General features: G+C 39.1%; 4 protein-coding genes across 9 annotated transcripts; 1 reads left to right on the plus strand and 3 right to left on the minus strand.

Annotated features, from left to right (window-relative positions):
• The first annotated feature begins 19,174 nt into the window (after positions 1–19,174).
• On the plus strand, positions 19,175–24,172 carry ackr4a (atypical chemokine receptor 4a). The gene is made up of 2 exons (XM_069157763.1): positions 19,175–19,240; positions 21,233–24,172. The coding sequence occupies exon 2, from the start codon at positions 21,248–21,250 to the stop codon at positions 22,355–22,357; it is 1,110 nt and encodes a 369-aa protein (XP_069013864.1). The 5' UTR covers positions 19,175–19,240; positions 21,233–21,247; the 3' UTR covers positions 22,358–24,172.
• Positions 24,173–25,721: 1,549 nt separating this feature from the next.
• On the minus strand, positions 25,722–33,880 carry e2f5 (E2F transcription factor 5). The gene is made up of 8 exons (XM_069157764.1): positions 33,718–33,880; positions 32,142–32,251; positions 31,780–31,931; positions 31,083–31,201; positions 30,030–30,354; positions 27,318–27,473; positions 26,982–27,020; positions 25,722–26,256 (listed from the first exon to the last, which is right to left on the minus strand). Exons 1-8 carry the CDS (start codon positions 33,844–33,846, stop codon positions 26,180–26,182), a joined length of 1,107 nt encoding a protein of 368 aa, XP_069013865.1. The 5' UTR covers positions 33,847–33,880; the 3' UTR covers positions 25,722–26,179.
• Positions 33,881–34,088: 208 nt separating this feature from the next.
• Positions 34,089–48,585, minus strand: lrrcc1 (leucine rich repeat and coiled-coil centrosomal protein 1). Its single transcript, XM_069157765.1, has 20 exons — positions 48,510–48,585; positions 48,151–48,253; positions 47,325–47,530; positions 47,105–47,170; positions 46,836–47,003; positions 45,356–45,522; positions 44,125–44,322; positions 43,272–43,459; positions 42,361–42,535; positions 41,280–41,428; positions 39,999–40,203; positions 39,539–39,678; positions 38,643–38,844; positions 37,800–37,985; positions 37,317–37,491; positions 36,835–36,998; positions 36,420–36,628; positions 36,016–36,153; positions 35,229–35,364; positions 34,089–34,709 (listed from the first exon to the last, which is right to left on the minus strand). The coding sequence occupies exons 2-20, from the start codon at positions 48,207–48,209 to the stop codon at positions 34,599–34,601; spliced, it is 3,042 nt and encodes a 1,013-aa protein (XP_069013866.1). The 5' UTR covers positions 48,210–48,253; positions 48,510–48,585; the 3' UTR covers positions 34,089–34,598.
• A 1,965-nt stretch (positions 48,586–50,550) lies between these two features.
• On the minus strand, positions 50,551–89,180 carry LOC138203134 (RNA-binding Raly-like protein). Of its 6 annotated transcripts, none has more exons than XM_069157767.1 (9): positions 89,047–89,180; positions 73,326–73,588; positions 57,466–57,541; positions 56,545–56,592; positions 55,627–55,817; positions 54,176–54,289; positions 53,734–53,891; positions 52,752–52,789; positions 50,551–52,137 (listed from the first exon to the last, which is right to left on the minus strand). In XM_069157767.1, the coding sequence occupies exons 2-8, from the start codon at positions 73,579–73,581 to the stop codon at positions 52,757–52,759; spliced, it is 876 nt and encodes a 291-aa protein (XP_069013868.1). In that variant the 5' UTR covers positions 73,582–73,588; positions 89,047–89,180; the 3' UTR covers positions 50,551–52,137; positions 52,752–52,756. The 6 variants fall into 6 exon arrangements, with proteins under 6 accessions (XP_069013868.1, XP_069013873.1, XP_069013872.1 ...); XM_069157772.1 differs by having other exon boundaries at positions 50,551–51,837; positions 73,326–73,591; XM_069157771.1 differs by having other exon boundaries at positions 50,551–52,009; positions 73,326–73,591.
• Between the last annotated feature and the right edge of the window lie 25,616 nt (positions 89,181–114,796).

Below are 114,796 nucleotides of genomic sequence, written 5' to 3' on the forward strand. Positions count from 1 at the left end.
GGTGGAAACGACTGGATTAATCTTTAACGGTGTTTTTTATTTAATAAGACAATCAGACAGGTTCTTTTTGTTTTTTTTACTAAAGCTGGGTAAAAAAAAAAAAAGTAGTAAATTGAAATGTAAGTATCAAGTAGTTAAAGAACAGAAGTACGGCAATACAATTGTAATATTCCTCCTGTTTTGGGGTCACAGCTGAGATTAAACTGAATGAAGTAGCTCCTGTGCAAAAATAAATAATGTATTTTCATCTTGATTTTGTTGCTGGTTTAGGGAAAAACTGGGGATGACACAGTGAAGCGCAGACCAGTGATGCAACAACGGATTTCCCACTGCACCTTCGCAACAGGTGGATGTTCACCTTTCGTGGTAAGACCACATCTGCTTAATTTTTTTTTTAGTTGTTTTCATTTTCAATAAAATAAGTGAATCTACATGTTGAAAAAAACAGTTGTTTACATGGTCAAAATTGGTATTAGTTTGTGAGCTTGTTCCGCATTGGTAAAGAATTCCAGTTTATCCTGAGAAACATGAAGACATACTAAACCTCAAGCAAATTTCACAACAGTTGTTTTGTCATAAGAATTAACACAAACAAGAAAGTGGTTGTGGTGTGAAATATCAGGGCTCAGAATGTGTTCAGTATTTTTTGTGTTGATTAAAAATTATATTCTCACAGTTTGTTAAGTTATTGAGGTAATGTTTTTGGTTTTTTTTTTTTTACTTATGAATTGATAAAGTAATATTCTGAGAAATTATTTTTGGTTTTGATGGAGATTAAGCACCTGATGATCAGATGTAACAAAGAGAAAGGGGTGAGACGTAGGAAGTGAGTTTGGGAGGAGGCATCAGCACAGTCTTTGACCTGATTTTAGATGTGGAAATGTTTGTTGAGAGATACAACAGGGTTAGGGATGGCTGTGACGGGACTGTTGAACATGTGAGTCAGAGCCCGTTAAGGTGGCAGAGTTGAATGGAAGTTAAAAGGCCTCAATGGAGTGTGTGCTGCAAAAGAAAAGATGAAAGAACAATTGCGCTGACTGTGTCGCCTTCATGTTCAGCACCTGCAGACAGAAAACAGAGCGAGCCACTGACTTTCTTTGAACCGTGCTGAATTGTGCGTCTCCTTCTGACCTTCTGAATCTCTTTTTCTGTCTCTGTTCACAGGTTAAACCAACACCGAGGGTTCCAGTGAAAGTTTTGGCAAAATAATAATAAAAAAAACGTAAATGTTCTTGATACAGATTATATGCACATAAATTGTCAATTGTAGACATAAAGTAAACAGAGAAAACCCTCACCTGTGACACTGTAATCGATCCATTATTCTCAGAAATGTTTATTCTGGCTCAGTGAGTCGTCGGCCTTTTTTCTGTGTCAGTGATCAGAAGAGGAAACGAGATCAGAGAGCTGAAGACCGACAGGAAAACCTGCACCGATCACATCTTCTCTTCCACAGAGTTTCTCTGTTTATTACAAGAGCTGTTAACTGCTACTTTGTCATTTGGTATTAAAATAAATCTGATCCATCAGAGCATGAACTCTGCATCACGAATACAGTCTTCATTTGGTGCTGACACGTTTAGCTTCTGATATCTACATTTAGATTTAATAATGTTCATTATTCCTCTATTACAGGAAGAATTCTATGTGTACTTCTTTTATTCAGTTGGTTTAAAGTGTGTTTTTTTTTAATGTTGTTTCCACAGTCTATTGTTGTTTTTTTCTATATGCATAGATATTTTAATTCCCTAAAATGACTTTAATTTTAGATTTTTTTTTTACACATCAAATAAAACGTGATGATGTTGAGTGTTGCAGGAGGCTGGAGTCTATCCGAACACACAGAAAGAACGAGGTGGGGTTCAGCAGTGTGAAACTAGAACTTTAGCAGCACTTAAAATGCCACTTACTGATAGCACTTTGTAGTTTGGCTTTCTTGAAGAAATTGTATTTTCTTGATTCCTGTTGTTGTGGGTTTTGTACCCTCATGGTTGGAATGCACTTATTGCAAGTCGCTTTGGATAAAAGCGTCAGCTAAATCAAATGTAATGTAATGAATGGGGCGAATTCTCACCAGAGTTACCAGCTCACCTGACTGAAGGAAAAAAGCGAGGTCATGCAGACTCCACACACAGTGGCTTCCGGTCTCATGTTCAGTAACTGTATTATTTAAAACACAGTAAAGTCCAAGTGCTTTTAATTTCTTTACAATTGTTCACTTTGGGTATTTAAATGAATAGATAAATAAAGTGTCTGCAGAAATTCACATGAAGTAGGCTACATGATCTTTGAGGCGTCCATCCGTTAACAGTTTCCTGACAGACTAAAGACTAAAGTTTTATTTAGGTGTGTATTTCTTCTGATAAAGTTGACTAAAGATGCTGCTGCTTTCCCATCAGGAACACAGTTCATAATCGGATCTACACAATACAACTGATTCCAGCTGTGATACTGTCTTTATTATCAGTGTTCAGTGATCAGCTGGGTTAGTAAATACTGTACATCTATAGTTTAATGTGAAACCTAAAGCAGAGGACGTAATGGTCTGATTGACACAGTGAATATATTGACATTTAAACGTACATTTTAATGAACTAACCGGTCTTGTGCTAGTTTTAAAAAGATTTCAGAACATCTCATGTTTCTGAAGTGGCCTGAATACAACAACTAGACATTTGACGTTGGATAACCTTCAAAAAACACAGCAAATAAACACATTGATGGTTTACAAAATGATATGTGTAAGGAAGATTTCTGACAGAGATATCAGGAGGGATCGCAACAAACGGGAGCAGATTTCAGGCCAACACACGGTCTGTGATGAAATCTGACTAAATTCAAAATACGCATGTGTGTGTGTGGATGTGTTGACTTAACTCCCTCCTGAGAATCCACATGTTAATGATCAGTTAGCAGGGAGTATATCAAAGTCTGCGTGTTTCAGAGCTGTATCAGACTACTCACATCATCATGGACAGAACTGCGCTGCTGCTCCTGCTGTGTCTGCAGGTCGTCCTGCTCATCACAGCCTTCACCTCTGCAGATGCAGCCACTCTGGTGACAGACGATCAGCCTCTGGGTTGGGTAAGGAGAGAAGCATCGGCTTCAAATTGTGCTTTCTGTTTGCGTCTAAATGTTGTTGCAGAGAGAGATATGAGATGCTTTGAGTTTGTGGTGGAAAAAGTATTTAGATCCTTAACTCAAGTCAAGGTACTGAGATCACAATGTTAAAATACTTTTAGCAAAAGTCACCGTTTAATTTACTTAAAGTATGAAAGGTAAAAAAAAAAAATTAATATTTAAATAATAATATTTGCAATAAACTGTCCTTTATGACCAATAATAAATTACATGATCAATACTGATGCTTTAATGAGCATATCACTGTTGAAGCTGGTGAACGTGGAGCTATTTTCAACTACGATACAGTGAGGTAGTTAGTGGTTTCTTACATAAGGTTCAGACCCCCTCCTGAGACTCCCTTCATAAATCCAAGGGGTCATGAGGTGATTAATATGGAGGAGAAAAACAAAAGTCAGCTGCACCTATCTGGATTTTAAAGACTTTTTTCCAACAAAACATGAACGAGTTGCAATTGTTGGCCTTAAGATATTGATTAATACAAACCATGTGAGAAGTTCTCAGAGAACTGTCTCTTATGGAAGAGCTGGAAACATGTCCAAACATTGATTCATCAAGGGTCAAAGATCAAAAAAGGCTGGAAACGACTGGATTAATCTTTAACGGTGTTTTTTATTTGATAAGATAATCAGACAGGTTCTTTTTGTTTTGTTTTTACTAAAGCTTGGTAAAAAAAAAAAAAGTAGTAAATTGAAATGTAAGTATCAAGTAGTTAAAGAACAGAAGTACGGCAATACAATTGTAATATTCCTCCTGTTTTGGGGTCCCAGCTGAGATTAAACTGAATGAAGTAGCTCCTGTGCAAAAATAAATAATGTATTTTCATCTTGATTTTGTTGCTGGTTTAGGGAAAAACTGGGGATGACACAGTGAAGCGCAGATCAGTGATGCAACAACGGATTTCCGACTGCACCTTCACACCAAGTGCATGTTCATCTTTCGGCCGGGTAAGACCACATCTGCTTGATTTTTTAGTTGTTTTCATTTTCAATAAAATAAGTGAATCTACATGTTGAAAAAAACAGTTGTTTACATGGTCAAAATTGGTATTAGTTTGTGAGCTTGTTCCGCATTGGTAAAGAATTCCAGTTTATCCTGAGAAACATGAAGACATACTAAACCTCAAGCAAATTTCACAACAGTTGTTTTGTCATAAGAATTAACACAAACAAGAAAGTGGTTGTGGTGTGAAATATCAGGGCTCAGAATGTGTTCAGTATTTTTTGTGTTGATTAAAAATTATATTCTCACAGTTTGTTAAGTTATTGAGGTAATGTTTTTTGGTTTTTTTTTTACTTATGAATTGATAAAGTAATATTCTGAGAAATTATTTTTGGTTTTGATGGAGATTAAGCACCTGATGATCAGATGTAACAAAGAGAAAGGGGTGAGACGTAGGAAGTGAGTTTGGGAGGAGGCATCAGCACAGTCTTTGACCTGATTTTAGATGTGGAAATGTTTGTTGAGAGATACAACAGGGTTAGGGATGGCTGTGACGGGACTGTTGAACATGTGGGTCAGAGCCCGTTAAGGTGGCAGAGTTGAATGGAAGTTAAAAGGCCTCAATGGAGTGTGTGCTGCAAAAGAAAAGATGAAAGAACAATTGCGCTGACTGTTTCGCCATCATGTTCAGCACCTGCAGACAGAAAACAGAGCGAGCCACTGACTTTCTTTGAACCGTGCTGAATTGTGCGTCTCCTTCTGACCTTCTGAATCTCTTTTTCTGTCTCTGTTCACAGGTTAAACCAACACCGAGGGTTCCAGCGAAAGTTTTGGCAAAATAATAATAAAAAAAACGTAAATGTTCTTGATACAGATTATATGCACATAAATTGTCAATTGTAGACATAAAGTAAACAGAGAAAACCCTCACCTGTGACACTGTAATCGATCCATTATTCTCAGAAATGTTTATTCTGGCTCAGTGAGTCGTCGGCCTTTTTTCTGTGTCAGTGATCAGAAGAGGAAACGAGACCAGAGAGCTGAAGACCGACAGGAAAACCTGCACCGATCACATCTTCTCTTCCACAGAGTTTCTCTGTTTATTACAAGAGCTGTTAACTGCTACTTTGTCATTTGGTATTAAAATAAATCTGATCCATCAGAGCATGAACTCTGCATCACGAATACAGTCTTCATTTGGTGCTGACACGTTTAGCTTCTGATATCTACATTTAGATTTAATAATGTTCATTATTCCTCTATTACAGGAAGAATTCTATGTGTACTTCTTTTATTCAGTTGGTTTAAAGTGTGTTTTTTTTTAATGTTGTTTCCACAGTCTATTGTTGTTTTTTTCTATATGCATAGATATTTTAATTCCCTAAAATGACTTTAATTTTAGATTTTTTTTTTACACATCAAATAAAACGTGATGATGTTGAGTGTTGCAGGAGGCTGGAGTCTATCCGAACACACAGAAAGAACGAGGTGGGGTTCAGCAGTGTGAAACTAGAACTTTAGCAGCACTTAAAATGCCACTTACTGATAGCACTTTGTAGTTTGGCTTTCTTGAAGAAATTGTATTTTCTTGATTCCTGTTGTTGTGGGTTTTGTACCCTCATGGTTGGAATGCACTTATTGCAAGTCGCTTTGGATAAAAGCGTCAGCTAAATCAAATGTAATGTAATGAATGGGGCGAATTCTCACCAGAGTTACCAGCTCACCTGACTGAAGGAAAAAAGCGAGGTCATGCAGACTCCACACACAGTGGCTTCCGGTCTCATGTTCAGTAACTGTATTATTTAAAACACAGTAAAGTCCAAGTGCTTTTAATTTCTTTACAATTGTTCACTTTGGGTATTTAAATGAATAGATAAATAAAGTGTCTGCAGAAATTCACATGAAGTAGGCTACATGATCTTTGAGGCGTCCATCCGTTAACAGTTTCCTGACAGACTAAAGACTAAAGTTTTATTTAGGTGTGTATTTCTTCTGATAAAGTTGACTAAAGATGCTGCTGCTTTCCCATCAGGAACACAGTTCATAATCGGATCTACACAATACAACTGATTCCAGCTGTGATACTGTCTTTATTATCAGTGTTCAGTGATCAGCTGGGTTAGTAAATACTGTACATCTATAGTTTAATGTGAAACCTAAAGCAGAGGACGTAATGGTCTGATTGACACAGTGAATATATTGACATTTAAACGTACATTTTAATGAACTAACCGGTCTTGTGCTAGTTTTAAAAAGATTTCAGAACATCTCATGTTTCTGAAGTGGCCTGAATACAACAACTAGACATTTGACGTTGGATAACCTTCAAAAAACACGGCAAATAAACACATTGATGGTTTACAAAATGATATGTGTAAGGAAGATTTCTGACAGAGACATCAGGAGGGATCGCAACAGACGGGAGCAGATTTCAGGCCAACACACGGTCTGTGATGAAATCTGACTCTAATTTCAAATTGCGCATGTGTGTGTGTGGATGTGTTGACTTAACTCCCTCCTGAGAATCCACATGTTAATGATCAGTTAGCAGGGAGTATATCAAAGTCTGCGTGTTTCAGAGCTGTATCAGACTACTCACATCATCATGGACAGAACTGCGCTGCTGCTCCTGCTGTGTCTGCAGGTCGTCCTGCTCATCACAGCCTTCACCTCTGCAGATGCAGCCACTCTGGTGACAGACGATCAGCCTCTGGGTTGGATAAGGAGAGAGAAGCATCGGCTTCAAATTGTGCTTTCTGTTTGCGTCTAAATGTTGTTGCAGAGAGAGATATGAGATGCTTTGAGTTTGTGGTGGAAAAAGTATTTAGATCCTTAACTCAAGTCAAAGTACTGAGATCACAATGTTAAAATACTTTTAGCAAAAGTCACAGTTTAATTTACTTAAAGTATGAAAGGTAAAAAAATTAATATTTAAATAATAATATTTGCAATAAACTGTCCTTTATGACCAATAATAAATTACATGATCAATACTGATGCTTTAATGAGCATATCACTGTTGAAGCTGGTGAACGTGGAGCTATTTTCAACTACGATACAGTGAGGTAGTTAGTGGTTTCTTACATAAGGTTCAGACCCCCTCCTGAGACTCCCTTCATAAATCCAAGGGGTCATGAGGTGATTAATATGGAGGAGAAAAACAAAAGTCAGCTGCACCTATCTGGATTTTAAAGACTTTTTTCCAACAAAACATGAACGAGTTGCAATTGTTGGCCTTAAGATATTGATTAATACAAACCATGTGAGAAGTTCTCAGAGAACTGTCTCTTATGGAAGAGCTGGAAACATGTCCAAACATTGATTCATCAAGGGTCAAAGATCAAAAAAGGGTGGAAACGACTGGATTAATCTTTAACGGTGTTTTTTATTTAATAAGACAATCAGACAGGTTCTTTTTGTTTTTTTTACTAAAGCTGGGTAAAAAAAAAAAAAGTAGTAAATTGAAATGTAAGTATCAAGTAGTTAAAGAACAGAAGTACGGCAATACAATTGTAATATTCCTCCTGTTTTGGGGTCACAGCTGAGATTAAACTGAATGAAGTAGCTCCTGTGCAAAAATAAATAATGTATTTTCATCTTGATTTTGTTGCTGGTTTAGGGAAAAACTGGGGATGACACAGTGAAGCGCAGACCAGTGATGCAACAACGGATTTCCCACTGCACCTTCGCAACAGGTGGATGTTCACCTTTCGTGGTAAGAACACATCTGCTTAATTTTTTTTTTAGTTGTTTTCATTTTCAATAAAATAAGTGAATCTACATGTTGAAAAAAACAGTTGTTTACATGGTCAAAATTGGTATTAGTTTGTGAGCTTGTTCCGCATTGGTAAAGAATTCCAGTTTATCCTGAGAAACATGAAGACATACTAAACCTCAAGCAAATTTCACAACAGTTGTTTTGTCATAAGAATTAACACAAACAAGAAAGTGGTTGTGGTGTGAAATATCAGGGCTCAGAATGTGTTCAGTATTTTTTGTGTTGATTAAAAATTATATTCTCACAGTTTGTTAAGTTATTGAGGTAATGTTTTTGGGGTTTTTTTTTTTACTTATGAATTGATAAAGTAATATTCTGAGAAATTATTTTTGGTTTTGATGGAGATTAAGCACCTGATGATCAGATGTAACAAAGAGAAAGGGGTGAGACGTAGGAAGTGAGTTTGGGAGGAGGCATCAGCACAGTCTTTGACCTGATTTTAGATGTGGAAATGTTTGTTGAGAGATACAACAGGGTTAGGGATGGCTGTGACGGGACTGTTGAACATGTGAGTCAGAGCCCGTTAAGGTGGCAGAGTTGAATGGAAGTTAAAAGGCCTCAATGGAGTGTGTGCTCCAAAAGAAAAGATGAAAGAACAATTGCGCTGACTGTTTCGCCATCATGTTCAGCACCTGCAGACAGAAAACAGAGCGAGCCACTGACTTTCTTTGAACCGTGCTGAATTGTGCGTCTCCTTCTGACCTTCTGAATCTCTTTTTCTGTCTCTGTTCACAGGTTAAACCAACACCGAGGGTTCCAGTGAAAGTTTTGGCAAAATAATAATAAAAAAAACGTAAATGTTCTTGATACAGATTATATGCACATAAATTGTCAATTGTAGACATAAAGTAAACAGAGAAAACCCTCACCTGTGACACTGTAATCGATCCATTATTCTCAGAAATGTTTATTCTGGCTCAGTGAGTCGTCGGCCTTTTTTCTGTGTCAGTGATCAGAAGAGGAAACGAGACCAGAGAGCTGAAGACCGACAGGAAAACCTGCACCGATCACATCTTCTCTTCCACAGAGTTTCTCTGTTTATTACAAGAGCTGTTAACTGCTACTTTGTCATTTGGTATTAAAATAAATCTGATCCATCAGAGCATGAACTCTGCATCACGAATACAGTCTTCATTTGGTGCTGACACGTTTAGCTTCTGATATCTACATTTAGATTTAATAATGTTCATTATTCCTCTATTACAGGAAGAATTCTATGTGTACTTCTTTTATTCAGTTGGTTTAAAGTGTGGTTTTTTTTAATGTTGTTTCCACAGTCTATTGTTGTTTTTTTCTATATGTATAGATATTTTAATTCCCTAAAATGACTTTAATTTTAGATTTTTTTTTTACACATCAAATAAAACGTGATGATGTTGAGTGTTGCAGGAGGCTGGAGTCTATCCGAACACACAGAAAGAACGAGGTGGGGTTCAGCAGTGTGAAACTAGAACTTTAGTAGCACTTAAAATGCCACTTACTGATAGCACTTTGTAGTTTGGCTTTCTTGAAGAAATTGTATTTTCTTGATTCCTGTTGTTGTGGGTTTTGTACCCTCATGGTTGGAATGCACTTATTGCAAGTCGCTTTGGATAAAAGCGTCAGCTAAATCAAATGTAATGTAATGAATGGGGCGAATTCTCACCAGAGTTACCAGCTCACCTGACTGAAGGAAAAAAGCGAGGTCATGCAGACTCCACACACAGTGGCTTCTGGTCTCATGTTCAGTAACTGTATTATTTAAAACACAGTAAAGTCCAAGTGCTTTTAATTTCTTTACAATTGTTCACTTTGGGTATTTAAATGAATAGATAAATAAAGTGTCTGCAGAAATTCACATGAAGTAGGCTACATGATCTTTGAGGCGTCCATCCGTTAACAGTTTCCTGACAGACTAAAGACTAAAGTTTTATTTAGGTGTGTATTTCTTCTGATAAAGTTGACTAAAGATGCTGCTGCTTTCCCATCAGGAACACAGTTCATAATCGGATCTACACAATACAACTGATTCCAGCTGTGATACTGTCTTTATTATCAGTGTTCAGTGATCAGCTGGGTTAGTAAATACTGTACATCTATAGTTTAATGTGAAACCTAAAGCAGAGGACGTAATGGTCTGATTGACACAGTGAATATATTGACATTTAAACGTACATTTTAATGAACTAACCGGTCTTGTGCTAGTTTTAAAAAGATTTCAGAACATCTCATGTTTCTGAAGTGGCCTGAATACAACAACTAGACATTTGACGTTGGATAACCTTCAAAAAACACAGCAAATAAACACATTGATGGTTTACAAAATGATATGTGTAAGGAAGATTTCTGACAGAGATATCAGGAGGGATCGCAACAAACGGGAGCAGATTTCAGGCCAACACACGGTCTGTGATGAAATCTGACTAAATTCAAAATACGCATGTGTGTGTGTGGATGTGTTGACTTAACTCCCTCCTGAGAATCCACATGTTAATGATCAGTTAGCAGGGAGTATATCAAAGTCTGCGTGTTTCAGAGCTGTATCAGACTACTCACATCATCATGGACAGAACTGCGCTGCTGCTCCTGCTGTGTCTGCAGGTCGTCCTGCTCATCACAGCCTTCACCTCTGCAGATGCAGCCACTCTGGTGACAGACGATCAGCCTCTGGGTTGGGTAAGGAGAGAAGCATCGGCATCAAATTGTGCTTTCTGTTTGCGTCTAAATGTTGTTGCAGAGAGAGATATGAGATGCTTTGAGTTTGTGGTGGAAAAAGTATTTAGATCCTTAACTCAAGTCAAGGTACTGAGATCACAATGTTAAAATACTTTTAGCAAAAGTCACAGTTTAATTTACTTAAAGTATGAAAGGTAAAAAAAAAAATTAATATTTAAATAATAATATTTGCAATAAACTGTCCTTTATGACCAATAATAAATTACATGATCAATACTGATGCTTTAATGAGCATATCACTGTTGAAGCTGGTGAACGTGGAGCTATTTTCAACTACGATACAGTGAGGTAGTTAGTGGTTTCTTACATAAGGTTCAGACCCCCTCCTGAGACTCCCTTCATAAATCCAAGGGGTCATGAGGTGATTAATATGGAGGAGAAAAACAAAAGTCAGCTGCACCTATCTGGATTTTAAAGACTTTTTTCCAACAAAACATGAACGAGTTGCAATTGTTGGCCTTAAGATATTGATTAATACAAACCATGTGAGAAGTTCTCAGAGAACTGTCTCTTATGGAAGAGCTGGAAACATGTCCAAACATTGATTCATCAAGGGTCAAAGATCAAAAAAGGCTGGAAACGACTGGATTAATCTTTAACGGTGTTTTTTATTTGATAAGATAATCAGACAGGTTCTTTTTGTTTTGTTTTTACTAAAGCTTGGTAAAAAAAAAAAAAGTAGTAAATTGAAATGTAAGTATCAAGTAGTTAAAGAACAGAAGTACGGCAATACAATTGTAATATTCCTCCTGTTTTGGGGTCCCAGCTGAGATTAAACTGAATGAAGTAGCTCCTGTGCAAAAATAAATAATGTATTTTCATCTTGATTTTGTTGCTGGTTTAGGGAAAAACTGGGGATGACACAGTGAAGCGCAGATCAGTGATGCAACAACGGATTTCCGACTGCACCTTCACACCAAGTGCATGTTCATCTTTCGGCCGGGTAAGACCACATCTGCTTGATTTTTTAGTTGTTTTCATTTTCAATAAAATAAGTGAATCTACATGTTGAAAAAAACAGTTGTTTACATGGTCAAAATTGGTATTAGTTTGTGAGCTTGTTCCGCATTGGTAAAGAATTCCAGTTTATCCTGAGAAACATGAAGACATACTAAACCTCAAGCAAATTTCACAACAGTTGTTTTGTCATAAGAATTAACACAAACAAGAAAGTGGTTGTGGTGTGAAATATCAGGGCTCAGAATGTGTTCAGTATTTTTTGTGTTGATTAAAAATTATGTTCTCACAGTTTGTTAAAAATTGAAAAAAATTGAAAAAATTAAAAATGAAATTTCCCCTCGGGGATTAATAAAGTGTATAAAATCAAAAAATCAAATCAAGTTATTGAGGTAATGTTTTTTGGGTTTGTTTTTTTTTACTTATGAATTGATAAAGTAATATTCTGAGAAATTATTTTTGGTTTTGATGGAGATTAAGCACCTGATGATCAGATGTAACAAAGAGAAAGGGGTGAGACGTAGGAAGTGAGTTTGGGAGGAGGCATCAGCACAGTCTTTGACCTGATTTTAGATGTGGAAATGTTTGTTGAGAGATACAACAGGGTTAGGGATGGCTGTGACGGGACTGTTGAACATGTGAGTCAGAGCCCGTTAAGGTGGCAGAGTTGAATGGAAGTTAAAAGGCCTCAATGGAGTGTGTGCTGCAAAAGAAAAGATGAAAGAACAATTGCGCTGACTGTTTCGCCATCATGTTCAGCACCTGCAGACAGAAAACAGAGCGAGCCACTGACTTTCTTTGAACCGTGCTGAATTGTGCGTCTCCTTCTGACCTTCTGAATCTCTTTTTCTGTCTCTGTTCACAGGTTAAACCAACACCGAGGGTTCCAGTGAAAGTTTTGGCAAAATAATAATAAAAAAAACGTAAATGTTCTTGATACAGATTATATGCACATAAATTGTCAATTGTAGACATAAAGTAAACAGAGAAAACCCTCACCTGTGACACTGTAATCGATCCATTATTCTCAGAAATGTTTATTCTGGCTCAGTGAGTCGTCGGCCTTTTTTCTGTGTCAGTGATCAGAAGAGGAAACGAGACCAGAGAGCTGAAGACCGACAGGAAAACCTGCACCGATCACATCTTCTCTTCCACAGAGTTTCTCTGTTTATTACAAGAGCTGTTAACTGCTACTTTGTCATTTGGTATTAAAATAAATCTGATCCATCAGAGCATGAACTCTGCATCACGAATACAGTCTTCATTTGGTGCTGACACGTTTAGCTTCTGATATCTACATTTAGATTTAATAATGTTCATTATTCCTCTATTACAGGAAGAATTCTATGTGTACTTCTTTTATTCAGTTGGTTTAAAGTGTGTTTTTTTTTAATGTTGTTTCCACAGTCTATTGTTGTTTTTTTCTATATGCATAGATATTTTAATTCCCTAAAATGACTTTAATTTTAGATTTTTTTTTTACACATCAAATAAAACGTGATGATGTTGAGTGTTGCAGGAGGCTGGAGTCTATCCGAACACACAGAAAGAACGAGGTGGGGTTCAGCAGTGTGAAACTAGAACTTTAGCAGCACTTAAAATGCCACTTACTGATAGCACTTTGTAGTTTGGCTTTCTTGAAGAAATTGTATTTTCTTGATTCCTGTTGTTGTGGGTTTTGTACCCTCATGGTTGGAATGCACTTATTGCAAGTCGCTTTGGATAAAAGCGTCAGCTAAATCAAATGTAATGTAATGAATGGGGCGAATTCTCACCAGAGTTACCAGCTCACCTGACTGAAGGAAAAAAGCGAGGTCATGCAGACTCCACACACAGTGGCTTCCGGTCTCATGTTCAGTAACTGTATTATTTAAAACACAGTAAAGTCCAAGTGCTTTTAATTTCTTTACAATTGTTCACTTTGGGTATTTAAATGAATAGATAAATAAAGTGTCTGCAGAAATTCACATGAAGTAGGCTACATGATCTTTGAGGCGTCCATCCGTTAACAGTTTCCTGACAGACTAAAGACTAAAGTTTTATTTAGGTGTGTATTTCTTCTGATAAAGTTGACTAAAGATGCTGCTGCTTTCCCATCAGGAACACAGTTCATAATCGGATCTACACAATACAACTGATTCCAGCTGTGATACTGTCTTTATTATCAGTGTTCAGTGATCAGCTGGGTTAGTAAATACTGTACATCTATAGTTTAATGTGAAACCTAAAGCAGAGGACGTAATGGTCTGATTGACACAGTGAATATATTGACATTTAAACGTACATTTTAATGAACTAACCGGTCTTGTGCTAGTTTTAAAAAGATTTCAGAACATCTCATGTTTCTGAAGTGGCCTGAATACAACAACTAGACATTTGACGTTGGATAACCTTCAAAAAACACGGCAAATAAACACATTGATGGTTTACAAAATGATATGTGTAAGGAAGATTTCTGACAGAGACATCAGGAGGGATCGCAACAGACGGGAGCAGATTTCAGGCCAACACACGGTCTGTGATGAAATCTGACTCTAATTTCAAATTGCGCATGTGTGTGTGTGGATGTGTTGACTTAACTCCCTCCTGAGAATCCACATGTTAATGATCAGTTAGCAGGGAGTATATCAAAGTCTGCGTGTTTCAGAGCTGTATCAGACTACTCACATCATCATGGACAGAACTGCGCTGCTGCTCCTGCTGTGTCTGCAGGTCGTCCTGCTCATCACAGCCTTCACCTCTGCAGATGCAGCCACTCTGGTGACAGACGATCAGCCTCTGGGTTGGATAAGGAGAGAGAAGCATCGGCTTCAAATTGTGCTTTCTGTTTGCGTCTAAATGTTGTTGCAGAGAGAGATATGAGATGCTTTGAGTTTGTGGTGGAAAAAGTATTTAGATCCTTAACTCAAGTCAAAGTACTGAGATCACAATGTTAAAATACTTTTAGCAAAAGTCACAGTTTAATTTACTTAAAGTATGAAAGGTAAAAAAATTAATATTTAAATAATAATATTTGCAATAAACTGTCCTTTATGACCAATAATAAATTACATGATCAATACTGATGCTTTAATGAGCATATCACTGTTGAAGCTGGTGAACGTGGAGCTATTTTCAACTACGATACAGTGAGGTAGTTAGTGGTTTCTTACATAAGGTTCAGACCCCCTCCTGAGACTCCCTTCATAAATCCAAGGGGTCATGAGGTGATTAATATGGAGGAGAAAAACAAAAGTCAGCTGCACCTATCTGGATTTTAAAGACTTTTTTCCAACAAAACATGAACGAGTTGCAATTGTTGGCCTTAAGATATTGATTAATACAAACCATGTGAGAAGTTCTCAGAGAACTGTCTCTTATGGAAGAGCTGGAAACATGTCCAAACATTGATTCATCAAGGGTCAAAGATCAAAAAAGGGTGGAAACGACTGGATTAATCTTTAACGGTGTTTTTTATTTAATAAGACAATCAGACAGGTTCTTTTTGTTTTTTTTACTAAAGCTGGGTAAAAAAAAAAAAAGTAGTAAATTGAAATGTAAGTATCAAGTAGTTAAAGAACAGAAGTACGGCAATACAATTGTAATATTCCTCCTGTTTTGGGGTCACAGCTGAGATTAAACTGAATGAAGTAGCTCCTGTGCAAAAATAAATAATGTATTTTCATCTTGATTTTGTTGCTGGTTTAGGGAAAAACTGGGGATGACACAGTGAAGCGCAGACCAGTGATGCAACAACGGATTTCCCACTGCGCCTTCGCACCAGGTGGATGTTCACCTTTCGTGGTAAGAACACATCTGCTTAATTTTTTTTTTAGTTGTTTTCATTTTCAATAAAATAAGTGAATCTACATGTTGAAAAAAACAGTTGTTTACATGGTCAAAATTGGTATTAGTTTGTGAGCTTGTTCCGCATTGGTAAAGAATTCCAGTTTATCCTGAGAAACATGAAGACATACTAAACCTCAAGCAAATTTCACAACAGTTGTTTTGTCATAAGAATTAACACAAACAAGAAAGTGGTTGTGGTGTGAAATATCAGGGCTCAGAATGTGTTCAGTATTTTTTGTGTTGATTAAAAATTATATTCTCACAGTTTGTTAAGTTATTGAGGTAATGTTTTTGGGGTTTTTTTTTTTACTTATGAATTGATAAAGTAATATTCTGAGAAATTATTTTTGGTTTTGATGGAGATTAAGCACCTGATGATCAGATGTAACAAAGAGAAAGGGGTGAGACGTAGGAAGTGAGTTTGGGAGGAGGCATCAGCACAGTCTTTGACCTGATTTTAGATGTGGAAATGTTTGTTGAGAGATACAACAGGGTTAGGGATGGCTGTGACGGGACTGTTGAACATGTGAGTCAGAGCCCGTTAAGGTGGCAGAGTTGAATGGAAGTTAAAAGGCCTCAATGGAGTGTGTGCTGCAAAAGAAAAGATGAAAGAACAATTGCGCTGACTGTTTCGCCATCATGTTCAGCACCTGCAGACAGAAAACAGAGCGAGCCACTGGCTTTCTTTGAACCGTGCTGAATTGTGCGTCTCCTTCTGACCTTCTGAATCTCTTTTTCTGTCTCTGTTCACAGGTTAAACCAACACCGAGGGTTCCAGTGAAAGTTTTGGCAAAATAATAATAAAAAAAACGTAAATGTTCTTGATACAGATTATATGCACAGAAATTGTCAATTGTAGACATAAAGTAAACAGAGAAAACCCTCACCTGTGACACTGTAATCGATCCATTATTCTCAGAAATGTTTATTCTGGCTCAGTGAGTCGTCGGCCTTTTTTCTGTGTCAGTGATCAGAAGAGGAAACGAGATCAGAGAGCTGAAGACCGACAGGAAAACCTGCACCGATCACATCTTCTCTTCCACAGAGTTTCTCTGTTTATTACAAGAGCTGTTAACTGCTACTTTGTCATTTGGTATTAAAATAAATCTGATCCATCAGAGCATGAACTCTGCATCACGAATACAGTCTTCATTTGGTGCTGACACGTTTAGCTTCTGATATCTACATTTAGATTCAATAATGTTCATTATTCCTCTATTACAGGAAGAATTCTATGTGTATTCCTTTTATTCAGTTGGTTTAAAGTGTGGGGTTTTTTTATGTTGTTTCCACAGTCTATTGTTGTTTTTTTCTATATGCATAGATATTTTAATTCCCTAAAATGACTTTAATTTTAGATTTTTTTTTTTTACACATCAAATAAAACGTGATGATGTTGAGTGTTGCAGGAGGCTGGAGTCTATCCGAACACACAGAAAGAACGAGGTGGGGTTCAGCAGTGTGAAACTAGAACTTTAGCAGCACTTAAAATGCCACTTACTGATAGCACTTTGTAGTTTGGCTTTCTTGAAGAAATTGTATTTTCTTGATTCCTGTTGTTGTGGGTTTTGTACCCTCATGGTTGGAATGCACTTATTGCAAGTCGCTTTGGATAAAAGCGTCAGCTAAATCAAATGTAATGTAATGAATGGGGCGAATTCTCACCAGAGTTACCAGCTCACCTGACTGAAGGAAAAAAGCGAGGTCATGCAGACTCCACACACAGTGGCTTCTGGTCTCATGTTCAGTAACTGTATTATTTAAAACACAGTAAAGTCCAAGTGCTTTTAATTTCTTTACAATTGTTCACTTTGGGTATTTAAATGAATAGATAAATAAAGCGTCTGCAGAAATTCACATGAAGTAGGCTACATGATCTTTGAGGCGTCCATCCGTTAACAGTTTCCTGACAGACTAAAGACTAAAGTTTTATTTAGGTGTGTATTTCTTCTGATAAAGTTGACTAAAGATGCTGCTGCTTTCAATCAGGAACACAGTTCATAATCAGATCTTCACAATACAACCGATTCCAGCTGTGAGACTGTCTCTATTATCAGTGTTCAGTGATCAGCTGGGTTAGTAAATACTGTACATCTATAGTTTAATGTGAAACCTAAAGCAGAGGACGTAATGGTCTGATTGACACAGTGAATATATTGACATTTAAACGTACATTTTAATGAACTAACCGGTCTTGTGCTAGTTTTAAAAAGATTTCAGAACATCTCATGTTTCTGAAGTGGCCTGAATACAACAACTAGACATTTGACGTTGGATAACCTTCAAAAAACACGGCAAATAAACACATTGATGGTTTACAAAATGATATGTGTAAGGAATATTTTATTGGCCCTTGGTTGTGTGCTATTTAGCACAGTTTTCATTGACACTCGTGATTTCTTCAGTGTTATTTCAACATGCCTATATTTGTTTGTGTTGGTAAGTATTTCGCTGTCCAACTCACGAGCCAACAATTCCTCTCAACATAAGTGTGTGATTTTCCAAATTATAAATAGTTGTCCAACAGGAACCAAAACTATTTCATTCAGAAAACAAGAGAGAAGCCAGAATTTATGTTTTCTTTGTTGATCACACCGCTGGCGTCAAAGGACATGCAGAACAGAAGAGAAAAGTATTTTAGAAAGAAAGAAACACTGTTCCTCTGCCAAATCTCAACAGATTAAAAACTGAAAGGTAATCTTCAACATTCTTTAGGGTTTTAGCTGCAGGGTTATCACTGTGGGTCTTGCTTTTGTCTCAGTGGAAACTTCTTTATTCTGGCTCAAAAGCAGAAATACGCTTCTCAGTAAACACCCTCAGACAAATGGTTTAGTCTGACTTGGTTCGTGTCTCCTGTCACTTGACTTCTCTCGCTGTCTGAGTCATCCTTCTCAGAAATGTTTGGACCTACAAGGCTCAGCTGGATTTGAAACATGTAATCCCTGCTCTGTCTAATGATAAAACTTGTTTCTGACATGAACAGAGTCAATTCTTTGTCATGTACCCTTTTATGTTTTATTAGTAAATTTACCCAGTGGATTTAAATCTAAACAAGTAAGAAAATATTACTTTACCCACATCTAGTCGATATTTCTCCAGATTATATTGAATCTGTTTTATTGTGCGCGTGTAAACAAATCAAACACAGCTTTACAACAAAACTGTGTTTCATCAACACACTGTTAAACTGTGCAGTAACATTATAGTTTCAGCTTTATTGTTGCTGTACTTGTGTATGTTTTCTGCTATTTGGAAACAGCGGGTGTTTTCACTTCAGACAAAATAAATAAATACAAATTTCCTCAACAGCCTGTCGAAACGTCGCTGTGGCTGTTATTTGCTGTAGCAGGCTAAGTCACATTGACTTGGATATTGGATATGAATTCATTTTTTAAATGACTGAACTCTTCCTTTAAGTAAGAAAACTAATAAAAAAAAAATTAAACTCGGGTTGCTTAAGGTAGGCTAAATGCATGCAAGGTTTTGCATTGTCTATAAAGAACAACAGAAATTGTGTTTATTTGTTGGCTGGTGTTAAATAGTACTGTATTACTATTTGTGAGGACATTTCTGCTTTGTGAAAACATTTTGAGGTGGAGGTGGTGGACCTTTTTTTTTTTTTTTACCAATTTAAAAAAAAAAAAAAGAAAAAGAGCCAAAGCCAAAAGGGTGTTAACATAAACAGAATTTTCTCTGGGAATTTTTTTTCTCAAAAATGCAGTATGGCGCTGATAATATTCGACTCCGCCCCCTTGTGCTGAGCAGCTGGAAAAACAAACGAACCGTCCCCTGCACGACACACGCTGGTCTGAAGCCGCTTTGAGTGGAGTTCACTGTACGTGGAGCAGACGCTCAGGACTGACAGTTGACTATAACACTGTGAGTATCTTTTAGATATATGTCTTCTTGAGTTATAATTAACGGTTAATCATCTGTTTAGATTACCTGTAAACTCCACCGGAGAAGATTTTGTTGTGAATTTGCCTCTCCCGCCTCTGCTCGCCATTGATTGATTTAATTCGTCCTGTTTGCAGATTTTCTTTCTGAAACTAATAAAGTTTGAAGTCGTGCAATATTATCTCAAAATAATGATGGGAGAAGTATTTACATCTTTACTGCAGTAATGTAAAATCTACTACCAGTCAAGTCGTACATTTAAAACTTAAGCTTAAATGAATGTCCAAGATGTATGCAACATGTATTGCTAAGATTATAATTAATTATGCATACGAATATTTATGGTTTATTATAACTCATTTCTATTTCTATGTTCTAGCTGTGAGTCTTGATCTTAATTGGTTTCTATAATATTTTGTCAGTGGTTGAGGGAAACTATTTACTAAAGCACTTCAGCATTTTCATTTAATTATACCTCAACTCCACTACAGCTCGGAGGAATAGCAGTGTACTTTTTGAATCCATTTAATACAGCTATTTACTTACTTTGCAAATTCAAATTAGATTTGCTTAAATACTGTATATTGAGGGAATATTCAAGGGAGATTTGGCATTCATGAGAATAGGACATATGGACGGTTTGGACGTGAGGTAACAGCCAACTTGATTTTTGAAATCTATTCCTTATTAAGTGAAAGGGAATGTTTGAAGAAATGCCCTCAAAGCATTTCTGAAACATCGCATTCATGATAATACGCGAAGTAAAGACACTGTGACCTTGATCTTTGACAACCAAAATCTAATTAGCTAATGCTTGGGAGCAAGTGAATGTTCGTTTCAAATTCTGAGCAATTCCATCAAGGCGTTCTTGAATTATCATGTTCATAATAATGGAACATTAACTTACTGTGAAATGAACCTTCAACAACTAACCAAAATCAAATAACTTAATCCCAGGGATCAAGTGAAAATCTGCACTAAATTCCCTTTCAGGCGTTCTTGAGATATTGCACAAACCTGGGATGGACAACCTGAAAACATAAAGTGTCCAGAATAATAACCTTTGTAAAATGCTGTCCGTGTAGATAACAACTCTTAACATAAACTGACCCAGCAGGTAGTTGCAAACCAGAAGGGATGGCATGATGCTGCTGAATGTTTTGGTAGCGATGCTGGTTAAGTGTTGCCATGAACAACAGTGTCAAAAGCAAATTCTTGTGATTTGCTTCCTGGGGCGGTCCTCAAGCCGATTTCATCACTGTGTTTAAAGCCGGTTTTTGCGACTCAGCTTGAAGAAAATTTCACAGTTCTTGGTATCATGACACAATAATAAGCCCACAAATACACAACCATTTGCAGATGGAAGTTTTGTGTCCACATGTTCACTACCAGGGGGGGCAGATCTGCTTACGGTTGAGCTGCGTTGCTTTATTGTTTTTGAGAACATTAAATCCAGATAGTCGTCTATGGTTTTAGTGGAGTCACGGCACTAAATTGTTATTTCCTTTTGCCAATTTCCTGCCAGTTTTGGGCACATAATGTTTTAAAGGCAAAGTGAAATGAAACTAACATGATCCCTCTGTTTACTGTTTACCATTTATCTGTTTCTGCACCTGAAAATACATCATTTAAAATGAACGCTGTTTCAACTGTGCGCTGTAAAGTTGTTAGACTTCAGAATTTACATATAGACAGCTGAAAAATCCACTTTAGGATGGATGAAACCATGTTGTACCTGCATCCATCCATCCATTGTCTATACCCGCTTTATCCTGAACAGGGTCACGGGGGGGGGGAACAATGACTAAAATAAAAAAAATTTAAAAAAAACTGCAATTTGTCACTTACCGACACGGCGTTGCGCTCTGCCCACATTTAGCGATGGAGGCTGGTCTGACGCCATCAACTCAATGTACACGATCTTGCGACCGTTTAAAGGCTGTAAAAAGTAATTCAAGCTTTTGTCCCCGACAGCTTCGTCTGATCAGCATGGAAGTCTCAGAGGCCGACTACGACTACCATGAAAACATGACCTTCAACTTCAGCTACGATGATTATTCCGCAGTGTGCGAGAAGGGCGACATCCGTTCCTTCGCGGGCCTTTTCCTCCCCATCATGTACACCGTGTGTCTGCTGGCGGGCCTGGCGGGAAACACTTTAGTCCTGGCCGTCTACGCCTATCACAAACGCCTGAAGACCATGACAGATGCCTTCCTGAGCCACCTGGCCGTGGCCGACCTGCTCCTGCTCTTCACGCTGCCTTTCTGGGCTGCGGATGCCGCGAGGGGCTGGGAGCTTGGGGAGGTCACCTGCAAGATCGTGTCGGCCTGCTACACGGTGAATTTCACCTGCTGCATGATGCTGCTGGCCTGCATCAGCTTGGATCGTTACTTGGCGCTAGCCAGAGTGCAAAGTGTCGACCAGGGAGGGTGGCTGAAGAGGGCGTTCGTGAGGAGGCACTGCTGGAAGGTGTGTTTGGCTGTGTGGGCGACAGCTTTCTTCCTTGGCCTTCCCGATTTAATACTCTCAGAAGTGAGGTGGGCTTCCAACAGGAACGTCTGCCTGGCCGTCTACCCCCCGTCTGTGGCTCGAGGTGGCAAGGCTGCCCTGGAGGTGGTCGAGGTGCTGCTGGGATTCCTGCTTCCTCTCCTGGTCATGTTGATCTGCTACTGGAGCGTGGGTCAAGTGCTGAAGAGCCTGCCCGTTGAAAACAAAAACAGGAAGTGGAAAGCTCTGCGCGTTCTTCTCATAGTGGTGGGGGTGTTTGTGGTCACTCAGCTGCCTTATAACGTGCTGAAGGTCTACCGCGCCATGGATTCGGTCTACGTTTTAGTGACCCACTGCGGGACGAGTAAAGTGCTGGATCAGGCGGCTCAGATGACAGAAAGCCTGGCCCTCGCTCACTGCTGCTTCAACCCCATCCTCTATGCCTTCATGGGGTCGTCCTTCAAGCAGCACATGATGAAAGCGGCCAAGAAGTTTGGGGAAAAGAGAAGGACGAGGAGGAAGCGAGGGGGAGCTCCCGCGGAGGAGGAGGGCGTGGATATGTCATTTAACTCGCACAACGCTTCCCAAGAGACAAACACGTTCTCGATATGAGCTGTGACGAAAATGCCTTCGTGGAAGACACTTTTAGGAGCTTCTTTTCCGGTACAGCAGAACAGCTGTTCTTATGCGTTATTTTGTTTCGAAACACCTCGGGGTGTTGTTGAGGAAAGAGGTAGCATGTTGGGAAATCATTAAGTTGTTCAAAAATTCCTCTGGTTTTGTCACAGTTCCCTCCACGTTGAAAAACTCGAGGTGGTTATTTGTTGACAAGTTTTTATTCTATCGAAACCGAATGTATGAAAAGTATTCTCGCTCACTTTCACACATGAAAATTATATTTCATTTTGCTGTTTGTGATGAAAGAAAAGTTGTGTTTTGTCAATCTATATGGTGTTTTTTTTTGTTTTTTTTTACAATATGCACAACAAACTACAGATGAAAATAACCCTCTCTGGATAGCTCACAAGCTAATATTGGTTGTTTGTTGTTTATTCTATTCAATGAGACATTCACTTTTTTTTTTTTTTTTAAATCCACAAAAAATATTCCAATATTTCCAAATACCCTCACTGTCCAGAACACAAAAAGCCAAAACTTGATACTTTGAGCGGATACAGTGGCGTGTAAGAACAGTGGCGTGCTAACATTTGTTAATTAGCACTAAAGTACAGATGATGGGATGTCATTGTTCTTTTTCCACAGAAGATAGTTTTGCTCTTCCCAGTCGGTGAGCAGGTGCAATGGATAACATTAGCAACAACTGCACTGCACAAAGATCCTTCTATTGTGCAGTCCAGATCCCTGTCATGGTTTAGTGGGACACATGGGTTACCAGGACACATGGTTTAGTGGGACACATGGTTTACCCGGGACACATGGTTTAGTGGGACACATGGTTTACCCGGGACACATGGGTTACCGGGACACATGAGTTACCGGGACACATGGGTTACCGGGACACATAGTTTGTGGGACACATGGGTTACCGGGACACATAGTTTACCGGGACACGTGGTTTACCGGGACACATGGTTTACCGGGACACATGGTTTACGGGACACGTGGGTTACCGGGACACATGGTTTACCGGGACACGTGGGTTACCGGGACACATGGTTTAGTGGGACACATGGTTTAGTGGGACACATGGTTAACCCGGGACACATGGTTTACCGGGACACGAGTTACCAGGACACTTAATGGAACTGAGCCATCGTTAATGAAAAAGTAACTTCACCTCGGATTCTCCTTCAGTGAAAATGTCTGTTGTGAAAAATGTTTGATCATATTACCAATGTTTAAAAAAAAAATGTTAAAAAAAAGTCTTCGCTGATGATGAAGCCCAACAAAGTTTATTACAATTCATCCTGAGTGAGGCATGAAAGTCTGAACCAAATTCCATTCAACAGTTATTGAATTATTAAGGACCAAATTGGCCGGCCGCCATCTCCTGAACTACAGTTAGTGTGCCTAAAAAGGAGTTTGATTCTGTTTCTTAAGACACAACATTTTATTTCAACTGTATATTTTTTGTAGATTCTGCTGGGAAAAAAAAAAAAACACTTCTCAAACTAAAATGTATCTATTTTTTTGTATCCAGTTCTTTTAGTTTCTTGATATTTCTGTGGCATTTTCAAGAAGCATTTAACTCCAACTCTGCCCACACAGGACAAAGTACAGATCGGATTCTTTATTGAACTTTATACTCTCCATTAAACAAACAAGTGAAATAAATAACATGAACTGTCTGTAACTATGCAAAACCTGTAAATTAGCTTTTTTTGTAAAAGTTTGTAACTGCAGTTTGTTGAAATAATGCTGGTTTTAACTATAATCACCTTGAATAAATACTCCAGATGTTCCAGATCAGCACAGCTTTTAAACCAGATACACATGTGCACCTACGAATCAGCAAAAGGACTTTCCACCTCTGAAAATGTTCCGGTCGAACGATGTGCTTTCTCGCGTGTTCTATTTCTCACCTCAAGCTGACTTTGACTTCCTGAAAATGAAAAAAGATATCAAACCCTCTAATATGAGTTTTGGCATCCAGTCGGATTGAACTCCATTTGCTGTGGGAAAACCATGTTTGTTTTTCCACTGAATTCCTCAGAAACATCTGAAACCCACATTTCCAGACAGACGTGTACGCCTCGAGTTTTTCTCCACTGATTTTGAGATTACATTCTTAGTTAAACGTGTGCAGAGAGGGAGGGTTGGACACGTCACAACATTTAGAAGGACACTTAAGACTCCAGTATCAGCACTAATAACTCTGACATATATAAACAAAGCACTACGTAGTTGAACTGTTTTGGATATTTGTTGAAATCCGTTTGTTTTTCTCGTTTTTTTCCTTTTAGGAGGTGCATCTCGTGGTTTTTCATGTCACTAATCTCCCAGACAAGTGTTAACATTTTGTCAAAGGTTCCTGGTTGATTACATCTCTGCTTCTCATTGTTTACATTTTTGTTCTTCTTCTCCTATCACAGCTGTTAGAAATCAAACACTGATTTATATCTCAGGTCGTGTGCTCTCATGTGGAAACAATCTGACTGAAGTTCACCATCTGTTAACGGAGCAAAAGCACTTTAGTCAGCCAAAAGAGAGAGAAGAAAAAAGAAAAAAAGAAGTTTCTATGCAGGGTTTAAACTGTTGGGACAATCTGTGACAAACGTTCCGTGTGGTTTTAAGACGACTTGACAACTTCCACGCTGAAAGTTTAGTATGTGGTGGAACAATTTGTTTGTGTGATTCGTTATGCTTCATTTGCAAATTAAACTATGTTCGTTACTTGTCAAAAAACCCGAAGTTCAAGTCAAGATCAAATCAATTTATTAAAAAGAACTTTCAAAAATGTGCAACAAAAACATGACTTCTTGTAATAAAAAAATTTTAAAAAAAAAGAAAAAAGATAAATATACAAAAATACCACCCTGGATTCTTCATTTTTATGCATTTTAGATCAGAAACATGGCAAATTCAATTACTTAAATTATAATTAAGGCAGTCAACTAACTTCATTTTCAACAAACTACAACCAATAATGTTTTTTTTCTTAAATTAAGTAAAAAATATTAGTTATTCAAATATATAACTATAATTATAAGAAACAAAATTTAAAATGAAAACTTTGAGGCCTAAAATGGCAGTGTCACAATAATTTAGAAAAGAAAACTTTCTGGCATTTTCACAAGAACAAGGTAACAAAACGTTGCCAAAACATTCACTCATTAAATACTAAATATTTGTTGAAATATAACTATGAAATTAGTTAGGTAGGATGATGCTTTTCAAGGCAAAGAAAGTTATTTGCTCGCATACCCAATAACTAGATCATCAACCGCGTGTTGAAATTTAAAACAAGGAGCCAATACTGATTTGTTCCAACTGAAGCGGAACACAGTCCCAGTCGGCTGCACGTCTCCGGTTTTCCACTGGATGTGGAAAAAAAAAAAAATGCAGAGATACATAGACACAAAAGTGCAGCAGGAGGCTGAAGCATTTGTCTTGGCTTACGTCCACTAAGGCACCTCAGTAATCTCGAACCCGGCAGATATTTACCTACTCAACCACGGAAGTCTCTGCGGAGACATAATGACTCGCGGCTACGTAAACACCTTATGGCAAATTAATTCAGGTACTTTGTTTTGTTGGCAAGAGGGGAGTGTCGTAAACTGATTGTGTGGGAGGTCCGGTGAATGATGTAGAGCTTTTCTTTTAACATGAAAATGACATGTATGAGTATATGGCTGCGCAATTATAATAAAACGGGGAGGGGGGGGGGGGGGCATTTTTGAAGTGTCTTTAAAGAGAAGCAAAAAAAAAAAAAAAAAAAAAGTGCTTCTCAGGAAGTGTGCTGCAGATTCACCGTCAGTAATTGAGGATCTGCACGTCAAACAGGTCGCACACTCCCTCGTTGTCGTCCAAGTTAAAGCTGTAGTCTATGCCTGCATGTGGAGAGGAATCGGCGTCAATACTGGAAAAACGTACCGGCAAATACGCGGCTCCAACGAGGCCAATTATCAATTCACCACTTTGTACCAGATTCCGTGGCGACCGAGACACCGGTTGCTATGATATTTAAGTCGACATCAAACACGGCATCCAGAAGGAGAACTTTGGTGCCGACATCGGGTCGTCATCAGCACTTTTGTTTGTGACTGCAAAAAAAAAAAAAAAAAAAAATCCTATTCCCGTCATCGTCGGCTAAATTTAGCCTGACTTGCTATTTAACAAATGTCAGCGTGCTAACACGCCGGGCTAAGATTGTGACTATTGGTAAAACACTACACCTGCTCAATATCAACACGTTAGCAGTGACCTCGTGTTGCATCCTGAGCATTTGGCTCAAAGCGCAGCGCGGTGGAGCGGCTGACGTGGCTTTTACTCTTGTTGATTAACACGTTTACAAATGAATTGGAACGCCCCCGGAAATGTTGTCCGCGCTGACCTGCGGTGGTCGACCTTCTCACCTTGCCGTGGCGACCTGACGACATCACTGTCGGATGCGGTTCACCGGCGCGCGAGAGAGAGCACGTCTCGGACCGAAGCCGTCAGTGACGCATCAAGCCTTGAAACTTGCACGGCTTTTTAGCCGGGTGCGTTTTACATTTGGGAATTGACGCGGACACAATTTATGAACTTTGTCAATGCAGGATTTTATGATACTTACCATCAGTATACATGAGCTCATCAATCAGGTCGACAGCTCCTGCAAGGAAAATAAGAGCATGTTTCTCATTCACTGTGTAGTTTGCACATTTACTGTTATAGGCCGTGTAACATCGGGTCATAACCACTTAAATGTACACCTCAATATCTGTACATAATTCAGCCGCTCTATAATCACACGGGAAGCAGAACTCTGAATAAAAGCCAGGCTTAGATCTTAAATCAGAACTGAAACAAATGCGAAGCAGACATTAAAACGCCCGCGGGCTTCACTGCCGGATGCAGCAGCAGAATGAACTGCGCTCAGCCTCGCCGTGTTCGCGTCGCTGGCCCTCACCCTCTCTGTCGTCCTTCACGTGGTCTCCGGCCGCGCTGAGCTTCAGCAGGCTGCTCACGTCCAGCATAGACTGGAAATCTGGGCCCGCCAGGTCCATCTGCTGCTGCTGCTGCTGCTGCTGCTGCTCCAACGCCGCTGCCGACTGACCGTGGCACTCTGCAGAGAGCACGGGAGGTGAGGTGAGAACACGAAGCTGCACAGTCCAGAGTTCAGTTATCAGGAACAAGGAGAAGCTGCAGAAGGTCGGCTGTGGTAACAAAACGATTGGAGGTTGGGAAATGCACCCGTCGACCTCAGACGATAACGTTAGTTCGAGGACGACGCTGACACCACCCTTCATATTTGTCTGGTAAGCAGAAAGTCACAGCTGGTTAGCTTAGCTGAGCATAAAGACTTTCAGGAGGTCACGGCGTTTGGAAATAGTCCCAGACAAAAGAAAATTTAAAAAAAATAAATAAACCTTGATGCAATCTCATGCAAAGCCAATATGCCTCGTCATCGTTTCCAATTCTGTGCTACAGTAAACTCATTCAGTAAATGTTTTGTTGCTATTGTCATAATTCCTCTTTTTTTTTTTCCTTGAAGAGGCTGACCGAGTTTCACTTTGACAATATCACGCTGTGCTCCATCTACGCGTACAGTTAGTGGAACACTTGACTCATCCTTTTCGCACAAGCTACACCCAGATGTGGAAGTGGTTTGTTTTCTCACGGAAGTCTCCGACAATCTGTTTAATCTGTTGAAATGACAAAATGTTGGAACAGACGCTAACGTGGTCTAGACACATGGCGTCGTGTGTCGTATACATAGTGACGTATTTTCCACAGCGTCCACAGAAGTGTTGCTGTTTTGTTTTTTTTGCATCATTTATATTAAACTAGATACCAATTCTTGTTCTGGCGTCGGTCAAAAATTTCTATCCACAAATGCTTCCTGAACAGAAAAACTAATTCCACAAAATAAATGCTGAGATCAAAACACAGACTGTAATGCATCAATTTCTTGATATACACTTTTACAGACAAGAAACTGATGGTCTTTTTTTTTTTAAGTTAAGTTTAAAGGATTTAGGGGGATCTATTGGGGGAAAAAAATGGAACATGATATTAATGAATTATGTTTTCATTAGCGTATAATCACTGTAAACTAAGAATAATCTACATAGGGAGTATTTTCCTTTTCATGGAGAGTGACATGTTTCTCAGAAGAGACAAAAAAATTGATTTTTTTTTTTTTTTCTCCTACACACTTGGAAGAGGAGCGATATTCAGATGGTTTCCATCTGTAACCTCACTTCTAAATGTCACTAAATCCTTCACACTGCTCCTTTTATTGCTTTACCCGAGTTTGTTTTTTTTCTATTGCTCCCTCCTGAGGTGTTGTATAAGCTAAGGTGGATACAGCAAAAGGGAGCTAATGAAAGGAGAGGCTCGTTCTTTTTTTTTTTTTTTTTTATAGCGCCGGGTGTTGGGTATGACTGTAATGTTTGAACAAAATGAACAAATACAGTGAATTTCTATACAAGACCAATAGGCTTGTTCCAGTGGGATTTGATGCACAAGTTTACAGCTGCATGATTTCTCATTTAACTGACACACCCAAGTTATCAGTATCAGTTTGGCTTATTTAAATCCTAACAGCCTAACAGCCAACTTGCTGAGACAAGTGCGATTACGCCTGCCAGAGCGCTTTTATTTTTGTTTCAAGAAATATTAGAACCGCATAGTTTTATGGTGAACACTTTTAAACTTTTCCTGTTGTTGCATGTCAAGACGCTGTGGCATGTGATATTTCTGAGTCAGCTGCCGAACTGAAACCTTTCTTAAAGGAAAACTCAGCCAACTTCACATGACATATTTCATAATGCCAGTGGTTGCATATTGTTTTTACTGGGCATTTTATTTCTTTGGTTATGGTGTCTTAAATGAAATCACTTTTTGCTTGAAGGTGTTCAACCTCATCATCTACCCTTGGTGTTGGCAAAAGCTTTGTCTGTCACTTTAATGCATTACAGCTCAATAACCAGGAGATCCTTTGATATTTCGAAGCTCTACAAGAAGTTTGAACTTCAAACAAGAACAGCAGTAAATTCAGTGTGAGCCCTGGGTGTGGATAGTTCAATTATATAAACAGTTTAATCTTATAACATCATCAGTCGAATCATGATTGAGCAATCATCCTGCACACCAGAGCTTTAAATAGTTCAAAACAAACATTGCAGATGTTTGCAAGAATGCGCAGAATACGACGAATTATGGTCAGCAACACTGACTGTAAACGTAACTTTGGTTGGCACAAGAAAATCCCACGAGCCCTTGACAATAGGTGTAACAGGAACGGGAGGGAGAATTCAGTTTATGCCAACTTCAGGTCGTACTGCGGGAAACTGATTATTGTACCAGTGTTTAACTGAAATAAACACTGATTATGTCAACATCCATGTCGTAATTATGAATAGAAAAATCGAATTGATCAGAAAAGCACCACTATATCTGATTTGGCACTAAAAAGTGACGGCTAAAGCTGGCAAACAGGGATGTTTTATATCCACCAAGATCTATTGTTAAAGGCAATTAAATGCATAAACTCAATAGATGACCCCTATACCTGTATCTTTAAGTGTTAAACAAAATACAAAATAAAATAAAAGTATTTGGTGGTTTTCAAGAGGAACCTTGGAAGTATTAAAATCCCCAAAGCCCCTGTCATTACCCATCTGCACATCAGGCGGGGTAGACGAAGGCGTCAGCACTTCATCGTGTTCTGGCAGCACCACCTGCTGGTCTGAGCAGAAAGAGTCCTGGCTGCAGTAGGAGCTGGTGGTATTGGAAGTGGAGCACACGGACAGCGAAAGAGGGAATCTCTGCAGGCTGGCGGGGGTGCTGGGAGGAGTCGGCACCGGACAGATGTCGTCGGTGGGCGGGACAGGAAAGACCACGGGGACTGTGGAGTCCGAATCCCTGTTGATGAGCATGACCTGGATGGGAGCCGAGTAGCTGCGCAGGTTCACCTGGTACTTCTTCTGACCTCTCTGACCCTGAGGAACAGCAGCATGTCAAATAAACGCCGTTTATTATCAAAGCAGCTGTAATCAGGTTGATATTCACAACAGGTCACATGACTACGAGTATGTGAGAGGAGAGGAAATTAAAACACAATCGTGCGGTTTCCGTCAACTCTACCGAGCGTTTTAGCTTCTTCCTGCACAATGTTTTGGTTTTACAGGCACATTTTACATTTGCGACTCTTAGAGCGTCATTTTTCGAGGTGGAACAGGCAGCCATGTTCGTCGTTACAAAAGGCTTTACAAACCAACGGTAAACAAATAGACCAATAGCCAATAGAAATAGTGAATACTGGACATGTTTATGAATCTAAGCAAAAATACACTACTTGTAAAGTGTCTCAGGGAAGGAATCCTAAACAGTTATCCCATGGAGTTGAAATAATAATCCCGTGCAGTCTTGTCCTTAGAACATTAGCATTCGGATGTTGTGATTTGGCACCGTTTAAATAAAATTGAAATAAATGTTATACTTCAAAAGATTGTCTCTATAATAAGTGCAGTGCGCTGCTACACAATTAGTGTCAATATGTTGATTCTCCATTTCCAGTTAGAATTTCCAGTCCGCAAATTATAGCCTGCTTCTATACCACGGAGAAAGGAATAAATATAAGAAGTGTTTCCTAAGCTTACTGGTGAACGTTACTATAAGTGCAGAGCAGAACAAAATTCGACAGATCCAAATTGCTAACTCAAAATACCATTTCAGGCAGCGGCACCTCCAGCTGAGTTCCAGCAGGAGCCACGACAGCAAGAAGTGTGTCTCCGCTGAAAGCGCTGCACACGTCTTCATGAGTCACAAATTTATAGGTGGAGAAGTGTTAAGGAAACGGGATTACTGTTGGGAGGAAAATGGAGACAATAAACTGGAAAAACCAGACTTGAGAGCTTTGTGCAAGTCTGAATTAGCCTGCCTGTGATTTCATTGACTGACAATAGCAATTATATTTATAATCCTCCCTTTATAACATTTTCTCTGTTCAATAAGCAAACGGTGTTAAAAGGATCAAGTAGAGATTTCTTTCCTCTGAAATGAGTAAATGGGCGCCAGGAGGACGAGAATTACAAACTGTCAAGAGAGGCCGTACAAAAAACACAATATTACATTATACTGAAGAGATATCAAATGTAAAGTCTCGGAAACAGAAGCTTTATACAAGTTAACCGATTTGTGGTTATTTTAGAGATTGGATTAAAGGTGTGGCAGATTTTAAATCATTTTAACATAAAATGTTCAATCAAAAATGAACAGTTCTACTCAATATTACAGAAAAGATTGAGTGAAAAAAAGAGATACACAAAAACGGGCCCTTAAGGGATTGAACAAAAATTTAAGGATCCTAAAATAAGTAAAAAGCAAAACACCTGCAGGTGTTGTGAAAGGATATGTGTTGGTGACGGGATCGTGGTTGAGGTGTTTGATGTTCTCCTCCAGCCAGGCCTTCTGGTTGTCCAGCTCTTTCTCTTGGGCCTCGAGCTCAGAGATTTGGGCCTTTAAAATTTTTACCTGCTCCAGCACCTCCTCAGTTTGGTTGCCTGTGTTCTCCCCCCTAGACACCAAGACCATGTAGGGGCAGAGAATCAATCAAATGCTTTAGTATTTTTTTTTTCCATTACTAGCGCTCTATTTCTGTCAAAGAGTGCATTTCTTTTTAAATTCATCGAGCTGATGAAGGGTAAATTAAGGAAGACATTACTTCACATACATTTTTACAGATACTGGGGCCAATTAAAATTGTTGGTAAGAAACTTCTTCAAACCTCCACTGGATTACATTCTTGTTTTTCTTCTCGATCAGCCCCACACCCTCCAGTACATTGGTGATGTCGTATATCCTCCTCTTCTGCTTCACTGCCAAGCTCTCTGCAGCCTGTTAATACAGACAGACATCTCTGTTAAGGGTCTTAGTCGGAAGGAGCTTACGATGACAAGATACAGATACTTTTAACAGACATTACCAATAGGTTTCTGTAGCAAGCAGTGGATGAGGTAGAAAAAGAGAGACTCGGGCAAAGCCATCAAATGAAGGATTTGGCAAATTAAGCTGCAAATCAAACTCCTTGGCAGAAGACGACAGTTATACAATAGGAGAGGAGGAGGGAGGAGGGAAAGGGACTGAAGAACCTGCTGTGTAAACATTACCCAGCTTTGGCGCGCAAGAAGAGAGGGAAAACTATCAATGATGAAAAAAAAGGTACATTTGTAGAAATAAAAGAAATTTGGGTATGTCTGGATAACATATCTAAACACTAAAGGCTGCTTGGATGATTGATGATGAGTCTTTGACAAGCGCTGAGGCGTGAGGTGGTCTACCTATTTAGTCAAAATGTCCAGACCTGGGTGGTTGCTGATAGCAGAAAGTCACAGAAGAACTGAATAAGAAAAAAAAAAAAACATGTATATGTGTTGGTACGTCTTATGATGAGTTAATAGTTTCCAGTGCAGTAGTCAGGATCCCAGAGGGAGTTACAAAATAACCCTGATGGTTTGCAAAAACAATACGAGGACAAGCAGGGAGAAAAAGAAGCCTTTTCTCCTTCCAGGCCGGTATACCTCTAAAATGTTTTAAGTTTTGTAAATTACTGAATAATTATGTCTATTCCAGTCACTTAAAGCAAAAAAAATGAAAACAATATATCCCTGCCTCCTGGTCAAAAACACATATGCCAATAGTGTCATTTGGTCACAAGAAGATATTGTTTTATTTGGGAGGGTCATTATCCAAAAAGGCTGGTGGTCACTGTGGTGGACAGACAGACTGGTGTCAAACTGGGAAGAACGGCTTCAGGGAATCATCACTGGTCATTAAAAGGAGGTTCAAGGAGTCTGCATCAAAACTTAGAATAGTTTATTTTTACTGATATTTAATTAGGAGTGGGTTAGTTTTACAAGAGGTTCCATTTTTGAAATATAGCCTATGTAGTCATACACTCGGTTGCAATTAACTAAACATTTAGTTTTCTTAATGGCCTGCCACACAACAACGCACAGAATAAGCTGGTTTGTTGCCATTAACCATTTGACAGCAAACCGGTAGATCCAAACATTATTAAAAAAATAATAATAATAATAAATAAAAAAAAAAGAAAAAAAAAAAAAGAAGTTAAATCCTGTTCTGGGAGTGACTGGTTCAACAGATGAAGAGGGTCGGGTAATGGCGGCTTGCTCGACCACCTGTTAAATAAATCGATGCACCTGACTGGCTCCATTTGTGACTGACAAGCCCTTTGTTCACATCTGTTGTGTAGACGGCGGAACTACGAAATTTTGATCCAACGCTCCCCAAAACAACCTACAAACACAAACACCGAGCTCCCTCCTTTCCGTTTCACTGACCACTTTCAAATCCAGGACGCCATCCTTAGCTTCTTGTAGCAGACTGACAAACTTCATCGTGAGGAGACCCAAACTTTTCTCGCGGCGACTCGGTGTCGAACAAACGGTCTCCGTCCTCTCAAACTCCATCTTCTCTCTATAAAACAAACTAGTACCTATTTTTTTTTTTTACTCAGCCGCCTGCGTTTAACTACAAATAACGACCATTTATTTCCGTTAACAGATAATGTCTCTGTTACCTCAACGGGACGACAGCGGTACCTGCAGGCTTTTTAAATGAACGTACGTTACGTTAGGTTAGTTGCCACGGCAACCCTTGACCCGCTCGTGCCCGTGGTCGCACCCCCCCCTCCTCCCCGACCCCTGCTGAAGAAACCACGCCTCACCCCGAATTGGACTCCGCCCATTCCTAGGACGGTCAGGCCATGACCCGTCCTACTTTGCCTGTGATTGGTTAATTCTCGTTGACTTCGTTAGTTGGATTTATTCATCTTTAACATAGTGAGTTATAAATGGTTAATGTAATCCAATCAGAGGCAAAAAAAAAAAAAAAAAGTGGCTGGTGCCTTCACCATCCTAGGAATAAAACATTTGAGAGACCACATCAGCAAATTGTGATTCCTAGTAAACTTAGGTCAATCTGTCCGAACTCTATGCACATAGTTTAGCCTTTTTTTTTGATCGAAAGAACCATAAACACTTCACATAATATGTTCCTCCGACCCTGTGTCCTAATGTAATGTTATCGACAAATACAAATATGCTCCAGAGAGAATTTATTTAGATAATTTATATTACACTGGAATCCAAAATATATAAAAAAATAAAATAGTATTTAAAAAATAAAACAAATTGTCCAGTGTCATTCTATAGTTCATGTGTTAGAAGTCTTTTAATACACTGGTGAGACGTTTCATTTTGTCTTCCATGATTCGCTTGTTAGTTTCCGTCTCTTCCAGGAGCTGACGCATCTCCTCCTCAACTTCAAATACCTGAGAAGAAAGAATCACCAAACTCAGCAGCAGGAAACATAAGAAAACATTTTTTTAAGTGAAATGCATAATGTATACATTTAATAAGTCATTAAATTGAAGTATTTTCGTGACTGAATGTTATGTCGGGTGAAATGGAGTCCAAACTATAAAACATCAACTGCAGATCTCCATTAGTTTATTATTTTCTCCAGAATTTCAAGGACTACTGGAAGAAAATGATCTGCTCTGTGAAGAATGTGAAACTTTTAGTGACTGAATCCTCCCTATTATTAATAATGAATTATAAATCCAACACCGAAGTAAGCAACACAAACCTTGCAGGACATGTTTGCGTGGCTGTCTGTCCTTTATTATGATCACTTTTAACCAATTTTAAACTCCTCCCCTTTTTGAAAGTCAGGAAGGGAAACATTGCTCGTGTTCACATCTCCCTTTCGTGAACAAACTGGCACACAGCAGCTCTTAAGTCCTCCCAACTTGGAGGGAAACCATCTCTGTAAAAAGTGCTCATTTTACCTTCTGATTAGCTTGCTCTATCTTTTTTAGTTTTTCATTAGCCAGTCGAAGCAGCTCCGCTTGATGTGTAGCCTGAACAGACTCCAGTTGTCGGCGAAAAGCATCGTCCACACAGTGTAACTTCTCCACTGCAGCTCTGCAGGACAGACAATCACAAACAAAGCATTTGACATGACGTGCGACACTTTGAATCCTGTCCAACCTGACTTGGGAAAAATCTGCATTTTAGAGTGTGGTCTAAACAAAAATATAGAGCACTAACACAGGAATTGCAGACCTATAGTAGTATTTAATTTAAAATCACATCACCCACCTGCTTTTGTTTCAAGAGAAACATCCCTAAAATAACTTAATTATACTTAAAAAGCCTAATTGTTATATAAACCCCCAGACTTTTTAAGGAATGTAACATTACAATTAGAGGAGGGACTTTTTTTCAAAAACGATTACCTAAATTATTCAAAAGTTTCACTGAGGGAAATTTGGTCTTACTTTAAGCCGCAGGAGGAAAAGCAATTAATCATCTTTCCTGACTAAGAAAATAACTGCTCTCCTCCAGGATTTAGTGCAGCTGCACAGCAGGCAAAGATAGGGCCACCATCTTTCCACCTTTCAAACACGTAAAACAACTGATGATATCAGAACAAACAACACCACTATGGGACCAAAAAAAATAAATATGTATTTTGATTAATGTGCTCCATAAGTGGGGAAAAAAAAAAAACATCGCTTAAGTGCAGGCCCAGAACGACAGATGGGAAATTTCCTTATTGATGCTGTTGCTTACTTGTGTGCTTCTGTTGCTTTATCTCTGTCTTCCAGCAGCAAGCGCTCCTTGGTATCAAAGTTCTCCTTCATTCGCTTCACTTGGCTCTCCAGCCGAGTGAGCAGCTCTGCCTTCTCCTGCCACCTCTTACTGGAATCACTACAACAGAAAACACAACGCCTTCAGAGACTACTTATAACATTAATATTTGATTGTCAGCAGTAGCAGCAGTCACGGCCATAATGACAATCTGGGTCACGTTTTAACCTAAAATAAAAACATTACCGTAACATTATATTGCAATGATTCATTGATTATAATGCACTTTCAACTTTACCCCACTTCATCAACATCAACACATCCAACCACCCGACAGCCGATTTTTTTTTCTTCTGTGTAAAGCATATTTATATTTTGACACTTACCTGTACACTCTCCTGACCTCCTCGAGCTCCGCCTCCTTGTCTTCCAGCAACTGTTTCAGCTCGTCCTTGCGCAGACTCAGATGTTCCAGTCGCTCCTTCAGCTCAGCCTGCTGGACTGTTTCCTCCTCCTGTTGCTGCTGGAGCCTCTTCTGGGCCTGAGCCGCCTCCTCCTTCAGTCTACGGATGTGATCGTCACGCTCCTGCAGGGACTGCACGGCAGGAAGGAGGAGAAGGATGAAGAGGGATTGTCTCAATGTGTCTCGAGATAATCGCAGGCTGATACACAAACTCACATAAGCATGCATTTCAATGTACAGAATAAAATGCACATATATGAAAGTAAAAAAAAATTAATAAGTTAGGATTTAAAGTTTTACTAATAACAGTAAAAGTAAATTATTAGTAATTATATTACCTCTTTGAGTCTGCGAATGGTCTCTGTCTGGTCATCCATAATTTTGGTTTTGATTTTAAGAGCATCATTGTCCCTCTCGTTCTGTTTCTTCTGACTCTCCAGCTCAGTGCTCAGCATCTCTATTCTGGCCTCCAAACGTCCACGATCTTGAGATAAAGACGCTCCTGGTAAAGAGAAATAAATGAGCCCAGCTCTTCCTGGCAGTGTAAGAATGTGTATCTCCCAAATAAACACTAGATGGTAGGCTTTACTTGATACAAATGAAATACAATGTCAGCACATACAGTATTAAGCCTCCTTCATACCATCTCTGAAATAGAATTTCCAAAATGTTAGGAGTGACTCAGGTCAATGCTTTGCAGATGGACTCGAATGAGGATCTTAGTGTTCGCCAATAAATAACTAAAACTGCCTATCAGAGTCTCCCGTGCACTTTAAGGCTGACTCAGTTCAGGACAAATGTCCTCCTGGATGTTTCCCACCTTGCTGAGCAAGCTCCTGACCCCAGATCCTCCTCTCAGCCCTGAGGCCGTCTATCACCGACTCCTGAGCTGTGAGCTGAGATAACAGGCGCGACTTGTCTTTCTTGAGCAACTCGAGCTGCAGGCCGAGACGCCGGTCCTGCCCGACCTCTGCTTCCAAGGAGTGCACACGGCTCTGGCAGAGGGACAGACAGACAGACAGTATTAATGATCAATGGCCATCTGTCATGGCTGGCAGATGGAGAGGCAGCTGGACCATTCAGTATTCATAATGTCTTAAAGTAGTCGGTCTCCTCCGGGCTCAGGGTGGACAATTTTTTTTTTTTTTTTAAAGGTAGTAACTGATGCCTCTCTGAATATCTTGTATAAAATGTGATATTTCAAACCTGATCAAACAATTTTGGCTTCGAATTTACTTGAAGTGCAAAAAAAAAAAAAAATTTCCCCCCACATCTCTCACACTTTTACTGTAGTGCTTCACACCTTTAGATCAGTGACAGCGTCTCTCTTGGCTTTGATGAGCTCAGAGATGCGGTTCTTCTGTTCTTTGACCATGGCTGTGAGCTCCTGCACCAGAGAGCCTGATTTCTTCTCCCTCTGCTGGGACTGGGTGAGGGTCGCCTTGAGCTCCGTCAGCTCTGCATCCATCTGATCACACACCTCCTTCACCTGCAGAAGAAGAAAAGCGAGGATGTGGAACTGAATATCAATAAGAAATCTAGGAGTTAAGCAGAGGGAAGGACTTTGGTCCAAGCATTACCTGACTTGACAATTTCATCAATCAATGTCAACTTTGATGTCTGACTGAAGAGGTTTTAGAGTCATGGGTTTACAGAAAGCAATTCTTTAAAGATGTAGATGGCAATCTGTACTTTAGTGAGACTTTTCTCCAAGGTCAAAAGTTTGCGTGATTTAAAGGACAAAATTACGCAAGTGGAAGCAATCAAGAATAAGATTAAATTTCGTGCAGAGGCTGAATGCAATCTGTAACCATAATGAGAAAGTATGAACTGATTCAAACCCAATCCTTCTGTAAAGCTTTCTTCCTGTGGCAATCACAGACTACTTGTCCGGAGTCAAATGATCCTAATTCAATCTCAGCTTTTACCATCAGGCTGGAAAAAAAAAAAAAAAAAAAAAAAATCAAAAAAAAAAATCCACGAGTTTATCCAGATTGGGGTCAATTCCAGTTCAATCATTTTACTTTCTACCACACAAAGTAATCAATTATCAGCTGGACTGTGAACCAGATTTAGTGTAAAACTCAGGACAATATTACAGTGATTACATGCCATCTGTATGGCAGGTGTCCATCTTTTAACAGACCTCGGAGAAGCGAGCAGCCTCGATGGTGAGCGCCATGCGGAACTCGTCCTCCAGAGCAGCGTACTGTTTCCTGCCCTCTGCCAGTTTCTCCTGCAGCTCGGCCTCCCGGTGGCCGTGTCTCTCTGCCACTGACACGACTTCCTTCGCCACTGCCTCACGGAAATCTGGCCCGCCAGGTTGTAACCGCAACTCCAGCTGCTTTCTGTGGAAGGAATGAGGATGAGACATTGACGTGGTTAAATGGCTGCTGTGTCCTTAACAGAAATAAGATGGTCCACATGTTGCAATATTAAGTGAAATAACAAGATTCCAACTGCATATTTAAAATGAACTCAAAACAGTAACTTGACAGTTCACCAAACAGGAAAGTGTTTAGATTATATAATTTGCATCCAGTATTTAAATTGGATGAAAAGTGCTAGATGAATTTTGCTACTATCAAAATTACTCTACAATTATTAAGTATTAGAATCCCTGGAAACTTGGCTTCAAATCAATTATAAATGATTATTCATGACTAAATTAGCAATGCAGAATATTTGGGAAAACATTTTACTTATAATTCATTAAAGATTTAAACTCAACAACATATAGCTAATAGAGACAATTTGCCTCATCAGGACTGTGTTTTATTTAATAACCCTACAAGTTAGCTGTTAACACATTGCAATCCAAATATCTCTAAATACAGATTGGAAAACAGAAATACAAGTCATCAGCGTTTTCTAGCTGCCCCCGACCCACTTCAAACCAGTCAGAAAAGAAGAGATAAAAACATATAAATACAAATACAATAGTATTTTGGAGAAAATATTGTGTCTGTGTAAAACCTTTAAAAAGGTTGATAATAAGAGAGAGTTCTTCCAGTGATTCACAGTAAAACCCTTTAGGTATACCTGTGCTCTTGTTCCCTGGATGCCAGCAGTTCATGCAGCTGTTGCAGTTTGTCTTTGTGCTGGCGTACTGAGGCTCTCTGGATGTCCAGCTCCCTCCTCAGAGCTGCTGCCTTGTTCTCCAGCTCCTGTTGCCGCTTCATCTGAGGAAGGTCAGCACATGTTTTGTAGCTGCCTGTCAAGAGGTGAACGACCCTCTCTGCTGAACCCTTTTAGCTCTCTGAATTTACTCACTCTGTGGGCTGAATCAGTGAACTAGCTCACTAGTTTAATCAAAAATGAAAGTGATTAGGGTAGTTCAGCGGTAGGTAACAGGGTGCACCAGAAGCAGCCTGACAGACAACTGTATGACTCTGAATAAACCTGTTTTGTTAGCAGGAGAAGTGATGAGCATCACCAGGCTGAACACACACAATCTTCATCCAAGTGATGTTTTCTCAGGGAAATAAACAGGGATCGGTACCTCTTCAGCCTGCTGGCAAGCCCTGAGTGCCTCTCCATGGGAGAAGCTTTCCTCCAGTCTGCACAGTGCAGTCTTGTGTTGTTCTTCACTGTTGCGGGCGTGCTCCAACTGCCGGTTTATGGACTGACACCTCCCCTCCAGCTCCTCAACACGAGCCTGCAGCTCAGAGCGCCCCGATCGCTCCTTCAGCAATATTTCTTTCAGTCTGGATGGGGAGAAAAATACGATAAGGGGGTGCAAGAGCAGCAGTGGTAATACCCTGAATTTCAATTTTTTTTACTGCAAATAGAAACTAGTATGGGAGACCACTATCAATTTAGTAATGCCCTTGGTTGTCCTCGTCCAGTGTTAAATATGTGATAGCCTGTGAAATTGAAGAACTCTACCATTATAGCATAGTCAAAATCTTATCTCAGGGGACAGAAAATGGAAGTGGGAATGGAAATAGCAGTCTGGTGGAAGGAAAGAAACAAGCTGCACACAGTGAAACTCAGAAACCCCAAACCTGTAGAACCACATCATGCACAGTAGTTCCCTTTCTAAATCTGACCTGATGAGTCACTTTTCTGTAATCTGTCTGCTGATGAGCGTAGACGTCAACAGTAACAGCCCTGTTCAGTGTCATTAGAAACTGGCAGTTAAGATTGATTCGTGTAATACTGCTGACATATGCGCGTCACCAGGATTCTAATTACAACCATAATGCAGATTTATCTAAGCGGGATGTGATGCAAACAAGGACAGAGAACAAGATAGTCCCACCTGGCTCTCTGCTTTCTGTACAGTGCAGAAGCAAAATAGCCTTGTGTAGGGACATAGACAGGAATATTTAATTATGCATAATTATAGCCTCTGGGATATAAATATAAAGGTATATAATCAGAGTCGGTGTGTAGGGTAATGATCTTAATATTTAATTGCTTTATCATCACAGACAACTGCATGTAGACTAGAAGGTTTTGGGGTAATGGAGCCCAGATGTGTGCTTAATTTCACAAGAGGCTATGGCGCAATGATAGTGAGGATTTTTAATGGTGGGATGGATACTCATTGTTCCAGAAGGAGACAGGCAGTAAGCCTTGGTCCCAAGAGAGCCAATAGAAAAAAGATGAAGAGGGTCGAAACAAATGAGGTTCCATTATGCAGTTGACAATTAGAGTCCACAGAGACGAGTTCCATTATCCTTTTTTTCAGCTTGATTTCTGCTTCAGAGCTGCTGCACTGATTCCCGTGATGTCTGTGTGCACATTGCAGACATGTCAATCTGTGCTTCCCTCTCACCTGTCTGTGGTGTGCAGGGCCATGCTCTGAAGGTCTTTTTCCTCGCTGACCTTTGTGTGCAGGCCCTTCAGCTCCTCCGTTAGCTTCCTTGCAGCTTGTTCTGCCTTCCAGCGTCGCTCCCGTTCCTGGTCGCGCTCCTCCACTATTGTCTGAGCGGCACACACACATGAAAGCATAAACGCACAGCGAGTAAAACCAAAGACAGACAAACATGTGGCATTATTTTTGCTTCAAGCTGAAAAGTGAATTTCTATTTACAACAGGTTTTTTTTGTGTGAATTTGTATTCAATAATTCTCACATTGTACGGGTATGAACAATGAAACCACACTAAACATTTCAAAAGTTTTGACGAGTAAGTAAGTGCCTGTAAAGAATACTGTAAAGAATAAAGGGGAATTCCACCAGTTTTACACGTGTTACAACTACATGCGTACACATTTTGGGTGGCTTGAGAATAACAAAGTCTTATAAACTCCCTCAAATAAAGCTGAAAGGCTTGTGCAGACACTCGCTGCTAGCACTAGCATAAAACACCAGATTTTCTTTTGCACGCCGTCAGTAATCAAAATGCATTGTGGGTAATGTAGGCAACCAGGCTTTGAAGATGAGAAGAAAAACGTGGCCAAATATTTTGGGGCAGCTTGCCGTCATTGATTCAACAATGAATTCTGAATCATATTAAAGAGTGCCTGAAGATACTGTGAGGCCATTGGTTCAAAAGGTAAAGCTGAACTGTAAGTTGACTTTACTGCAGGATAATGATCTTAAATTCATGAGAAAACCCACCAAGGAATGGCTCAAAAGAAGAAATGGAAGGTTATGGAACAGAGTAGTCAAGAAAAGAAAAAAAAAAGCCCAGATATAGATTTTTACATTTTGTTTTATCAAATTCAAAATGCTGATATTGTAGTTAAGTGATATCTATTATTCAATACCTGTATATTTTTGTTTAGAGATGTCGGTGCAAATGCACCACATTACTCCCTTCTTGTATGAGGACAAAACCTTTTTTACGTTACATTCACTCAGTAAAAATAGAAGGTGCTATTCAGTGTGCAGGTGACCTATCCATCATGTACCCTGTAGGTTTCTTCCTCCTCAGTCGACTTGGCTTTCACTTCGCCTGAGGCCTTGGCCGCCCTCAAAGGTCCCTTCCTTGTTAGCCCTGCTGCCTCTACACCTCCCATGCTGCCAGCCTTCCGCCTGGGCCCCGCGGCAGACTTTGAAGTCCGTTGTTTATGATTCTCCTGATCGCTGCACATAAAACAAATCACAGGTATTGAACGAGCTGTAAAATTGATTCTAAACATCCTTCCGGCCAAATAAAGGTCGAAGCAGATGACTTATTCACTTTTGTAGATAAGCAAAAGTTTGAACAACTTTGAATAAAAATTAAGTGTTTTAAAATCACCTTGCTTTTTGATGAGGACGGTTGTGAGCCTACTTAAGTTAAATTACATGTCATCAGCAGCTGATGAAGTAAGATGAGGGGGTAGACCACAGAAGCACGGTCGTTAATCATGGGAGTGAGGTGACTGTTGTAATTTCTACCCGAGGAGGAGTTTATAACATCGCCCTGAGAAGAAAATTTATCACCTCCTTTCAGCTGAGGTAAAAGGATTTCCTGTATCATCAAGACATGTGGTGACAGTAACAAAATGGAAATATCCCCTGCTGCTTTTGTGTTTGATTATTATTAAGACAGACTTTGTCAATAAATTTAACAATTCTGTCAGCTGACTTTGGCAAGTGTATAGATGGGATTATCATTACATAAAGGTACACTCCTTGATCTCGTTGCTAGTGTCCCCTTGTGCATCAACAAAGACTTCTGGGGAATTTTTGTCTGAGTCGAGGTGACAGTTAGCTACTGTAACAAACTGAGGGAGTACACATGTAAACATAAGATAAGATAATCCTTTATTAGTCCCGCAGTGGGGAAATTTACAACTGAATCATGTTTTTTGTGCAGAATAACCTGTCCGATCACCTGCTCTTGGTCTCCTTGGTGGTCGTCCTCGATGTTACGCTGTTCCGATGTTTGGGAATCCTCGTGCGCCTCCTATTTTCCTTCCCACTGTCACACTCGCTTTCTGACGTGCGGTCCGTGTCCCTCTTAGCTTTCCGTACCATCACCACAGAGCGGGCAGAGCTACCGGATTTATCACCTGCAGGGGCCTGCGGGGGCATTTTTACGTGAGAAATCAATATTTTAGTAAAATAGCTTAATGAAACATACGGTCTATCTGATTGAGTTCCAGTACTGTGCAAAGGGTTTAGGGACCCGAAAGTGAGGACTTGAGTAGTTTTTAATCATCAACTAATTTCATGCAAAGTGCAGTGAACAGGAAAAACTAAATCAAATGAACATTTGGTGCGAGTACCCTTTGTCATCAAAACAGCACCAGCTCCCCTGGGTGCCCTTGCTCACAGTTTTTCAAGGTACTTGGCAGGAGGGTTGCTCCATCCTCTTGGAGAACTTGCCACAGTTCCTGTGTGGACATGTGGCCTGTCTGCTTCAGCCTCTTCATGTAATCCCAGACGGACTGTATGATGTTGAGGTCACAGCTCGGTGGAGGCTACACCATCTGTAGCACCACTAGGTACTCTTTTTGTTGCTGAAAATAGTTCTTCATGATTCTGGCTGATGGTATTACGTGATGGATTCTAAACATTTCACAGACTAAAACTGTTACACAGCAGTGTAAGTGGTACAAGCCTGGATACAGCCTAAATATGACAAGTCGGTCACCTGCTGTGTTCCAATCAATCAATCAACACAATCAGCGCAAAATTCTTCTTATCTAATGAGTTAATGGCTTTGAGCAGTGTTAAATATGCACCTGCTGGATGAGCTGGGACACCTGGTGCTCCAGTTTCCGGATGCGCTGTTCATTAACGGGGTCTGCTGGATCAGTGGAACGAGCCGCCTGATCTGGTTGTGCGGATGGATCTGTGACTGCTTCAGAGGCGAACCGCTGACGGAACTGGGTCAGCAGCTGGTCAATGCGGGGTGTGGTGAGAGCGCCATCACCTCTAACCTGCAATGGAAGCGTAAACTGTATTCTTTCCATTTGACTGAGGACGTGGTCTTATGTTTACTGCGAGTGTGATAGAATTACATGACATTTCCAGGGCTATCATGAACTCAGGAAAAGACACACTTCCTTCAGTTTAGAAAAGCTGCACAGAGACAAATAATAGTGCTTCCAGTGCAGTTGGTCTTGCTAATGAGAAAAACAGATGGAAGCAGCCATCTGGTGCTCTGAATGTGTAAAGTAACTTAATGGTAAAGAGATCAGATTCCCAAACTTTCACTATCTGTGTATAAATCCACCAAATTACACAATAGTCCAGCAATTTCATGATGACTCAGAATATGATACTTTACAACAACTACTTGGCTCAATGATCATTACTGCAACCTCAAAGCAAAATGGTCCTACATCATTAAGTCTTCTAAACTTTATACTTATTCAGTAATATAACACAGACCTTCTTCTGTTAGCACCTCAGCACAGTGAGAGGACAGGTGCTGCTGTGGAACATCACACTTTTTAATTCTGGATAATTAATGTGTGTGTGACATTTCTAAATATAAAGATGAGAAAATCAGTTTCGGATTTTGTTATATTCTTGTACAAAAGGCGAAGTCTGCTATCAATTGGAGACCTATATTCTTTTGTATTAGGAAGTCTCTTAAGTATTAAAAAAGCACTGCAGTGTAATTTTAATATTTCGTCTAAGGTTTAGACATGGAGTCTGCTTTCAACTTGGCAAAATTCCTGTTTGGTAATATTCACTATGCCCTTTGATATCTTACAAAACAAATTTCAATCTCAAACGCTGCTTGTCACGAACTCAAAAGTCAAAACACCTTTTGTTAGGAATGTAAATGTTTTAAAAGTCAAGCTTCGTTTCCTATTACACTGTCCTACATATGAATGTTGTAAATTAAATACATCTCGCGAGACTTCCTGGTTAAGTAAATGTGAATTCAATACTGTATATTTAAATTGATAACATGAGAATTACATTTGAAATTATTAATAGTAGTATGGCATCAAAAATTACCACTTCATTGTGACTTGTATCGGAGGAGAGCAGGAGGTCCACATAGTCCTCCAGTCCAGGGATATCGCAGGGACTGCCTAAACCTGGAGGCGATGGATTTCCGAGGAGGTCCAGCCCATCCAGTATAGAGATCTGTGGCAGCGACTGCATAACAATCTCCCTGTAAGCTGCAGTGAGACGGGAACACGCGCATTAGATAAACCTGGGCAGATTGGAACTGTCCGAGAGTCCATGAACACCGTTATTCAGTATTGTCTTATCAATGGTTAATCAGGCGTTATGGTGGTTAAAATCAAATGGTTATGTGGTAATGAATAACCTCTTATGCACTACTGATGCTGCCTTCTTAATGGGAAGCGAGTACCACATATCTACACATACTGACGGTGTGGGTTGTACGAGTGCGTTATGTACTGTAGGCCCTCCTGGGTTAAAAGGGTTGAAGAGAGACACATTTAACAATGAATGCAGTGAGTTAATCATGAACAAAGAGATATAGATAATGGGTACTATTATTATTATTATTATTATTATTATTATAACTGCTGTCAATCCAATTAACAAAGAGGCGCGAACGTAAGATGCACAGAGTGATAAATAGACTGCAGCTGTTACTGTTAATGACTGTCATTTTAATTATGACTGACTTTTACTGGGCTTTCGTCATGGACTAGTGAGGGTTATGAGTCCGTTATTTAGTGAAATCAAAAAAATATCCTCTGGATTAGTGAGTGACTCATCAAAAAAAAAAAAAAGAGAAGGAACCTGCTGTTTATGGCCGATAGTGTGGATTATCATTACCACAGTTTTAAATCTCTTATGGAAAATGTTCTGTATTTGGACAAAATACCAGACAACAATGTTTGCTTTTGGCTAATGCAGCCGATTACATACTGACAAATGAGGGTATTTCACCATTTTGATTGTCCTGCATAATCAATAATGCAGTCCTAGTTGCTGTCAATAATCCAATACACCGAGAGTTGTTAATGAATTAAACCCACATGTTAAACATGATGAAAAATACACTAATACATCATTGCCCACCTGAAAGGACCTGAAACATTTGAGTTCAGAGGGCACCCTTATGTCAGATGACACCATTTAAAATGTACTTATTGCATCATATTTTCTGTGCTTTGTGCTGTATTGCGAAATCCCACCCTGTATATCAGCTATAACCATCAAATAAAGGCAAAATACCAAAAAGTAGTCTTAGATTTGACGACTGCCAGAGAAAGGAGAGCTGCCGGTGATATCATGACATCTCTGGGTAAATGAGTCAGGCCGCTTTTAATGCTCACATGTGAATAAATAAGCCTTTTTTGCATTAATGAGAATAAAAGGCCAGTTTATCATTTACTGGATTATCCCCAAAAAAAACATTACCACGATTGTTATTATTAATATGATGATGATATATAGAACAGTGTATCATTTAATGATGTTTACACACCCACGGTAATGTTTCTTGTCCTACCTGGTGACCTACAGACAGGGTTGTCTATGCCATCCTGGTTTAAAGTGACGTCTCTTAAACACTGTAATCCGAGCAGGCACTGCAGGAGGTGATCGATGCTGTCCAGGTGGTTGCTATGGAGACTGAGGTGCTTCAGTTTGTAGTCCGTGCCATGAAGATACAAGAAGCCTAATGAGGACATGACAAATCAGCATCATTGAAGTATCCATCACTTGTTGTTCTCCTTCGAGGGCAGAAAAAGAAAACTGTGCAGGCAGTATTTGACTCACCGGTAAGGTCATTTATCTGATTGTAGGACAAGTTTAATCTCGTTAGGTTCACAAGGCCATTCAGTCCTGAGGTAAAAGGAGAGAGGACATTAACAACGGAGTGATTTTACAGCTCATAGAGCAGTGACAGCAACATCAGAGTAAACAGTAGATCCAGTAATACGGAATTATTATTTGGAAAATATGTATTATTTCAGTATGATGGTGACTAAAGACTCACCTTCAACCTTGGTGATTAAGTTGCAGGATAAATTTAAAGTCCTCAGGGAAGAGAGGGAACTTAAACCCTCAATCTTAGAAATGCAATTGGAGGAAAGGTCTAAGTGCCGCAGGTGCCAAGCTGAGGTCAGGCCCTCGATCCTCGGGATGTGATTGCAGTGCAGATTAAGTGATGTTACAGTGGGACTCAGGGGAATATCTAGCAAACTAGACAGATGGCAATAAGGTCAGATTCACAGCAGAATGTAACATTTAGTACCCACAATCGTTTTCCTCTGCAGGAAAATTTGCACCAAATAATGATTATTTTATTACGGATAACTACACTGATTAGTCTATTGATTGATTGATTGATTGATTGATTGATTGATTGATTGTTTAGTCTACACAAGTCACATGTGAAAAATGTCCATCAAATGTTCTGAACTCTCAAGAGGACATCTTCAAATATCTTATTATGTCCAAAAGTCTAACATTTTGTGATACAACATCACAGGTTATAAACTTAATGTGGACGTCAACTGGAAGAATTTCAATCAAAAAAGTGATTTTTCTCTCTTTGGAAAAAATTGATCTAAATCCTAAAAATACTCTGAAAAAAAGGAAAACTCCACAAGACTATTTGACTAGGAGTGTTTGTGACATTTTGTGTTACTTCACCACGTTAATGTGTAATCTAAGTTAGAAACCAGTGAGTCCCCCCCCCAAAAAAAAAAAAATATATATAAATGTAAAGTTTTATCCAACTTAGGTACAACAAGTTTTAACTAAAGGTCAAACAAAGTTTAGAAAAAAAAAAAAGAAGAGTTCTGTTTAGGTGACGTTACCTTGTTATATTCCTGTCAATAAGACTCAGCTCCTTGTTTCCCATAACGTCGACATACATCTGCGTGCGGCGTCTGTCTAACCGGTAAACATGAAGTCTGCAAACTAACAAAACAAAGTCACATGAGACCTAAACTCAGAAAAAAAAAAAAACTTGCAGGAAATCTGCGAAAACATCCCCTAAACCGTCAGCCGAGTTACCTAGCAGCGTAGCCAAAGTTTAGCTACCATCGCTCGACGTCAAAGGAGGCAAGTTCATTACAAGCCGTCCACAAAGGACTGCAATGACTTGTACAACTGCCAAAAGGTCGGTAACACTTCGTTTTCTAATTTCCAAAGCGACATGTTTTGAGTTCGTTACCATGTTTTGTCGGAGAGTTGAACTCGCCGCTTCTGGCGTCACACTTCCTGTTCACGTGACGTCGGTAGCGGCAACATCCGGGAACTCTTTATTTAGTCCGCCCACCAAAGGAAGAGAGCAGAGGAATTGTCAGCGAAATGTATTTTTTAATACTGCAAGCAGCTTCTTTTTTTCTTTTCTTTTTTACCGTGTAGATCATTTGAAACTAGTTTATTAACTGTTTGTTGGTGTGCTGTTGCATTTTGGTTTTCCATTAAAGGGTCAGGCCCCTCTTAAAGTTCACACGATAAGTCTGAGGGGGCAGACATGATTAATGGAGTAGGAAATAAATTGCTCTTTAAATTGCTTTTTAACTCAAGGATTAAACAGCAGTTCCAATAAAAAAAATAAAAAAAATTAAAAAAAAAAACAATTTAGAAAGATAATAACTCTTTGATGGTTAAACATCTTAAAATGGATGAAAGCCCCGTACTGCTTGGACATTCCTTAAAGGTTGGGAGGTTTAGCACAACAATGCTTTATAAACTTATAAGATTTATTATGAAATCTTCATCTTCATGGACTTCTTTTCCATGTAGGCTTAAAATTTAGTTTTCAAAGTTAATTATCTGCCCTTAGTTTGGCTTTTCCTCTCATTTTTGCCACTTATTTTTACTACTGAATACGTTTAAACTAGTTTGTCAGCACTTAAAGTAAAAGTCGGTAACATGCAATCAATGAAGAGGGGTTGCAAGTAGACATTGGTTGATTTTAAGTGGTCGCTAACTAAAACTAGTGGTCAGCCCCAACTGGAAAAGGCATCTCTGAAAACAGCATGTATACATTTGTCCCACTTCACAAATATTTTTTACACTTGAAAGTCATGCAAATTTATAAATGTGTGACAAATTTCATCCACTGTGGATCCACATCCACACAATTGTGTGTAATAGGGATCCATGAGAGTCAGTGAAATATATCAACTATGACCACGTAAAAAAATAAAACAACATAAAGCTGATAATAGTGTTATAAATTAATGCCTTTTTAATGCTTGATTTGCCTAAGATATATTTCATAAAACTTCCTACATTAGCGCTGTCTTTGTCTTACAGGACTGTGAAACAATGCTTGCTGTGAGCGGTGTATCCTTGTTCAACAATGGATAATCTCAGACTGACCCCTATTATACTCATAATTCCTCCAGCAGCTCTGCAGGCCAGTGATTGATTCAGTTCATCACACACTGAGCATTGTCCATATTAGAGGAGCTGCATGACAGATCATTGTACTCACTGGCTGCTAGCCAGCAATGATAGAACCAATTATACCTGCAACCCAGCCAATGGCCCTTCTTAACCTGTGAAAATGATGATCTGGTGCTAATGAAGTGAGTGAATTAGAAATGCCATCTGTTGCTGCCTCGCCAACACATCTCTCATAGGCTGTATAGCTTTCAAGGGCGTTGTATTAAAAAAAAAAAAAAAAAATAGCAGATAAATACTCTCATGGCCAATTAGGGAACAGAACTAATGTACAGGAATGCTATAATTAAACTTGAGTGGAAAATTTGTCCATTTAGCATCATTCTGTGCCTTGCTACTCCCATCAGTTTTGAAAATGGTATGAGGGTGAACGGAAAAGTTACATACTGTAGAAAAATAACTTCAGGCTGAGTCAGGCATAACTTTATGCAAGGTTAATAACAAGAGCCCTCAGTCATGCCACTGACTCTGTGATGCTTTGAGCAAAATGCTAACATGCTAATGATGCCATCAGGTGAGTTGGTCTGCATGCTTTTTGCTACACTCAACATAAAAGAACAGTTGTGGCTGATAGGAATGTTTTATGTGAAGTGTTGCAGATATTTGGTCACAAACATGAGCGATGGACAAATTTAAATTATAATTATCCGGTTGGATATGAATGTCTGCAGTGACGAAGGAAGTACTGCATTCAGATATTTTTCTTGAGTAATACCATACTGTAAGAATATACTTGTACTTGTAATATCCATTCTGATATTTTATTAGATTTATATTATTCATACATTATTGTCAGCAGTATTTTATTGTAAATGTTATTATTTATTGTCATTGTAAACTATTTCATGTTGTTTTAATTATGGATTAATCTACTAATTATAATGGATAAATTGTTTGCTTCAAACCTCTGAAAATAGTGAAAAAATGCCCATCATAGTGAGCAAGGGCCTTCATGCCGTTGGTTCAATAAAATTGTAACAGTTACGAGGAAAGAGCTTCACATTTTCACGTGAGAATCTGGAATCATGAAAAGACTGGACAACAGTAATTTTGTGTCAATCATGTCAAACAAATGATTTATCATTTCACTTTTAAATATATACAATATATCCACCTTAAATGTAGTGGTGTAAAAATTCTGTATAACACATATGTGCATAAAATGACACCATTCAAATGTGCACATTTTCTCACTGAAACTCTGCAACACATTTAAAGGCAATCCACCCGATGGTTTTGAAGACATTTCAGTAGAACTACAAATGTCATCTTCCTAGTGTAGAAAAAGTGAGTCACTAAAGTTAATGGGATTCAACTATAGTGTTTGAAAAGAAATTTCATGAGAATCCACCCAAAAGCTGTTAAAATATCCCACTGAGCAAAAGACTGAAACAGTGTGGATGTTTTTTTGTTTTTCTCACTTATTTGTGAAAATGAAAACCACAATCCTTTTTTTTGGTGGGGGCAGGTTTATGTCAAAAACTCTTGTCATCCATGGCTGTACAACAGATGCAAAGAATACAAATTATTGAGAGTAGTCACATTTTAACATGCTGATAGCAAACAATGAGTCATCTTTTACCATAAATAGAATGCAAAGAATTCAAAATGCCAAAATGCATCGTTGCATGTAGGACAAATTATAAACGTGATATGCATACAATACTGTGTGGAGACATTGGGAATTAATTACATAGTGTACATTTCATCAGAATGTACGAATAAAGCAAATCACATCGTTATCAAGTGTCAAAGAAATTGTGTTACTCTTACATTCATATTTAGCTCTCTGCCAGCGTGGTGGCTTGTCACATTTTTCAACGCACAGTAACAGAAACATACATTTGAGGTACAACAAAGGAGATCATTTCATTTTCATCTGATTGATCACGTAACTGTATTTTTATGCACAATACAGACCATAATATATTAAGCACACAATATACTGTATTGTCCGTATTTTTCAGAAAGTCAATCACTTTGGGGAGGGGGTGTGTATTGATTGCTCTTTGCAGTTGATCTTGCAGTCTGGAGAATATTCATAACCAGTGTTTTGATGAAGTACACATCAGGCGTGTCACATTCTAATGAGGCAAACAAGCAACAAACGAGTTTAAAAAACTCTTCTTCGGCTGTCAGTCACTTCTCTCATTGCTCTCCTTTGATGTCAAATACACCCCCTTGATCAAGGAGGTTTTGCTGGTATCTGTTCTCCGAACTTCTTGTACTGTAGGCTTCTTTTTTTTTTTCCCCCAACTTGAAAAAAAAGATAAAAAAAAACCCAACAACAACACAAGCTGCAGTGAAAATTCATTACTTTTGTCAGACCGTCTTTCACAGTGAATCTATGGAGAAGAAAATTTTGCTTCATCTGCAAGATTGTCCTGTTAAGGGTAGAAACACAGAGGGCTAACATTAAAATAAACTAACGCTCCTAATATTACCTGCAACCACTCGGATATCCACCTGAGGACAAACAATTCATTATGGCATCATCTTAACGATCTATCATGTTCAGGGCGCCTAGGAAAGATTTTTTATTCGCGGGCACTTGAGGACAGCACGGAGGAAATGTCAGCCAAGGGCCAAATTAAATCTCATTGCAATTTGTTCATACAAAGAAAATCAGGGGACATTTAAATGCCGTTTGATGATGGAAAGTGCGGATGAGACGGAGTCCTATCTGTGTAGCTGTTCAGACAGTCATCAGTGATAACTGCGGAGAAGCTGCTTTTCCTTTCGCTCCCAGGCGGGGAGAATGACAGGCCATTTAGAGGAACAGCGTGGAGGATTAAACTGGAAGGTTATGAGCAGTGTTTCTCACTCTCCTTAAAAGTGGGGGGAAAAAAACACCTGAGATGTGTTCTATGGCTTTCCTGCTGGCCATAAATTGTTATCGCTAAAAGGGCTATAGTGAATGTTTTCCACAATCTAGTCTTAAATGGAAATAACAGTTTTGTGAAAAATAGTACCATAAATGCAGAGATTAAATACTGACCTCACTCAGTTGTCAATGTCTGATATGTGATTCTCTATCTGCAACACAAGAACAAAATTGACAATATCAACATAGGAGGAACCATGAGGAAAAAAATTGGGCAGCAACGTAGATTTCCTATTTCTATTCTCAGTCTATATAAACTAAAGTGTTTATTGTGCCATATATACGACTCTTCCATAAAATAACAATAATAAAATATCAGAATCAAAGAATTTGTTATTTGGAGCTGCTTTTAAGACGTATAAACCAAAATATAAATGTCATATTTTTAAATACCTATATATATATATATATATAACTTGAGGAGAATTGGTGCTTCAGCTGTTTTCCATTCAAGAGCAATAAACAATTTTACCTGGCTACAAAGACAGACCAGCTTTACTTTAGACTTTAATCATTTCGTCTCATCATTCAAAATCATTCAAATCATATGTACAGAGGTCATGTTAAAGAAAGCTTTGTTCTGCACTGTTTTTACACAGATCTGCATCTGCATCTCTGGACACTTCCATGTCCTCATGTCCTTTGAGCCACATTTTATACAATGTGTGGATCATTTTCATTAAATCGAATGAGTGACTGGAGGTTTTCATTCATTCAAAGCTGTATGCCAGTGGTCTCTAGCGATAAAAGCCAAATATGCTTTTATAATGAGCAGTAATCAATAGTTTAGACCACCTACAAATGAGTCTAATAAACCCTCCGTCTGCCAGAGTGATTCTGTTTCTATCAACTGAATAGTGATAGACATATTTTGTTAGGTAAGGAAAAGCGTCAAAACATTTTTATTTTTTTTCCAAACCATAGTATCAGAAAATACTCTACAAGTGTATTAAGGGAAATGCATCCTGTATAATAGACACTCATAGACTCTTATACACAGTAACCCATCTGAACACATTATTTTGTCTTTACTTCTGAGGCAGGAGAACCCACTCCCTCCTTATTGAGATTGTAAATGGCAACTTGGCCTGCTCACCATGTCGCTGGTGCCTTCATCTTCAAAGTCGTCGTCGCCGCCGTCCGTCATCTCCCCCGCCTCCACCTCAGTCGTCCCCTCCGCTTCCTCTCCGGCATAGCGGTCTGCTGCATCACCATGGAGACACTCGCATACCTCCTCCTGTTTCCTCTGCATCTCTGGCAAACGACAGCGACAGAGATAGACTGGCAGTTAACATCAGACCATAATAGATTTATTGGGTTTTCATCTTTTTTGATAATACAAAAATCGGTCTTTCAGACATGCCTCTTGATGACCCTTTTAATATTTTCTTTATCACCTTGTTCTTTCCCCTCAAAGACCATGTGTGCCTTTTATTTCAATCCCTAGAAAGCACTCTCTGTTTCTTCCCCATATAGTGTATATATGGATGCTCTCCCAGCAGACAGGTCCCCCCCCCCCTCTCCTCCTCAAATCTTACCGGCATCAGAACGATGTTGCCTCTCAATCTTCTCCAGCCTTCCCAGCAGTGAGTCGATCTTGGTCTTGATCTGTGACAGTTCCTTTTTGATTGTTAGGAGCTGGTCTGTCTTTACTGCGAGCACACATAATAAGAGTTAATAAGAATTAATGTGAATTATTTTTTATTTTTTTTACAAGAGGCATAGGTCTAGTTACAACAGCAACTGCACGACTCAGACATTTCTCAACAGCCAAGTTCTTTGCCAGAAATATGTCTGAGGCCACAAAACTGGTGAAGAGGGATGTGGAGGAGGATAGAAGCCAAAAGTTTCAGACATTTAACTGAGTTGCATTGTGGGAAGAATACTGATAAGTGTCTGTGAGAGTTTGAGCAGTACAACAGCAAATGTTGAACAATTAAAAAAATATATTATTGTATTACACATTACAGCAATAATAATACTGTAACTGCATATCCACTGACTTAAACCTACATTAGCTGATTATAAGGCCACTTTGGGGCAACACAACTTTATGTTAACACAAAACTTATTAAATATATTTACACATTCAGATGACAAAGATAATATTAGTATTTATTTGGAGTAATTTTTCTGACCACCCAACAACTGTAGCCCCAATTTTCACTCTTTAACTCCATTTTTGGTTTCCACCAACTCCCAGTTGAAATATTGGAGATTTTATATATTAAAAACTACCTAGTGGCTAACTGTGTCTGTCCTTTGACGTTTTGAAAACAGATGCTGTGAAGTTATGGGCCATAAAAATCAAAACAATAAGCCAGAAGATGCTGAAAGACTACGAAGAGCTATGAAGTTGGGTGATAATAATATTTCTTACGCGTAGTTAGCTGGACTATTGGTAATAAAAAAATACTGATGAGAGCAGCAGGGTTACAGGGTTATCTATTGTAAACATCCCTCACAGTTTATGATTCAAGTTCTTCGGTGCAATAAAGGATTACCAACATTTCATGCCCACTTTTTTGTTTTACACCCAAAGTCCTTTGGACAGTCTTATTAAACAGCTGGGTTGTTTCCAACCCATCTACATCTGAAATAAATTAGTTGATAATGTATTTGGTCAATTGATAGAAGATCAATTAGCAATGATTACTGTAATTATAAGATAGCAATTGCTATTATAAAGTGATCAGAAAAAAATACCAAAAATCACTTGTTCCAGCTTAAACAATAAAAAGATTTGTTTCTTTTCTTTGACTTTGACGAAAGTTTACGGTTAGCTGGAGATCTGAAAATGTCCCATTGGGGTCAGGGAAACTTTTTTTTAAGTAATTCTGTTGTATTATGTGATATTTATAAACAATTAAACAGATTAACCTATTATCAGGGCTGTAACAACTAGTCAATTAATTGAAAAATATATATATTCTGTGAAATTTTGAGAATATGATCATGAAACATTTTAAAAGGGACAAAGGAAACGTACGTTTAGGACCAGTGATGGAAGAGCCAACATTCAGTGCTCGGGAGGAGGAGGAGGAAGAGGAAGAGGAAGAACAGGCCCTGACTGGAAAGGAGGATTTGGCTCTGCGTGTGGATGGGACTACTAGCCGGGACCGTTTGATGGGGATCACAGCTCGGGTTGGGGGCACAACACGGCCGTGGTACTCAAAGAGTCTGAAGACACATGAAAAATAAAGTTGTAGCAAGAGAAACCTTCCAAAAGTACGACAATGCAGAAAAACACATTTTCATAAAGGATGGAATTATAACTGCAGCGAACAGCAAAGTGTTTACTTTGAGTAGTCAGTTAAATGTTGTCATTCAAACGAGAAGAAGCGCTCACAAAGCACCTAATACACATGCTGCAAAAGATGTCTCGGCACATATTTAACAATGCCACAGCCATTCAATCAAGTCCTGTTCCCAGTTGCCTTCGATATATCAAATTACCAAAATAGCAATAATGACTTAAAGCTGAAGGATTCAATTCACAGGGATATTGCAAAGTAGGGGAAGTAAACAAACCAATGAAAATGTCACAACCAAGATACATTCCCTGCCTTGGCAGCGCAAATGACCAGCCGGGGGACTATCTGACATTTAGTACTCGCCTATGCGGATAAAAGCATCATTAGTAAGCCCAATGGAGAGGAATAAAAACCTCCCCAATATGACATTCATTATGTCTGTGATAATGTAGTTACTTTGCCTCAGATGGAAATGGAGCCATTCTGCTCAAAAATCATCTTTATCCGAGATCGGAAATGGGGAGAAAGGAGGGTGTACGCTAAAAGGCAAAATACCAGGAGAAAAGGGACTTATTGAAAAGAGACATGAAAAGTGAAAAAAGGAGAAAGACTGCTGTTATTTAACAATAAACCAGGTCATCTTTTTTACATACCTGCTGTAGAAATCATCTCTGTAGTAATCATAGTCAAACTCGTAGCCGCTGTGAACATAAAAAGAGTATTTTGATTTTTCTCTGTTAAATCAGGGTTTTTTTTCGCAAGTGGAGAAAGAGGAAACAAAAACTGAAAACATGGTACACAAACACTTAGTCAGAATAATGTATTCCGTGCTGTTTTAAAGAAACAGTTTGACATTTTGGTAAACGCCATTGTCCACTTATTTTGTTGAAAAGATGAAAAGATCCCTTAACTCAGCACATACACTGGAAACAGGGGGACATAGCTAACATTGCATTAAAATGCACAATAACCAAAAATGGTCATACTACTTTTGTTTAGTCTGTACAAAAACAGTAAAAACTAAATTTTTACCTTTTTATGATGGGTTAGGTGCCGGATTATTTCTTAACCTTTAACATATTCTCATCAAACTCTTTGACAGAAAGTGAGTATTTCCCAAAATATCAAACTATTGCTTTAAACATAAAGCACCCTGCAGCCAGTTAGCTTAGCCTAGTTTAGCACAAAGACTGGAAATGCGGGGAAACAGCCAGCCTGGCTCGGCTGACCTGTAACTGGTTGTAGATTCATATTTACACAACTCCTCACAAGACAGTACGTTTCCAAAAAGTATTCCTTTCAAAGGTCTATTAAATAGCTGTTTTGCATTTCTTCTTTTGCACTGTTTTTTTCTCTAAAACCTTAAGAAAGAGCAAATGTGAAACGGCGATAGACAAAAGAAGCAGCACTATCAGCACAGGTAGGGAATTGGTTGTTCCTCCATTAAGCACCCAGCCTGCCAGTGAGGATCATGAGCACAGATTTTACAGCCAGTCAGTGCAACAGAAAAAGTAGGTCAGCCGGAGAATATGAAACTGACACACTAAAATAAGACACACACGTCTCACACAGACCTGTAGAGGGATGAGAGAGGCCTCTTGGAGCCCATCTTAGGCCTGTAAGGTTTCGGCTCTCCTGCCATGTTGATATCTGCAAAAAAGAAAGTCAAAGTTATGATGTGATACATGTAGCAGCCTATAATCCTGAGAAAACAGTCTTAATGATATGAAGGGTGGTGATAGCTACAATTAAATTGTATTGTCTTTTGAAATATTACCTGTGAAATATCTATGAAAATATTATACTTTTATGTTTTTTGATGACAGATTATGAACTTCCATCATGCAGTCAAATTGGGTTAGCCTCAAACTTGGCTCACACATAATATTAAATTCAACCAATTAGTTTATTGTTTTGTGTGCAAAATATCAAAAAAAGTGAAAGAGCCCTTCAGTATTTTTACTTTTTTCACTCTGACAGTCCAAAACATATACAGTTCACATATATTCAGTTTACAGAGATGTAAAACAAAGAAAAGTAGAAATCATCACATCGGAGGAAAGGGGAATAATGAACTGATAAATGAACTAATCAAACTTTTAGTCTGAACTTTCAGTGAAAGCATTTGTTAGTTAGAGCTGTCCAAGCAACTGTAGCATTCTGTGATAAGACAATCCAAGTGAATTAAAGCAAAAAGTAATCGATTCATTTAATGATTTCATTTCAGTCCATTGTTGTGCTTAAAAAGACACTGAAAACTTCCCAAGAGAGTTTTAACGGCCTTGAGACAGCTGAGACACTGATTGTCGAAAAGAAAAAGGGCTCCAAGTCAATTGTAGGTTAGTGTTCACTCAGTCTAAGGAGTCAGGAAAAATCCAAGAAAGAAATCCCCTTTAAATGCATTAACAGAATACGGTGAGTCATCTGTACACACCACCTGACTGACAGCAACTTCCACCTGCCAAGAACCCTGGTGCGTTAAACCAGATTGGTATCACTGCGTTCAGTCTGTCAGTTTGTCATCGCTGCTTCTGCTCAAACTCAGCTCAATCAGCCTCGAGTGCTGCTCAAGGTCATACACAAAAAAAACCCAAACAAAAATCAAACCTCCCCTTCCTGTGCATACGCGCGCACGCACACGCACACGCACACACACACGCACACACACACACACACACACACACACACTGACAAAGCAGCAGAGAACTCTCTCTGATGGATGACTCACCCTTGAGTTGCACAGATAAAACATCAGCTTTGGGGCTCATGCAGTAGCAAATGTCATGACGGCAGCTGAAGTCAAGTTGTTTTGCCTGAAGCGTTGCAGTCTCAGTTTTGTTTTCTGTTTTTTTTTTCCGGGGGTAGAGATGATAATGAAGTCCCGAGCTGCAATCTTAATGCACCGAGCTTATGAATTAAAAAATGCATTATATCTCAGACAATTTTCCGTTTTCCCTCTGTCACACCTTTTCTCTCAGACTCGCATGTTCGTTCGTTCACACACACACACACACACACACACACACACACACACACACACACACACACACACACACACACACACTTCAGCAGCTGCACCCTCATCTGTATCCTCCAGCACATTGTCTGCAGATTAACCATGGTGCTGCGTGTGGAGCTCAGACTTTCTCATCCTCACACTTTCTCTCGATCACCTCCTTTTTCCTCCTCACTCTCCCTAATGGACTAATGGACTTGGGATGTGTCAGTAGCTCTCATGTGCACAGGGACAGCTGTATCATTATCATTAGGATACAAGAAGACGTGACAAATGGTTTGCTCTCCTCTGGTCCCCTGCTAGGGTCATTAAAGAGAGAGTGGAGCACAAAGAAGCACTCTAAAATGAACACAGCTACCGCACAACAACCCCAGGCCTCCACACACCCCTCCACACACACACACACACACACACACACACACACACACACACACACACACACACACACACACACACACAGAGCCTCTGATTAATTACAGTCATTATACTAATCATATACAAAAGTGGCATGAATAAGAGCGTGTGCTTGCAGACTGACTTGTTTGTGCATGTATCCATAAAAAGTTGAGGCTGGAGATAGAGGCGTTAAAGCCTGTGTTGCTAAGCAATAGCCACTTAGGACTTGATTGATACTATAAACTGTGTGCAGCCTCACATTAAGAGGGAATATAAAAAGTTACTTCATAATGAAGCCGTTATAAGCAGGTTGGCCATGGCAGAATAACACTGAGGCAAACTCGGGAGTACAAGCAAGTCAGACCGACATACTGTAAAAACTCTGGCCATCCTCTCCGCTCCTGAGAGATGAGTCTTGTTTGACACTAGTACAATGTTGAATGCACTGCAGTCAGACGGTGTTGCAAAGACTGCTCTGATGAAGACACCTGTCATACGTGGATTTCAGCTGCTCTGTCAGAAATGCAGTGATAAAAAGCAAAATGTGAATCCCATGTGGGAAGGTGACCCAGTAACATTGGCGAAGTCACTACAGAAGGAAATATATTAATTGGACATTGTTAGAGGAGCAGCATAACAACCTGCTAAGAAAAACACTGAAATATTGTCACATACAACAAAGTATGCTTCAGAGCTCCCTCTGAAGCAACACTGGCATTCGAGCAGTCATGCTTGTGTCCATCAAACAAATTTAAGCCCAGTATTTGCTCTCCTTCCAGCTTTGTTTTTGGTCACCACCAAGCGGCAACCCACCATGCCGTTTTGAAGCCTTGAGTCTGGCATCGTGGGCGTCGCCAGCTTGTTTTTTTTGGAGCCAGAAATGACCATATTTGGACAAGTGAGCAACCGATATTACTCGATCTGACTGAAGACTCCAGGAAACCACGCCCGCCCATCTATACCATAAAACCTGACTCCACCACAGGCCTGTCAATCAAACCAAACACCCCCCCCAAAACATATCGCTAAATATATAGGCTTAATATTTTATTTATTATGGAATTATTTTCAGATGGATTACTAAAACTCTGATCAGAAGGAGTTAATATTCCAAATGAACTGAACACACTGTCAGCTGTGTAAAAGATAAAAGCGCCAATTACAGGCTTTTCAAGACTTCATTTTAACTGAAGGTCTCCTACAGAAAGGATGTGGCCGAGTTCAGCTACGGTTTAATCCATTCACACTGGATCCTTCAAGAATACAGTCATCACCACCTCAGGGCCCTGTGACTCACTTTGGATTCATTCATATTAATGAAGCTGTGCTGAATTACCTGCGAGTGCATCGGTGTGTTACTGCATGTGTGTATGTCCATTTTGGTTATATATAGACCCCTCAGCTCAGCATACCCTTGCGCTCTTTGTCTCTGGAGGTGTGGATGCAGTCATTATAGCTGGACTGGGCACAGAGAATGGGAGTCGCAGCACACACTCACATAAATCTGAATAAGTCCACCTGGATGAGCCTTGTTTAACAAGGAAACAACAGCAAAATAGGTGTGTAGCTTCTATTTAGCCAAGTACAAGTTGAAATATAGTGTATTCGCAATTTTCCTCGAGTGAGTTTACTTTGATGTGTAACAATAAATTTCAAGAGACCTCACAAAGCAAGTGGACCTGTTAAAACTGTCCTCCTACATCTATGGCTCCTACAGACTGCACAATGGGAAAATGCTCTCTGTGCAATTACGAAACAATTTCGACAGGGGAGGTAAGTTCTTTGGTAACTCGGTTTAAGAAAAGAAATGAGAGAATACACTTCCTCCTTCAACTAAAGCATAAACATAATCTTTTGGCAGGCAAAGGATCACTCCTGGCGCAGAACAAACTCCATCTCTGTGGCTGCACACATCCTGAGAGCAGGTGAGATGTATTTGATTAAGAGATCATCCAGGCACCTGTATGAATACAAATGTGCGACTAAAAGACATCCTGCGTGACAGCGGTCGCAGATTCAATCTACACCGTGTTCTCGCACCCCGTAAATCTGACAGAGAAGACTTGAATAATCTCCGATCGCAGCTCAGGGGCACAGCCGAATTCTTCATTATATTACACCTGAGAGTGTGTTTCCTTAAACAGGGCAGGGTGACTGGCAGGTTGAAAAAAAAGGAGACACTGTGGATGTGTTTCTGGGCATATTTGCATTTAAGTGTATGTGCATGTGGGCACAATACCCTCTGGTTCAATTTATATAATTGGAGTTCTGATTAGTCACAATGCAAATGCAGACCGACTTATATATGTAACAAGGTCACACTGCAATTATACCTCATTACAATGCATGCATATCTATATATGGAATGTAATTATACTGCGACAATATAGCGTTATACTGATATGGTGATATGAGACTAGATATCATCTCAGATTTTGGATATCGTAATATAATTTTATGATACATTTTTCCTGGTTTAAAATGCGGTATTACAATAAAGTGATGATAATTCTATGAATTTATCCAACTCTATATGTTCTATTATTTACCTTTAGAACCATATATATTCACATGACTGATGATCAATTTTCAGAAATGTCATTGAATAAATATTTTGTGAAAACACCAATAGTCATCTATCTATGGAGGTATTTGGTAAAAAGGTTTCATCTGTGGCATAAAGCTGTCAAGTTCTTCAGGAATCTTAAGTAAGATTAATTCACCATGAATTTTAGGTAAATTAAGGCTTTATACAAACTGCGAAACAGCTAACCAAGTAGCATCTCAGAGGACTCGGCTCGATTAACGCCAACAGAAAGCATTACACCTAGCATAAAATTCAACATCAGCAAAAAAATCTGAATGCAGTGCAGACCTGTAATGTTGTGGCTTCTTAATCTGCCGGGTTCAGTGTTTTTGCCAACTCATCAGTCAGGCGCCTTGAAAAAGCTGATGATGTCTCAAATACTCTAATCAGATAATGATGCCTACTTCGCTCATCGTTGCTTGCTCCAAAAATGTTTTATGTTTGTGCCATATTTGAGGATATTGTCGCATAGCATTCCTGAGATATCACATTCCCAATAACAGATGTGTGTGTGAGGTCATCAGGTACATAGTTCATCCTTGAGTCCAAGAAAACGTTTGAGCCAAATTTGAAGAAATTTCCGAGAGGCATTCTTGAGATATTACATTCTCGAGAATGTGATGGACAGATGGGATGGACGTGGGGTAACCGTGACCTTGACCTCTGACCTTTGATCACTAAAATCTATTCAGTTCATCCTTCAGTCCAAATGAACGTTTGTGCCAAATGTAAAGAAATTCCCTCATGGCAATCTTGAGATATTGCGTCCTCAAGAATGGGATGGACAACCCAAAAAAAAGAACGTCTCTAGCTACGACTTTCGCTGGAGAGTAGAAATTAAAAAGGTAAAACATGATATTTTTTGCCCGTCCTTGTCCTACATGATTGTAAAATGGATATCTCTGGGTTTGGACTTTTAACCAAATCAGGCAAGAAAATTGTGATGTTTGTTAAAATATTTTCTGTCACTCCATAGACCAAATGACTGAATGATTAATCAAGGCGCTGATTGGCAGATCATTTGATAGTTTAGCCTTAACAGGGAGATCTCAGTACAGGCTTACACTGAAATGTAAATATCTTTAATTAGAATCAATAAAATGCAATAGTTCATTCGAATAAGTAAGAATATAGTTTGATAAATCTTGAATTCAGAATGTGATTAGCGTGAAGTTAAAGTATTGACTAGTCCTAAATAAACTACAGACATATTTTATGTGAACCTTGTTCGTCTTAAATAATGCAAGTCCAAACTGTTTGCATACACACAAGGGAACAGGCTATCATCCTACAAGCTTGCAGACATCGCTGACGTCTATTGAAATTACTGTCAAATCTTGGTGAGCCGCATGACTTCATCTTAAGTGTATAATGTCCTCACTGATTCAAATCAGGGCGAGGACCTCTGGGCTTTAACAGTTTTTGTTGTGGGGACGTGTGGATTAATTGCTCAGCAGCCTGTCCTTCCTTAATGAATTCCTTGTACTTTACTCTTTTGCCCCCTTAAGGGAAATGGTTACTTGGCAACACATAAATCTGGCAGCCAGTTTTTGAGCTCCTGAGTGTCTAATAGAATAATTTTCATAAGACCTGCTGAGCTATGATCCATTAAGAAGAATGTGATGTTCAACTGCTAAATTTCCAGGTTGACTGGACTCAATATGTCACATTGACAATACATCGATTGAGCGAATGTCTTTATATCCAAAGACACAAACTAGCAGTGCAGAAGGAAAAATTTCATTGCGGATGTGGTACCTCCAAACATTGGTATGTGTTGATTTTTGCATTAAATCATAATGAGCATATTGCTGGAGCCTGAGGTAACGATAATTTTGTCTTTCATCTCTCCTGAGCAGTTAATGCACTTTCCTGCTTTTCCTTCTTGGCATCTTTTTTTATGATGTAACTATGTGGCTCTTAAGTGCAACGCTTTGAAACATTTTAACCCCTGGAGCCGGTCCATCACCTCCACCAAACCACACGCTCATTAATCTGCACAAGCAGCTTGGAAACAAACTGGCAGCTGCCACTTGCTTGAAACTACTTGTACATCTGCCACGAAACTTGGCTACCTCATTGAAGAGCTGACTGTAGACACATACAGCTCTGTACTGTACGTGGTGGGGAGTTACAACTGAAAGACACCAGAGACTCTACATCACACATTTTTCCTGTATTATGCATCACTGAACACAGACTTAGACAAAGAGCAGTAATGATACGATGATTTATTGTTTAGTTGATTGAAAGAAAACTGGCATGCAGCTACTCTGATAAAAGATCAATTATGTAAATCTGTGGTTCCCAACCTGCGGCCAGTGGCCCCCACAAAAGGTCAGTTACATCTGACGACATTAGTTTGGAACATAGGTAGGACTGGAAAGCAGATAAAACATGTTTCTGCTATAAAACTTCTCAAACATGCATCAGAAATTTGCTTTTATCTTAATGTTACTGATAAATTTCAGCGTTTCAGGCCTTTTAAAGATTATTCAAATATACTTATCAAATATAAGTAAAGAAAATTCCACCTTCGTTTTTTCTGCTCACAGCTCAAAAACACAAAAAGTGACAGGGTATCTCTTGTAGACAATACACTTTGTTTTAGGGATCACAATCTATTTATTTTTTTTAAACCATGTGGTAGTAAACTGTATATCTTTGAATTTTGAACAGCTGGAGGGAAAACACAAACACTTAAGACGTGTTGCCTGTCTTTAGAAAATGACTGTTTTCACGGCTTTCAGACATTTTACAGAACTAATCGTAAATCGACTAATCGTCATTAATTAATTGTCTCTTTTTTTTTAATGTAAAACATTTTCATATATCTAATCTGGAAAATAACAAGTATAAACAACAGAATTAATGATAGCTGCACGCAATTCAGCTGCTTTAGTTTCAGGGTCCTAGTATTGTTCATGCTGCCGGACTGTCACACTGTCGTGGCTTTCTGGGACACTTGAATAGAGCAGAGCCACAACTTATCAGTAAACCGTGTGCCTGTATTTTCCTTGTATATGACAAATCAACATGCCTACTGTGAGAAATAAATATTGATGAAGAAAATTAACTGTTAGTTGTAAGGCAAATTTTATCAATTCAAATAGATATAATTAAAAGAATTTGAAATGTTAAAAGTAAGCATTTCATAATTAACTGATGATAATAAATCAGCACATATAGACTAGATGTTGCGATACAGTATGATAATAAATAATATTATAAATTATTCATTTACCCACATATTTATTACCCATGCAAAAATATGTCCATCTGCACTCAGCTTGTTATGCACAGAGGTGCACACACAGCTGGAGCTACCATGAGTAACCAACCACTGTAGAGCCCCTGTAAAGACACTTGTTAATGCCACCTGTGAAGTACTTACTGAACACAGGTCACCCACAAAACAACAAACTATTCAATACTGCATGCACCACAATGAAATAAAGGGAATGGCCTGTTGGCAGCACTCTCCTTCCGGTGATCAAGTCACTAAGAGACATTAGTCTTTCACACAAGTCCTCTGATAGAGACAAGGAAAGGGTGCGAGTTGTCTGATTGGTCAATTATAATGAGGGTATTATTTGTATCACTGTCTTTTTGTCGTGAATGATTAAAGCCACAGTGCAATAGCTAATAATCCATATTTAGATCAAATGAGCATGACCAGAAACAATACTCATTTAGGTTATATGATAAAATGATTAGACACACTGAGCAAACAAAGAGAAGCAGAGTGCAGTGGGCACAAACTTCTATCCAGTAATGACCATAAACACTGCAAAGTATCAAATTTGTAAGGAAACTGTCACTCTAAGGTCGATTAAAAAAGAAAAGAAAAATATGTTAGTAGCACAATGCTACTGACCACTAGTTAATCAACTTTTAATTAATTACTCTACCTTCAAAAAATTTAAAAAAAAAAAAAAAAAAAAAAAAAAAAAAAACATAAACCACCTCCTGCATACAGTCGGAAAACAAATGTCAAAACTGCCAATATTGACGGGAATGGACGTCTCATACTTACATCTGTGGTTGCGACGCCTGCCTTTGTACATTGTCATGACGAGCCTGAATAATGCTGATGATGCTGTACAGCGGCCGGGCCGACTTTGCTTCCTCTGTCTCCTAAAACTAGACGAACTGCCGGAGCACCTTCAGCTCCAGACTCTCAGCCGAGCAGCTGCGGACCGTACCATTTATGAAGCGAGTCCAGGGGGAGCTCTCGACTCAGATACCTCACTTCGCTAATACAGTAGGAGGACAAGATGAACGAAATATCTTCCCTTTTGTCTCTGTGTCGTACAGTTCAGTTGTTACGAAATGATAAGATATATTAATTGTTATTTTTATGCGGATAGCAGATTTTTTTTTTAATTTTTTTTTTTACTTCTCTCCTCTTAGAAACAAAATGTATTCTACCAAAGTGAAGCTACAAAATACAAATTTTAAGTGAAGCACATAAAGCAAAAATTTAAGTTTGACAGTATTTCGTATATTTTGTTAATTATCTACAAAGCTGTAACCAAATGCTGATGATTTTTCCTATTTAATTTGTTCTGTCACTTATTTCTGTAGATTCTCTGACGAATTCCATCTTTCAGATATCCAATAAAAATAGTCAAATCTCACATTTGCAAAACTGGCATATTTGCTTAGAAACTCACTAAAACTATTCACTAATTATTTTTTGTCAACTGACAGATCTATTAATTGAGTAATCATTTTAGTTCTAATCATGTTTTACTTTTTTTTTTTTTTTTTAAATGTAAGCCCTGGTTGATTGTATGTGCATGTACACTTTTCTGAGAAATTATATTACTGTAAATCACATAAAACATTACAAAGAAATCTAAGCTTGGTTGAGGCAGAATACCAAATCCTTGGTCATTTTCTGAGCAGCATAACAAGTTATAGCAACACAAATACCCCTCTCAATATGAATAAGTTAGCAAACGTTGTTTATATCCAACTAGCACAGAGCAACATTGTCTCATGTTTTGGTCCCCTCCATATCCTCAGCAAAATATCTGGCTGCACCACGTTCATCAGGTAACTTTCTCTGTCTGTTGTTTGGAGCTGGGTTGTCAGCGTTAAAGTGGGTTTATCAAAACGTTTGTGCTGAGAACGACTGCCTTTTGTTCCTGGAAATGGGCTGAGGGCAACAAGACTCAAAACATAAAGCTGCGGGCTGTGAAACCAAAACAAAGAGTTAAGAGATGCTAAAACTCAGAGGGAAAAGGCAGTCAGGTGTATTATAGTTAAGAGTGACTCCTTCCAGTTCATAAATGACACACTGATAATACACAAATATTGATTAGTGCAGCTTTAGACAACAAATATGTGAACAATGAATGACTTTTGAATGGATGCACTTGTCACATACACAATATGCATCCATTTGTTTATTCAGAAGTTGAACCAAGGAATAGTGTGTACATATTATTGCATTAATTACATTTTTTTTCTTTTATTTCATGAGCAATTCACTTCTGTTCTTTCTATGGAAAGATGCTTCACTCTGTTCAATGATGCTTTATCGGCATAGTGTTTGGACAAAAACACACATACATAAACAGAAAAGAGTGAATAAATTAATACATAAAAAAAGCAGGGATTTCTGATGCATGAAATTTCTGCATATTCAGCATGTACTTGCTGATAACATAATTTTAATTGTTAGAGAATCAAGGTAAGAAATGTCCAACATTAAAGCATATCTTGCTTTATGAACACAAACACACACAGTTCAGGCACAATTCAACACACCTTTGCAGCAAATGAACAAAAAAAACAAAAAAATGAAGAGGCTCATCAATGAATGACTCATTTGATAGTCAATGTATGTCTTAGAAACTACATCCTGCTTTTTCTGCACTTTAAAGCGGCAGATAATTTGCGTTTTTGATCTTCCTACTCAAACAGCGCGCTGTCATTCACTAGAAAGGCAATTCAGCTTCCTGTTGCCACTGTTTTCAATTCATCTGTCAGGCTTTCTTGAATTTAATTTTAAGTGGATGGGCTGTGGGCTTAAGAGACAGATTAAAAAAAGCAGATCACCCAGGTGTGAGACAGCCTACTGATTCCCCAGCTGTTGCATCATTTGGGCTTGGTTGAAGACGAAGCCCTGTAATTGTAATATCTAATTACACTGACAAGGCGTAAGCTGCTGTCTCGCACACAGCCTGACATCTTAATAGTCCCCCAGCGTCTTTGATTTAGAAAGACAAAAAGCTAAAACCTCATGAAAGACAAAGGCTGAGTGAGATGGAGTCATAGTCACTAGAGTCAAACGTCAAAAACATCAAAAATACATCTATAATTGTTTAATATAAGGAGTGAAAATCTACAACAGGAGAATAAAAGCAGTATCTATATACTTGTGCATTTGGGATTTATTCAAGGACATTACTTAAGGCTAATTTTGACCACCAACATGAGTGGCAGCAGAAGCATATCGTCATAGTTTGTTTAAAATCACTATTTTATCATGATTCATAAATGTAAAACTGAGATTTGGGAATTCTGTGCAGGATGAATGTTGGCTTCCCCTGTTTGAGCACTGAGGGTACAAATGAATGATACATGCTCAGGGACAGTTGCAGTCTGTTGCCGTTTTGGTGTCAGAGCTATTCTCTCAGCACCATCTAGTGTTCATGCAGATGGGAAACTCACAAATGCAAAAGAAAAAAACTGCCTTGTAGAGAAAATTCCTGTGGATATTGAAGGGTGAATAAGGTAACATTTAGACAAAAATATAAGGGTTAACAAAAGAGGTTGTTTAGTCACTCCTCTTTATTTTTTTAATCCTGTACATTTTTGAAAAGGTCCTTAAAGAATAACAACAACAAAAACTCATGCGAAAGCAATATCCAATAAATATTTTCGTTTGTGGTTTTGATTTTTAGATTTCTTTTTTGATAGACAAACTTGCAAACAAATGGTCAGCTGTTATTTTAAATGCAAATACCTTCCTTGACAACAACCATCTCAAGCACAGAAATAAAAGTGTCAATTTTTTTTTTCAAACTGTACCACTAATTTCCAAAGAAGTTATTAGAGATCACATCAGGTTTACCTACCTCATATCAGAAATAAAGACCTACATTTACCCTTGGATTTAATATGAGGTTCTGTAGTATGGTTTTTGACCACAGAGAGGCACTCAAACACCACCAGTCAGCACTCGGGCATGAAAGCTCTTACACACTATAAACCAAAGCAGATATGATCACAGCAGCACTCATTATAAAAAATGAGAGACGAAATATCAATACATCCATGTCCTGATTTTATCTGCAGAAGCAGAAACGAAAGGGAGGAATGCTGAGCTGGTAAAATAGGAATGAAACCCTCCCCCGCACTGTTCATCCCCAGCAGACATCTTCATCAGGGTCTAAGCAGCTGCTGCCTGAGTCCAACCACCAGTGTGATTGAATGTCACTTTTATTTGCATGAACTACTTAAAGGTATTGTGTCGGCAATCCAGTCATGTCCGAAGAAATTAAACTGAGTAAAGCAATCACTGGAGCTTTGGTATCTGGTGGCTATTAAATCTACTCAACCATGGGCCGTCGTGGCACCTCGGTGGGCCGAGCTGCTCGCTGCGTTTTCATGACATTACAGGTTTGACTCTGACCTTGTGACCTTCCTGCCACATATCACACCGTCATACAACTGCCTCTCCTGTCGCTCTTCACAGACTGTAATTTCATAAAGGAGGAAAGTGTTGAAGAAAATATCAAGAATTCACATCTCGCACTGGCTGCGCGCACCTCAGCAGCCTAATCAAATATAAGGTTCATGTTTAAAAGATAAGGCGCAAAGGGTTAAGTTTCACAAGGCCGGCAAAATAAAGGCAGAAGATATCATTTCCAGAGCAGAGGGAGACATTACTTGAGGCACCTTCAGCATACATCTGACACTTATGGTGTATTGTTAATATACTGGATTTATTGTGTGAGCATGTGTCCACGATGCTCGTTGTTTACAAGGACACTATGAAGAGCAGCCAGTGAAGCTGCAGTATTGCCACACAATATGCAAAGTTCTATTTTACTTTTGTTGCTCTGTGAAGACACGACTTCACCTGAGATGTACTCAGCTCGACGCTCTAACTGTAACTTCACTTTTCTGTGGGGGAACAACCGCGTAGCTGTTGTGTTTCTCAGAGAATATAACTGAGTTGTTTGCCAGCATGCATAACAATGAGAGGAGCTTCTATAAGTGGATGCAGAAAGGACATGTGAATTTGTGCTGACAGCAGAGTGAATATATCTGTGGTGTGGCAACATAAAACACAGGGGAGTTAGGATTGTGAATTATTTTTCTTGCCTCTTAAGTCCTATGAGTGAACGGCCTGAACAGTAAACCGCTTTTATCACCCAAACTCTGGCCATTATTTATGACCGAAACATTTATTTACATGAGTTTGAAGACCTTGAATGCATCGTTCAGAAGAGTTAGATGAGGAGATTGATACCACTCTCATCATTGTACAGTAAATACAGAGCTAGAGCCAGAAGCTAGTTAGTAGAAACTAAATGTGAAAATCGACCTCACAGCACCTCTAAAGCTCACTAATTAACACACTGTATGTTGTTTGGCCATTTTAAAAACACAGAGATGTAAAAACAGCCACCTGTGGTTAGATATACTCTTTGGCCAAGCTCGCTAGCTTAAACTGAGATAATTGCCTCCTGGCTCCGGCTCCATAAACACAAAGTTTATTTCCCAAAACAATGGATACTTAAAGACAGGCTTCATTTTCATAGTTTTTAGACATTGTTTATAATTTATGGTAACAGTCCTCTGAATACAATGACATATTGCTTCAACTAAGTCTGATGATCATGGTTGTAAACAGAAGAAGCACCCCTTAAAAGCCTGAGACAACCAGACCCTGTGGATATTATGTGGATTTACGCTTTTACTATCTTACTTTGACGTATTCACTTAAAGTGGGCACATTGGGCTTTGTTGTAACGATGTCACTGTGTTCCCAGTTTTCAGCAGATAACTTGGTGAGTTCAGTGTTATTATCACAGACTAGAATAATGGTCAACAATACAAAAACTTGAAGGGCAGTCTGAGAGCACAGACTTCCACCGAGGTCATACAGTCCACTCCTCTATGATTCCCAAATCTTCCACTGCAACCACAATACATGTCGAGATATATTTTCAAAACTATCATAAAAATACACTTGTGCCCAGCTGAAGCCTCACGTACCAGCTGGTGTACTGGTTTCTATAAAACCACCGTCCCCGAATGCTCCATCGAGTGCTTGCCGTAATACGTTTGAGCAAGTACATGTTTATCCCAAAGGATTACTGATACCCGAGGATGTTAATTGTGATATGGGGTTATTGTATTTCTACAATTGCCTATGTTTTAGCACTATTAAACCGTTCTACCATCTACTGGAGTTTAAGATGTATGACATTTAGTAGGCTAAATGCGAAACTACTTCCATGGCCCATGTTACAACATTAGTCCAAGTTTCGTGAACATCAGGGTTATAAATGTGTTGTCATCTTGCTGACGAGCACATAAGCATACAAACAGACAAACCAAACTGTGTTGAAAACATAACCCTCTAGCGAAGGGAATTGTTGTAAAACCAAATTATTTTGTATCACTGATTGAAGCTGATCACTTCAGTGACTATAGTTTCACCAAAGCCATCTGTCATAAAGTCCTACTATAATACAATAACAGTTCTTAAGTCACAGAACTGAATGTAATTACTGTGAACACTACTCAACCTTGCAGTTTTACCAGTGCTAGATATAATTTCATGGCCAAAAATGCATGAAACTGGGCAACTGGTGGAATTACAGATGTGACCCTGCAGCACTCTTATTCATATTTAATGAGCGAGCGAGCATGGCTTTTATTCATTTTCTATGGAGGAGGCTGGGAAACAATCAATAAGTAATATAAGGAAGATTTGCAGGGATCCACTGAACACCCATGAGGACTGGGCTCTGAATGTTTTCTCCTTGTTGCTGTCCGTCCGTCCCTCCTCCCACTTTCTCCTCATCACTCCGGTTTCATCTTCACGTTCAAGCTCGCCTCTTGTCCTTGCTGCAGCCTCGCAGTACTCAACTCACTGCTCAACTAAAAACAGATTCTGTATCTCATAACTTCACGCATGCTATATGTCCTTTTATTAAATTATTCCAAAGGTTTTTACTGATCAAATTTAAAACAGACAACAAGACATATCACAGAACTTTTGACCATGAACAGTACGGGCCAGATGGCGGCTTGAGGTTTTCAGATAATATAGTTTAAATATATGAGTTTATAATCTGTAAACCGTTCACACTCCAGGAGTTGGAAATTTCATGCTTGAAGGTGTCCAGCTAACTAAATCTGGATCATATTTCCAATCTTAAAGCTCATTTTATACAGACTTATGAAATGATCTTTTATTATTGCCATTGACCCCAGCTTTATGACTCTTGTCTTGCTTTTATATCTATTTCTGGTCTAGTTTTTATTGCTTTGCAGTCAATTGTATTTTTAATATATTGTAGTTTTATTTTTATTTATTTTGTTTTTAATAGTGTTTTTGTGATGAGGTTTTGTAAAATCCTACAGAAAAGGCTGTTACTAGATAAAACATAACATAATGATTTTTTTTATTTTTACTTATCTGCAAATTAAACATACAGGTATCTCTGTATTGCTATACTTTTAGGTAATCAAGCGGTAACCAACTGTGACTTTTGGAGGAAGAGCTGAGAAAAAGCAAGTGGTGGATTTGATGCGATCTGATTGGGAACCCAAGGACACTACCTCCCACCCACCTACAGCGAAAACCTGACTGCACCACAGGCCTGTCAATCAAACAGACATGCCCCCAAACATTCCTCTTTTTTAAATTTGATGTCTAATTAATGATGGGATTATTTTCAGATTGACATCCAGAAAATGTATAAACTTGAGTGACTTTAGCTAATGACACCATAATAACTTTAAAAAAAAAATATTGACTTTGTATTTCATGAGAAAGGTTGAATGGGGGGGACCAGAGGCTATTTGCAGACAGCCCCCTGGGGCCATCGGTGGAATTGCACTTTATGGCACTTCTGCATTGGCATAATATTTCAAAGCTGGAAGCTATGCCCACTTTTATATAAAATCGTTGTCGGTCATCAATACAACATATATCATGGACCTATAATGGGGCAAATATCCAAGTTCAGGTGGAGAAACATTAGGAAATAAAGTTTTGAGAATCGTAAGTATTTTTTAAATTACTGCGTAGCTACTTATGGTATCATTATACTGTTACTAAAAACAACACAAGAAAATTAGAAAAGACGGTTAGAAATGTTAACCTAATAATCTCATGTATTGTTTTTAAACTGCTGTAGCTGCAGCTCTATGTAAATGTGATGAGGGTATTTGCTTACCTAGTGATTGTCCGGCGATGACCCTGGTGTTCTCCCCGGTCACGGCTGCCCTGGCATTCCTCTCGCTGACGTACTGAACGAAGGCGTAGCCTTTGTGCACTGAGCAGCCCACTATCTTGCCGTATTTGGCAAAGATTGCCTCGATGTCAGACTTGGTTACCACAGCCGTGTTGAGGTTGCCGATGAAGACGCGGGAGTTGAGGGAGCGCGGGTCATTCTTGTTGGTCACGTTGCTGGTCAGGGTCTTCCCAGTCATCCTAGTCCTGCTGGGAGACACAGTCGAACACTGCTCAGAAGGCCGGGAAGGTTAGATTGCAGAGGTTACACACAGAAAGTCAAACAGGGAGCACCAGTGGGATGTAAACACTGGGCAGAGCTGAAAGCACGAGTTGTAAATAATTTCAGAGTCTTGCTTTATATGGGTTGAAAACATAAATTTAAACCCTACTAGATGGTCCAAATAAAAATCCATCATGTAAGGATGCAATCAAAAATGTTTTAGAAATGAATATTCTGCCAGTGATCTCATTGATTAACTGCTGAATTAATCCATAACATTTGAGAGAAATTATTTAATTTAAATGACAAGGTAATGCAAAATGTAAACCATAATTTCATTTTCACCTCTTGAGATTTCAGTTAATTTTTTTTTGTTTTTACAAAATGAACCTAAACATTGGCAAAGAGAAAACATGTGGGTAAAAAATTACAATAAATATCAATCGAAATTCAAAACGAAATTCAAATCAAACCTCACCATATGAAAAGTAAAACAATTTTCCTAAACCAAAACTTGATGTCTTTAAATTGGGGCTGCAATAAACAATGTGTTTCTTTACTGATTAATCCGTCATTTATTTTTCTAGTGAAACCTTTTAAACATCAAAATATAGTAAAAGGTTATTCTGGTGTCTTGTTTTGTCTGACCAACAGTCCATGATACCAAAGAAAGCGGAAAATCCCTTTTGGCATTTTTCCATTAAAATTACTCAAAATAGTTGCCAAAGTTTTTCTGTGAATTAACTAATTGCTTGCTTGAGTGACCAACGATTTAAAATCCAAAGAAATCCCCAAAAAACTAACAGAATGAGCAAATATCACATTTTAGAAGCAGAACAGGTGAATTGTTTTGGCATTTCAGCTTAATAAATTAACTCAATTGTCACTTCAAAGGTTCTCCATTATGTTCTTAACTAAGGTTAATTAACTAATTGTTTCAGCCCCTGAGTCATTACACTGCTTGAACAGGTTTTCTTTTTATCTGACTGTGTTGACCTGTACCTGTGTGTCCCTCCCCTGAGACAGATTGCTGTCTGGAGGAGGGGAGAGGAACTCTGACAGGAAGGCGGCTGCAATCCAAATGTGTGAATCTGATAAATCTCACTGCAGATGTGAACTGTGCTCCCACGTTTGAAAATAGCATATCACACTCAAGTCACAAGAATCCTCATTCCCAGTTTCACCTTTTTTATTTCTCCAACCAGTACAATACCTTTACATGTTAGCCAGGTATTCCAACCAGTGTATTAAGCTTCCCTGGAGTATTTCCAGTTATTGTAACTCTGTACTTCTACTGAACAACATTTTAGAGGGAAATAATCCTCAATGTCAATTCTCCAGCAATGGTTTACAGATTACGTTTCTAAATACAAAAATGTATCATTAATTTAAGTTTAAAACAGTTGTTCCCAACTTATTTAACTAATTTTAGATGTATGCTTGTCCTTCTAAACCTCTAAAAATATTTCAATAAAATAACATTTTAAGACGCAAGAAGATAAAATTGTCCAATATTTCCCAAAAAGTTTTATAAAAAGGAAAAAAGTGCAAAATAATAGATTTTACCCACATGTTTGTTTTTATTCTTCTTTGTCTCCTCGTTAATCTTCTCACAAACACCCAGATTATTCTTTTGTGGAGGGCCCAACACTTATCTTGGGAACTGTTAGACTGGGTCACTGAGTAGATATAACCAGCCCCACCTCAGTTTAATGCTCCATACAGATTTATAAATCCATCAAAAAGATAATATGTCATCTATGGTGATATATCAGTCATTGAGAACATTTTAAGTTTTTTTAACCCTTCTTAACCTTTTGTGCCTCATCTTTTAAACATGAACCTTATATTTGTAATATAATAATAAAGTAATACATTTGCTTTCGTAATTTAAGTACATTTTGCTGATGATATTTATCGAAGTCAAAGTCAACTTTATTGTCAATTCACCATATGTACAAGACATACTTATGTACTTTTGAATGCAGTGTTTTTATTTCTTTTACAGTGCTGTGTTGTGTTGTATAACTAAATGATCTGAATAAGTCTTCCGCCGATGATAGCTTCATTGCTTTCCAATAGAAACCAGGCCAACAGAGAGAAACTGGACACTTGAAATAAATTTGCCCCCAGGCACAAAGCCGACAAATCATCTCCAATGAGCCCTGAAGCAATCTTTCTCTACACATCAGCAGTCCTTCATGAGTTTTTTACGCCGCTTGCAGCCTGTACTGTTTGCTCCCATAATGCCACTGTCCCGTGGAACGAGCATCAAGAGCTATCCCCACAGGAATCTGCCACAACCACTCAAAGATGAAGGAAGAAACTCTCAGGTTGCTGCTTCTTGGAATTCCCTGTTGGTGATGATCTTTGTGTGTGTCTGGGTGCATGAATGTACTTCTTTAATGAGTCTTTTTTTAACCCAGATTTCACACTATAAACACATTGTCATCACAGCAGAAGCTCTCATTAGGCTGTGAGGACAGCAGTGAGTCTTGGTTTTTAGCACAATCCCCTCACAGAGACTAGAAGAAAGGTGGTTTATGTTGAAGCTGAAATAATCAACTACTTGACTGATTTTAGATATATTGTATTTGTTGTCATAATGGATTAAGCAGGAACATCAAACACTCTGGTTCCAACATCTCAATTGAGGATTCTGCTCCATCTTTGTTTTGATTTTGATTTTCAATTAAAAGTAATTTGAAGACATTTGGGCATTTTCCCTATTTTCCAATATTTTACAGACAAAATCAATTAATACGCTTCATCGCTCTCCCGCGGGACACCCCTCTTAAGTCTGTAAGCTGAATATGAAGCTACAAACTGCAGCCAGACTATGTCTTGTCCATTCCCAATTTCTTTTACACTGCTTTAGTGTCCAAACTAAACAAAGAATATATAATGTGTTAGTGAGCTAGAGGCAGAATAACAACAAGACACTGTTGTTTTTACATGCTGTTTTACAGGATAAATAGAGTTGATTAGTAAGCTGTAGAAGTGCTATGTCCTCCTATTTCTAGTTTTTATGGTAAGCTAAGATAACCGTTTGCTGAAGTAGCTTCTTCTTTACCACACAGTGTCAGTCTGATAATCTAATCCTGAGCAAGAAAGCATATTTCTTAGAATGTCAAATCTCTGCTTTCATAAATTAGTTGCAGCTAGATAACGTTTCCCTTTGTTGTTCCAATTTCCTCCTGTGGTCCTAAGACGTGCCACTTGTGATTGTATGTATTTTAGTGTATAATTATGTTTTGTGCAGCTGTTTTATGGCTTCAGCTGCAATGTACAGCTCCCTGAATAGACATAAGTATGCACAGAAAAAGCGACGTAATGATACCTACAGGTATTTTCTAAAAATATGTATCAACATTTCCCCTGCTGGAGATGGAGGAGCGAGTGTGCAGAATGATAGTTACCTTAAACATCCTCCCTCTCACACACACATCACACACACACACACACACACACACACACACACACACACACACACACACACACACACACACTCTCCAACACACATGCCAATACTCTCTGCAGTCAATCTCCTCTCGGGCTCGCTTCATGTCACAGTTTCCTTCCATCCTACCTCTCCTTTACTTCCATCTTTTGCCTCCACCCACACATAATCCACTCTAAATCTCCTCTGCTGCTCTTAAAAAAAAAAAACTCTTTTGCATGACACAGAAGGGAAGATAATTTAACACTGCTGGCAGTCCTTTAATGTGGCAGGGCTGTTATTGAGTTTTCTGGAGTTAATTGGCTTAATTATCAACAGAGCCGAACGGAAAACTACCAATCAAAAGCCTACCAGTCAATCCAATCAAACATCAAACCCCATTCACTCCGTCTCAACCTGTGAGCAGCCTCACAGCCCGACACCCAACCCGAACTAGTGAGCGACTGATGGATATGAAGTGCACTGAATGGCCTCTTTGAGGCAAATGTACAGGGCTCAGGCCATTAGACGGTAGGTGGTTGATTAAGCAAGCAAGAGAACATTTTCAGCAGAGAAAATGTGACTTTCTTAATTCAGACCCTTGCTGAGCCGGAATATAGTGCCGAATGAAAACACCGGCCTCTGCTCATTAAATACCAGTGGAAATGTTTGAATGAATGGTGATGGAAAGACTGCGGCAGTCATGAGGAAGTTAATAAAAGAATAAAGTTAAGAGTTATGTCATATTTATATTCATACTGTGTTGCAATGAGGGGAAGTGGAGAACTGTGGGCCATATGTAAAACTGAGTCTCCTGTTTCTTACATCTGATTTTCAGAGTAAGAGGGAGCACTCAGCAGGAGCAGGAAGAGGAGATGTGCTTATCACACTTCTATGAATCAACCTTAAAAGATAAACTGTGACTTTTCTTGTCAACAAAAGTTATGTTGATATTCACTAAAACACATTGTTTGTATCCTTGAGGTCTGACAAATGCATTGCCGGCATTTCCTTGCATATAAAACATTAGCGAAGCAGATTTTGAACCATTTAAACCCGTATTGTTAACATCCATGTGTCTGCTGGCACATTGCTGCACCTTTTGGCACATTTCAAAATTGAACACTGTGAAATTACTATAATCCATCTATTACAAAAATGGCTACATATAGATCAAGAACGCTGCAGGGTAACATGAAAAATGCTCTAATAGTGAAAATGTTCTTTGGTGAAAGTTAATAATAAGAATTCATTGGTTTGTTCCAGACTAAAATATCTCAACACTGTTGCATTTCATGAATATCAAGCGATTACATTATAATTATAACTTTTAGTTTTTAATGAAACTATTTGATTGATTGTGATGAAATTAGATTGAGAAATTTATGTCCCACTCAGGATGAATTCATCTAACGCGTCACTATTAGACTATTTTGCTGCCTCTCAGACGATCAGGACTGGTGTACTAGACTTTTCCGAATGCTCACTCATCTTGTGCTATTTTTTGGGTGTTTCTGGTTTGCGGTTTCTGGCCCCACCAACAGTTTATCTCTTCACTCTGTGCTGTTCTTTTCTCTCTCTGTTCTCCCCTTACTCCAACCGGACGAGATGGATGGACACCCAACTCTGAGTCTGGTTCTGTTGGAGGTTTCTTCCTGTTAAAAGGGAGTTTTTTCTTCCAGCTATGGTTCATGTGGGACCTATTGAATTATTGGGTTCCACTTTAGATTATTTTAAAGTTCTTTTGTAACCACTTTACTGTGTTAAGTGCCTTGAGATTACTTACTTCTTTTGATATGGCACTATATAAATAAAACTGAATTGCTGTAAAAAGAATAGATCACATAATTAATGACCTAAATGAGCCAAAACTAATGACATTCTTTAGCTAATTAGTAAACGTTACAATGCTAAACTGAGATAAACATGGTGAGCAACATGCCACAACATCAGCATGGTAGTACTGACACTTTAATCATATTGGAATTAAACCCTCTCAAACCCAACCTTTGGTAGATATAGGTCAAAATTCATGTGTTACTTCAGTGTTAAAGTTTTTTTTTTAACTTTCGGTTTTAACAACATTCTCTAAAACCCAAGGGCACTGCATCATAACAAGTAAAAGCTGCTATTTGGACCAAAAACAGTATAAAACAGTGAATTGCTTCTCAAGTGTTTGTGTGTCTGTTTCTGAATTTCAAGCCAGATCCAAACTTGCCTATGGACACAAGACATGAGCTCGACTACCGGTTCGTAGTTTCCCACGAAGTCTGTAAACTTGTCAAATTTCTATCAGCAGCTGACAGCATCGGATGGTCACTGAGCATCCGCTGAACCGATGCTCTGAATAACCACGGGCTCTATCTGGTACAAAAATACAACCGCAGGCAATCTATGGCCTGTTAAGTAGAGGCATTCATAAGCTTTTATTCTCTCCAGCTCCACATGCATCACCTCAGAGCATCACTCCAGAGATGCTTCAGCAATATTTTGTCAATTACCCTCAATTACATGTTTTTAATGAAAATGATCACAGGAAAGAGAGTTACATTATTCCTCCAGCTTATTCAGAATCGGGGAAAAAAAGAGACTTCAAAGACACTTTCTTTTACAATATTCATGAGTCTCTAAGATCCTCAAAGCCTTTTAAGAAGAAGCATGTGGCATAACTGCTGGCAAACGCTTGGTGGAAAGGTCCCAGGCCAGAAAACACACTGAATTCAAAGCAGCCTGATAGGCAAGACAGGGAGAGAGAGGTGGTGCTGGATTCAGCTTGGCATGCTTAATGCTGCAGAAATTAATGCTAAATAACATCTTCATGCATCAGTGAAGCTGTGAACACATCCCAACTCGTCACTGGCATGTTTTTCCACGCACAGACTTTGTTTTGTCTCTTAAAAGTCTTTCATATGACAGAGAAGTGAGTCCTTGACTGATGTTTTTTCTTCGGGGCTCCTACAGCATCCTCCCGTGTTGCAGAGGTTCCAAGTGTAAGTATTTCATGGATCCTCTTTGGTCCTTTCAGACCGACTGTCAGGGGCTTCAGAGTCTGAATTCTCCGGAGATAAAGAAGCGAGGAACTGGTGAAAGTAATCATTTTAGCACTTCCTCTCTCCCTGATCTCTCCTCACTGACTCACGCTCCTGTCTGAGGAAAAAAAGATGAAAACTCCTCATCCGATATGACAAATACGTATGGGATGTGAAGGATACATTCAGGCCACACTCACTCTCCGCTGCTTGAATGTTGCATTGCAGCATTTTATCTTTAGCGTGTTGACAGTGTACCACCGAACGCGAATAACCTCAAGTGTTGTCAGAAGAGGAAAATAAGTCTTAGTTTAATTTGTAGACATTGTCATAGTCTGCCTGCACAGAGGCATCGACACATGTCGCCATCTGCCTTATCAAACTCAGGAGACTTTTCTGAGCTAAGTCTAAACTTTTAGTGTCTCTCTGGGGGGGAAAAAAAACATAGCTGCATAAAAAACGCAATATAGGTCGATAATAAGACAGTTTTTTTTTTTTCTTTTTCTTTTTGCCTCATTCTTTTGAATGACAGCCAAACGCATTACAAGGGAATAAATGTGGACTGAAATCTAATTACATTTTTATACAGTCTAAATTTACAAACTAGGCTGCTCTGCAGGTATGGATTATTTTTCCTCTTTCCACTGTTTCGGGGGAGCATATGCAACATAAAATGTGAGGATATATCAAAATGCAGGAGTGAATGTATAAAAGATGGAAATAGTGCCAAAAGTCACTCTGACAGATCTGCTGGAAGATTCTTTTTAGCAAGAATAATGACTGTAGCTATCCTGAACTTCCACAGAGACAAAATGTGTGTTAATCAGCCATAAAACATATGCTTGTTTAATATCTTTTTAGAAATTAGAAGAGAGCCCACTCGTGTCTGTGTCATATGAAGCTAAAGCTTGTAGTTGGTTAGCTTAGTTTAGCATAAAGGCTGGAAACAGGGGCCAGCTCAGTCTAAAGGAAATCAAGTTAATCTACCAGCACCTCTACAGCTCACTAATTAACACTTTATATCCTGTTCATTTAATATATGCTAAACCCAATGTGTTAAGACAAGAGTATTTTGGTTTTACAGGGACAGCGCTTGGCTAACTGCTAGTGAACATCCATAAGACTTGTGGACTGAAATCTAATCTAATAACATTTTTAAAATATTTTTGCCTCCTCTTTCTACTGTAAGGATTTATCAAAACGCATAAGAAAACTATTCTATAAAATCACTTGATTACAGACCAGCTTTTATGACTGCATAGCAAGTATAATGATTGTTGTAACTGACCTCAATTTTCCAACTGTCTACAGACAAAGAAAGAAACATTATTAAAGACGTACAACGTCTGCAAAGACAAGATAATGTTTGATTTTTAATGTTAAATTCAAATTAACTGAGGATTGCACAATAGGAAATTTAATCATAGAGCAAAAATGAATTAGTCTCAGACAAATGGAGAAAATCGGCTATAAAAACCAGTGTTGGACGGATCTTTCAGTTAACATAAAGTGATTGTGTCGTGATTTGATGATTGATGACACTCTTATGTCTGTGTGGTAAATATGAAGCTACAACTAGCAGCTGGTTGGCTTTGCTCACCATAAAAACTGTCAACAGGAGGAAACAGCTAGCTGGGCTCTGTCTGCTTCTAAAGCTCACTTCTCATAACTTATATCTTTTCTGTTTAATCTGTATAAAAAAAACAAAGTATCAAAACAAGTTTTGGTTTTACAGGGGCCATGCTAATGTTATTGATTGATATTCAAAGCACAGACATCAGAGTATGCATCTTCATAATAACTTCTATTATTACCCCCCCTTCCCTGCTCCTCCCACACACAATTCTTTTGAATCACAGTCAAACAAGGGAATAAATGTGCACTGAAATACGTGGCTGCATGTATGTGTTATTGTTCCTCATCCTGCTGTTTTTTTTTTTTTTTTGAGAATGTATGCAGCATCCGGTGTGAAAACATATCAAAACACTGCAGAAAATAGTGTTAAAAATCACCCAATGGCACACCAGCTTCTTTACCGGGTAACATTGACTTCAGCTCCTGCAATTTTTCAACTGTCAGTCATACACAAAGAAAGAATTGTTAATAATACAAACATAGAATTTCCACAAAGACAAAATAATATCCTTAATCAAAAACAATTACATTAAAATTGCATGGAGTGCAGAGTGAAATTGCATTAGGGAAAAATTTAATTTAATCAGAACATAAGGAATTTAACTCAGACAAACAGTAAAAATCGGCCATAAAAAAAGAGCCTTGTACTGATTTTGGAGAGTTAACATAAGGTGGCTGTGTAATAACAACGCTGTGCTGCAACGAGTGTCCTTTTTAATAACACTTTCTCACCCTCATTCAATTTTTTTCCCTGCTCCCTCGCAGCCATAAATTACTCAGCTAATGCCCGAACAGCAGCAGCTATTGCTGAATCATTCAAAGACCTCAATTAGCAATTAAGGACTTAATGAATAGAGGTCCTTGCTGGGCCATTTTGCTCCCAGCCGAGTGGAGCCCAGTGGAATCTAATCTCTCCTGCAGGATTTGTACAGTAAATACTAGCTAACAGTGCAGAGAAGATAGAGAATAGCCTGTTATTGCACACATATAATGAGCAACTTGCCTTGCAGTTTTGAGCTATGTTTACTATGTACCGGGAATTTCTTTGAACCAATCTTGCTGTGGACCTTAACAAGGAAGGATGATTGTCAAGCACTATTCTTATATATTTTTTTCCCTCAGTTCCTACACCCCATTACCTCCTGCATAATACCTGTCTTGAGTTTGAATTGAAGAAGGAGAGGGGAAATGGCAACAAAAGGAGAGAGAGAAAGAGATATGGAGGCAAAGGGAGGGGAATAAAAGGAGGTGAGATGGAAGGAGGGAATGAGCGAACTTCAAAAAAAGAAGGGGAAAAAGACATTTGCAATGCCAATCATCTTCAAGGAGCTTAGAACTGGGCCTCGGACCAGAATATCAAAGATGGGAAACGCAGGCGTACATCATGCGGTAGGTAGGTAGTGCTAGCTTATAAATTATTACTGTGACTCTATCCTTTTATATTACCATTACATCAGCCTTTTATCATTTACATATTTTTCATACATTTAACGAACCCACTTTTTGAACTGTAAGGCGATGCCTCACTGTATGAGACCCCCACAGCAATAAGACTGCACACAAGTCCGGCAAAGAAAATACAGTACACTCCAATTTCCATCAGCTTTATCTCTCCTCTTCCCCCATCCCAGGTGTATTTATGGAGGCTCTCTGAAGCATGAAGACTGAGGGCAGACGATCACGTGCCTAAAATGAGTTGTACCATAATCTGATTGGAGCAACCTATAGCCCGGACCTGCGACGGCAGCAGGGAGATAACACAATGTGACCTGTACAGTGAGATGTGATGAAGCCGTATCTTTGGAAGACATTTTATCTCGCATCTTACAATAATAGCAGGAATGATTATCTCTGCAATCAGAGCATTTCTTATTACATACCGGAAACCTGATCACTGAGGTCACTGTGTGTCATTCGGACAACTCCGAGCTGTTTGCAGTGTTAGCTTTTTGTAAACTGTTCCGGAAGTGGTGCAGCTTTCGGGGTGACTTTGATGGCAAAAGACTCGTTAAATGTTGCTTCATTGACTCCGCAGGGACAAATCGTTTTCAGGGATTTTGCTTCAGAAATTCGCAGTTGCCTTTTAAGTATTCATGCAAGTTTATTTTATATTTTATTGGAGGCTTCCCTATTCTCAACCTGTGGAAAACACTTGAAATGAAGGATTACTCCTACACGACTCTGTGTATTTGATTGAAAGAGGGGGGAAAAAAGACTCCACCTGCTGTTGCAGCAGGGGAGTCCACAGCTCCGCTCGAGGGCATATGAACATATGCCATGCTTTCACATATCTCTTGGCACGGACGTATTTCTCCATTTCCTTAATTCTCCTCTTGTGTGACTGCCAAATATATCTTACGCTCCACCAGGCTAAAGTAACTGGGTCACTAGAGCTGTGAGTAATTAGCTGATAACAAAATATGTTTCTGCTTTATGACACTAGAAGGCAGTAGATTGAGGTATAAAAGTAACATTGACTTGATGATTGGAGGCAGGACTTATTGCAAAGGGTGAAAGGTCAAAGACGAAGGTGGCCACAAATGTGTGCAGGAGCATTAAGGCATTCTGCAGGTTTTTATCAAATGAATCAAAAATATGCATGAGGTCGAGCTGGATGTGCATGACATGAAGGTTTCCACACTGTGAATACTAAAATCAACATGACTAAGATATGATTATAATTTCATTTCAGGAACAATTTGCAATTTAAAAGAATAAAAATGGGCCCTGGTCTGCTAATGAAAATGACAGGCTGGCAATGTTTTCAGTTTATTGTCTAAAACATATTTTGTGGGCACAGTGACACTAAATAATGATTGTTTTAAGGCGAATAGACATCCAGTGTGATTTGATCAGGAAAAATCCAATTCAATAATAGGACAAAAACATAAAGGCAGGCACCAGTTTTCTGTCCTAATAATCCATTTGTTCCTTAGTGACTATGTTTGTTCATTTTTTTTTATAACGTCTAACAATATAACAAAATCCAAAACAATATTGATACAGTAAAGGCAACATTTGTAAATCTCATAGTGTGCATTTTTGTGCTGGAGTTGTGTCAAATAGGTAAATTTAGGGTCAAATGTTAAATAAACAACAGAAGTATCTGTTAGACACTGTGTATCTATCATTATGATTTGGGGTTTATTGCATTTTTGGTACAGAAGCTGTTGTATATGTTTGTTAGTGCCAACACATCTCATGAAAAAAAAAGCAAAACCAGCAATCCATCCATTGTCCAATTTTTAATACTAATGACAAGTACATCAATTCTTACAAACAGGTCTGAAATAAATAAAGTTTTATTATTAAAAAAATAAATAAAAAAAACACCAAATAATTTCCTAAAAAAGCTGGAGAATTTAGCAAACATTACTCACAAATGAGTAAATAGTTGTGGCATCTATTGGGGAATATTTTCAGCGGTGGATTGATACACATTAGTTGGTCTGGTGAGTATTTAGAGCAGCAGGACAGTTTATGTGCCCAAGTTCATTTTAAGGGTGGAAAGCATCACTCCGTGCAACAGTTTGAAACATGGATGAGTCGTTCACAGCAGTTCTCGACCTGCCTGTTCTGACTCACACTCACAGTATTAGCAGACAACCTGTCACCATCACCACCAGTCATGTTCAAACCATCTGTGTTTTTTTTCACTATCAAAAGAAGTTATTTTTTTCTGGGTTTTTCATACAATTCAATAATTATTCTAGAATTACTGATGATAGGCTTGTTTCTTTTTCTTTTTTTTCAGTACATAGCAGGTGGTGTTACAACTGGTTGAGGCTGGAGTGAATCTATCCTGTACAGTTGTTCTCATCTAATATGTGAACCAAAGCTTCTCCACAAATGGATACATTTCTGTAGTTACTGGAAATTACTGCTCTATGTTACAGAGGAATGATATTTATCAGACTTGCTACACTTGTTGTTGTATCAGTCCATGGTTGCTTTTAGTCATTTCATGGGGTTTGTAATTTTACAGGCAAAGAAAGTATTGTAATTTTATTTTCTTATCTAAAGTGATGTGGCTGTCTTTAATCAATGCTATGATACATTGTTTTGTAAGTTTTCCTGTTGGTATTGAGGACAAAACAAGAAAAATACCTTCTACATAAGTGTGTCTCTCTTTACAACATAAAGGATATTCCAGTTTTGGTTTAAAAAAGGTAATAAACCAGAAACCCATTCTGTTGTGATGTTACCCGTTTGTTTCTTATTGGAGAGAAATTTCTTTAAACTTATGAAACGGAGCATTTCATAACCTTACAATATGGTGCAATCCAATCTAATATGAATGCAATATATATGATTATATGTTCAGAATCACAAAGCCTCACAACAGTGTAAACCATTTTAAGATACCAATACCACAACATCAGTAAATACTTCCCTACTCTGCGGCACATACTTGTTGAATCGCTGTGTGCTGTTCACTATTTTCACTATAAGAGTTCAGTGAACAAAGTGCTTGAGCTGAGACTTCTTCAATCAACTCTGTGGTAAATTGGGTTCCTGTTTTTGGGGGGTTTGTTTTTGGTAAAACAACACAATCATCCAGTGTGTCTCTGTATATTTATCCCAGTTTTGGTATTCAAATGTAAATACAGAGGGGGTCATTCTGAGAAAGTAGTGATGTAGTGTTTCCTTTGTATTGTGAAACCTCTTGTTTATCCTTTTAAATGGGGCCTTTCATAGCAGCTGCACCTGATAACATGATGTAATCCAGCATAATTAGAGGAGATACTAGTGTTTAATGTTTGCTGGGGAAGTGGTGATTCATCTCTACAGTAGCTTTAAGGCCACTGTTTGTGATTGTAGGTCAGTGTTGTTGATATTATGCTATTAGATAAAAGGAAACGTATTCTCACAATATGATTGATATAAAAGGTTCGGTTTAAAAAAAAAAAAAAAGAAGGTTAAAATTATTTCTCTTTCAACATTTCTTAAGCATTCCTATAGGAACCCATTCTGAAAAGTATTATCATTTTCTTTCTATATCTAAAGTGAAATCCCCTTCTTAGCCTTTTGAATGAGCGGTACAGAGCTTTGGAATAAGACGTGTGCGGTGGAGAGGGCAGGGGTTAGTGAGTAGAGACACTCCAGACTTCCAGGCAAGAATCAGCTCGCTCCAGCTGCCAGAGTAATAAAGTGTTGGCAGCTGTCCATGGTGCTGAAATCAACCGCTATCTCTTTGAATGGGGAATAAAAGGAACTAGCCGTGGTGCTGAAATACTAATGCTGCTGGGCAAATGGCACGTCAAAACTGAGCATCAGGTGCGTGCATATGCGGTGTCTGTTGTTTATCCAAACTGCTGCTTTCCAAAAGCCGCGAAGACATAGTCTGTCCTGAGAAATGTGTTGAATATGACTAATGCAGGCATGGAAACTGCACACACATCCAAGAATGGGAGATCTAATAAGGAGCAGTGGGTATTGCCACATGCATAATGTAACACAGAACTGTTCTGTGTGCAGTGGATATCATACATGTGTGTGCTCCTCATCTGTTTTTCTCTTTGGTTATTTCTCACATGCAGGGATATAAAAAAGAGACAGAGAGAAGCAGCTCCCCTAATCTGTTCTTTGACCTATAGTCTGAAAGCCGTAGCCGCTCTAAAATGTTTTTTATCCGTATCTCGCTGAAGATGGACTCTGTGGTGCGTGGCTTTGAGGCAGCCCACTTCGTACACCTGCTAAGGGTCAATGATCATCCGGGCCCACGGGTGCAGAAACGGGAAGACGGGCCTCCAGTGGACAGAGACAGATTACTGACCGGTCCAGAAATGCCTGGCTAAACTTTATTCCTTCCTTCTCCTCTCTGAGCTCATAGTCATTCAGTGCATGCGCATAGGCTGGCTATTCCAGAGCCAGCCTCTCGCCTCATCCCTTGTGAGAGATAAGTATTGTTTGCGTAGCAGCACATTTCATGCTCCGCTTCCCCCACCTGTTCCCTGACCTGCAAAGTCTGAAGGCTGGAAAAGCTGTCAAATGTCTTCACACACATCTTTCGAAGATGATTGAAAGGTTTTGTCTTGGGCAGTGAGGAATTTCTTTAAGGGAGCACAAAAACAAAACTTTGGTCAAGGATTTTTAAGAGGTGATCCAAGCGGTCATTTTAAAGAGTAACGTCACATTTTTTTGGTCTTTTAATTGTAGGAGTTTTGGGATTTTTTTTTTTCGCCTGCAGGTTTGTAGGTGAGTTCTGGCTGCATGTCAAGGTCAAACTATTAATCGAATCTGTCAACCTGATTTGCATAATGAGCCACTGCAAAATTTGCCTGGGCCTTGAATGCCCCTCTCCACACCTCCCCTCTCCCTGTTGGCTCATACAGCCAGCTTGAGTTTCTGAGATACTCGCAGTGATGTCTGACTGTGTTGCTGGTTATCAATCCCAAACGCAATGATGTTTGTGTGTGTAGCAAGACAAACAGGGTGGAGGAACACAGCTGTATCTGGTTCAGTTGGCAGGGATCTGTTTTGATTTGCACACCAGTGATTTACAGCCACTGACTTGTGTGAAATTTTCTAAATTGTTACTGGAAGGCATGTTTGAAGGGCAGCAATCCTGAAATTATTTTACTTTTTTCTGCAAATTCTCCATAGAAATGTAGATTAAAGATAAAAAAAAAAAAAAAAAAAAAAAAAAAAAAAAAATGTCTGTGTCATGCTGATTGACGTGTATTTCTGATGAGCTTCGCTTCATTAAAAGATTCAAAACTATGTGATAACTGAATACAAATCCTGCTCTGTCCGAGATATTTAGTAAAAAAAAAAAAAAAAGAAAAAAAAAAAAAAGAAAAAAAAACTTCGTCTAGGCTGCGTGAAGAAGTACAAAGAAAATACCAAAACAAACTCCAGCAAGTTCAATATCTCACCTATTCGAAAAGCAAAATCCTCAAAGATGAAAATCAAAATTGTATTTTTTGCGCTCTCGGAGACGTAAAGCCTCCAACACCCGCGAAACACTGCAAGACCAGAGAAAAGCACCAAAACCAAAATCACACCAAAACAAGCCATCACAAAAGAAAGAAGAAAAAAAAAGCCAGAAAATAAGCAAAAGGTCGGGATCAGAACAAGTGAGCTGGAAAAGAAGCCGCTTCGGGAGAAGAAGAGGAGGAGAGAGAAGAGGGGGAAAAATATCAAGAGTGTCCGCAAAGCACGTAGGGCTATTTCTCAGCGGATGTCGCCGGAGCACCAACACTCAGCATCCAAGATTTAAATCATTGCATGCAGAAAACGAGAAAACATTTTCCCGTAGTCGGAACACCGAGACAAGGAAGGAAGAAAAAGAGGAGAAAAATATGCGTAAGAAAATGGCAGTGGAAAATGTACTCACCGAGCGGGAGTAAAAGGGTTCAATTAAAAAGAAATTGGGCGTATAGCGGCGGCGGGTTGGCGGTGTGCAGGCTGGTGTACACCGAGGCTCTGCGTCCCCTTTGCGCTCTCGATCGCTGCCGGTGGTTGAGTCATGTGACTCGGGATTGGCCAGAGTTTTTGAATCAGTCCAAGCTTTTCTCTTGTACACCGAGGTATCGGTGCTGTAATAGATGGATGCTTTTCTCTTAATGTCATTGATTTTTCCATATAGAGCTTTTCGCGTTTCTCAAAATAGGGTCAGAGCACCACCATAAGGGTGGGTCACTGACTGTGTCCCAGGGGGTTCCATAAAAAAAAAAATAAGGTTTACATTTTCCTATTTCCCCTGTTACAAATGAGAATACATTCATACAGTCCGACTGTAATATATGACAGCAAACACCTCCTCAGATGACTTCCACCCCATGTGTATTCTTATCAAAAGGGATCCATGCTTTCATATGGATTTCTGTGCGATACTTAATGCAAAAGGCTTGATAACTGGTGCTCTAATTTGGTAGTGGGTTGTGTATTAAACCTAAATTCAGCCCAGAGGCCAAAAATCCCACATGCGGTATTAAAACTCTGCACACATTAAACAGTGGTTCCTGAAAGCAGAAAAACATGCCCACCACCTAAAGTTGTAACACATCTGAGTTTCCTTTGATATTTTTAGGAGAAATAATTCAAGTATTACCTAAAAAAAAAAATAGCAGTCGTCGCTCAAAGACAAAAGCAACTTTCATTTTAATGAGGGGCCGTAAGTTAGAAAAGTTGGAAACTGCTGCATCAAAACAAGAATTTTTAAGGGGAAAAGAGGATTCACCTGCTGGAATAGTTTGACATTTTGGGAAACAGGAGATCAATTCCATTCCCCGTCTGTGCTACACCCAGCACCTGGTAAGCTGACCAGGCTGTTTCCAGGTACAACAACCCTGTACTCACAGAAGTGTCAGCTCTGTGGAAACACTGCAGAAAATTGGACTTATGGGGCAAGAAGAAGTACGATCAGATGAATTGACAGGTTGCATCTAACAATGCGTCACCCATTGTTTTGTGAACTGTCGTTCTGAAGCCTCGAGTTTAGATTTCGGTCATCGCCATCTCGCTATTTTGGTGCCAGAAGTGACGAAGTGATGATCTGGTGAGGAGCAGGCAGTGAATCTGACTCGAGCTGTTTGGGAAACCAAGGACAATACACCCGCTCACATAGAGCAGAGACCTGACTGCACCAAAAACTTACTGAGTTTGTATTTCATGAGATGTTGAATGGGAGTCTATAGAGTTGGAGCCTTTTTGGAGCCAAGCCTAGTGGGCCTCAGTGGTATTGTACTTTAAGGCTCTTCTAAGGCCCAAATTTTTCAGACCCAGAAACTGAGGTAAAAGTGAATTCCTCTGAAATCACTGCAGCAAGGGCAGCAGGTCAAACTTGAACCAGAGGGACAGTCTGTAAACTGTGGTGGATTATTACACAGGATTACACAAATTGTATTGTTCACTTTCGTTTTCTCTTTGGCTTCCTGATCATCTGATTACCCAAGTTTCTTCTTCTTTTGAGTCACTGTAATCTCATATTGGCGACAACAAGTGACTGATGTGATGGCCAAAACTGAAAAAAATTGAGTTATATGTAAGATAAATTGTAATTATCATTTAAGCCAGCAGATTTTCAACATAAAAAGGGAATTACTTGTTGCAGTAACATCCATCAACATTTTTCATTACATTGCTTCTTGTAGCTCATCAGGTTATTTACATAAATTTTGTCCCTTTGCCAATTACCATCATCGCCGATGGCAGTATCGTCACTGAACGGGGTAGAAAGATTTCCATATATCATCAATTTAACAACTCAAGCCTCTTTGTACCCGCTCATTAAAAACTACTTACTGGATTAATCAAGAGTATGTATTGGGCCTTATGAGAATATTGATGCTCAATGAGGATGTCAACAATGGAGTTTAAAGCTCGGTTAATGTCGAGTTCATCTGCAACCCACAGGTGAGAAAACAATATTGATTGAGCATTTTCCCAAACATCAAGGTAACTCCAGGACATGAAAGGTGCAGCGTTTCTCCGGTATGGAAAACTTCAGCCCAGCTTGTCATCATGTTTCATTTGATCCTGCTGTGTAAGGTTGACAGCTGCAGGGTTTCTACCCATTCTTGATGGAAACGCGAGTGGTCATGCTGTCAGGGAGGAACAGAAGTCTTTGTTGTTGCTGCAGCGTCTGCCGGGCATATGAGCAAAGGGTCTGTATGGATCATTGGCTTCTCAAGGGGCTGATAGGCAGAGGCAGACAGATGCAAGTGCAGCACTCTTCCCTCCCCGCCTCTTTGTTTCTTCTTTACAAAGACGAGATGCTTCACGGAGTTTGACAAACATCACGGGAGCAGCATTTATCAGACATGTTTTTGTGTTCCCGTGAGTTTATGCGGTGTGACTTGGGGATGGTGTTAAAATCTCACAATGTGTAAAAACACAGTTGTTTATTAGTGATAAAGATTAATAACTTACTGCATCAAACGCTAGGAGCCTGTTTCATTTGCTATAAGTTCAAACTTTCATTATAATGTCAAAATGTGAAAGTATATTTTATATTTCTGGACAATAATTATTATCAGTATCACTATAATGTTGCAGCTGGTAAAGGTTGGACCAATTTTTGTATTTATTGTGCTTTATATATCGCTTGTAAATCTTTGTTTAATCTGTAATAATACACCATAAACTACTTGTTGATTATATTTTGTAACTGCACACAAACTATTATATATAAATCACATATTGGCTGTGTTCCAGATGACATACTTCCCTCAGTACGCTAACATATCATTTTCTCACATTTCAGTACCCTGACTTGTCTTGTACTTGAACTTTGACAGAGTAGATTTGTCTCAAATTGCACTCTGCCGTTCTGAATTTACTAGGAATAACTGTAGCATTTGAATGCATCACCTGCCAACATTTCTGCAGCTTAAATTATTTTTATGAATGTATTTTCGGGTGCTCTGTTTAATGTACACAATAAATACACTGATGGCTTCTGTCCAACAGCAGTATGGTGGTATGGTGGAAAAATAAACACTTGACAGTGTTTTATGCTCCCAGAATAGTACAGTGTGAGTACATAAATACGTCATTTGGAACACAGTTATAATGTCTTTCAATCAAAAGCAATTAACTATGTACACAATAAATAAAGCATAAGGCGTAACAGCCTTTAGAATATTTGTTTACACTAAACCAGCTAATGCTATTTTTGTAAGTATAACTATGAACATAATGTTTTCTGAGGTATAATGTGTTATCTAGGTGAACTGTAATTCAACATCTCTCCAGTTCACCCAACAGACAGGTATTTGATCAGCTGTCAGGTCATGTGTGAGATATATCTTTGTATTTCATTTGAGGATGCCAGTAGTGCTGTTTCCATGTATACTGTCATGCTTCCTTTTAACAACGCTCCACAAGTTCTCAGTAGGGTTGAGGTCAGGGGATAATGGTAGCCACATCACGATGATTGATTTATACTTTTATTCCCATAGCAACAAGCAGCCTGTGCAGCATTGGATAATGCATGACAATAATTATATGACGAGACACAACTCCTCTTTTTATACCATGGCGGGAAATGTCTGTCTGTTGGGAACTCCGTGTATTTTTCAGAGATCATTTTGACATCTTCAGAGACCTGAATGTCAGTTCAGACTTCACAATTTCTTCTCTGATGATACGTGTCAAAAAAGGTTATGAATCAAAAATTCTTGCTGTGACTTGTGACACACTACATGTTCGTCAATGACCAATCACAGCATACCGTCTCTCACAACCTGCTTGATGTTATCGGAAAGGAGGAGCCAAAGACCAACAACAGTTAATTAGAATGTAAACAAACAATGGTGTCAGGTGTAACAGGCTGGTGCTAGATTGGATCAGCAGGAGGTACATTTTCCTTAGTCACTAAGTCGCAGCCATAGGCTGTCAATAAAAGTGGATGCAGCTTCCGGGTCTGAAAAATGAGGCTAATGCAGAAGTGCCTTCAACTGCAATACCCCCGATGGCCAGTAGGGGTTAGATCCAAAAAGTCTCCATCTACATAGACTCCCATTCAACTTCTCTCATGAAATATGAAGTCAATAAATGCTTTCCACAAGTCATTATGGTCTCATTATCTAAATGTTCTCCTTCTGATTCATTTCCTGGAGGTCAAACTGAAAATAATTTTATCATTAATTAGATATTATGTTGCAAAAAGCAGGGGCATGTCTATTTGATTGACAGGCCTGTGGTGCAGTCAGGTTTCCGCTTTAGGTTGGTGGGGTGCAGTGTCCTCGGGTTCCCAATCAGATTGAGTACAATTTACTGCTTGCTCTTCCCCAGCTTGTAACTTCTGGCTCCAAAATAGCAAGATGCCAAAATTGGAACTTGTCACATGACCGGAGAGGTCAATTCTGGCATGCTAGCCTTTTTGCAACATTGGTTATCCTTAACGATGATACACTCCACAAGAAAAAACGATAAGTTGTCAGTCGAGATGCCCTACATCTCTTTTCATGCTGATATCGAGTAGTCTGAAATCGTCATAAACATAAAGGGACCAGCTCACTCGGTCACCTTCATGCTGATGCTGGAGTCTTGTTTGAGCAGAGTTCATCGATCTGGAGCATCCGGTGTGGCACAACATTCTTCGGTGAATAAAGCAGTTTGGAAACTAGTCTCTGATCCTACTGTGCACGTTTCTCTTCTGTAATGCAGCTTGATGAACAGCTGCCAGGCTCTGGAGGATCCTGCATTGATGACTCCAGAGACACCAGCAGTTTCAAATAATCGTTTTCTGCTCAAAACAGGCAGATTATAGCTGCCCTTTTGGTGCAAGAACTATCCATAATAAGCCTTTATCTGACCGAATCCATCGGTGTTCCTAATTACTCACAAATCTTATTAAAATTCAGTGATCTCTTTTCAGATTTTGAGAAATATCAGTGGTTTTCTTAACTCTTGCAAGACATTGCACTATTCCCCGCTTATTATCCTTGAGAGATCTTTCTAATTTCTATTCTTACTGCAAGAGAACTGAGACTTGTTTCACAATGTGGAACAACCTTTAAGTAGATTTCACCTTTAATATTGATCACCTATCAAACTATTTAACAACCCTGTCTAAAAATCAATAAGACATAAGAAAAACATTTCAGTGAAAAACTGAAGCATAAATGTGTATTTTATGGAATTCCTACCAAATGTCACTAATGTCATTAAGAACAATTTGAAACTCTTTGCTTTTCCACGTTACATTGTATCTGTACTATGTTTAAATTTAGTGCTACCAGATCTAAACCAAGTGGCTAAATTGCTTTAAGTTGATAACTTTTGTATATTGAGGACAAAAGGAGGAAATACGGGATGACGTCGAAACATCTAACCTGACACATGCACTTCGATAACAACGTAAACCACAAAGATTTAAAATGAAGAGCAATAAACCCTAACCTATGAAACAACACTGGTTAGTGGTTTTCACCTCTTACACATTACCATAGTAATATCTGACTCAATTAAACAAATAAAAGAGATAACGACCTGACACTGGATTAAATTACTGCCTCTTGAGTAAACGGGGATGATTTTTTTTTTTTTTATAGTTTTCAAAAATAACAGAATATCTCACAATATCTTAGACTGTTATGGTAAAAAAAATATCTGAGTAAATGACAAAGCATCGGCTAAGAAGGTATATTATTGGTATAGTAGACTGTTCTGCCCGCATGTCACCTTTTCATTTGATACGGCTATTGGTATGGTTAGCAAACAGTTCACTCATTCATCAAGAGTCATGCTTCTTATCACATGATGAATATAATATATATTTGGAGGTTATTTTACAGCCTGTGATGCTAAAGTAACTTCCTGTTTACATAGCTGATTGCTTTTCAAATCAAAATGAGTTACATGCTTCCTCACAGCCGATTCACATGTACCTGCTAAGACACGTTTCAATATTAATGGTGCTACCTGATTCAGCAAACTAGATGTGTGGATGGGTATATGAATCTGCTGAAACCCAGTCCTGTGGTTTCAAACACAAGCCAGAAAAAAAATAAAGCTGAGGCTGGTTTCAGCATTGCACGATGGCATCATTAGCCTGTTATGGGAATGCGTTGCCTGCTGTTCCTGGAGCCACATCTGAATGGTCTGAGACCTCACTTCAGCAAAAAAATAAAAATGGAAAAAGCACACCAATCCTCTGTGCTCAGAATCCCACACGAATCTCAGAGCAGATGCCATACCAGCACAGTGTGACCGAGGACTTCTGTATCTATTCATCTCTATCCACCTCCCTTCACCCGAGTACGCATGGTAATTCTCTGGCTGGGATCCCGCGCTCTGTGTGGAGTCCAACAATAACTGGCATGCAGAGCTCGTCTTCTGCAGCTGATACTTTGGCTGACACTCCCAGCTCTGAGCCATACGTCTGCAGAGGGTATGAGGTGATCACGTGCGAGTCGGTTGCAGGCCGAGTCTCTTCCTTGCAGCACCTGATGAACTGGGTTTATTCCCGGCCTCAGATCGAGACATGGGTCTGAACTCTGGCACAGTAAGAGCTATAATTATAGCGGGAAAGAGGACATGTAATGCAACGTTAATGGCAAAGGGACTGGTGCTTCGCCCACAATGTCCCCTCTTCAAACACGAATAGTGCATTAGCTGCAGGGATTCACTATCCCCACACTGATTGAAGCTCTTAAATACAATTTAGGATATGCAGAAAGGGAAGTGGAAGCGGGTGGCTGAGTGGTGTATATATGTGGAGCAAATAAGCTTTGTCCTGGAGTAATGCTGCCAGTATGTATTCAAGGACCGCTGGAAAAAATATATACTGCATTTTAATGGTGTCTAAATTACAGCTCTGAGGAAATTTTGAGTGCTCGTCCTCTCCGTTTTTTTGTTTTCTCCCCCTTTGCTCTGTTTTTGTTCTCTTCTGCCCATACCTCATTTTTCAGGCATTGCTTTGCGTCCGCTGCCATTTCTCAGAGAAATTACGACGCAAAGAAAAGTAATTTGGTTGTCTGTGAGATTCATGAAGACGCCATTTATTTACTCAAAAATAATAATTAGACAAAAGGTCATTTACGGCTAGAGTCGTGTGTCTATGTGCGTTGTGTGTGAATGTGTGTCGTGTGCGTTTGTGTGCATCTGCCTGCGTTTACAGTTGATTGCGCGTTTTTGCTTTCATGTCTGAGAGCGAGCGTGCTGATCATATGTCTGTCCGTGCACCTGCCGGCGTGCATGTGACTGATGAAGCGTAACCTTTTAATGTGTTTACACACTGACATTTCCCGAGATCTGTCGTGTTCCTCAGTGAAACTAAAACCCTTGACATTCTTTAGGCTCACATTTTCCTGAGCTGCTGGCTCTGTCAGCCCTCATACTATGCAAAGCCGACATCAACAACATAATTACATCAGCTTCACTACCTCATCTGCCCCCTGTCAAATATGAATTTGAAGTTTATGTTCTTGCTTTAAAACAAAAGTGATCCTCTCGCTGTCTGAGTGAAATCTGGTCCTGGATCCTGGATGTCTCCTTCATGACTTTGTAAAGAGTTATACAGTAGTTTGCTGTATATTTGAAGGCACGTCAGTCTAAACAAACCTGATGATTCACTCTTCTTTGTGTGTCTGTCAAACGTCACTGACTGAATCTCCCAGAAATGAAAAAGCAATCCTCCCTCTTATAAAATCAGACATACAGCCTGTGACATTGACTCTTAAACGAGCACTGACATCTAAAAGACTATGTGGGTTTTAATCCATCTGTTCAGTTGGCTTCTCAACATGGTCCCCCATATGTTCTGGGCCTCATCAGTATCATACTGTGAATCAACCTGGCAAACTCACTGATTCACCTCAGGATATTATCATTCTGTGCGAACATAAAATCCAAAATGAAACTTTAGTTCCTTCCATCCATTAATATGCTGCGCTAATCAATATTTTTAAACTAAGAATCTGTCAGATGAGTAATGAGAAAGTGGTCAGCCATAATGACAAAGCTGGTCGCCTCAGCTATGTGGAGTGTTTTAGCATCTTTATAATTCCTTTTTTTTTTTTTTTTTACTCATAACTTTAATGTTTCAATTGAGTCTCATGCTCTCAGCGTTGTTTGCACAAGCAGCAGGTAACAGCTCTCTGATGTCCTATACCTGTGCAGCACCAATCTATTAGTTCTTATTTTTTTTTCTCAGGAACAAGCAAAACAAATGTGAAAACAGAGTAAATGTTAATAAATAAAAAAAATTAAAATAAATGTCAGCTGGTCAGAGCTCAACCAAGCTCAAAATTAAGTTTCCAGTCACAGCAGCAACAGCATCATATCATAATAACTATTTTTAAAATATTATTTTTTTAGCATTTTAGAATCTGTATATGTACAAAACATCTCTATTTATTATTTAGTTAAATTAAACTTTAAATAATCCCTACAGTATGAGCACATTTTGTTTGAAGTAACCGCTGCCTCTAAAGAAACAACAAAAGTAGCCAAGTCAGCCTTCCTCGCCGGCGTTCAAGCCAAATGTCAGTGTTTACCTTCCCAGCTGTCTGTTTGCAGAGCGACGTGTCCCTTGTGTTTCCAATTTGGAAAACATGCTTACTTTCATTTGGGCCCCGATGCTCTTGTCAATGTAAATCAGGTGAGACTCTCAGACCAATCGATAGAAACGTGAGAAAAGGATTCACTCTGAACACCCCGGGGGCTCATCAGTGACAGGAGTCTATTACTGCACACCGTGAGCAGAAGCATGAGGGGGATGCTATGAATTGCAAATGTGAAACTACAGACTTGCCAGCTATGCAAACTCCATGATGCATTATAGCGCACTTGGGAATATCTGCCTATTGTACAAAGCAAGGTCTTTCTGCACAATGTGTGCTTGTTCCCTGAAAATGTCCATTCTCTAAGAATACACTCAAACCACTGCATTTGCTCTAAAAACAGAGCAATGATCTGCAGATACTGAGGATTTATCCTGACTCTCATTCCAGTGGAAATCTGTGTTTGCAACTTTAGGCCTGCTGGGAGGTCATCTTTGTTTTCAACCAGGACTTCAGCATGAACTTTAACGCTGCAACGTAAAGAGTAATGGGTGCGCAGTGTTATTTTTGTCCGCTCTCCCCTCTTGTCCCTCGAGTGTTTATAGTTCAATGGGGTACACGCGGTGCTGCGACTTGGAGTCATTAGACGCGATGCTGGCCCACGCTCCGAGGAGTGCTCTAAAGCTCCTGATTAATTCAGCTGATGGAGAAGTTTGATGCTCTCCCTCACTTCCCTACTCTGTTAGTTTAAACTCGAGGGGTGATTATTAGGCTTCTTGTGGGGATTTAAAATGTTCAAAAGTTGTCAAAACCTCTCGGTGCAGAGTCACGACCACTTAGAGGAACTGTTGCCTGTAGAGGTTTTGACTTCACTGAGTTTCTTCAGCAGTAATTTAAGGGTGTTGGACGTGATGCTTCCACACTTCCAGCATTTTCTGTAAATACAGACCACAAAAAACCGCAGCTGAATGAAAACAGAAACTGAAAGAATTAGGTCATACGTTGGGGAATATGCTTCATTCATTTTCTAACGAAGAACTTTTTGTACAGTAAATTTGAAACCGCAGCCAGCAGACAGTTAGATTAGCCTGGCACAAAGACTGGAAACGGAAGGAAAAAGCAAAGCACTAGCACCCCTAAAGCTCACTGATTAACACCAAATATAAGCTCGTTTATCAAGAGCAACAATTTGTTGTTTTATCAGGTCTTTGTACAAAGTGTGCCCCCTCTGATTTTTGAAGTAAACGTCCTTTTCATTTTTCAAATAGACAATGACACAAGTTCTTTTGAAATTAAAAGAAAAACTTAAAAGGAGATTACTACAACTTGGATCGGCATGAAAATTATCCAGTTCATGCAAGAACTGTGTTTATTTTAATGCTGTTATGACTGAAATAAGCTTCCTGTCAATCTAAAAACCTGCAGATTTCCATATCTTTTCCCATGAAGTTAAAAGTTGGATTTTAAATAACCAAACTTGTCAGCATTAATTTTACATTCCACAACTTACTTAAAAATGTTTTGATATATGTATGTAATATTTATATATCTGTTTATTTCTGGGAAGTGTGTCTTTGTTGTGTGGGTGTGTGTCAGTGTACGCCTGCAGGGGTGTCAGTGGGGTGTTAGAAAAAAACCTACTATCTCTTTTGCAAATGGACTGAGTTTTATTATTCTCTGTAACCCGCCCCGGGACTGCAGATGGAAGTCAGCTAATAGCTAAATCAGGTACAAAACATCCTTTCTCTTTTTGAGATTAATGTATTTTGTATATGGTCCCTGGTATATATACACATTTAATAAAATAAACTATTAGAATCATCCAATCAACAAACTTCAAACTGTCACATGTCACAAACAGCAGACAGGAGGTAGAGATTATGCTGATGAGGACTTTTTTACAGTGTAAATAAATTCATTTTGTATTTCTGGGTTGATTTTGAAGGACATCAGCTACTATAGCTGCATTTTATTTGTAGCTCTGACAACAAAACATTTTGAGTTTGCTCCAACTGATTTCTACCTCCGACTGGCATTTTCGCAGTACTAACAATCGCAGAGGCTCATGGGTATTGTAATATTTAAAAGATGGTCTCTGGTGATGTTTTTTTCAGTTTCAAATGGTAATACAGAATAGGGAAAACACTTCTGCAACCAACGAGCTTTGCCACTTCACAGCTTCTTTTGTTACTATACAACTAAACTGCTTTCCAAGTTTTATGTTTATAAAATATCGTCTGTTCAGATACAGCTTTTTCACTGCCTAACTGCTCGTGGTAGATTCATATGCAGGCATGGGAGTCGTATCAGTCTTCTCATCTAACTGGGTAATAAAAGCAAATGCACATATAATGTATGTCCCACAAAGTCAAAGTTATCCTTTAAAATGATGGCGCATTATTTAAACATTAAGGTGCCATCTTAAACCTTCATATCTACTGTGCGTGCTCCCCGGTCGCTCCAGCCTTAATTTATCTGTCTCTGCTCATGTCAGGTCATTTAGGTTCATTACCCGTCCGCGGCTGATGATGATTTGTGAGCACCTGGCTGGAGCTTAGCGTCATGTGCTTCCTCGTTGTGGGTGACGTGCGGGTCCCAGGCCGCCCGTCCAGCGCTTGAATTATTGAGCAGGTTCTGTTGGACTGACCTGACGGTGACCGGGAGCAGAGACAGAGTCTGAGAGGTGCATGGAGTGCGACTGAATCTTTTTCCCTGCAGGTCAGACGATACAGGCCATGATTGGAGAGTATTAGTGAGAACATATATTATTAATACATCATCAGTTACATTTAGTAGCAGAGCAGGACTTGCTGGGAGTGAAGTGCAGGTGCATTTGTTGCGTTCTGCACCCACAAAGCACACGTTTCTATGGCGTCTCGTTTCCTATTCTTATTGTTGCTGCAGCTGATTATCAAATACCAAAAGAGCCAAACAATCCCCTCTGTCTGTCTGTGTCTGTGTGTGTGTGTGTGTGTGTGTGTGTGTGTGTGTGTGTGTGTGTGTGTGTGTGTGTGTGTGTGTGTGTGTGTGTGTGTGTGCGTGTGTGTGGCATGCTCAGCGAGCATCAGGTGGGTAATTTTGCACTCCCGTGCCCACTCCTGCCTCTCCATAACAAAGACTACCTTGTTAATTTTTCAGAAAATCGTCTCGCGTTTATGCAAGTATCAATGTCAAACAACAAAACAACAGAAGCAGCGAAAAATAAAGAAAAAACTAAAAAACATCAACCTACATAAGAACTAGGGGTGGGAACATAAACAGAAATGCAAGGCAGCAGAGCTCACTGCTCCAAATGAGCTCTGAAGACCAGTTTGTACATGTAAGAATAGCTGAGAGGTAATGGTAGTTCTTGGGTAATGGGAGGGCAGCTCAGCTGAGGAGTTGTTACTGTCAGAGATGAAAAAGTAGCTGAGGCTTCACCTCTGTCTCTGTGCTGCCATAAATCTCACAACGTAACTCGCAGCATCCTCCCAAAGAGAGTTTACACCGAACACATCACCAAAAACCTTCCATGTGATTGTACAGAATTCACAGCTCATTCCTCTCTTAAAGTTACAAATATGAATACCGCATCCAAGTATGTTTTAAATTTCAAAATTTTAAATATTGCAGCAGAGAGGGTAAAACTTTCTGGAAATAAATCTACATGGTTTTCTCGCAGCACTGACAGTTTCCGACAAGAAAACAACCTTTTATTCACTCCCCGAGTGCCTTTCTCCCAGGTGGTGCCCGTGAAAAGACGAGAGCTGGTCTTTCATAAGTTTCAAAGGGCAGCACGGCTCCATCTTAAGCTCAATCTTGAAAATGATCATCTTCGTGGCTGGCAGCTGCCTCCAATCTCAATTTGAGAGTGCAGCAAGTGTCATCTCAATTCATGATTGTTCGTACTTTGTCACCGTTCCCTCAAGACCGCAAGACTTTTTATTGTCTTATCTAACCTCAAAAAAACGCAAAGAAAAACGGAGCGCCTTTGATTGCAAACGCGTACACAGAAAGTCTTTCTTATGTGTATGTACTACAAGACACAGACACCAAATAACCAGCACGTCCACAGGCTACAGCTGTAAGGCATGTTCTCAACAGCTTGTTAAACAGAAAGTGAATTCTTCCACGCATGTTTTAAACTTTACATCTGCCAAGCATCTGTTTCATGACGTCCGCCTCCCAGCTGCAGACTGGTCAGCTCAGTGCTTCAGAGACAGACCAAATTAAAAGCACATAAACGCCAAGATAAAATGCCCTACTACAGTGATAATGATCCCTTCTGCAATTTTCCAAGGTTTTTCACATCACTGAGTACCGCAAAACGCCACAGTGCATTGATTTTTTTTTTGAAAAGTAAATAATAAGCAAACTAAACGGAGATAAAAAAAAAAAAAAAAATAATAAAAAAAAAATGAGTGCGAGAGAGAGAAGAAAGTGTACAACCAGCAGCACAGAGTACATTAGCAGAGCTGTCAAGGTGTTTCTCTGTAGGAGAGAGTGGTGGAGAGCAGAGCAAAGATAGAGTGGTTTCATGTGATCCTCTGTGTTCTTGCAGCGCCGTCAGATTTTAAAAGGAACGGTTTGACATTTAGGGAAAAACTGCTGGAAGTGAGATGAGAAGATGGACACCACTCTCAGATGTTTGTAAAACTAAAAGCTACAGCTGGAAATGATTTAATTTGCTTCATTGTTCGGAGAAAATTGACACGGCTTTTCATGTCTGGACATTAATTATGAAGCAAATTAGCTTAACATAGCATAAATACTTAATATAAAAGGAAACAACTGCCCTGCCTGTGTCAGAAGCTTAGACTGTATATAAAAGTGGATGTAGCTTCCGGGTTTTAAAAGTGGGCCAATGTGCATGCCATAAAGTGCAGTACTACCGAGGCTCCAAAAAGGCTCTGGCTTCATAGACTCCCATTCAACTTTTCTCATGATAGACAAAGTCAATACATTTTCACCAAATAATTTTCTAAAGTTACTCCTTCTTATTAGTTTTCTGGCGGTCCATCTGAAACTAATTCCATCATGAATTAGATATTAGGCCTCAAAAAGCGGTATGTTAGGGGATGCGTCTGTTTGATTGACAGGCCCGCGGCGCAGTCAGGTTTCTGCCGTAGGTGGGTGGACATACTGTCTTCGGAGATCAAGTCAGATTGAGTGTTTGCGCCTCCTCAGCTCGTCCAAATATGGTGACATCTGCCTCCAAAATAGCAAGACAGGGATGGCCCAAATATCGAACTCGAGGCTTTAAAACAGCCGTTCACGAATCAGTGGTGACGTCATAATTGCTTGCCATTTGGTTGCGAGCCAAAGGTTCCGGATGGGCAGATCTGATGTATATGAAGCTACAGCTGGCAGCCAGTTAGCTTAGCATAGCATAAATGCCCAAAACAAAAGGAAACAGCTCGCTTACCTTTTGTCCAAAGGTGAAAAAAAAAAAAATCTGTCTACCACCGTCTCTAAATATCAGTGATATTTACAAAAAAAGTAAAAAAAACAACTATTCATGTTTTTGATGTTATGTGGCATAACATGGCCCGGCTTGGCCCAGGTATTTTTACATGCACGTTATGCACATATTTATCTTAACATCGTGAGAAATGTGCTTTTCCGCTTTCTTTTCCAGAGTAAATCGATAGCGCTCATATCTGTAAGACCTTAGCTTAGCTTAGCATAAATACTTAAAACGGTAAAAACAGCCAGCCTGGTTCTGTCCTAAACCGAGGAATTGCATCACCTCTAAAGCACATCATAGCACACCGTATATCTATTCTTTTTTTTTTTTTTCCATCATGACGAAAACTGATATGTAAAAATGTCCATTTCTGGTTTTACAGGAAGTTCTGTTTTATATCTTCAACAAGAATAATAGGTTTTCATTTTTTGCTAAACTGAGCTAAGCTTCTGGCTACTGTTTCATATTTAATGGACAAGTTTAAGAGCGGAATAAACAAAATATTTTGTATCGTAAAATGTTGAGCCATTCCTTAAACATCTCAACAGACTCACCATCAACAAAAAAACAGGTTTATAGTTCTGTTCTGTCTTGCCTTTTGCATACTTGATCAACCCCTTGAAAGAAAAAGAAGCTAATCCTGCTTTAGTGCACAGCGCATCGTTGAAGAATATGTTGGTGTTGAAGAGGACCCTTTCATCAGCGAAGAACAAAAGGCAAGATACATGATACGTATGTACCTCAGGGGGATTGAATAAGTCATCCAGCTGTGAGTGAAAGAGAATAAAAACACACTTGGAGTCTTTTCTTCCAAGGTTGCTGCCAGAGAAACGTAGAAGGCAAAACAAGATGGCTTTGCCAGTTATCTTTGTCTCACAAAGACAATGGGTGTATTGCTTTCACAGACAACAAATATGTCATCTTGCTTCTGCTCTACTTTCCAGTCTGCTGCAGCAAACTACTGACCTTCAGTAAATATATTTTGAACTTGACAAAGCAGGAGAGGGACGTGCTATCCTGCCCAGAATCCTGCAGTCGTAACATGATTTTTTTTTTTTTTTCTCCCCCAATTCTTTTCTCCTGCTGCGTTATTGTCTTGTGCAAAAGCAACACCCAAGGCAAAAGCTACCGTTTATTCTCACACAGTAGAATCCGCCATGCCTGAGATTATAAGAGGCATGTTGGGGCCTTGAAAGCCCCTGACGGCGGTTTCACTTCGCAAGTGTATGTTCAACGTAAACGTGTGGCGCGTTAGAGTGTTTGAGAGTATTTGGGTCAAACAGATTTAGAGGCTGACCTGTGAAGTCTGCTTCCATCCAGCATCAAGAGCAAAACATTTAAAGATGTAGCAACTATAAGAAATTCATACTGAGAGGAATATTCTGGGCAGCAGATGCTTCAAAGCAAATGCTCAGCAGTGTGTGAGTGTGTGTGTGTGTGTGTGTGTGTGTGTGTGTATTTCCATCCATAATCTGGCCAGTACCATTGAACTTCACGGGGCTCAGAGTGTGTCGGGTTCCTCACATGCTTTTAAAACGGTTTAAGCACCAAAAAGGATAAAGGAGACATGGTCTTAAAAGAAGCTCTAAAAGGTAGAATAATGGCCCTCCCTGCTAGATTTAAAGTCAGATATAGGCTGGTACGTTTGTTCCACATCAGATTTAGTGTTTTAATAACGATCAGCAGCCTCTACGAGTGTTTCAGGTATGTGAATATTAACATTAATCAGAATAATTCTGGTGAGACCCGGACCAATTCTCTTTTTAAAAAGTAGGAAAATCTTGAATTATAAATAAACCCCGAGGCACAGAAGCACTTTGACAGCATCACTGCCTTTGAACACAAAAAACATTTGTATCCACAGGATGATATAAAAAAAAAAAAAAAAACAAAAAAAAAAATTTAAATAAAAAAAATATATACAGTGGGTACGGAAAGTATTCAGACCCCTTTAAATTTTTCACTCTTTGTTTCATTGCAGCCATTTGCTAAAATCAAAAAAGTTCATTTTATTTCTCATTAATGTACACTCAGCACCCCATCTTGACAGAAAAAAACAGAAATGTAGAAATTTGTGCAAATTTATTAAAAAAGAAAAACTGAAATATCACGTGGTCATAAGTATTCAGACCCTTTGCTGTGACACTCATATTTAACTCACATGATGTTCATTTCTTCTGATCCTCCTTGAGATGGTTCTACTCCTTCATTGGAGTCCAGCTGTGTTTAATTAAACTGATTGGACTTGATTAGGAAAGGCACACACCTGTCTATATAAGACCTTACAGCTCACAGTGCATGTCAGAGCAAATGAGAATCATGAGGTCGAAGGAACTGTCCAAGGAGCTCAGAGACAGAATTGTGGCAAGGCACAGATCTGGCCAAGGTTACAAAATCATTTCTGCAGCACTCAAGGTTCCTAAGAGCACAGTGGCCTCCATAATCCTTAAATGGAAGAAGTTTGGGACGACCAGAACTCTTCCTAGACCTGGCCGTCCAGCCAAACTGAGCAATTGTGGGAGAAGAGCCTTGGTGAGAGAGGTAAAGAAGAACCCAAAGATCACTGTGGCTGAGCTCCAGAGATGCAGTAGGGAGATGGGAGAAAGTTCCACAAAGTCAACTATCACTGCAGCCCTCCACCAGTCGGGGCTTTATGGCAGAGTGGCCCGACGGAAGCCTCTCCTCAGTGCAAGACATATGAAAGCCCGCATAGAGTTTGCCAAAAAACACATGAAGGACTCCCAGACTATGAGAAATAAGATTCTCTGGTCTGATGAGACCAAGATTGAACTTTTTGGCGTTAATTCTAAGCGGTATGTGTGGAGAAAACCAGGCACTGCTCATCACCTGCCCAATACAATCCCAACAGTGAAACATGGTGGTGGCAGCATCATGCTATGGGGGTGTTTTTCAGCTGCAGGGACAGGACGACTGGTTGCAATTGAAGGAAAGATGAATGCGGCCAAGTACAGAGATATCCTGGAAGAAAACCTCTTCCAGAGTGCTCTGGACCTCAGACTGGGCCGAAGGTTCACCTTCCAACAAGACAATGACCCTAAGCACACAGCTAAAATAACAAAGGAGTGGCTTCGGAACAACTCTGTGACCATTCTTGACTGGCCCAGCCAGAGCCCTGACCTAAACCCAATTGAGCATCTCTGGAGAGACCTGAAAATGGCTGTCCACCAACGTTCACCATCCAACCTGACGGAACTGGAGAGGATCTGCAAGGAAGAATGGCAGAGGATCCCCAAATCCAGGTGCGAAAAGCTTGTTGCATCATTCCCAAGAAGACTCATGGCTGTACTAGCTCAAAAGGGTGCTTCTACTCAATACTGAGCAAAGGGTCTGAATACTTATGACCATGTGATATTTCAGTTTTTAATAAATTTGCACAAATTTCTACATTTCTGTTTTTTTCTGTCAAGATGGGGTGCTGAGTGTACATTAATGAGAAATAAAATGAACTTTTTTGATTTTAGCAAATGGCTGCACTGAAACAAAGAGTGAAAAATTTAAAGGGGTCTGAATACTTTCCATACCCACTGTATATATATACATTCTGCAGACTTGTAAAAAATGTGCCACGTTTCCGGTAAATGTTTTAAAGATGCCATGTAATATTTCTCTTTACTTTGTTTTAAATTTTAAACTACTTTAAATGTCTTTGTACTGCTGAGGGAATATTTCTAATTGAGCCTCCCTACAAAATTTTGACAACAGCCCTCCAGAGGATGGACAAATTTCTGACTCGACTAACTCCTCCTTGTACTCAAAATGTTGCGAATTTAGCTGCTTGAAATGAGAGCAACTCTGCGAATTTACAAGCTGCAGAACATCGATTTTTCCAATAGAAGCTTGCCAACAAACAAGCTCTCTGCTGTTGACTGTGGTTCACTCAACATCAAATACAACAGTAATACACTGCAAAGACTTTGTTTGCTGTCTTTGGTGAATGTCTTTACCTAATATTTGCAGATTTGATCTGCTGGGATCCTCGTCCAAACAGTGTCAAATGTAGCCAATTCACGCAGACTGTGAATATTTGAAAACTGTACTTTGAAAAAGCAGTGCTCGTACTGAAGCGCTCCATTTGAAAACTTTTGATAAAGAGACTGCAGACGCCCTCTGTGTCCTGAGTCCAAACAGGCTCGGGCAGTGCAACAGTTTGACACTGCTTCGCCGAGGATTCAGTGAATGTACAGAGGAGCTCGTTTCAGTTTCTGCTTTTTCTTTTTTCTCCTCCTCATTGCCATTCACAGACAGCAGGTTTGATTGGAGGTAATGATATTCCCCCGCTCTCTGGAGGGGGCAGGGTGCTGAGGCCTCGCGGAGGCACAGTCAGCACAAACATCGGCCGTGCTGACTCCAGCAGCGGAGAAAACTCCCACAGCGCCTGGGTCTCCCTCGCAGCCTCCAAGGCCAAGACTTAGCAAGAAGCTGTGGTCGGAGCAAGTCAGCTGAAATCGCTGTCCACAAGACCTGGACAGATGCCAGCTGAATAACAATAATGAAGTTCAGTGGTTTTTTTTTTTTTATCACTGAACACCACAGGGCTGCCTCGACCCCCAACTCACACAGCTTGTTTGTCTGTGCATCTGCCAACTTTGATCCCTCATTTTCTCTTCCACTCCCCTGTCAGCCTCTCTCTAAGTCTCCATCTGTCCAAGAGGGTTTGTCTGTCTCCGTTTCCACGTCTCTGGTCTCCACTCCCTCAACCTACAGTATCTTGCAAATATCCAACATAAACCACAGCTTTGCCTTCCTCTTCCTCCTCCTCCTCCCATCCTTGTTCCTCTTGGTGACTCAACAGTGACGAACGTCAGGCATCTCCAGGTTTACCCATGGGTTTGATCTCTGCTGGCAGAGCCGGCGAGCTGCGACAGATCGATGACAAAGCCTGTCAGGGCAGCTCACTGTTATTCAAGGCCAGATTGCTTCTGAAAGCCCATGCGTCATGCGGTTAATGAATTAAAGAAGTGGCCAGCCAACATTGATCAGAACAGCTGACAACCATCAATATCTTCCTTTTTCATGGGGGTTTATAGGAGGAAAGAGTGATTGTTGAGAGATGCAACCAATGCTTGTTTGGAATTAAGCTGGTCTGGTTCGGTTTTTATTTATTTAAAAGCAGTGCCCTCCATAGCTGAGAAACAAAGATAATTAGCTCAAAGAGAGTCTACCTTTTTGGTCTAAAGTTTCACTCTTGGCCATGGAAACAAAAGCTTCACAAAAAAGAGCAAACTTTATCAATGTTTCAAACATGTCTCCTGGCCTTAAAATATTTTTGAAAACAGTTTTTTGCAGAGAAATAAAGTCATTCGTGGCTCCATTCTGCGCTTTTGCAGTTAAAAATGAAAGAAATGCGAACTAAAGCTGCTGAAACTGTAAACTTTGACGAAGTTGACTATTGGAGGAACAGAGGAAAATCTAAAAGACAAATAGGATGTTATCACAATATATAATTGTATCTAACCCTGCCTTCCTGAAATATAAAACTTTCCACAAGAAGATAGAGTTTGGAGCTATGACACTACTGCGAAGACCTTCCAACCAGAAATAACTCAAATATTGAGTTTTTGCTTATAATTTGCTCATTTCAAGCAAAACAAAAACAACAAAAATGACTTTCTCTAAAATTAGTATGAAAATCCAGCCATGACCAAAAAAAACTCAAATCTACAAAGAAACAGAAATACATTAAAGTCATACACATAGTGATTATCAGAAATTCGATTTACAGTTAAAACTACATTCAATATGATACTAAAGCAAATCAAGATTAGTCACCTTAATGCAGGCCAACAGGAAAATCATTTAGTGATTCAAACAAATAAGATTTAATCATTGTAAAATAAGATATTAAGACTGAAAATGAAGCCAATGTGGAAGTGCCAAAAACTACAGTTCCCTGAGTGGCCACTTGAGGCTGGCTCCAAAAGTAAGTCCATTCCCACCGGCCCGCCTCACTTCCACCCAGGCACCACCTGTTTGCCCATTTTTGTCAAATTGGCAACAGTCGGAGCTTCCAAACCCTTCTTCAAAAAACCTATGGGTAGATGTCACAGAGGCTATGTCAATTTTTTTTTGGTACAGTTTATCAAAACATCCCATTTCTGAGTTGAAAGGATTCACAAACAGCCCCCAAAGAATGTGCTTTATTTCTGCTGTCAAAATACAGCAAAGGGAGGATGAAACTCGTCATCATCCACACAAACCAACACGGGGACAAAATGGAGTTCGGGAGGTCAATAACATTTGTAAACTACATATCTATACGTTTTTATGTTTTTAAAGTTTTTAACATTTAAAGATAGCTAGCAAACAAGATAGGCTACCTGCCTGTCAAGTGACGTCAAACCTACAGTACTTCTCTGAGATTAAGATCCCAATTTCCCAGTTGGCTACTGTCTGGCTACTTCCCAGTAGCTGATGTCATGAACGCACCATAAAGTCTAAATATGAGCTTAAACTTTACAAAAATATATCACCATCAGCACACATGACCAGTAAGAATAGCAGAGAAAGTCCACATGTTTTGAAATGAACAACGTTGCATTTCATTGCTTACGAATGTTTAAGTTATGACGATATTCTCCCTGCAACAGACCAGACTGTAGATCTCAGCCAGTCAAAGTTCATGTTTAGGCGGCAGTCACTCAGAAGCTTTTCCACAGGTCTTTCAGCAGCAGCAGACAGTTTACCTCACTCTCCCTCTGGTCTCTCAGTAAACAGTGAGCCAAAGCAGCAACCCATAAAGTGTAATAAACTTAATTCATCTGGTGAAACAACCTAAATTACCTCTGCTTTATAATTCAAAAATAAAAACAGACTCAAACAGCCTTGGCAGGGAAATAGCTCTAAAATGTCTTAGTGCAATTACTCCCCTACAAACCTGGGGGCTTTTTTTTGGTGCAAAAATAAAGAGAGCTAGATTTATTAAGGTGAATGTTTATGCAGGGAAATAGATTTTAAGACCAGAAGCAGCACTGTTTGACGGCAGAGAATCTCTGTGGGGTTTCTCTCCATGTTTTTATACTTTCTGTGCCCTACCGCTGACTTGAAATACAATGAATGTTGATGGGAGGATAAGGTAATGAGATCTTTCTCACTAAAACTGCAGAAAAGGCCCCCATTACTGCCACATTAAATTGTAAAATAAAAACACAATAACCTTTTTTTTAACCAAAATAAAGTGAGAATTAAATGAATGAAACCATTTTTAAGATGTTTTCTCTCACAAATACTAAAACCAGCACAAAGTAAGTGGCCTCTACATTAAATCAGTCACAGCAGAAAACACATCAATATGCAGAAAGTTCATTAGATTACTTAATTCAAAAACACACTGGGAGCTAATACAGTGCTGACCTTTCAAATGATTCACACTCTCTCTGCCTGTCACACTCACTTTCTCACACAACTTTTAGTCTCCCACACTGCTAATCATTTACATTTCCCATCATCCCTCTGAAATAGCAACATAATGCAGTGAGCAGAGAGACATCCACAAAACATAATTATCATCTGCAGCACAAGTACAGGGGTCCCTACAGACGGCCAGATACAAGCCCTTGTCAATTTATGGACAGTGTGCCTTTTCACTGTATTGCCTCACTCATAAAAAGCAATACTGCAGACAAGGCAAAGAAAATGAAATCCCATTCTTCATATTGCTACTTTGGACTCAGTCAGTTCGCGGCTGGAGAGAGTCGAGAGTGTTTTATTCAACTCAAAAGGCCACCAACCTCAACCAGCTGCCGTCATAGCAAACCACACTCAGGTCCCGCTCGGGGATCCATTTATGTAGCACTCTAGTTCAACATCAAATAAAACTTGTATTTGCCTGTGAGTTATTAATAAATGTTGCGTCCATTAGTTTTGTCAGCGTACCTCTATATAAAGAATGGATTCAGAGGATAAATGTCTGCTTGGGCAGAGACGTGACTGAGGACAAACTACATGCTTTATGACAGTAGAACCTCAGCTGGAGCCCTTATTTTTTATCAAACATATGTCCCCAATACTAAAGCTGACCATGGAGCCTTCATGCATTATGTATACATGTACGTCTGTTGCACATAAATATTCAGATGTGAATAATTCAGGAAAAAATATCAGGGGAATATAGGTGCATTTGGTTCCGGTGGTATAGAATATCTCTCCCTCCCTCCCTATCTATCTTATTATCTATATATCTATCTATCTATCTATCTATCTATCTATCTATCTATCTATCTATCTATCTCTATTTAATTATCTATCTGTCTAAAACCATCCATCCATCCATCCATCGTGTCCTTGGGGAACGTTTTGGTTGCTAATTTAAGTATTTAAAATCACATAAACAGGATAATTGATGTCATGAAATATCTATATGGACAGGGGTTTTCTATATTGATCTGAAACCTGCACAGTCCCTCTTCGTGGGTCTCTACTAAAACCCCTCACAGACGGCAGCTGATGCCAGAGGCTGCTCACCGCAGAGCCACAGGGTGGAGCTGGACCTGATCCAGCAGAAACCTGCAATAGCCAATGACAGTGAGCTGCTGAAATATTTATTTTATTTACTATATCTATATCTTTCGATCATCTTAGCAAACTTTCATATCCACAAACGTAAAATTTTATAACAGAAAACCTTTCTTTTTTTTTTAAATAAACGAAATATTATCATGTATAAAAATGATTCTATACTAACCCAAAGCCCTACATAATTGCATTACATGTAAACTATTTAATTGTCTAAACTACTGATCTTTAAAAAACACAAACAAATAGTTAGTCTTATTTAAATAATGTATCTATGTATTTATCTTATTTCCCCATAGCAGATCATTTTAGGCTATTAATAATGGTATTGTTGACATATGTATTGTTCACCTTTGTACTTGACAATAAAGTCATAACAAAAAGAGTAATGCTTATATGAAGCTGCATCATCATTACAGCAGTAAGTCAGAGAATGTATAAAAAAAATGACCACTTTTCCCCTCCACCTACAAACAACCTCAGCTGCACCATCCTCGTTTGAGATTAACAATAAGACTTGATTTAAAATTCACCTCCAGTTCGTAGTTTATCCATCTTCATATGTGTTTTTCTCCTGTTTTCGTTGTCGGAGCAAAACTCGGCAAAAAAAAATGTGCAACAAGCAGCACACACAAGCGCAAACAGCTGACAGCGGCCGGACCGCCTCCACGTTTGATTTGCTCTGAAATCTCGTTTGATCTCGCGTATTTCTGTGAGATCTCAAGTCCCTGAAATCGTTTAGTAGCTTGTAAACGCGTGTGCGTGTGCGCGTGTGCGTGTGTGGGTGTTTCTTGACTGAACCGTCTGGTGTGTGCCTTCTTGTGATTAAAACGAAAATAACAAAATGTTTTAAATGTGTGGTTTTAAATTGTTGTTGCAAGCAATTTTCACCAAACATCTGAACAGTTAGCACATTGGCGTTAACAGACTCCAAAAACAAAATCAAATTTGCACCAATTGATCCCACTGGGATTTTGTTCAGGCTCACAAGTTTAAATGTTGGATCTCATCTTGTAAAATAATATGATTTATAATATTTGTAATAACAACTTCCTTTGCATAAGTGTGTTTGCAACCACTTCTTTTTTACATGTATTTAAATTCACACAGCGAAAGACAAATGCTGTGTGTTTTTGTGCTTGGCTGAGGAGGAAAAGTTGGTGTTTTGATGAGAGCGAAATAAATTCTGCCATATGAGGCTCACTGTGGTTTAAACTGAAGCATCCAATTCACCGAGGGGACAAAAAAATAGCAGCAGACAAAATCACAGAGAAAGTATAAGGCTCCAATTTATAGGCTCCATGAAACAAACCCTCATGTCATATTTACATAATATTTTCCACATGTTTATATTTATCATCTCTCTGTCTCTTCTTCTGCGAGGATCTTGAGGAACCAACTGACAACGTTTCAATAGTGGATGAAAAATCATAATAATTTGTATTTTCTATTGCTGATATAAATTTTGTTTAATATTAACTGATGAGTGAGGTGCTGGTGGGTGGGTTTTGGAAGGCTACCTTCGCCCATCTTGCTAAGCTAACAGGCTGCTGGTTAAAGCTCTATAATGCACAGATATGAGCGTGGTATCGATTATCTCGTCTTACTCTAAGAAAGAAATCCAATACGAGCATTTCCCAAAATGTCAAACTATTCCTGGTACTCCTGCTAGGTATAGCTCTTAATGGCGTGGCTCCGCAGTGGGTATTAATCTCAATTTACAAACATACCAGATCTCTCAGAGAGTTTTCTCTAAATCCGATGAGACTGCAGTCGGTATGAATGCAACAAAATGTGCACAAGCAAAGCTGCAACGATAAGTCAATAAATTGATTAGATCAATAGAAAATTAACTTCATTAAGTGAGTAAACATTCAGTCCTGCATGATAAGAAACTGATTGTCTTTTGGTTGAGGACAAAACAATAAATTCTTTGGTCCATCTATCTATCTATCTATCTATCTATCTATCTATCTATCTATCTATCTATCTATCTATCTATCTATCTATCTATCTATCTATCTATCTATCTATCTATCTATCTATCTATCTATCTATCTATCTATCTATCTATCTATCTATCTATCTATCTATCTATCTATCTATCTATCTATCTATCTATCTATCTATCTATCTATCTATCTATCTATCTATCTATCTATCTATCTATCTATCTATCTATCTATCTATCTATCTATCTATCTATCTATCTATCTATCTATCTATCTATCTATCTATCTATCTATCTATCTATCTATCTATCTATCTATCTATCTATCGAATCGAATCTATCTATCTATCTATCTATCTATCTATCTATCTATCTATCTATCTATCTATCTATCTATCTATCTATCTATCTATCTATCTATCTATCTATCTAATCTAATCTAATCTAATCTATCTATCTATCTGTATCTGTCTTGTAAAATCAAAGACAGCAGCAGGAGGAGGAAAAAAGGTTTTTCACGGCAGATAAACTCATCAGTTATTTAGTAATTAACACAAAACAGGCAGCCGTGATAAACCAGTTGACTAAATGTGTTCCGCTGTGACAGGCTGAAAGGCGCTTATCTTAATATCACGTTAAAATCCACAGCAATTATTCTTCACGGAGGCGTGAAATTGATTCCAAACATTTTCTTTTTCTCCTCTTCACTGTTTGATCTTTGCTCCCTCCAGACAACCTTTAATGAAATTCAATTTCCAGCGACGACATTTTATGCAGCTTTCACATATCTCACCTAAAGATACTGAACTTTCGTCTTTGATAAATTGTTGTGTAAAGCTTGCACCATAACGTGTTTGTACTTGTATCAGTGTGGAGGTGGTCTGCTGACACCACCGACCTTTGATTAATTGTTTGATTAGGAGATTATCGCTGACCATGAAAGACTCACACTCCAGAGATAAAGTTCAAACAGCTCTGAAATCAAACACTTTATCTTATTTTGGATTGATCCATACTTGATTAAAGACATCTACAACACATGAATGTATTGGCTTGAGACATGTGTGAAGCAAATCAAAGATGTCCTACTACATTAGAAGGTTGCCTTTAAAATTAAGGATATCAAAAATAATCTCTCTCAAATGGCAGATTTCTTTATATTTGCTTCAAAATCTGAATTAAAACATATTAAAAGACTTCATAA

The sequence above is a fragment of the Embiotoca jacksoni genome, unplaced genomic scaffold, assembly GCF_022577435.1.
Source record: "Embiotoca jacksoni isolate LCO1_2020_lvr unplaced genomic scaffold, fEmbJac1.0.p SCAF_22, whole genome shotgun sequence".
In the NCBI taxonomy this organism is placed as follows: domain Eukaryota; kingdom Metazoa; phylum Chordata; class Actinopteri; family Embiotocidae; genus Embiotoca; species Embiotoca jacksoni.

Bases quoted from the DNA above. Each gene is read 5' to 3' on its own strand.
- ackr4a (XM_069157763.1), top strand. From the start codon at position 21,248: ATGGAAGTCTCAGAGGCCGACTACGACTACCATGAAAACATGACCTTC.
- e2f5 (XM_069157764.1), bottom strand. From the start codon at position 33,846: ATGGAGTTTGAGAGGACGGAGACCGTTTGTTCGACACCGAGTCGCCGC. The intron at 31,932-32,141 runs GTTTGAAGAAGT...CTTGGTGTCTAG, and splicing joins AAGAATGTAATCCAGTGGAG to GGGGGAGAACACAGGCAACC. The intron at 30,355-31,082 runs GTATTTTGAGTT...GCTGTTCCTCAG, and splicing joins AGGTGCCGCTGCCTGAAATG to GGTCAGAGAGGTCAGAAGAA.
- lrrcc1 (XM_069157765.1), bottom strand. From the start codon at position 48,209: ATGTATGTCGACGTTATGGGAAACAAGGAGCTGAGTCTTATTGACAGG. The intron at 38,845-39,538 runs GTATACCTAAAG...TTCCTTCCACAG, and splicing joins TCCAGGGAACAAGAGCACAG to AAAGCAGCTGGAGTTGCGGT. The intron at 36,629-36,834 runs GTAATATAATTA...CCTGCCGTGCAG, and splicing joins CCATTCGCAGACTCAAAGAG to TCCCTGCAGGAGCGTGACGA.
- LOC138203134 (XM_069157767.1), bottom strand. From the start codon at position 73,581: ATGACTGGGAAGACCCTGACCAGCAACGTGACCAACAAGAATGACCCG. The intron at 56,593-57,465 runs GTCTGTGTGAGA...TTATGTTCACAG, and splicing joins CCTCTCTCATCCCTCTACAG to CGGCTACGAGTTTGACTATG. The intron at 53,892-54,175 runs GTAAGATTTGAG...GTCGTTTGCCAG, and splicing joins GCAACATCGTTCTGATGCCG to AGATGCAGAGGAAACAGGAG.